The following is a 144,179-nucleotide window of genomic DNA, read 5'->3' as shown; positions in this document are numbered from 1 at the left end:
TCAATATCAAAATTGGCAAGTCGGCATACAGTAAATGTTTTTTCACCGACTAGATAAAAATTAATTTCATTCAATAACGCAGCAGAAACGAAACAGTTTATTTACATATATTTATGGAGTAGGCATACTTATTACAGAAAACATTATGGATAATTGGATTACAAATCAATTTGGCGTAATATTCATCAGTTTCGTGACGTGGTCGAGTGAATGTCCATGCAATGAGTGTGATCAGTCAACATTTTTTAAACATTACCTGTCAGTTTCATCTATTACAACACCATATACACATATTTATGTTAGACTTATCGTTTAATTTAAATACACATACAGTGTAACGCCAAAGTAATGACTTTGAAGACGATTCTTACCTTTTACGTGTCTGTTTATTGTTTTGATCGCTCGCAAGAGGAAGAGGGGAAATACAGTCGTTTATAGGGTGTGTACTGGCGCTTTTCCTGTGTACTTTACTTAAGAGTTTGTTCTTCCTGTGTACAGTAGATTAGATGCCACTCATAACAGCAAGATGACAAAATATATATTGTTTTAGAACATTATTTCCAATTTTACCTATTACATTGTTAGAGAATGAACTGTCTTGTTAATTTTTTTTTTTTTTAAAAATCTGTGTAATATCCACAACCTGTCTTGGACTAGCTGATAAACAAAAATAACTAGGTAACTGGAACTCTCGTTAGATACATTATAAACATATAGTTTTTACAAAATAACCGTCTGTATTGTCCGGATACAATGTGGTACATTGATATTTGGACAATACAGGCGGTTAGTTTATAAAGACCCTCCCTTAATGTTGTCAGTTTTCTTCAGCGAATTTTCTGTGTGCTAATATGCACAGACGGATGTCGTTGGTTAAACTCAGACAAAACATAATCATTTGGAGCTTGTAGCATGCATTCTTCAACGACACTCAGCCGCTTGAAAGTTTTTTTGTTGGATTTAACGTCGCACCGACACATGATAGGTCATATGGCGACTTTCCAGCTTTAATGGTGGAGGAAGACCCCAGGTGCCCCTCCGTGCATTATTTCATCACGAGCGGGCACCTGGGTAGAACCACCGACCTTTCGTAAGCCAGCTGGATGGCTTCCTCACATGAAGAATTCAACGCCCCGAGTAAGGCTCGAACCCACATCGAGGAGGGGCAAGTGATTTGAAGTCAGCGACCTTAACCACTCGGCCACGGAGGCCCCCTCTTGAAAGTTAAAAGTTGGCTTGGGAGTAGCATAACACTAATCATAGTGCCAAATAAACGGTCGTTTCATATGCATAATTATGCACATATGTACATAACAATAGCGGCTTTTGGCTAAACTTTGGGATCATCAATTTTGTCTGCAGTTGACGCCAGGTAAGCCCTAACACATGTTGTTGTATACTTACAGAAGCGGTGAGAAACGGCACCTAGAGAAAAGACATGTTTCTCTAGGAATGTTGGGTGGGGTACTTAATAATAGAGGGTTTGGCCAAATTTAGGGACCCAGATTTTTGCTTGCATTTGATGCTAGAATGGTCCCAGATGACCAAGCACTCACTAACCTTACGATATACATCAAATTTATATATCGAGGACTGGTTGTCACGGCTTTAACTCAGTTTCTATGCATGCTGCTTTGGCTGATAGATAATTGCATTGAAAAAGTATTGTACTGTCTGAACAGATTAAGGTTATTCTGTTGTATTGCAATTTGGCTCATTTTTAAGTCATTCATGTGTGTAGAAAGATAATGAAAACCATAGACTTTGTCTTCAAAACAGAAACAAAATTATGAGTGTCCAAATGTTGTTGTATTCTGGAGTAACAAGATATTATCCTCGTAAGTGTCGTCATACAAATACAATACAAATATACACCACCGACAATAACTTTATGTATCAAAATATCTCCTCGTTCGATGTTATGTTAATAATTTGGACATTGCTGCGCACGTGGTAATTTCAGATGTCAGAAAATTGAATTAAATAAGACATCAAGGGAAACTCGTCAAAAAATGAACGGCACACCGGCATTAACAAATGGACCACTAACATTTGAAAATGTAAGTCCCTGTCTTTCAGACTTCGGGCAAAATGACGTTATGTCATATCGACAAAATAATTTCTGTTCCACAGATCAAAGCTTTCGTAGCCGTAGATCTATTTTGATAATTGTGTACACACTGCCTTAAAAACTGCATTAAATCAAAATATAACACCCTACAGCCAGTCTTTTGAGGAAACATTTTATAGACAGAATTTAACACTGAAACATTTTATGAATCACTTTCTTTAGCTGCACGTTCCCAACGAAAAACTAAACGACGCCAAAGGACAGTTTAAATTTAGCGTTTGTGTCAACAGTCAGAAGATCCAACAATGGGATAGTTCAATAATTCTACATGTACATCTATGTGTATTTATGTCACGTTACTGGAACGTTGTTGTTGAAGAACCTACTCACTGAACAAAATACAATATTGAATGAATGAGATTACTTCCGAAAATAAAATGTCCTGCTGCACTTCTTTTAGTTTAAAAAAAAGTCGTCTGTCAACAGCAAGGGACCCAAATGTTCAAATACAATATTTGAAAATGAAAGGTTTTAGATAATCTTATCAAATTAAATGTTCTCAACTAAACGATTATATGTTGGATGTTTGAAAAGAATTAATTTTAAACAATATTTTAAAATGGCTTCATAGGTTCCACAGAATGGATGCTGTATCCATAAGCAGTGTGAAATAGTTTCTCTTTAACCTCGAAAACACATTAAACTGGTCAGGAAAATTTCATAAACCATTGTTTAATATTTATAGGTTTCTAGATGTGTATAGATAAACATGTAGGAGTTTTGCAGCGGAGGTATTGTGCGACTTCTGGAGCACAAATATTATTCCCCGAACGAACGAGTGCATATTTCTGGATGCACAGCTAACAAACATTTTATTACATCTACACTTTTTACAGGGTGGCCAACCCATGTGATATTTCGATATCGTACACATATGGAAAATCGCTCGATTCATGTAACATTTTGTTTGTAATTTCCTTTTTACTTGACAGATTTTGATCAAATAAAAGCAAACACAGTCACAGCCACACATTGCCATGACTATTTAAATCCTTAGATGAATACAATTTTTGCAAGAATCCGGTCAAACACATTTCTGAAAGGAATACCAGTTGTGCATGATAGACTAGTAATAGGACCTTTAATTTTCAAATTCAAAGAGATCTAGAACTTCATTTTTAAGTCCTTCAAATAACCAAAAATTATTTTACAAACGTGCATTTTATAAACTTTACTTGTATTAATAATGGCGTTTCGAGGACAATTCTTGCCACAGGTAGGTGTATAGCAGGTACTTAATGCATGAGTTTCTATTAGCTTACCTCCCCAGCACTGTCGCAAATGAGCAAGAAATGAAACGACTTTAGACATGAAATAATTTGTACTCACAATAAATGGAGGATATTACATGATTGTCATTTCATATTGAATTTATTAAACGAGTTGAATAAAATAATAAAACGCGAGGCTGTGCCGAGCATTTCATCAATTGTATTCAACGAGTTTAATAAATTAAATGTGGAGAGTCACAAATGTAATATTCTTTTTATCACATGTTAGCCTTTCCAGCCGAAACTTAAAAAAAATCTACTTTCTTTAACTATTATAAACAAGTCAATTTGAGCAACGTGTCCGATACTTTAATTTATATAATGGCTTTATTTCACTCCCGCGACGTCAAACGTGCGATAAAAATAGTACCTAAACGCACGATAAAGGAATTCTAAAATCCGTCTAGCTCCTGGTATATAAAACTGCACATTAAACGGAAATACGACAAACAATATTAACGAACTGCTCTCTGCAAACAGATTTTCTCTCTCTTAACTAACTAAATATAACTTCCGTCAGATTCTTGGTCCTGTAAAAAAACTAGATGACGTGACAGAAGGAATACTTTGTATAATTGTAGATTCTTCAATTTCATGAAAACTGTATACAACTGGCTTAAATATGATATAAGATATTTACTGACTGATTCTTCTGAGTTTAATATGAAAAGAGCAAATTGCAAATTTTTTTTGCGTTAGAAATAATGTGTTTCAGTTATTTACCAAAGAGACTGTAATCTGTTTAGTGCATGATTAGAATTAATTTTAGAAGTTATTTTAAAATGTTTCCTGTGTTCTAAAGTGTCTGGTTTTATTGAAATGATACCATTCTCATTCCATACAGTCAAAGCTGCTTCCATTAGCAAGATAACAAAATCTATATCCCGCTACTGTTTTAGGTTTTATCGCTTCTTTACTAAGGATGGTCTATCTCGTTAACGTTATAATGGAACTTTTATAGAATTTCATGTGGTTTGTGATACATTCCATGTACCTTAGTGTAAGTGGAGAAAAAAAGCAATAAAGGCTTACATTAAAGCCCGGGATTTCTTTGCTGTATCCCCAAAAAGAGAAATTTTCTAAATTTCGTATCCATGGTAGTTCTGCAGTGACATTAAGAACAATCTTTTGCTGGGTTAGGAAACTTTAAGGGCGTTAAAATAGTCTTCAATAAACAGTAACCGTTCAGTCCGGCCTGTTGTTTCCGTAACAAAAAAAACATAGTCATAGAAAAAGACAGTGGATATACTGTTTTCAAAATAGCTCACACAATAGGCATTTCAGAAAGTACCGGTTATCATATTCTGATTGACAATTTAAAATTAAAGGTTTTTGCTAGACGGGTCCCCCATTTGTTGACAACAGACCAAAAGTCCCAGCGTTTATATTGCAAAAAAATAAAAACAACAACAACAAACAAACAAAAAACCTTATAAGCATAAAATTGTTAACCAAAGACAATTTCTGAGTGGCTCGCTGGTGATGAATCTTGGGTTTATTATGTTGATCCCAGCGGCACATAAATAACAGATAGACGGCCGAGTAAAAGTCAGGCAAGGCAGGACAAAAAGTGTAAAGAAAGTTTTACATGCCTGTTTCTCAATAATTCTAGTGGACCCGTCTAACCCTTTCACTACCTCATTCCCATTTTTGCATTTTCTATATAGATTCTAGTTAAAATGTACTTGACATTGGATAAAAAGCAACCCGTATGCTATATCTTTCCATTACAGTTTGTTTGTTGCGGGCCTATCATTGAGATGCATGGCTCTGGCTGTGTTTACTGTGCTCTGTGCTTCCGGGAAATCTGCCCTAACCTTTTAACTCATATGTCTAATTTATCAGGTCTAGACATTTTTCATGTCTCCTTTCAAAGTATTCTCCCAGCACAGAAACACACTTTTGTAGTCTCGATATTCATGACTTACATGCCTTAATTAAAGTAGTCTCCCCTTGTTACACTGTTGAGACACTGAGAAAAAGCGAAACTAAGGGTCTTAATTTCTAGTAGCATAGCGTTTACCTACGAGCATTTTCTTTAGTAAGGTAAATGTCACATGGACTCCGTTCAACATTGACTTGTTCTACGAAATACGTTGACGGACAGACGCAATGTTATGAATAAGATGTATACCTTTTATACCTTTACTTTGGCTTTTATTGTGATATCAGTTTTTGATGGCATCCATTTTGCTTCCGTGACAACGCAAATTTAATTCATTTTAGATGCTTATTTGAAATGAATTTCCATAGTTCAAATAAGTACTTAATTGTTCAAGTTAATACACAACTATCAGGCTGTACATCTTAAACCAAACAAACTGTAGAAATAATCTATTCGAAAGGATATTTCCTTAATAAATAAGACAGCAGGTGCAAATGACATAATAAACACTTAAGTGGCTGTCTCGGTGGTAATCCATTTTTTTTTAAATTCAAACTATCATATCTCCGCCCGCTTAGCTCAGTACGGAGAGCGTAGATCTACGGATCGCGGGATTGTGAGTTCGACCTCTGGGCGAGGCGAGGGCGAGGCGAGGGCGAGGCGTATGTTCTCCGTGACGATAGACATAAAAGGAAGCAAAGCATTAATTTCACCAGGGAGTTCAAAAAATCATTGCATAATAACTGATGCTAATAATATGAACGGTTTGTTCAGGAAACATTTCAAACGCGGCAAATTTAATTGTAAAGTCGATAAGCTTTTACCCAAAATAAATTTCTTGTAAAATAGAAGTTCAGTTAAGTTAATAATATAACCATAAATATGCAGTTTTAACGTTTTGTCTTTGTTTGTCGTGATTCAACTAAAATCCTTTGTTCTAGGTTTGATGCACATTGTATCATAGAACTATAATATCGTGTTGTTTTGTTGTCGTTTTTTTGTGTGTCAAAATTTACTAGCTGAAACCATTTACACATTTAATTCCCGCCGATTACTCTAATTTTTATAGCACAATTTTCTGCATAATTTATGTTAGGATAATTGAATGGCATCTATACTCTTTTGCTTCTACGCGTGCAGTTATGACCAATATCTAATTGCGATTAAAATTGTAATTTCTGAAATATACGTACCAAATTCATGTTATCCAGTTATCGGCAAGACACATTAAAATCTGGAAGCATAAGATACAACCAAAGAGCTATAAAAATAACATAGAAGTATAAAATACATATAGCTCTTTGTTTGATACAACCAAACAAAATAATAGTAGACTCGGTTTAACTGAGTCTCTTCATGAGAAGTATAAAGGAAAGTGCGCTGCTGCAGCATTACATTACATTCTCCATAAACCGACTTTCTAGCTTTGTAAACAATTGTGAAGGTACGTTCCTGCTTTGACTACCTGCTGTAATTGATTTTGCAACTTCCTATCAGATTTATTTTGTGCATTCATTGATTGTTCCTAGTTTATCTGAGAACTTGACTAAAGCAGAACTGCAATATTTACTGTTCTCACGTTATTGCTTCGTTGTTTATGCATCTGACTGTCATACGCGTAGGAAGTATGTGCAAGTAATGCTCTGCCTTAATTACTGCACTGTTTACACATAATTATGGTCATCTAAACAATAACAGCTTGTAACTATAGTAACATAATATAAGAGGTTTTATGATATGATAAGTGCTTAAAGGGACTGTCCTCCAGATCGTTCGACAACAAAGAAAAAAGAAAATTTAAAGATTCAAGATTCTTTATTAAGTAACGTAAACATATAAACGTTTCTTGATACATGATACAATAATTTGCTAAACGTAACATACAAACATGACAAATATGTACAAGGACATGGAAAACTTCATACAACAACATCTATTTTAGTTTACATAAACACATGAGGATGGACTGAGTACATCATATATATTATCATATGAAAAGGAACAACAGTACAATATAATCCTAAGGTTACATGCTATTAGGTCTTTTAATGATAAAGGTAGGGTATGTAAATGATGGTTAGGAAAAATTGGCAGTAAATTTAAAGATATCAGTAAAATTATTGCTATATTTCTTAAGGCTTTGAAACTTAGTTACTGACAAATTGTGTGTTATGGAAACACATGAGAACTAGTTGATTTTACCCTTTTCATTCCAAATTGAAAGGCTCTGTATATACTGAATTCCTCAGTGGTGTATTGATAAAGCTTTTATTGCCGAGGTGACCCGGCCTGGTTTGATTCCCGATTCAGACATTTTTCTTGATTTAACATTTTTAATACTTTAAAAACAAATGTCCACTCCAATTTTAAAGAAAGATAACTTTAAGCCAAAATCTGGAATCCAGTCCCGTTATCAGCAGACGAACGCGCGTAAGTGGCTGGCAATACAGCCTTTCTGCATTTTTGTGTTTATTGCATTGATTATATTTGGTAAAATCTGTGATATAACTTTGACGTAGATACGTTATTTTAATGTTTAACCTTCATCAGTAGTTTTAGTCAGGTTTGAACTGCATTTGCTCGAACTTTTGTTATGCAACAGAAAAAATGGCCAAATGTATAAGTGAAGAAATTGATTGGATATGATTCAAATATAAATGCTTGTCAAAGAAGAACTATTGCTATTCAAATATCAACTGATCTGCCAACGAATATTTGATAAAGCGCAAGGTAATCCTTCAGTAATCCTTCACATTTTCATTCTACATTTACACTTTTTGATGGGATAAAAACATAGATATTTTATGTGGTCGTTTGAAACTAGGAAGTATTAGGCATTACGAAATTATATCACTTCACTGCAAAGCAAAACATGGGCTTCAAATTCAATGTGAGGTGTTATTGGTTTCCTATATTTACTTGCTTTTGCCCTACTGTAAGGACTGGCTCCCTTGATAATCAACCAGTATTTCGTGTGTGCATACCCTGATAAAAGAATACATGTCGTATAATATGGTACAACATTCGGTATGTTTCAGATACCCCTTGTTTAAGACGTCTGGCGTGCTATAAAAAATACATGGTAACTTATACCAAGAACGTAAAGTTTATACTGTATTTTTGAAGATAAAAGCAAACGCCGTTAATTCCGTCATAACATAATCATCATTGACAAAAACCTATAATATTTAGTCGTTTGTATTTATTTTACGTTTGCGTCAGCTTGGATTGCAAGTGTCGACATTCTGCAGTTGTACAGTAACTTGACACAGAAAAACGTGAATTTCCCAATGAAAACTCGCGTGGAACAAGTAATGTTCACATCCTGACTGAAAGTGTTTTGAACAGGCTATATCAAACCGAGTCTGCTATTATTATTCTTGGTTGCATTCTTTGCTTCCAAAGCATCTTTTTGCAGATTTCATTGACATGCGCCGCGCTGTTACGTCATAAAAGTGCACAAGATCATGACCCTCTGTCAGTATTCCGCTCTTCGTGGGTTATTCCCTAATCAGGATTATCAGTACTTCAAACACTGGAAGCGAAAGTAAATATAATTGTTATATTGAAGATGAAAGCAAATATAATTGCTAATGAAACACTTTAAACAAGAGCAGTAATTTTATCGGCTTTGTTTTATCATAAAACATTAAAATCAATTATACCGAGGACAAAACACCTAATGATAATAGACAGAGGGATAATAGACTATCTTTTAATTAAACTATTTACATGTACCGGTGTGTTCCTTGTCTATATCCGACCAAATATAGTTGGAATACTTGTCTGTATTCAAGGTAGACTTTCATGAATTTCAAATTTGTAAGGCCTTGGGCAACCGTGTTAATTTCAATGTCTCAAATAACCATATCATGACACATATTATAAATAATATAAAGACAGAGCATGGTGAGGGTATTATGCCCTGTTATGTAGGCTCTGAAGCCATTTGAATAGGGAAGTCTGTGCACATAGTTGAGATGGTGTTGAAACTCCAGCAATTGATTAGGAAATCAAAGTATATAAGGACTATTGCTTTATTAGTCACGTCCTGTGGGTTTCAAAGCTTTTCCACTGAAACCAGAAGAACTAACAATGTTTCAAACGCTTTTCCACATCTCCTCGTCCCCACAGTCGGCAAAAATATAAATGGGGGAGTCCATGGTTTTAATGATTATTATTGTAACGTCATTGATGAGAATGACAATAATAAAAACAACAACAAGGGCAATAATAATAATTATCGTTAATTTTGATATAGGCAGAGCTTCTAACTTTGCTTATTCTTCTTTAAATAAAATGCGATGGTAAAGGCTCATGCCGAGACAATATATTATATAAATATTGCATTCCTGAGAGGGTGATATGAAAAATGTTCACCGCGAGATATATGAATATCGACCGAGGCGCTAGCCGAGGTCTATATTCATATTTCGAGGGGTGAACATTTTTCATATCGCCCTCTCAGGAATGCAATATTTATTTTATTATACCGAAAGTTTATAAGGGTCAAAACATTTACTGGAAATCAACATAATTTATTTAACATTAAAAAGTAATTACTGACCAAATAATGATTACAGAATTAAAGAGTATTTACTTGTTATGGCGACTTTGCTGTGTAATAAGACTTTTTTGAAAGATTTAGTCGAGACGTTTACATATCGCTGACACCTACAGTGTATTTATTCTAATATTTCAACATTGCGTCAATCAGTAACATTCGAAAACCGTTTCTTTTTTTTAAACGAAACGTGTAAGTGTGAGTACTCATTTTCTAAGTTAGATCATTTCCAATCTCATGGTGGTAGTTTCGATTCAACATTAGATGAAAAGTTGTTTTCGAAATATTTTACACGTAGCATAAAAAAGAAAATTCTGCCGGATTCGCACTTGCAAGGGCACCAGAAAAGGGTAATTTAATCCTGAAGTATAATTATATAAGCGCCTCGTTTGAAAATTTATCGACTCAGTCTTTTAATCAATGCATAAAAGTATCAATCTCTCGACGGGTAATATGAAAAAATAATATCACAAGCGCAGAAAAGCAAAATAACGGTGTTGCGCATGTGATATGAAATCACGGATCATATCACCTGCGCAGAAATTGAAAATAACGGTTTCGCGCATGAGTTATAAACTCATTGGGGAATATGATATAATATTCAAGTTAAACTAATGGGAAATTTGCATTGGGCATTTATGTGAGGTATAATAAAACAAAATATGTTTACGTAATTAAACTATCAAGTCATTTTCATAGCATCTTTGGGATGACTTTTTCCAGGAGGCCCCGATATTACACGATATGTTGAGATAATATATCCCGACACTTGTCATTTTCACGCCAGCTTGGGGCTGAGGGTTGGGGTGGGGATGGGGGCAGCTCAATTAACGCTTCTATTTTTATTATCTATTGTTGCAGGAATCAATGTGACTGTTCAGACTGTATTTTCTGCTGATCTGTTCCGTGAAGGTTGTGCGTATAGTTAAAACACCGACATTATATTGCTTGCTCTTACGTTAGCTACATGTAAGGTTTTTGATGCAAATATCACACGTGGTTTTACCTTTCAATGAGCAGATAACATACTGCCATCTGAGTTTAATGAATCGTGTTACAAAACACAACAAAGCAGACCTTTGTCGTTCTTCATTGTGATGGCCCGCGATGGGCTTCATGTTATTTCAGCTCTTTGGTTGACAAACTGGTTGGGGCACTTATTTCTCCCTTGTGTCAAATAGCATTTTGTTTTTTCTTGAAAACGTTAGTAAATGTGTCATAATAAATAAAAACCTTAAGTCGAGCAACACCAGCACCGGACGTAACGCAACCCATTATAAGGCGTGTTTACCACCTTTGTCACTTTCATAACTCATCCAATGCAGTCTGGTCAGGATCCATGTTGTTCGCATTTATAGCCTACTGCAATTAGACAAAACCTTTAGTGAACAGCATGGATCCTGACCAGACTGCACGGATGCGCAGGCTGGTCTGGATCCATGCTGGTCACAAAGCCACTATGTTGCTTTTCTCATGGCGCGGCTCAAATGTACTTGCTGTATATAGGACCAGACATCATGGTGTTTCCCAAAGTACTGAGAGGCGGGATTATTCAAAGAAGTAGCATTACATCGATTGGAACCGATATAAATACGATTTATATGCAATGATAAATGATCCAGTACAGGATCTAGGAAACATGTAGGACATATAAGGGTGTGAATACATGGCAAACAAAAATTTGAACTAAAGTAAAAATGCGATATATATATATATATACATATATTAAAATATACTTGTTGGATTCAAAGGTGTAGTTGTTTTTCACACCAGGGCACTAATTCTAGCTAATGTAAATTACTTGAAATTTTTGAAGATTTATTTTTCTGATTTTGCCATTTGAGGTTTAAAATTCATGCGCTTCTGGGAAATTTACCCTAACCTTTTATTTTTCAAAGGGAAAGACGTTTAGTGAATGCATTAGTGCTGAGACGAAGAAAACAAATGAGCCGTGCCATGGGAAAACCAACATAGTGGGTATGCGACCAGCATGGATCCAGACCAGCCTGCGCATCCGCGCAGTCTGGTCAGGATCCATGCTGTTCGCTAACAGTTTCTCTAATTCCAGTAGGCTTTGAAAGCGAACAGCATGGATCCAGACCAGACTGCGCGGATGCGCAGGCTGGTCTGGATCCTTGCTGGTCGCATACCCACTATGTTGGTTTTCTCATGGCACGGCTCAAATGCTGGGCGGATCTGCTCTTCATGATATGAATAAGGAATTACAACAGCTACATCAAAACCCACCCATCATCAAAGGCTTCAACGATAGCTGTGGGTTTGTGTTTCGTATCTTTTTCAACATTTCTTCTGTCAAACTGCGGCGTCTTCTTTTAGCAGTGAGCGCAATGCCCAACTTTACAAAGTTGCCGCAGTTAAATATCAGGCTGCAGACACATGACATCACAAGTGGTCACATTATACAGATACCAGGCTGATAGACTTAAACCATCCACTTAATGCTAAGTGCCAAGTGAAGAAGCTATTAGTACTATTTTTCATGTCTTTTGTATCAAACCACCAGGAAGTGGCCATACTGGAAGCCTGCACTCTAACACTAGGCTACCGAGGAGGTACTACTTTTCCTGTTCTAAACAAGGCACAATTCATCAAATATTGGTGTGCAAGTTATGTCTCTTATGTCACATGATGTGGAACAACTGTAAGTTTGTGTAATAACACTTATAAAACGAAGTACAAACTTGAACTAAGCTGTGGACACGCACCAGGACGAGTAAGACAGATCTCCGTATTCTTCATTTAGTCAGGCTAATGAAATATATTTGACCTTTAAGTGCGACCATGACCTTTGAGCTAGGGGTCAAAGTCATCTGAAAGGAGCTTATGTATTTTTCATTTTGAATTTAAACTATCTGCCTGTTGACAGATGTCTATATGCAGCAAGAGTTGTTATTCTTTGTGAAGACTTGTACAAATTATCTCAAAACCAAACATGGATAGAAAAAACTTTCATAATATACATGTTTGTAAAATAATTTTTGGTTATCTGAAATACTTATAAATAAATTTCTAGACTTTACTTAATGTCAATTCTACCTTTGAAAATTTAAGCTGCTATCATACTACCTTCATATTTACTATAGAGTTAACAAGGGAGATAATTATACACACTAATAGTTCTTTTGCCTATGCTTCTGTCAAAATTAAAAGACCCTCTCGAGTACTTTTGGATCTAAGTTCCAGACAAGGATTAATTCCGACAAAGCGGCAACTTAATTACGTGCTCTTCCTTCATAAAGAATAATAAATGCTGGAAGAAAAGAGCAAAATTAATGTGTTTCAATGAATTTGCTTCATAAGCTTTCAAGGTCATTTTGCTCTTTTTCTCAGCATGACATAATAACAATGTTCATGGAAGCGAAATCAGAATTGAGTTTAATAAAGACTAATACTAGAGCTGTTTGTAAAACATATGCCCCATATGATGGCTAGTGAAAGGTAATTGTGTAATTTTAGTCTAATGTTGTGACATTCATATGACCTAGTTACAAACTTACAAAGACAATCATGTTATTAAGCCAAGATCAGACAGAGCTCCAAATTCGGCTACCCCAAATGGACCTCAGTCAAACAGCAGCATGTCAATAAATGCTATCAGCTGTTTAGACCGAAAAGAAGCTATGACTAATTATGGCCCACATCTGCTACAGATGTGAACTAGTGACCTGCGAAGACTGATCACTGTTGATCTAATCGTTCTCAGTAGTAGTAGATTGGAAACCTTTTTCAGTCTCAAGGTCACTTGGACTTTTGGCCTCCAAAACAGTAAGTCTTCTATTGACCAAAGACCATTATCCTATGAATTTTGACCACTCTAGGCAAAATGTTTTCTAGTTACCGATTGGAAATCCGATTGTCTTCCTAGACAGAATGACAGACAGGTGGAAAATACACTATCTAATTCCGTATAACAGCAATTATCACAATCAACTATTTGGCTAGCAGAAGTAAAATATATATTTTCAATCTGAGCTGGTAGATTATATGTACCTTGTGTCAATATATTCAAAGCTGATAGTTCAACACGTAACAATTGAATATCATTCTGTCTATTTATTTTGATAATATAACATAGGTAATTGGTGCACCAATACAAAATTACAGGGGAAAAATCACTACAGCAAAGAAAATCATTACAGCACATCAATGCTCTCACAAAATACACCGATTATACATGATAAGCTCATTATTTCTTTAATCAGAACAAAATCACTAATTAGTAATTAATAATTCAAATATACTTCAGACATAATTCTAAAACAATACAAAAGGAATGCTGCCATGTATATATTGTACTGTTACTTGAAGGAACAGCAAGCCAACTATACTGAAAAATATTTGTCACAAAAAGTACCCGTCATAAGTTTTGTTTGGCATTTCTGTTACGGCCATTGCCACATACAGAAAATATCCATTACTTTTTCAATGCCTGCATCCCTTTAGCATGAAAAGCGTGTAACAAGCCTTGGTAAATTTTCTGCCTATTTCTTCATCATTAAGACTCAATAATAATATGATCTTTTTGTCTTATATATTTATTCATAGTCTGACTGAATAAATACTTATAAAGTGTGCAATCTGACATATGCTGCTATTTAACTATCAAGAAAACATTAGACATAAATTTTCTTTTTCGTAATTCAGCAGTTCCTGTCTAAGCCTAAAATAATTCTTCACTTTTTGAGGACAATAAGAATGCTGTTTAAAGATTTTAACTATGGACGAATCATAAAGCTGTCTGTATACAGTATTTAAGGTCTAAGCATTCTGACTACATTTTTCTATGACAGTTTTGTTAACGATATCATTACTTATTTTACAACTTTTACAACATAAATAAATTGACAATGATGTTACAAAGACAAAACATGAATTCTGATACTTTTACAACTTGTATACTTGTGATAGAATAGTTCGATTTTCTTGGCAGTAAATTCACATGTAACTGTTTTGACAATAAAATTTACAATTATCAATATTTTTTCTTTAGCATATTTATTACTTCTGAGGCTGCCAAATTACTACTGCAAATGCAGAAATAATAAATTTCTTCCACCATCTTTGTGCATTAGCTTGAGAAAAGATAGATCTAGACAAAATCAATGCGTAAGAACAAGTTGTGACAACCATGTATGACAATCATGAACGTCTTTTACAGATGTAAACTGCAATGTTTAAGAACTATAAACATCTGTTGCAAATATCAAATGGGGCTTTCTTATTTGGTAATTCCAATGACACCGCAAGCCAATCGTGCACCAGCATTTCCTGTAGTTTTCGACAGCTCATGACCTCCTTTGCCAAGATCATCAATATCTGCATGTACCTAAAAACACAAAGATAAATTATACTGATCCTTATCTTATTTCACCTATAATTTCACTCAGCAAACAGGCTCTGAATCATTTGTTATATTTCATTTTCTGACATCTTAGTTCATGTCAACTCCTCAGCTTTTTTTTTTTTATAAGCAAGACCCCTGGTACACCTACATTCTTATTTCAGACATGGTAAGGCACTTATTTTTAACAGAACCATCAACCTACTGTAAGCCACAAGATTTCTTTTCTTTAATGAAAAAACTGGTCCTTGGCCAGTCCTCAACCATAAGCGGGGAACAACAAGTGATTCCTAACATGAAGGACACATTTGAATTTTGAGCTCAAGTTGTGACCTTGACCTTTGATCTACCAGCCTGGTTCATGTGCTCTGCACATTATCTCATCACCAGCTACATGTACCTGTATGCCAAGTTAAAAGTCAATATCTTGAATAGTTACTAAGTTATGCTCTGGACACGAAATACGAGGGTGAAACCTGACCTTGCTGTAACCTTGACCTTTGACCTACCACCCTGGTTCATACATTTTGCACATCCTCACATTGCCACCTACCTACACCTCAAGTCTGAAGTCAGTACCTTGAATGGTTCATAAGTTATGTTCCGGACATAAAATATGACGGACAAATTTGACATTTGAGCTCAATTTGTGTCCTTGACCTTTGACTTACAGACCTGTTTCATGTGCTCTGCACATCGTCTCATCGCCACCTACCGACATGCCAAGTTTGAAGCCAATACCGTGAATGGTTATTTAGTTTTCGCCGGACACAAAATAAGATGGACAGTTTTCAATTTGTGACGTTGAACTACAGAGCCGGTTCAAGTGCTCTGCACATCGTCTCATCGCCATCTACCTATAAGCCAAGTTAAAAGTCAATACCTTTAATGGTTATAAAGTTATGCTCCGGACACAAATTATGACAGACAGACAGATACAAGCGCTATCACATAATACATCCGTTTTTTCAAAACAGGCAATAACTAGAGCTATCACTAAAGGTGATGAATGTACCCCCTGCATGCACTGACACAGTACATTGCAATTTGACGCACACAAGATTGCATAATTATGTGGACTGTATGTATATAGACTGTATGTATACAGTATAGTAACAAAAAACAAAGTGCCATAACTATGCAGAATATTTATCTAAAAGAATGTAACATGCACCATGCACAACTAGGGTTGGTACTGATCACTTGTGTGAAGTTTCATTAAATTGTGTGTAAGGGTTTGGTAGATTAGGCACGCACAAGATTGCATATGCAGACTGTATGTACATAGTATGTTAACAAGAAACAAAGTCCCATAACTCTGCAAATTTTTTTTCTGAAAGAACCTAACATGCCCCATGCACAACTACTGTTGTTACTGATCACTTGTGTGAAGTTTCATTAAATTGTGTCAAGGGGATGAGGAGAGATGGTGCGCAAAAGATTGTGTCTATGTATATAGTATAGTAACAAAAAAAGAAAGTCCCATAACTCTGCAAATTTTTTTTTCTAAAAGGACCTAACATGCCCCATGCACAACTACTGTTGGTACTGATCACTTGTGTGAAGTTTCATTAAATTGTGTCAAGGGGATGAGGAGAGATGGTGCGCACAAGATTGTGTCTATGTATATACATGTAGTACAGTAACAAAAAAACAAAGTCCCATAACTCTGCAATTTTTTTTTCTAAAAGAACCTAACATACCCCATGCACAACTACTGTTGGTACTGATCACTTGTGTGAAGTTTCATTAAATTCTGTCAAGGGGATAAGGAGAGACGGTGCGCACAAGATTGCGTCTACGGACAGACGGCCAGACAGACAGACAGACAACCTGAAACCAGTATACCCTCCCTTACAACTTTGTTGTCGGGGGGTACAAAAAACAAATTAAAGAAATACTGACATGTAATAAAGAGTCCTCTACTGAAAGGAGCCTTATTTTCTCAACTGCAGTACAAATGGGCCCAGTTGTTTGAAACTTTAACTGGCTGTTGCACTATAGGCCAATTAAAATTTGATTTAAAATATTAGTCTTGATGGGAAACTCTTTTATGATGTTTTGATTTTACTGTAAAACCTTTTAGTGTTTATAATCCTGAACTCTTAATTTGTTTTTCTAAGTCTTCTAAAATTTCGAAAGTTAATCGACCGTTGGCTTAATCACCTTTTAAAGTTTGAACAACTGGGTCCAGATACCTGTAAATGATGAATATACAATATTATTTTCTACAATAAGTTACAACGCAAAAAGTTTGGACTTAAATTTGCATGTCTGAAAATCTGCAGTTGTAACTGTTTTAACTATTTTAAATAACATTATAATTTTCAAGTAGGAGGGAAAAATAGAAACAATGTAATAAAGCAGTTCCTCATGGTAAAGTGGTCATTCTGAAGAAATTACACCAACAATTTTTTAATTTAGTCCATATAACAGCTGAAACAGTGTTGTCATGTAATATTAAAATCCCATCATTAATGGTTAAGGAGAGGACAAGAAAAAACCTATCAACATCTGACATCCAAGTGTGACCTTGACCTTTCAGCCAGGGGTCTGATTTTGCAAACGACACTTCGTCTCTTTATATGAAGAACATTTGTGTCAAGTAATATGATAAGCCCTTGACGGATGGCAGTTTTGGCCTGGACACAACAAAGATCCTTTGACCTCGGTGTGACCTTGACCTTCAAGCTAGGGGTTTGAAAATTTGACTGTGGCATGGAGAAAATTTGTGCCAAAAAATATCAAAATCCTTTGATAGATTGTTGAGTTATAGACGAAACAAGAAGAAACCTCTGTTGACCCTTGACCTCCAAGTGTGACCTTCATCTTTGAGGTAGGATGAAGGTTTGTGCAAAACGTGCGGTCTCATTTTGAGGAACATCTGTGCCAATCAATATTAAAATCCCTTAATGAAGAGCAGAGTTACAGACCGTACACTAAGGTGTGGATATATGGACAGAAATGCACAACCCTACAGTCCCCAGAAACTGGTTGTCAACCTGTAGGGGACTTAAACATTATTTGACCCAGTATACTGATAGACAATAGTCAGCTGTTAAAGAACATTCACTTACCACAACTGTTCTGCCAATGACAGAATGCTCTCCTGTAAGGTTGATCATCTTGTCTGTGATATCTACTTTGCATTCACCATCCTTAGATGATACATTACCAAGATCGCCAACATGTCTGTTTAAAATATATTTAAGAAAACATTATACACTGTACTGCTAAATGGTCAGTCAATGATTAATATGCAAAGTTATTCTAAATTACAGGGATTGTAGATAATGGCCCTTGATCGCTAATCTGAATTTCACAGCTTGCTTGAACAGTTTTGATAGAGGGTCATGTAAGAAAAGTATCTGTGAAATGATTCTGAAATAGGGCCAGTGTGGATGTGGGACTGGGGTGTGTAGGGAGGATGACAAGATCTTATGTTTCCAGTGGGTAATGTGTGTGCGTAAAAGGATGGGGGAGGGGAGTGTCACCAGTAAATTATGACACAGGGTATCAAACACAGTATCTAGAAATAGCAGAGCATTTTTTGTATGTGTGTGGGGGATGAAGAGGGGATGATGATGAGATACTAAGAGATAATATCAAGAAACATTAAGATTAGAAAACAAGAGGATCATTAACCCTAAAGCGATCACCTGTGTAAAAGACTTCAAGTGTGATTTTATAATGTAATGGTACTAGTACAGACTTAGGTTTATATAAACATCAAGGCCAGGGCTCGACAAATCCATTTGTCCGCTCGTAAATACAAGTAGAAATTGGCATTGGGCAAGTAAAACTTGCTATAGTACTTGCATAATGAGTGCGAATTTTTACCAAAATTATAAAATAAATCCAATTAAAATGGAGCTATGAAGAAGTTGGGTAGCTAAAAGTTCTAAAACGAAAGTTAATTTGTTGATCGCTACTCTAAAATCCGCTGAAACTCCGCTAATGGTACCATAGTATGATTGCATTAACTGGCCGTTCAATAGTTAAGAACAAGATTCCGTGCTGTGCTGTTCTAACAGACTTCAAAATAGACTCTGCTTGTAAAAAAATCGTTTTCTTAGAGAATGGCAGGACGGGTACCAATTATAGCAGGACAAATCTAAGCAGTTCATTCTGCAGGACGAGTTGCTTTCAAGAAATTTGTTCAGCCCTGAAAGCTCCAGCTACTATAAGATATTCATATACATGTCATACACATAGGCATGGCCAGTTTTTGAACGATGCTACAGACCACGTTTGATGAAGATGCATCCAGAAGTTCATGAATAGAACGGTATTTCTAATTTTAATTCTACTGACCCCTAAGGGGCCAAATGCCCCAGTTTAAAAATAAGAAAAGGACCTTATAATGCAGCTACAAACTAAGTTTGATGAAGATCCATCAAGCAGTTTATGGGAAGTTTTTTAAAATGTTTTTCTATCTTAAGCGCTGGCGGACCCTAAAAGGGGCCAAGGTGACAGAGGGCCATGCCAGGATGCTACTGACCAAGTTTGGTTCAATTCTCATCAGTATTTTCAGAGGAGATGATGGAACATCCAATTTACTAATAGCTCACCCTGAACAAAGTTCCGGTGAGTTAAAAATCAGGCCAGCAATTTCTGAGGAGAAGATTTGTAAAGCTTTTCCTTTTGGTTGCCATGGCAACTAGCATTTTTCAGGGGTGTAAAATTCCACTTGCCGGCTCACAGTGGTGAGTTAAAAGTCTGGATAGGACGAGTGGACCTCGCTGTATACTCAACCGATCGGGCGAGTGCTTTTTATGTCGTAACTTTACTAAAATTCAGCAAAAAATGTTTTGAATTGCATAGAATAACAAACTTTGCGTCGGTAGACACTTAATAATTCAATTGCTTATCGATAATGATTAGGCCCTAGGCTGTGATTATTATTATTATCGATGCAGTTATTACAAGAAAACCATGTAGCATAAGCCAGTCAAGATAAACTTATTAATCCCAGTTTATGATATTACTGTCACCGTTTATTTTCCCGTACTTTGCCAAAGCATGGCAAACCAACATCCGTAGAGCAACTTGGCGGTGGAGATGACAAAATACAGTGAAAGAAAAAGAACAAGGACCTGCGTTTAATAAACGCTTCATGCCCCCGGTGGCATCCTTGTCAATACAAAGCAGCCGAAGTCCAAAACGAGGTCAAGGTCAAACTGAGGTCAGGTGATGTTTGAAGATGAGGAATGGTCACAGGTTACATCTGTATTAGTATCAATTCGTTCTTGTAAGCGGTATTGATGCTAGACGAAATGGTCCCATTTAGTCTAGCATGAGATGGCCCATATAAAGCAACCAAAATGAGGTCAAGGTCAAACTGAGGTCAGGGGATGTCTGAAGATGAGGAATGGTCACAGGTTACATCTGCATTAGTATCAAGTCATTCTAGTAAGGGGTATTGATGCTAGACGAAACAGTCCCATTTGGTTAACCTCGTACGGACGGACGAATGAACCAACGGATGGACAGGACAATCACTATATGCCTTCCGCATCAGTAGATGCCGGGGGCATAAAAATGTCTGCTGTGAAAAGAAAATTTCAGCAGAACGTATATGACTACTTAAAAGGAAACGTAGTGTACAAGAGAATATTATTTGTCAATTTGTTTGTTGTACCGAATACTTCTTTCACAAAAGTGACAGTATTAAAAATGTCATTAAGATAGTTGTAATTTTATTAGGGCAAGTGACTGTTCACTAAGGGCGAGTAAATTTTACTGGCTACTAGTCCTGCAGGGCGAGTGGTGTGAAAAAAAAAATTTACAACCCTGGTTTTTGCATTAGATTACCTTTATTAGAAGGAATCTCATAGGGGACCACAGAAGGAACATTCCTGTGAAGTAATACTAAGGCACAAGGAACTGAAAGTGATTTTTTTCCACTGTATCTCGGGGAGGGAAGGTGTGTGTGGGTGCATGTGGGTACAGGGGGTGAGCAATGTGGATGGTTTCACTCCTCAAATCCCTTTATCACAACCCACCTTTATTCCAAAAGTCAATACTTTGTACAGTTTTGAAGCTGTGCTCTGAACATAAAATACAGAAATACAATTTATGACCCTGACCTTTAACCTACCCACCAAGTTCATTTGTTCTGCCCACCATCTCATTGCCAGCAGTTCAATGTCAATACCATGAATGATTATTAAGTTACAATATGTGACAGAAAGATTTGACCTTGCTGTAACTTGACATCTGACCTACCAATCTGATTCATGCACCCAAATACAAACTACAAAAATATAAAAGTGACTTTTTTGTCAGTAATGTGGATTGTTGCACTCCTCATCACCACCCACCTACAGAATATTTTAAGTTTTAAGTCAATACCTTGAATAGTTTTGAAGTTGTGCTCTGGAAACAAAATACAAAGGACAGATCTTAACTCAATCTGCGACCTTGACCTTTGACCTACAGACCAAGTTCAAAAAGCCCTATGCACATTATCCCATGCACCTAACTATATGCAAAGTTTGAAGTCAATACCTTTAACGGTTATCAACTCTGGACATAAAATATGATGAAGAGATCTGACCTTGCTGTGACCTTGACTTTTGACCTACAGGCCTGATATGTGGACTCCGCACAGCATCTCATTGCCACCTACCTATATTATGCCAAGACCGGTCAGTATCTTGAAATATTATCATGATATGCTCCAGACACCAAATATGAAGGTCAAATTTGACATCTGAGCTCCATTTCTGACCTTGACCTTTGGTTGAAGTGCCCTGCACATTGTCTCATCCCCATCTACCTATATGCCTAGTTTAAAGTCAATACCGTGAATGATTATCAAGTTATGCTCCGGACACTAAATATGAGACAGACAGACAGACAGACAGACAGAGACGGACAGACAGACAAACTTTCAAAAACGCAAATAAAAAGACATCTAACCTGCTGTCAATGTTTATGCTTACCTTTCATCATCCACTGGAGCTCCATGTTCTTTTCCCTTAGGGTTAAAATGGCCACCTGCACTTGTGCAACCTGAAAGATTACATAATAACTGAACATGTCGACAATCAAATAAGAATCATGTTAAATGCAATGAATCAATTCTACTGTTGCTCTACATTGAAATTTTGAAAAAATCAGCTGTTTATATACTTTAAATTTATCTTTATTGCGTAACTGTCAGGGAACACAGTGGGTATGAAAAAAAAAACGCCTATCACTAATGGTGATGAATACCCCCAGACAGCAGCTTATTGTCAGAGGAACAGGCAGGGTTCTTCCCAAGATTTTGTTATAGCCAAGCTCTGTGGAATTACAGCCTCGTACAGCCGTGTACACTTTTTAGCTGTTTATCGCGATAGACATATTATTCATTTAACAGTTTAAGTAAATTGAGGTGATGAATTATAAGAATGATATGAAGCAGCTTCTGAAACTAACATATATTAACATATTTATCAAAGGTAGCTTAAGTAAATAAATCAAGAAGGAATCAATGCAAGACTCATTATTTAATATGTTCTACTTGATTTTCTTTGAAGTTAGGATTATAAAATATACATTGTGATTTTTTTCTTGCATTAATTAAGTTTTTACAGAAACATAGAAGTTTTGAGAGGAAATAATGTCAATCTATTTGGTCCTTACAGTGTCAAACACAATCTATCTTTTTTAAACCTACCAATAATTTTGTGTTTCGTGTTTTAGTTGAATCTGCAGCTCATTTCATGAAAGAATATTTAAAGTAAAAGTAATTTAATCAAATTATTGATGTATTCTGCCTACTCTGACACTATGTATTGACTTATCCGAATTTGTGTAGTCCGAAATACCCTGCAGCTGCAATTTTGCAGCCCGATATGGAAACAGAAAGTACAATATTAATGGTTCGGCATGTTCTACCAGCGTCCGTTTTATTTTGTTGCAAACTGAACAGATTCGTCAATTTCTGCCGACCGGTTTAATCTTAAATTATGCCAAAATCGATTACAAGTAACATGCAATATCAAAATTTGTTTGATATATACAAGTATTTCAACCCGATGTATTTCCACTCAAAATAAAATGTGGTTTGCAAAAAACTGTCGTGCACGAAAACGAAAGTACAATTTGACAGTTGGCGGTAAAATAAGCCGATTGTTTGTAACACTGTCCATGACGACATTCCGCGACTATTGCACTATCCATTTTGCCTCCGGGCATGATCAAAACAGGTAATTATCAGCTGGTTATGTTTACAAGACTAGTGATAAAATGTATACATGAAAACTTATATATTGAAATTTTATAGCCAGCGCCCGGCTCAAAGGGCCTTGTGAGAACCCTGACAGGGGTATTGAAAATATGATACATTGCATTTGTATATTGTACAGGGAGAAAATGAACAAAGATGCACAAAAAATGTTGTGCAAAACTGTTTAAGACCTTCTAATTTCATTGCTGTACCTAACAAGGCAGTCTGAAAGACACTACTAGTGAGCTAATTATTCCCTGCCATTGTTATGGATAGTGAAAGGGTTTATGGTATTGGGTGGAACCATTAAACAATCGAGTTGTGACCTTGACCTTAAGCTAGCAGGGGTGAATTTTGAATTCTGCACATTGTCTTGATAAGAGGAATATTACAGTCATATTAAAAATCCTTCAAGGGGTTTAGGAGATAATACAGTAACAGAGCAGACATAAAATGGAAGGCCCATTCAAATCTTTGACCTTGAGTTGTGACCTTGACCTTGAGCAAACATGGCTGATTCATGAGTTCTGCACATCATCTTGATGAGGCAATTAATTGACCAAAGTTTACTGAAATTCCTTCAAGGGGTTTAGGAGATATAGAGCGGATACAAAATGGAAGGCTCAAACATTTGACCCAGAGTTGTGACTTTGACCTTGAGCCGACATGGCTCACTCATGAGTTTTGTTATGTTTTAATTGTTTTTGTATCAAAGTATGGTACCCATTTTACAAAAAGTTCAATTTTTTTTTCCCAAAAATCATTAGTTTGCAATTTTTTCTTACTTTTCAATGCACTTGCCGTTTTGATATATTTAACTAGAACCTTCTTGCTATCTAATTCAATGTATAACTTACTCCTAGCACATGGTTTAAAATTTACCCCTTATTCAAGCTCAGGCTTCATTTTCTTTTATTTCACCCATCTAAAGATCTTGGGTGGAAGAGACCTTGGGTGGATGCTCATCTTAAATTTCTTAATAGAGATTTTTTTTCAGACTGCTGTAAATCTAAATGTCATAATATATTAAACAAGAGCACCGCCTTACGGGTGCTGACGCTCCTCTGTTTTTTTTTTTGTATAATAAAAAAATTGTCCTACCCATGATTTTCTAAGTCCAAATAGGGCCATAATTCTTGCAAAAAAGCAGAATGGAGTTATGTTTCTTGATGTACATAGTCAGCTTATGATGGTGAACAACTGTTAAAAGTTTCAAATCAATAGCTTGAATAGTTTAGAAGAAAAGCTGACCTAAACATAAAACTTAACCAATTAATCTGATATTTTCTAAGTCCAAAAGGGGCCATAAGTCTTGCAAAAAGCAGGACAGAGTAATGTTTCTTGCTGTACATGGTCGGCTTATGATGGTGAACAAGTGTTGCAAGTTTTAAAGCAATAGCTTTGATAGTTTATGAGAAAAACTGACAAACATATTACTCAACCAAAAAAAACTGATTTTCTAAGTCCAAAAGGGGCAATAATTCTTGAAAATAAGCAGGATGGAGTTATGTTTCTTGATGTACAGGGTCAGCTTATGATGGTGAACAAGTGTTGCAAGTTTTAAAGCAATAGCTTTGATAGTTTAGGAGAAAAGCTGACCTAAACATAAAACTTAACCAAGAAAACTGATTTTCTAAGTCCAAAAGGGGCAATGATTCTTGAAAAAAGCAGGATGGAGTTTTGTTTCTTGATGTACAGGGTCAGCTTATAATGGTGAACTAGTGTTGCAAGTTTCAAAGCAATAGCTTTGATAGTTTAGGAGAAAAGCTGACCTAAACATAAAACTTAAGCAAGAAATCTAATATTTTCTAAGTCCAAAAGGGGCCATAAATCTTGCAAAAAGCAGGATGGAGCTATGTTTCTTGCTGTACACGGTCAGCTTATGATGGTGAACAAGTGTTGCAAGTTTTAAAGCAATAGCTTTGATAGTTTATGAGAAAAACTGACAAACATATTACTCAACCAAACAAGAGGACCATGATGGTCCTGAATCGCTCACCTCTTCCACATGACCCAGTTTTGAGTATGACATCGTTTTTTCTATTATTTGACATAGTGACCTAGTTTTTGTGCTCATGTGACCCAGTTTTGAACTTGACCTAAATATTATCAAAATAAAAATTCTGACCAATTTTCATGAAGATCCATTGAAAAATATGGTCTCTAGAGAGGTCACAAGGTTTTTCTATTATTTGACCTATTGACCTAGTTTTCGAAGGTACGTGACCCTGTTTTTAACTTTGCCTAGATATCATCAAGGTGAACATTCTCACTAATTTTCATGAAGATCTCATGAAAAATATGGCCTCTAGAGAGGTCACAAGGTTTTTCTATTTTTATACCTACTGGCCTAGTTTTTGATTGCATGTGACCCAGTTTCGAAAATGAGCTAGATATCATCGAGGTAAACATTCAGATCAATTTTCATGAAGATCCATTGAAAAATATGGCCTCTAGAAAGGTCAAAAGATTTTAATAATTTTAGACCTACTGACCTAGTTTTTGACCGCAGTTGACCCAGTTTCAAACTTGAACTAGATATCATCATGATGAACATCCAGACCAACTTTCATACTGATCCCATGAAAAGTATGGCCTCTAGAGAGGTCACAAGGTATTTTTATTATTTGACCTACTGACCTAGTTTTTTAAGGCACGTGACCCAGTTTCAAACTTGACCTAGATATCATCAAGGTGAACATTCTGACCAATTTTTATGGAGATCCATTCACAAGTATGGCCTCTAGAGAGGTCACAAGGTTTTTCTATTTTTAGACCTACTGACCTAGTTTTTGACCGCACATGACCCTGTTTCAAACTTGACCTAGATATCATCAAGATGAACATTCAGACCAATTTTCATAGAGATCCCATGAAAAATATGGCCTTTAGAGAGGTCACAATGTTTTTCTATTATTTGACCTACTGACCTAGTTTTTGATGGCACATGACCCAGTTTCGAACTTCACCTAGATATCATCAAGATGAACATTCAGACCAACTTTCATACAGATCCCATGAAAAATATGGCCTCTAGAAAGGTCACAAGGTTTTTCTATTATTTGACCTACTGACCTAGTTTTAATGGCACGTGACCCACTTTCGAACTTGACCTAGATATCATCAAGATGAACATTCTGACCAATTTTCATGAAGATCTCATGAAATATATGGCCTCTAGAAAGGTCACAATTTTTTTCTATTTTTAGACCTACTGACCTAGTTTTTGACCGCACGTGACCCAGTTTCGAACCTAACCTAGATATCATCAAGATGAACATTCAGACCAACTTTCATACAGATCCCATGAAAAATATGGCCTTTAGAGAGGTCACAAGGTTTTTCTATTATTTGACCTACTGACCTAGTTTTTGATGGCACGTGACCCAGTTTCGAACTTGACCTAGATATCATCAAGGTGAACGTTCTGACCAATTTTCATGAAGATCTTGTGAAATATATGGCCTCTAGAGAGGTCACAAGGTTTTTCTATTTTTAGACCTACTGACCTAGTTTTTGAAGGCACGTGACCCACTTTCGAACTTGACCTAGATATCATCAAGGTGAACATTCTGATTAATTTCCATGAAGATCTTGTGAAATATATGGCCTCTAGAGAGGTCACAAGGTTTTTCTATTTTTAGACCTACTGACCTAGTTTTTGATGGCACGTGACCCAGTTTCGAACTTGACCTAGATATCATCAAGGTGAACATTCTGACCAATTTTCATGAAGATCTTGTGAAATATATGGCCTCTAGAGAGGTCACAAGGTTTTTCTATTTTTAGACCTACTGACCTAGTTTTTGATGGCACGTGACCCAGTTTCGAACTTGACCTAGATTTCATCAAGATGAACATTCTGACCAACTTTCATAAAGATCCCATGAAAAATGTGACCTCTCGAGTGGTCACAAGCAAAAGTTTACGGACGGACGCATGGACGCACGCACGACGGACGACGGACACCGCACGATCACAAAAGCTCACCTTGTCACTTTGTGACAGGAGAGCTAAAAAACTGATTTTCTAAGTCCAAAAGGGGCAATAATTCTTGAAAAAAAGCAGGATGGAGTTATATTTCTTGATGTACAGGGTCAGCTTATGATGGTGAACAAGTGTTGCAAGTTTTAAAGCAATAGCTTTGATAGTTTAGGAGAAAAGCTGACCTAAACATAAAACTTAACCAAGAAAACTGATTTTCTAAGTCCAAAAGGGGCAATGACTCTTGAAAAAAGCAGGATGGAGTTTTGTTTCTTGATGTACAGGGTCAGCTTATAATGGTGAACAAGTGTTGCAAGTTTTAAAGCAATAGCTTTGATAGTTTAGGAGAAAAGCTGACCTAAACATAAAACTTAACCAAGAAATCTGATATTTTCTAAGTCCAAAAGGGGCCATAAATCTTGCAAAAAGCAGGATGGAGCTATGTTTCTTGCTGTTCACGGTCAGCTCATGATGGTGAACAAGTGTTGCAAGTTTCAAAGCAATAGCTTTGATAGTTTAGGAGAAAAGCTGACCTAAACATAAAACTTAACCAGGCAACGCAGACACCGATCAAGTGACAATAACTCATCATTTTTTTTTTTAAAAATCAGATGAGCTGAAAATGCCCTATCAGAACTTTTTATAGTCTGAAGAAAGTCTCAGTCAAAAAAAAATAACTCAAGCTAGACCAGAAAAAAAACTCTTAATGCCAGCTTCTTTAATTGGTTTTTTCTTATATCTAATATAATGAAGTTACAACAAGAGCTGTCTCCATAGGATGACACATGCCCCCGATGGCACTTTGAATGAATATATAGTTATGGCCGATGTTAGAGTTTAGGACCTTTGACCTACGGAACTGGGTCTTGCGCGCGACACGTCGTCTTACTGAGTCACACATTCATGCGTAGTTATTTTAAAATCCATGCATGAATGACAAAGATATGGACCGGACACGCCCATCAATGCACTATCATGAAAAATGACCTTTAACGTCTAAGTGTGACCTTGACCTTTGAGCTACGGACCTGGGTCTTGCGTGCGACACGTCGTCTTACTGTGGTACACATTCATGCCAAGTTATTTGAAAATCCATCCATGGATGACAAAGATATGGACCGGACACGCCCATCAATGCACTATCCTTTAATGTCTAAGTGTGACCTTGACCTTTGAGCGACGGACCTGGGTCTTTCACGCGACACGTCGTCTTACTGTGGTACACATTCATGCCAAGTTATTTGAAAATCCATCCATCGATGACAAAGATATGGACCGGACACGCCCATCAATGCACTATCCTTTAATGTCTAAGTGTGACCTTGACCTTTGAGCTACGGACCTGGGTCTTGCGCGCGACACGTCGTCTTACTGTGGTACACATTCATGCCAAGTTATTTGAAAATCCATCCATCGATGACAAAGATATGGACCGGACACGCCCATCAATGTACTATCCTTTAATGTCTAAGTGTGACCTTGACCTTTGAGCTACGGACCTGGGTCTTGCGCGCGACACGTCGTCTTACTGTGGTACACATTCATGCCAAGTTATTTGAAAATCCATCCATCGATGACAAAGATATGGACCGGACACAAAAATTGCGGACAGAGACAGACCAACAGACAGACCGACAGACGGTTCAAAAACTATATGCCTCCCTTCGGGGGCATAAAAACGCCTTACTTTTATTTTCACTTTGAATTTCAGTAAATCGTATTTATTGCTCCCAAGAAACAACTAATCAAAAACTCTGCCTTATAAAATTCCATTTATGTAACTGTATTCATGGTAAAAAGATGAAGGAATAACATTTCAAAACAAAGTCTATTTTATTCAAGTGAAAAAAAAAAACACGAGGGTTGTTGACCCTTAAGCGCTCACCTGTGTACTGGGCTTCAAGTGTATTTGTATCACATAATGGTAAAAGTACAGAGTTAGGATTCTTCTATGTTAGCCTATCACACGATATCAAACGCCACAAATCAAGGCTCTAGCTATTACTGATTCAGAAAAGAAGATTTTCAAAGTTTCTTATATAGAAACTTATGAATAGTAAGTATATGTCAGACAAAGGGGCGTGGCCACTTTTTTGACCTTAGGGCAATAATTTGGACTAGTATGGTAGAGAGTTAAGCCCTTATATCACATGCCAAATATCAATGCTCTAGAGAAAAGGATTTTAAAGTCTGATAGCTGAAAACCTATTTTTTACCAAAAAGACCCATATGTTAAATGACCCGGAACCATTTGAACAACTTTGAAAGAGGGCTATCCAGGAATCATTTGTGTAGTTTCATCAAAATTCATTCAGTGGTTTTGGAGGAGATGTTGTTTAAAGAAATTGTTGATGAAAGTGTGGCCATGCCCTCTGGCGGCCATGTTTTTTGATGAAAAACATGATGAATCAGAAAAATTTGAACAATATTTGTAGGTCACACAAAGACAATTTGTGTGAAATTATTTTAAAATCGGGCTAGCAATTTGACACAAGAAGTTTTTTACACACAAGACGTTTTTTTTAAGTTTCCACTATATACATATAGGGAAAAGTGACCACGCCATCTGGCGGCCATTTATTTTGACAAATCAAAATAATCTGAAAAATCTTGGTAGAGGGTACCCCTTACCAAACTGACATACACTGACATATATGTCACTTATATGCAACTTCTTCCTGACTTATAAGTGAAGTATATGCTACATATAAGCCACATATAAATCACATAAAATCTAGTCTAAGTCTGTTATATGTATAAGTCAATTATATGTCATCCCAAATTTTAACATATAAGCCACTTATATGCCACATATATGTTTCCTAGTATGTATCTGTCAGTTATATGGATCTCTTCAGTTTTCTTTCACAACCACATAGAAGTGAGAACTTAGAAAATTTTTGTAGTGGTTTGTTATCTTGTTGGCTGAAAATTTCTAAGTCCAAATTGTGAGAAAAAATTGTCTAAATATGTGTAAATAGTTCTGTTATTATTTGACACCACACAATGGGTATCAAAATATCCAGAATTTAATGATCTATAATACTGGAGCACTTCTTTTTTTTTCAAATATATATTTTGATATTTTTAATTATTATCAAAGAGTGCATCATTATGAAACTGTAACTGCAGAGTAGATAATAAGCTTGAGAGTTTGCATTGAAAAAACCTAAAAAAAACCAAAAAAACAAACTAGTATATGAATGGTTTTCTTAGGGGTGGTCACACTGTATAAGCTAGTCATTTCTTTGTTTCAAATAATAGTACCAAAACAAATGTAGTAATTTATAAGGATTAAGTCATATAATCCAACAAATTATTAATTAAATAATACTATATATGTTACATCATCATAACTGAATTAGTCTATTTCTTGGATAATTGGCAATGATTTATTATCTAGCTTTTACAGTCAGTTAATACACTGCTGTTCAATGTATACTGATGTATAAATAAACACACAGAGATAGCTGATATGACCAAGATAAGAACCAATGAAAATGCAGGCTTCTGAGGCCATTTTACACCTGTAACCAAAGAAATAATCCCAACATTTCTGTTCATTTCTCTGTGATCTTTGCAAATTCTTTGAGCAAATAAATTGACAAATTCTCACTTTAATTATAAATATATATATTAGTAACATTTTAGATATTCCCTTCAGTAGCTACATTGTGCTGAAGAAAATTGCTCATGAATACCAAAAATTTGAATGTAAACAGGAAGTGCTTTGTTCATGTTGTTGGAGGCATTAATGGAGTGGAGATAAATAATAATTGTGAAGCTGGAAATTCTTAAATCCATTCAGAGGGACATCAGGTAAGAACATTAAACTTTCTAATTTTAAATGAAATTTAAACCTATAATATGTCATAGCCATTAGGACTAAAAAAAAAAAGACTGAAGCAGGAACTTTATTCATCTCAATGGCTGGAATTTTCACTGTCTTCAGGTGTTAATGATAGATTATTATGCTTCTGTAGCAACAAGTTATTTAATACTTTGTGGCAATTTTCAATTAATATTTCTTGTAATTAGTACTAAAATCACATTGTACCCCTGACATACAAGAGAGCCTTTATATAACATTTTCAAAGTTTTATGTTATAATTTTACTTTTCAGGTAAAAGAGTGAGTTCCAGCAACATATATCTTCTAAAATATGTGTGATCAGATATAGAATTTTATAGTTATTAATGGTTTTGGAGGAAAATGAACAGAAATTTGGGAAAAAGTAACAGGTATGAAATTTATAAGTGAAGCAAACATTTATTCCTTGCTAAATTTGTTTATACTATATTTTGGGGTTAAGGACTACCAGCTTATCCCCAAACACCAAGATAGGTAAGGCACCAAGGAATAATAATACAGAACATGGTATTTTAAAATGTCATAAAATGTGTTTTCCTTTCATACCACTGTAGCGTTTCTATGTACTGCATTTAAACTTACCAAGAACCTTTTTTTTTGTTTGATTTAACCTCGCACTGTCACATGATAGGTCATATGGCGACTTTCCAGCTTTAATGGTGGAGGAAGACCCCAGGTGCCCCTCCGTGCATTATTTCATCAGGAGCGGGCACCTGGGTAGAACCACTGACCTTCATAAGCCAGCTGGATGGCTTCCTCACATTAAGAATTCAACGCCCCATGTGGTTTCAAGCCTCACTCTGTGCGTTGAATTCTTTGGTATAATATATATAAATTATTAAAAGTTTTTGGTCTTTTCGCAGTTAATAAAACAGTGATTGAGAATTATTTCGAATTCTTTTCCAGATTATGTACGCTGCGGAGAAAGATGCCGTTCAGGCGATCAACCAGAAATGTGCTGATGCCAGGTCAACGTTAGCAGCATCGTGCAAAAAAACAAACTTAACATTTATGACAACGCACTGAAAATTTGCTGTGTATATAGTTTTTACTTATAGCGTTAAATTTTTTAGTGAAATGACATTGTTGATATTTAATTAACTTCATTTTTTTCTTTCTAAAATGCTATTTTATGTGTATAAACTGTTCTACTTTTAGTTAGAAGAAACCTGAACATTGTAAATATTAACTTTGTTCTCTTTTTTGTTATTGGTGATTTTTTTGGACTGAAATACTCAATGTACATAAAGTTTAAACTTAAATTAATTAAGTGATAATAACAATATGTGCTGCTTTTATATCATTATTCTGCTGTGGACACATGGTTAAATATGTACGATTTTTGTTGGCCATACCTGTAACTTAGCTTGATTATAATTGTGCATAATCATCAATTGACAGAAATTTATTGAAAACTGTACTTGCTGACAGTGAATTTTAATATATAACCTTCATATTGTACCTTGTCTTTTTAAGTTTTAGTATTTTTGGCATCCAAAGCAACTTATACCGTAGATACCCATGTATAATGCGCAGTTTTTTGACCCTCGGGACCACCCCCGAATCGTGGGTGCGCATAATACACAGGTATAGACAATTTTCCAACTTCAAAACAAGTTTGTTACCGATGTTCGCCATTTTGGTAAAGGGAAACTACTCCCCGCGCTTACTGTCTCCGCTAAAATCTAAGATTGCCGTTACGTTCCGTAAAAGATCGAATTGTTTATTTTTCTTTCAAACAAAATTAATTTCATATAAATTTAAAAGTATTTTGACGAAAGAAATGTTTACAAATCACAAAAATTATAATACTAATTAAAGATCGAGAATTATCTTTAACCGAGATCAAACTGTGAACAACATAATTGACACGAGGTGACACGTTAATTGCCGGTAAGTACTGGCTTTATGATCGTGACAAAAAGACTATCACACCTTTTGTTATCAGTTTGAATTGAGAAGCTCATGTCATTTTGAAAGATACCATTCCGAAATATTGAATCAGCTGCTATTTATTTATTCAAAATAGTGAATTAAAAAAGGTAAAACAACAAATATAACAATAATTTACTGGTTTTATTTTCGAGAAAACAAAAATCGATAGTACCGTGAGACCGATGCTGCTCTCCGCCGCGGAGATAAAATTTATTACCGGTGTCGATGTAAACCCTACTTTCGTTTTCCATCCACCTCAAAATTGACCAAATTTTTTTTTTTTTTTTTTTTTTTTTTCCAGGATTTTGGACTAAGATCGGGGGTGCGCATTATACACGGGTGCGCATTATACACGGGTATCTACGGTATGTGACTTATAAGGCACTTATATGTGACTTATAAGTCACTTATATTGGACTTATATGTCACTTATAAATGATTATATATGTCATATACAGTGCAACATATAAGTTACATATATGTGACATATTAGTCACATGTATGTGACTTATAAGTCACTTATATACTTTCCATATACCTATATGTTACATATACTTCACATACATCTAATTTGCATGTAAAATAGGAATAAGTCCCATATATGTGACTTATAGGTAGATTGACTATGTGAACTATAAGTCTCATATAAAAATGGCATATAAGTGGCATATATGTTATTTTGGTAATGGGTCACACAAGGACCATTTGTGTAAAATTATTTTAAAATCGGGCCAGCAGTTTCACACGAAGTTTTTGATATTTTTCACTAGATTTCACAACCTCTGCTTTTGTAGTCAGTTATTGACACAATGGATAATTGTGTCCTCTCCCTGAAGGAATCATACAGACACATGTATACTAGTGTTTCATAATCGGACCCAAAGTGCTATCGATTATCAAATCGAATCGGAAGGACATAATCAACTGATTATTAATCGAAACACTCTTATAGATATGATATTCAAGATAATGTTAATCGGTTTCACCACTGTTGACTCTCTTTTATATCACTCCAGAACAATAATGACAATATATTGTTTTTAAATTCATTTCAATTGAAATGTATTTCAACTTGACATGCATAACATTCAAAACAACAAGAATCAATAGTTATCTGTAAAATTATATTGTCACAAGTTTCGAACTAACAATTTTCTTCAAACTTGGTATATTGAGATTATGAACGCATGATAATGAAGTATGAAATAAAATTCATTGGTCACAATGCTTTTTTAGACTAAGAGCTGTTTCCACTTACAAAATATCTCAAAAACATCTTTTAAGAGAAGATATTTCCAAAGAACAGTGATCTGTGAATTTTATTTCAAACGTCTATTTTCTTGATCTATTTTCCCCAAGTGTTGGCACACAAAAAATAATTAATTTTTTGTACTGTCCCAAGACCAAATTCAAAAAAAAAAAAAATTATAGAAAAAATGTCCCAAGTTTTAGAAACATTGGTTTTATCTGGAGTAATCAGAAAGGCAAAAGAAACACACAAAAGCTGTTGGCACATATACATGTATCCCCAGGAATTATATAATACTGCTTGTAAAACTACCAAGTCAACTTTTTTTTAAGCCTAATGTCACACCATCTGCAGAGATATCACACATCAGCAGCCCATTCATGTCAAAGATCAAAGCGGTACATTGTCGGTGTGTTTCCCTTTGAAGTTTAAGAATTTTGATTGACAGGTAGAAATGTTCTCCCTTGATCAAAATGGCGGAACAACTCCCGTTGTTTGAATCGGGCCCTGAAAACTTGTAGCCCTATCCAGGATAAGTAAATTAATACACAGAAAGAATATTATTATCTGACAACCGACTGCCTAACACACAACTGATTGTCACCGACCTGAAAAAATAAACGATGATTTTTCGATTGTCGGTGACAATCGGGAAATCACTAATACATACCATTTGTGTTGTCACCAAATTCATGCACATGGAATCCATGCTCGCCATCTGCTAGGCCTTTTATTTCCCCAGTAACATGCACACAATCACCCTGTAAATAAAGTTTGTCATTGCCTGTTACTGTGATCTGCTTCACTATTATGTTTTAAACATTTGATTTAATCCACGGTTAGACACTAACTTATTTGAACAGGGTGCACAAAGGAATCTCTAGTTTTTAAATCTTTGGGTCCTCCTCAGGTTTTGAGATCCCTCTTAAATATATATGATTTATGAAAAAAAATCGCAATAAATGTCAAAACAAGTTCAGAATTCTTATTTCAAGTTTATATCAAATATACCCTTTACATGCACACAATCTGTAAGCATCTGTTAACATGCATTTCTTCCCCATGTAGAAAATACTAACAACATTAAAAAAACACCAACATTATAAACAAACGATCTGAAAGAAACTTTTCACGACACAAATCTTTATCCTTCTGCTTTCGGTTTCATACCAGAAATTATAATTTATTAGTATGTCAAATCGGTCTGGAAGAAGTGACATGTTGTGTATTGTCAATTCCCCGGCACTTTGGATAATGTTTCCAAGTTTATTCAACATTTTCTCACTTAGCACTGTACATATAAAAAACATAGGAAAAATACGTAATAAATTTTAAAGAAAATATTAGATCTAGTCACGCAAATATGAGCGCAAAACAACAAATACAGACCTAGATTTAATCAAATACCTGATAACGTAACATTATTTTTTTTAACTATTTATAAAAGCTTCAAAAAATGGCCTATTATAATCGTAGCGGCTGTTTCTGTTATCTTTCAGATAATTTTTTTTTAAGTGTCTTGAACCGGATAAAAAAGAGAAAACAAATGATAAATAACAAATAATGAAATTTAAGAAATTTCTTATAATAAGCTGATTTTTTTCAAATGCTCTTTAACTAAAACTGACTTTGTGTAATATCAGACTTCTGGAAAGTCGTCTGTCCGGCGGACATGACCGCAAAATTTTGACGCATTCCGCTGGTTTTTAACGGTATGCGGTCTGACTTTCAAAGATGGGCGTATAAAAAGAAAATATTATTAGGGTTATTAAAGTGACATCCATCCCTTTTTCAACTGACAAGGAAATAACAATAATGTGCATCCAACAGTCACACTTCCAAATATCGTCAGACCCTAAGTTATACATCAAAGGGATAAAACAGGAAACTACCATAAGGCCCTGAAGGCCGCAGATCAAAGGGATAAAACAAGACATTACCTGGTAATCTCTTAATTAATGATGGCCATTACGAACTGGTCAAACCAGATTTATATTAATATAACACATACTAACTGCCTATTTCCATAGTGATTCAAGTGACTTTTAAATGATTTAGGCAACTGGAATGTATGCATTTTGTGGTTCCGTATTTTGGTGCGTATAGGTCGCGGTAATGTATAGTACGCATCTAATTTTTGCCCTGGAAATGGTCGGAAAATTAAAGTTCTAGCGTATTAGTCACAGTTAAATGACCATAGGATGATTGGTCATGAAGAGTAGATGACCCCTATTGATTTTGGGGTCACTCCGTCAAAGGTCAAGGTCAAGGTCACAGGGGCCTGAACATTGAAAACCATTTCCGATCAATATCTAGAGAACCACTTGACCCAGAATGTTGAAACTTCATAGGATGATTGGTCATGAAGAGTAGATGACCCCTATTGATTTTGGTGTCACTCCGTCAAAGGTCAAGGTCACAGGGGCCTGAACATTGAAAACCATTTCCAATCAATAACTAGAGAACCACTTGACCCAGAATGTTGAAACTTGATAGGATGATTGGTCATAAAGAGTAGATGACCCTTAGTGATTATGGGATCACTCCGTCAAAGGTCAAGGTCACAGGGGCCTGAACATTGAAAACCATTTTGGATCAATAACTAGAGAACCACTTGACCCAGAGTGTTGAAACTTCATAGGATGATTGTACATGCAAAGTAGATGACCCCTATCGATTTTGGGGTCACTCCATTAAAGGTCAAGGTCACAGGGGCCTGAACATTGAAAACCATTTCCGGTCAGTAACTTGAGAACCACTTGACCCAGAACGTTAAAACTTAATAGGGTGATTGGTCATAAAGAGTAGATGACCCCTAACGGTTTTGGGGTCACTCTGTGAAGGGTCAAGGTCACAGGGGCCTGAACATTGAAAACTATTTCCGGTCAGTAACTTGAGAACCACTTGACCCAGAATAATGAAACTTCGTAGGATGATTGGTCATGCAGAGTAGATGACCCCTAATGATTTTAGGGTCACTCTGTTAAAAGTCAAGGCAACAGGGGCCTGAACATGGAAAACCATTTCCAATCAATAACTTGAGAACCTCTCGACCCAGAATGTTGAAACTTCATAGGATGATTGTTCATGCAGAGTAAATGACCCTTATTGTTTTTGGGGTCACTCCATTAAAGGTCAAGGTCACAGGGGCCTGAACATTGATAACCAGTTCCGATCAATAACTTGAGAACCACTTGACCCAGAATGATGAAACTTCGTAGGATGATTGGTCATGCAGAGTAGATGAACCCTAACAATTTTAGGGTCACTCTGTTAAAGGTCAAGGCCACAGGGGCCTGAACATGGAAAACAATTTCCAATCAATAACTTGAGAACCTCTCGACCCAGAATGTTGAAACTTCATAGGATGATTGTTCATGCAGAGTAAATGACCCTTATTGTTTTTGGGGTCAGTAACTTGAGAACCACTTGACCCAAAGTGTAGAAATATTGAGAAATATATTTATAATGAAAATGACTTTAATGATTACAGATCAGTAACCTAAACATTGCATGAAAACTAGAAAATGCTTTTGTAAAAAAGCGCATGTCTCCCCCAATGCAAAGTCCTATAGGCAAGAAGTCAATATAGTTGAAGTTTCAACATTCTGGGTCAAGTGGTTCTCTAGATATTGATCGGAAATGGTTTTCAATGTTCAGGCCCCTGTGACCTTGACCTTTGACGGAGTGACCCCAAAATCAATAGGGGTCATCTACTCTTCATGACCAATCATCCTATGAAGTTTCAACATTCTGGGTCAAGTGGTTCTTTAGTTATTGATCGGAAATGGTTTTCAATGTTCAGGCCCCTGTGGCCTTGACCTTTGACGGAGTGACCCCAAAATCAATAGGGGTCATCTACTTTTCATGAACAATCATCCTATGAAGTTTCAACATTCTGGGTCAAGTGGTTCTCTAGTTATTGATCGGAAATGGTTTTCAATGTTCAGGCCCCTGTGACCTTGACCTTTGATGGAGTGACCCCAAAAACAATAGGGGTTGTCTACTCCAGCAGCCCTACAAACCTTAATTAAGTTTGAAGGTTCTAGGTCAAATGGTTCTCCAGTTATTGCTCGAAAAGAAGGTGTGACGTACGGACGGACGGTACGGACGGAAGGAAGGATCGGTGACGGACGGACGGACAGGGCAAAACAATATGTCTCCTGGGGGAGACATAATTATGTTCACTGCTTAAAACAATTGATTAACTAGAAAATGCTTTTGTAAAAAAGCGCATGTCTCCCCCAATGCAAAGTCATATAGGCAAGAGTACAATAGGGGTCAGGAGCGAAGTCAAGAGACACTGATGGTTGGCTGCAATAGGGATCATCTACTTGGCTGTCCAGTCATCCCACTAATTTAACAACTCTTGGCCTAGTGGTTCTCAAGTCACTGTTCAGGCTCCTGTGACCTTGACCTTGAATCAAGTAACCTCAAAATAAATAGGGGTCATCTACTCTGCATGTCCAATCATCCTATTAAGTTTCAACATTGTAGGTCAAGTGGTTCTCAAGTTATTTCCAAAAACTGATTTTACATGAAGATGCTCCTGTGACCTTGACCTTTAACAGACTGACCCCAAAATCAATCGGAACTGGTTATCAATGTTCAGGCCCCTGTGACCTTGACCTTTAACGGAGTGACCCCAAAAACAATAGGGGTCATTTACTCTGCATGAACAATCATCCTATGAAGTTTCAACATTCTGGGTCGAGAGGTTCTCAAGTTATTGATTGGAAATGGTTTTCCATGTTCAGGCCCCTGTGGCCTTGACCTTTAACAGAGTGACCATAAAATCGTTAGGGGTCACCTACTCTGCATGACCAATCATCCTATGAAGTTTCATCATTCTGGGTCAAGTGGTTCTCAAGTTACTGACCGGAAATGGTTTTCAATGTTCAGGCTTCTGTGACCTTGACCTTTCACAGAGTGACCCCAAGATCGTTAGGGGTCATCTACTCTGCATGACAAATCATCCTATTAAGTTTCAACATTCTGGGTCAAGTGGTTCTCTAGTTATTGATCGGAAATGGTTTTCAATGTTCAGTCCCCTGTGACCTTGACCTTTGACGGAGTGACCCCAAAATCAATAGGGGTCATCTACTCTTCATGATCAATCATCCTATGAAGTTTCAACATTCTGGGTCAAGTGGTTCTCTAGTTATTGATCGGAAATGGTTTTCAATGTTCAGGCCCCTGTGACCTTGACCTTTGTCGGAGTGACCCCAAAAACAATAGGGGTCGTCTACTCCAGCAGCCCTACAACCCTATGAAGTTTTAAGGTTCTAGGTCAAATGGTCCTCGAGTTATTGCTCGGAAATGAAGTGTGACGTACGGACGGACGGACGGACGGACGGACAGGGCAAAAACAATATGTCTCCTGGGGGAGACATAATTACAAAACAGCTGTACTTCAGTTAGATATAATAGTTTATTAAAGCCATTATTCTATTAACATGTCTTGATCTGGCCCTTCATGAAATGTGGCTAGCATGCAGTTATGATATACATGGTTCATACAGACCTTCCAAAAAAAAATTCAAGTAGTTTTCAAGGAGTTTTCAAGTAGTTTTCCTCCATTTTCAAGGACTAAAATGGGCGCAATGTCACTGTTGCTGAGACATGAAATAACCAATTAAAATCCAATTTAGGACAAAATTAAACAAAAATGACTTTCAACGCATCACGGATAAATTACAGTGTGAAAATTACTTGAAAGAGCATAAAACCCGTAAAGCTACAGTACCGTACCGTACTATCGCCGACTCCGTGGCAGGCCCTAATGGCAGTAACGGTTGGTTTTTTTTTCGTCGTTTTTTAGTTTATTTTAGTCCGTTTATAATGTTTGTCCGTTTTCACTTCGCACCCGACGAATTTAAGGACTATTTGCCATCTTTTGAACGTTTTTTCCTAAATTCAAGTAGTTTTCAAGTAGTTTCTGACTGTTACAAAATTCAAGTAGTTTTCAAGGAGTAGGCATCAAATTCAAGGACTTTTCATGGCCTGTGCGAACCATGGATATATCTCCATGTGTAACATGGTGGATGTGATATTACTTTTAAACAATTGTTATACAGAAAACAATCACTAGATATTATTGGTACAGTTATACTATTGTGATCTTAGTTCTGATATAACAATTGCCTGATATGCTTCGAGGGAGAAAAAAATCCCTTCTCCAATTTTCACACATGTGTTCTGACTAATTAAGTTTTATGACACTTGTCATTAAATCTTACAAAACTGAAGGTGTTGATTTAATTAAATTTGATGTGACTGAATCAACTTTGACATCACAACATAAACTAACCTGGCATTTAGAACTACTTTTTAATGCCAGGCTACAAAATGTAGAACGAGGACTGTGAATATAACAAGAGCTGTCCGTAAGACAGCCAAGCTCGACTATTCGAAATATTGTCACAGAAGCAGGAAATTATTACCCAAAATGTTAAATATCAAGAGTTTTAAGTTCGAAACGGGACATAATTTGACCAAAATGCATATCAGAGTTATGGGACTTGATGCTATCAACTAGTTTAATAACCCCGAAGAAACATGTTAAGTTTCAATTCCATATCTGCATTAGTTTTGGAGATAGTAACTTGCATGTAAAACTTTAACCAGAATTTTCAAAGTCCAAAAGGGGGCATAATTTGCTCACAATACATGTTAAGAGTTATGGAACTTGACCCAGTGAGGTTGGTAACTGACCTAGAAAAAGAATAAGTAAGTTTCAAAGCTATATGCCTTTTGGTAATAGCTGTATGTACTTGCACTCAAAACTTTAACCAGGATTTTCTAAGTCCAAAAGGGGGCATAATTTGCCCAAAATACATGTCAGAGTTATGGGACTTGATTTTATCAACTAGTTTTATAACCCCGAAGACACATGTGAAGTTTCAATTTAATATCTGCATTAGTTTTGGAGATAGTAACTTGCATGTAAAACTTTAACCAGAATTTTCTAAGTCCAAAAGGGGGCATAATTTGCTCAAAATACATGTTAAGAGTTATGGAACTTGACTCAGTGAGGTTGGTAACTGACCTAGAAAAAGAATAAATAAGTTTCAAAGCTATATGCCTTTTGATAATAGCTGTATGTACTTGCACGCAAAACTTTAACCAGGATTTTCTAAGTCCAAAAGGGGGCATAATTTGCTCACAATACATGTCAGAGTTATGGGACTTGACCCAGTGAGGTAGGTAATTGATCTAGAAAAAGAAAAAATAAGTTTCAAATCAATATGCCTTTTAGTAATAGCTGTATGTACTTGCACGCAAAACTTTAACCAGAATTTTCTAAGTCCAAAAGGGGGCATAATTTGGCCAAAATACATGTCAGAGTTATGGGACTTGACCCAGTGAGGTAGGTAATTGATCCAGAAAAAGAAAAAATAAGTTTCAAATCTATATGCCTTTTAGTAATAGCTGTATGTACTTGCACTCAAAACTTTAACCAAAATTTTCTAAGTACAAAAGGGGGCATAATTTGGCCAAAATGAAGGTCAGAGTTATGGGACTTGGTGCTATCAACTAGTTTTATAACCCCGAAGACACATGTGAAGTTTCAATTCAATATCTGCATTAGTTTTGGAGATAGTAACTTGCATGTAAAACTTTAACCAGAATTTTCTAAGTCCAAAAGGGGGCATAATTTGCTCAAAATACATGTTAGAGTTATGGAACTTGACCCAGTGAGGTTGGTAATTGACCTAGAAAAAGAATAAATAAGTTTCAAAGCTATATGCCTTTAAATGATAGCTGTATGTACTTGCATGCAAAAACTTAACCAAGGTGTGACGCTGACGCCGACGCCAGGGTGAGTAGAATAGCTAGACTATTCTTCGAATAGTCGAGCTAAAAAATTATGTGTAAATGGAGAAACCCAAATATTTTATTCAAATTTAAAGGAGCTCCGATTTATCGAATGATAATTTTCTTCAAGTACGTCACAAATGTGAATATACTTTGCGGTGTCCGTGCCACATACACATGATACACGGATCTATTTATACAGACGGTCATTGTTGAATATATCAGGTCTGGAACCCAAAGAACGAAAGGTTTCTTTCTCGGAAGTGATTACTGGAACATCCATCAACATTACAAATCACTGACATATATATTGCCCAAAATGTTACTTAGGCAAAGAAAAACGACGAACTCTAGTGAAACATACAAAGCGTTCCAATTACAAATTGGCGTTTACTTTCACCTCCGCTTGTTGCCATGCAACACTATGCACTGAAGTGCCTGTATATCCGACCTGATATATCCCTTTCATGTTGTGAATCTATTTATCCAAAGATATTTATAGCCCTTAGGAAAAAAAATAGGACTTAATTTATCATCTTTTGAATTTTTTAAAAAATATATGTAAACAAGAGGGCCATGAAGGCCCTGTATCGCTCACCTGACCTATTGACCTAAAGATCATCAAGATTAACATTCTGACCAAGATTCATTAAGATATGGTCATAAATGTGGCCTCTAGAGGGTTAACTAGCTTTTCCTTTGATTTGACCTGGTGACCTAGTTTTTGATCCCACATGACCCAGATTCGAACTTTACCTAAAGATTATCAAGGTTAACATTCTGACCAAGTTTCATAAAGATACAGTCATAAATGTGGCCTCTAGAGTGTTAACAAGCTTTTCCTTTGATTCGACCTGGTGACCTAATTTTTGACCCCACCTGACCCAGATTTAAACTTGACCTACAGATCATCAATATTAACATTCTGACCTAGTTTCATTAAGATACGGTTATAAATTTGGCTTATACAGTGTTAACTAGCTTTTCCTTTGATTTGACCTGGTGACCTAGTTTTTGGCCCCATCTGACCCAGATTTAAAGCTGACCTAAGAATCATCAAGATTAACATTCTGACCAAGTTTCATTAAGATATGGTCATAAATGTAGCTTCTAAAGTGCTAACTAACTTTTCCTTTGATTTGACCTGGTGACCTAGTTTTTGACCCCACATGACCCAGAATCAAACCTGACCTAAAGATCATCAAGATTAACATTCTGACTAAGTTTCATGAAGATACAGTCATAAATGTGGCCTCTACAGTGTTAACAAGCTTTTCCTTTGGTTTGACCTGGTGACCTAGTTTTCGACCCCAGATGACCCAATATCGAACTCATCCAAGATTTTATTGAGGGTAACCTTCTGATCAAGTTTCATTAAGATTGGGCCAAAACTGTGACCTCTGGAGTGTTAACAACCTTTTCCTTTGGTTTGACCTGGTGACCTAGTTTTTGAACCCAGATCACCCGATATCGAACTCATCCAGAATTTTATACAGGGTAACATTCTGACCAAGTTTCATTAAGATTGGGCCAAAATTGTGACCTCTAGAGCGTTAACAAGCTTTTCCTTTGATTTGACCTTGTGACCTAGTTTTTGTTCCCAGATGACCCAATATCAAATTCGTCTAAGATTTTATTGAGGGTAACATTCTGACCAAGTTTCATTAAGATTGGGCCAAAATTGTGACCTCTAGAGTGTTAACAGTCAAATTGTTGATGACAGACGGACAACGACGGACGACAGACACAGGGCGATCACAAAAGCTCACCATGAGCACTTTGTGCTCAGGTGAGCTAAAAAGGGGGCCGAAAAAGGTGGAAGAAATGACCAATTTGAAATTGCCGAGGGGGACAAAATGACCAATTCGGGGACGAGTTGACTGTATAAGAAATATTTCTTAGCAAATTTCATAACATTTTCATCTCTATTTTCAAGAAAGATGTAACACCAAACATATTACAAAGTTTCATAGTGAAAATTCAAGTTTTTAGAGAAATATAGGCATTTAATTGAAGCCACCCCCTACCCATTTACTGGGCTAAATTTAGGCCATATGGTTGCTTCACTGTAAATTTGGTAAAAGTTTCACTTGTTTGCATTATTCTTTAATTGGATTCTGAAATATCATTTATTCTGTCATGAAAAAGGCCCAGATGGATGCATTTTGTGCATTTTCTGACATTCTGGGGACAAAAAGTTGGCCTTTTTATCCCAAAAATCGCTGCAGAAATAGACGTATCTATGCAAAATATGGTCAAAATTCAAAATTTTTCAAATTTCATGATTATTTTGCACTGGAAACACCATTTTATAACATTTACAACAGATTTATGACTATTAAGACTAATTGTAATGTGTTCCGAGAAAAGTCTAATTTCAGCTCTTATAGGTTGAAGGTCTATCGCCCAATATCTCTTACCTGTATCTTGTGTAAAACCCTGGAACACATTGTATCCTCTAGCATAACAAAACAGTTCACAGAGAACAATATGTTCTATGAATTGCAGCATGGTTTCTGAGAAAAGAGGTCTTGTCAAACTCAGTTACTAATGTTAGTAGAAGACATCCTTCGATTCTTGAACCTGAAAAGTCAAGCTGAGCTCATACTCCTTGACTTTTCAAAGGTGTTCGATATGGTCAACCATGAAAAATTACTCTACAAGCTGCATTTCTATGGTGTAAGGGGTCAAATTCTTAAATGGATTAAAGCTTTCCTTGACAACAGGTCACAGTCAGTGGTAGTTAACAGGTCCACATCAGGCACCATACCAGTCTCATCAGGTGTTCCCCAGGGTTCGGTCATCGGGCCTCTCTTATTTCTTATCTATATCAACGATCTACCTGACTTTGTTAAACACTCTAAAATTTTACTCTTTGCCGATGACATGGCTATCTACCTTTCTTTAACTGTCTCTTCCCATTCAAGCCTACTACAACAAGACTTACAGCAACTGGAACTCTGGGAAACAAAATGGGACATGAAATTCAATCTGTCTAAATGCCAAGTATTACAGATAACTAAGCGTACAACACCTATACCAACACAGTTCCATTTACACAAAACCATCTTACAAACTGTACCATCTGCAAAATACCTTGGCATAACTATATCACACAACCTTACATGGAATGACCACACTGACAACATCACCAAACAAGAGCTATCGGAGGACAGCAACACTCGACTATTTAACAGCCTTGTCGCTTGAATGAATAAGAAAGTCGAAAAAGGGGCATAATTAAGTAAAAAAGTAAAATAGGGTTATGGAACCTGCATAGTGCTTATCAGCTCATGACAGTGGACAAGTGTATGAAGTTTCAATCCATTCCCATTAGTGGGTACTGAGATACCAGCTTACATATAAGAATTTAACCCAAAAACTCCTAAATTCAAAAAGGCATAATTTGTAAAATGCAAAGTTGAGTTATTGACCCTTTGCACTGCATGTCATATCATGACAGTGATACTAGTGTGTGAAGTTTCAATCCTTTCCCATTAGTGGATACTGAGATACCAGCTTACATACAAAACTTAACCAAAAATGTCTTATGCTGAAAAAGGGGCATAATTTTGTAAAAAAGCAAAATAAAGTTATGGGACCTGCTTTGTGCATGTCAGATCATGACAGTGAACAAGTGTGTGAAGTTTCAATCCATTCCAATTAGTGAGTACTGAGATACCAGCTTACATACAAAACCTTAACCAAAAAAATTCTAAGTCGAAAAAGGGGCATAATTTTGTAAAAAAGCAAAATAGAGTTATGGAACCTGTGCAATGTAAGTCAGTTTATCACAGTGAATAAGTGTGTGAAGTTTCAATCCATTCCCACAAGTGGTTGCTGAGATACCAGCTTACATACAAAACATTAACCAAAAATTTCTAAGTCAAAAAAGGGGCATAATTTTGTAAAAAAGCAAAATAGAGTTATGGAACCTGTGCAATGTAAGTCAGTTTATCACAGTGAATAAGTGTGTGAAGTTTCAATCCATTCCCACAAGTGGTTGCTGAGATACCAGCTTACAAACAAAAACTTAACCAAATCGGGACGTGGACGCCGACGCGGACGCCGACGCATGGGCGAGTCCAATAGCTCTACTATTCTATGAATAGTCGAGCTAAAAAGGGGCATAATTTTGTAAACAAGAGGACCATGATGGTCCTGAATCGCTCACCTATCTCCACATGACCCAGTGTTCAACTGAGTATGACATCGTTATTTCTATTATTTGACATAGTGACCTAGTTTTTCAGCACATGTGACCTAGATATCATCAAGATAAAAAATTCTGACCAATTTTCATGAAGATCCATTGAAAAATATGGCCTCTAGAGAGGTCACAAGGTTTTTCTATTATTTGACCTAATGACCTAGTTTTTGAAGGCACGTGACCCACTTTTAAACTTGACCTAGATATCATCAAGATGAACATTCTCACCAATTTTCATGAAGATGCATTGAGAAATATGGCCTCTAGAGAGGTCACAAGGTTTTTCTATTTTTCGACCTACTGACCTAGTTTTTGACCGCACATGAACCAGTTACGAACCTGACCTAGATATCATCAAGCTGAACATTCTCACCAATTTTCATGAAGATCCATTGAGAAATATGGCCTCTAGAGAGGTCACAAGGTTTTTTCTATTTTTAGACCTACTGACCTAGTTTTTGACCCCATGTGACCCAGTTTCGAAACTGACTTAGATATCATCAAGATGAACATTCTGACCAATATTCATGAAGATCTCATGAAAAATATGGCCTCTAGAGAGGTCACAAGGTTTTTCTATTTTTAGATTACTGGGCCTAGTTTTAACCCACGTGACCCAGTTTCGAACTTGACCTAATATCTTCAAGGTAAACATTCTGACCAATTTTCATGAAGATCCATTGAAAAATAACGCCTCTAGAGAGGTCACAAGGTTTCTATTTTTAGACCTACTGACCTAGTTTTGACCGCATATGACCCAGTTTCGAACCTGACCTAGATATCATCAAGGTGAACATTCTGACCAATTTTTATGAAGATCCATTGAGAAATATGGCCACTAGAGAGGTCACAAGGTTTTTCTATTTTTAGATCTACTGACCTAGTTTTTGACCCCACATGACCCAGTTTCAAACTTGACTTAGATATCATCAAGGTCAACATTCTGACCAATATTCATGAAGATCTCATGAAAAATATGGCCTCTAGAGAGGTCACAAGGTTTTTCTATTTTTAGATCTACTGACCTAGTTTTTAACCCCACATGACCCAGTTTCGAACTTGACCTAGATATCATCAAGATGAACATTCTGACCAATTTTCATGAAGATGCATTGAGAAATATGGCCTCTAGAGAGGTCACAAGGTTATCTATTTTTAGACCTAATGACCTAGTTTTTGACCCTACATGACCCAGTTTCGAACTTTATCTAGATGTCATCAAGATAAACATTCTGACCAATATTCATGAAGATCTCATGAAAAATATGGCCTCTAGAGAGGTCACAAGGTTTTTCTATTTTTAGACCTACTGACCTAGTTTTGACCCCAGTGACCCAGTTTCGAACTTGACCTAGATATCATCAAGGTGAACATTCTGACCAATTTCATGAAGATCTTGTGAAATATATGGCCTCTAGAGAGGTCACAAGGTTTTTCTATTTTTAGACCTACTGACCTAGTTTTTGATGGCACGTGACCCAGTTTCAAACTTGACCTAGATATCATCAAGATGAACATTCTGACCAACTTTCATAAAGATCCATGAAAAATGTGACCTTTTAGAGTGGTCACAAGCAAAAGTTTACGGACGCACGGACGCACGACAGACGACGGACACCGCGCGATCACAAAAGCTCACCTTGTCACTTTGTGACAGGTGAGCTAAAAAGCAAAACAGAGTTATGGAACCTGTGCAATGTAAGTCAGTTTATCACAGTGAATAAGTGTGTGAAGTTTCAATCCATTCCCACAAGTGGTTGCTGAGATACCAGCTTACATACAAAAACTTAACCAAATCGGGACGCGAACGCCGATGCATGGGCGAGTCCAATAGCTCTACTATTCTATGAATAGTCAAGCTAAAAAGCAAATCAAACGTTGGGTTTCCTTAGACGTAACATCAAAGTACACTCAGAAGGGTTAAAATCACAAGCATACAAAACACTTGTACGGCCCAAACTGGAGTACAGCTCCACTGTGTAGTCCCCCCACTCTGATACTCTGATTGATCAGCTTGAGTCTGTGCATCGCAGGGCTGCACGCTGGGCCAAGTGTGATTACGGCCGTACATCCAGTGTAGACAACATGCTGACTTCCCTAAATTAGCGACGCCTTGCACTCCGTCGCACTGACCAGCGCCTGGTTATGTTTTATAACATCTTGCATAACCAGGTCACCATCCCATTACCGGACTACCTAACACCCAACACTAGATCTTAATTCCAGAACCAGAACCACTCATTCCCAGGCATTCATTCAAGTATCACCCTCATCCAACTATCATAAATTTTCATTCTTCCCTCGTACAGTATACTGGGCTTTTTCAACCTGTCTCACAGGGCAGCCCCATTCCCAATGCCAAGTATGCTCCATTTTTCCCAATCTGGAGCAAAAAATTCCCAATCCAACATAAAAATTCCCACCTGTAATCAGTTACTTTCTCTTAATCAAAGATAATTCTTGCACAGCAAGTTTTGTTTGCCAAGGAAATCAAACAAAATGTTGGAAAAAACAACTCGTTTCTATTTTTTGTAACATGACCTTCTGCATCCTCGGCAAAAATTAAATACAAGATTTTGCTGAAGAAATGTATGATTTGTATACAAAAACCTCTCAAAATGCATACAAACATCAATATTAATTTAATAAAGTACCCAAAACTATGCTGACAGGTAGTTCTTATACCATTAAAATCAATTGTCACATGATCATGTTTTCGCGTCCAAGTTTTTTCTCTCGAACATTATACCCACTTTGCCACTCTACTATTTGGAAAATTTCAAAATTATAAACAAAACTTTAAACATAACAAGTGAAGAGTTACAGTATTTTTGGCAATTTTGGAAAACAATCCTGAAAAAAATAAATTCTCAGAATTTCACAAGTGGATACTGCGTCTACCCATCAAATCTGAAACTGAAGATTAAAACTAAGATATAATATTAATTAAAAACTCACTTTATTTGTCGATATATTTTCCCAATTTTGACAATTCACCGCGTTAAAAATTCCCAAAATGACCAGAGGCCTTTTTCCCAAAAACCCTAGAAAAAACCCTAGAAAAAGCCCTGGTATATCATATCAACCTAGCCCGCCAACAAAGATTCAAATCCCCTAAGTCTTCTATCCAGAAGCAAATAAGAGCCCAATACTGGTCATATATGGAAAGTATCATATTTGACCATGATTCACAACCTGGTAAGAACAAAAAGTTTTACAGCTTTATCAAGCACAACAAAACAGAAAATGTCGGCATCGCCCCCCTCAAATCAGATGGTCTTACCTACACAGACCCCACCCAAAAGGCTACTATCTTAAACAAACAATGTGAATCTGTCTTTTCCCCTCCCCAGCCCCTTAGTCTGAAGCATATATGTTCCAACGTCCTCTCATCCCCAGTCTCCAAGATGAATAAGATTCAGGTCACCACTGAAGGTGTGGAAAAACTGCTCCATGGCCTATCCCCACATAAAGCCTCAGGACCTGATCAATTATTCCCACGCATCCTAAAAGAACTCCACCATGAAATTGCTCCTGTACTTGCCTATATATACAGGTTATCTCTCGAATCTGGCCTAGTACCCAGTGATTGGAAAAAAGCCACCTTAGCCCCCGTATTTAAAAAAGGTCTCAAGTCTAAACCTAGTAACTATCGTCCAATTTCCCTAACTTGCATTGCTTCTAAACTCCTTGAACACATTGTTGTTTCAAATTTTATGACCTGTTTTGACAAGCATAAGCTACTTAGCCAGTTCCAGCACGGCTTTCGATCAGGTCACAGTTGTGAGACCCAGCTCATTAATTTCACTCAGGAACTTTACAATAACACTGAACAGGGTCAACAAACAGATGTTATTGTCATGGACTTTTCCAAGGCGTTTGACAAGGTCGATCACTGGACTAATTTATAAACTACAAAGCCTTGGTGTCAACCCACAAATAACCAAATGGATCAAATCTTTCCTGTCCAACTGATCCCAGAAAGTCGCTTTTGATGGTCATTTTTCCAGTGAACTTCCTGTACTGTCTGGAGTTCCCCAGGGGTCTGTTCTTGGGCCGTGTCTCTTCCTGGTATATATCAATGACTTACCAGACTCGGTCAAATGTAACGCAAGAATCTTTGCAGATGACACCATAATATACCTTACCATCAACTCCATTTCAGATAGTATATATCTCTGCAACAAGACCTCATTAGCTTAGAAACCTGGGAGAAGACATGGTCCATGGAGTTCAACCCGGACAAGTGTGAAGTCCTTAGAATCTTTAGAAAGAACAAGAGCTGTCTCCATAGGATGACACATGCCCCCGATGGCACTTTAAATGAATAGTTATGGCCGATGTTCGAGTTTAGGACCTTTGACCTACGGAGCTGGGTCTTGCGAGCGACACATCGTCTTACTGTGTCACACATTTATGCGTAGTTATTTTAAAATCCATGCATGAATGACAAAGATATGGACCGGACACGCCCATCAATGCACTATCATGAAAAAAGACCTTTAACATCTAAGTGTGACCTTGACCTTTGAGCTACGGACCTGGGTCTTGCGCATGACACGTCGTCTTACTGTGGTACACATTCATGCCAAGTTATTTGAAAATCCATCCATCGATGACAAAGATATGGACCGGACACGCCCATCAATGCATTATCCCTTAATGTCTAAGTGTGACCTTGACCTTTGAGATACGGACCTGGGTCTTACGCGCGACACGTCGTCTTACTGTGGTACACATTCATGCCAAGTTATTTGAAAATCCATCCATCGATGACAAAGATATGGACCGGACACGCCCATCAATGCACTATCCCTCAATGTCTAAGTGTGACCTTGACCTTTGAGCTATGGACCTGGGTCTTGCGCGCGACACATCGTCTTACTGTGGTACACATTCATGCCAAGTTATTTGAAAATCCATCCATCGATGACAAAGATATGGACCAGACACGCCCATCAATGCAATAACCTTTAATGTCTAAGTGTGACCTTGACCTTTGAGCTACGGACCTGGGTCTTGCGCGCGACACGTCGTCTTACTGTGGTACACATTCATGCCAAGTTATTTGAACATCCATCCATCGATGACAGAGATATGGACCGGACACGAAAAATGCGGACAGACCGACAGACAGACGGTTCAAAAACTATATGCCTCCCTTCGGGGGCATAAAAATCCTGTGGTCTACCCCTACAAACTTCACAGAGTTAAAAACTTGTGAGGCAGCTAAATACCTAGGCATAATCATTTCCAAAGATCTAAACTGGTCCAAACACATTGACAATATCACTTCCAAAGCAACTTCCACTCTACGCTTCATACAAAGAAATGTCAAAACTGACAATAAAAAGATCAAAATTGCTGCCTATAACACCTATGTACGCCCTCAACTTGAGTACTGTTCAAGCGTCTGGCATCCTTGGCAAAAAACCCTCACTAGCAAAGTCGAAAATGTCCAAAGGTCAGCTGCTAGGTACTTCATGTACGACTACAGTTACACCAGTAGTGTTACACAAAAGCTGAAAACTTTAGAATGGAATCTACATCTACAGGGGATACTCCCAACAATCAATTTCTGATCATAACTGGGAGGCTGGGGCAGTTGTTAAAAACATGTTGCTATGTTACATGATACATGATATACATGTGTTAAGGGAGTAAGAGCAGTAGTATGTACAGCTTTGTTAAACAAGAGGACCATGATGGTCCTGAATCGCTCACCTCTTCCCACATGACCCAGTTTTGAGTATGACTCTGTTTTTTCTATTATATGACATAGTGACCTAGTTTTTGAGCTCATGTGACCCAGTTTTGAACTTGACCTAGATAGTATCAAGATAAAAATTCTGACCAATTTTCATGAAGATCCATTGAAAAATATGGTCTCTAGAGAGGTCACAAGGTTTTTCTATTATTTGACCTATTGACCTAGTTTTTTAAGGCACGTGACCCAGTTTCAAACCTGACCTAGATATCATCAAGGTGAACATTCTGACCAATTTTCATGAAGATCCATTCAAGGGTATGGCCTCTAGAGAGGTCACAAGGTTTTTCTATTTCTAGACCTACTGACCTAGTTTTTGATCGCAGTTGACCCAGTTTCAAACTTGACCTAGATATCATCAAGATAAACATTCAGACCAACTTTCATACAGATCCCATGAAAAATATGGCCTCTAGAGAGGTCACAACATTTTTTCATTATTTGACCTACTGACCTACTTTTTGATGGCACGTGACCCACTTTCGAACTTGACCTAAATATCATCAAGATTAACATTCAGACCAATTTTCATACAGATCCCATGAAAAATATGGCCTCTAGAGAGGTCACAAGGTTTTTCTATTATTTGACCTACTGACCTAGTTTTTGATGGCACGTGACCCACTTTCAAACTTGACCTAGATATCATCAAGATGAACATTCTGACCAATTTTCATGAAGGTCTCATGAAATATATGGCCTCTAGAGAGGTCACAAGGTTTTTCTATTTTTAGACCTACTGACCTAGTTTTTGATCGCACGTGACCCAGTTTCGAATCTGACCTAGATATCATCAAGATGAACATTCAGACCAACTTTCATACAGATCCCATGAAAAATACGGCCTTTAGAGAGGTCACAAGGTTTTTCTATTATTTGACCTACTGACCTAGTTTTTGAAGGCACGAGACCCAGTTTCGAACTTGACCTATTCATCAAGGTGAACATTCTGACCAATTTTCATGAAGATCTTGTGAAATATATGGCCTCTAGAGAGGTCACAAGATTTTTCTATTTTTAGACCTACTGACCTAGTTTTTGACCGCACGTGACCCAGTTTCGAATCTGACCTAGATATCATCAAGGTGAACATTCTGACCAACTTTCATGAAGATCTTGTGAAATATATGGCCTCTAGAGAGGTCACAAGGTTTTTCTATTTTTAGACCTACTGACCTAGTTTTTGATGGCTGCAGGCACATGACCCAGTTTCGAACTTGACCTAGATATCATCAAGATGAACATTCTGACCAACTTTCATAAAGATCCCATGAAAAATGTGACCTCTAGAGTGGTCACAAGCAAAAGTTTATGGACAGACGGACGCACGCACGGACGGACGGACGGACGACGGACACCGCACGATCACAAAAGCTCACCTTGTCACTTTGTGACAGGTGAGCTAAAAATAAAAGCAGGATGATGACATTAGTACATATGCCAGTCTAGGTCAGATGTGAAGCACTGATGGTTCACACTGTCCTTGATGTTATAAGGCAAGGCGTTCCAGTATCTGATTGTGCGGGGGAAAAAGGAGTTCATATGATATTGTGTTCTTGAACATGGAATGATAAAGTTTAAATTTCTAGAGGCTGTCAGGTGGAATACACTCCAATATAGAAGGTTACACAATTCATTAGTAATGTTTTATAAAATAAGGACCCAGACAGTTGCAGTCGACCAATCTCATCTTATTCCAACTAGAAACCTAAATTACTTAATCCCCATGTCTCACACTCAGTACTTTTCTAACTCCTACTTCCCAAGGACCATCCGACTCTGGAACTCCCTACCAACTTATGTTATATCTAGCCCCAGCCTCAATATCTTTAGAGAGAGGCTGGCGATGGTCAGTATGCCTCTGTCCCATTTTAACTTTAGCATACTGTCTTTTTTAGCTTTTATTCTTTTAACATTGTAACATATCATTTCTTTAACAACTGTTTCTCTGACAGTGCCGCCCAGTGATAGACGGTTGGGTGAAAGATGTAGATGTAGATGAATGCCTTGCCTTCAGATGTTGTCAACTCATCTGGGCCAGTGTTCAGTCAGACTGTAAGCCAGATTGAGCACATCTCACCTTAAATACACCTGCCCTGTTTTTAACCCTTCTCATTCTTGCTTTCTACCACTACTTTTTACACGTTTAACATTCTTGCTAGTTGACGTGCAAAGTCTAGGTCCCCAGCAGGGGTTTGACTATATGGAAGATAGACAGGTCAGTAATTCAAATCCTTCTTTGTTTCATATAAAAAAATGACAACTTCAGGTCTTCTTTACGTATCTTTATAGAACATCACTTTTTCCTACACCTGTTTTTCATGAAAGTTCTATCATAACTCAATGAAAAAAAGAAAAGAAAATAGGGGGTTGAATAGTTCAATAACATCAAACTTGCACAGGGCGCCTTTTAATATTTGGACGTTCGACATGTCCCTGTGTCAAGTTTAATCGAATGTCAGCCATTTGCATAGCACAGATTACGACTTTATTTTATTGAAGTGTAATGTAGGAAAACTCTCAAACACGTGAAACATTGGTTTACCGTAATTAAAACTGAACCACCAATCACTTCCCCGACGCATTTCACAGAAACTTCTAGCGTAATTTATTGAAATATCACGAACAATACAACACCAAATAAATATATAGAATGAATTACTGGTTTCGAAGCAGTTTCCGTCATAAAATGAAGGTTTTTAAAATATCTTTTTTCTTGAACGTTTCAGTTCCGTAAAATGCTCCCAAAGAGAACACCTTAGCTCTTCTGCTTTACGAAAACATGAATATCAATAGTGTCTAGCGCACGTGATAACACACAGAGGGGCTCCAAAAGGGGTGAATAAATAGAGCTGAATCGGTTGACTACAGAAGCAGTTTCCGTCATCAATTTTTGTTTTAATATTTATGTACAATTTTACAGTGAATACGACTAGAAAAGCACCATCCGTGTTTTTTTTTTTTTTTAACCCTTTCGGGGTTAAATTTTAAAATTAAATTTAACTTTAAAAAATTTTGAAGGTTCATGTTTTTAAATTATGCTTGTTGAAAATAGGGGGTTTAAAAAAAGAAAAACCGAACTCGAACTCGGATTCTGCTTGTGAAGCCGATTTCTACCAAACCCCAAAAAGGGACTCATTTTTTCTTTATTAAGTATTTTTGGTAAATCCCCCCCGGTTTCAAACTCCCAAAAAGGGGAATTTTTCCAATTTAAATTTGGGGGATTACAGGGGTATTCTTCCCCCTGCGCATTCGTTCCCACGTGAAAACCCCCCATGAGCGGAATGAAAAACAAAAAAAATTTTATGGAATGAACAATTCGAGTTTTCTTGGAAATTTTTTTACCCTTTTTTTCTAAAAATTTTCACAGAGGGGGGGATCGGGGGTAGCGTTGTGGAAAAAAATTCTCGATTTCATTGTGAAAAATGTCACGAAACGTAAAATAACGCGTCGAGGATATTTACTACCCGAGGGAAAATTCCTTTTCAAAAACCAGAAATAAAAGCAAACAAAAACAAAAATTTTTTAAGCCACGAAACTTTAAACAAGAGGCCCCTGATGGCCCCTGAATCGCTCACCTTTTCCCCACATCCCCAGTGTTGAACTGAGTATGACTTCGTTATTTCAAATTTTTTGGGCCCCAAAGGGGACCTAGTTTTTCAGCACATGGGGGACATAGATATCACCCAAGTTATAAGTTTCCTTTCACTGGAGTGGGTGCAGATGGGAATATCTTGCCTTTTTCCCGGGGGGGGGGGGTAAACTTTTTTAGGCTAACGGGGCCCTTTTCCCGGGGTTACCACCTAAACTTTCCCGGGGACCCGGGGAAAATTTTCCCACTCCCACCAAATAACCGTGACAGAATTTTTTTTCTTGCATCCCCGTTTTTCAAAAAAATAATAAAAATAAAATAAATGAAGGGCCCCCCTTTTTAAAACCTTTTTCCCAAAATGGCAGTATATTTAAACAAAGCGGGGGAAAAACCAACGTCCGTAAACGGGAAAAAACCCCATAAACTTTTTAAAAATAAAAAACAATTTTATTCCGGTTTTTATCATTTCCAGAAAAAACGTTATAAATTTTTTGAAAAATAACGAAAATTTGAATCGAGAAATTTTACTTCGGAAACCCCCAAATAGGAACTGTAAAGGTTTTGGAATTTTTTTTCCTTTTTTTAAAAATAAAATATATACCCCCCTACATAAATTTCTAATTAGGGAGTTGGGAAATTTTAAAGGGGTTCCATTTAAACCGAGAGTACCCTTACACCCCGGGGTGTAAATGGATTTTTCCCAGCCCCGGTAAAGAAAGGGAAACCCCGTCTGGTATGAAAGAAAAAAAATTTCTGACCAATTTTCTTAAAGGGACCCTTTTGGGAAAAATTGGCCTAAGAGGGTCAAAAGGTTTTTCTATTATTTGCCTTTAATGACCTAGTTTTAAAAGGAAACGTGCCCCACTTTTTAACTTAACCTAGATATCATCAAGGGGGAACATTCCCACTAATTTTCATGAAGATCTCGGAAAAAAATGGCCTCTAGAGGGGGGCCAACAATTTTTTTCAAATTTTTCGACCTACTTGCCTGGGTTTTTTGGAAACGGCCCCTGACCCTTTTTTAAGGGGAACCTGACCAAAAATATTCTAAAAGGGGTTTTGAACGGGCCCTCACCAAATTTTCAAAAAGATCCCTTTGGAAATAGGGCCCTTTGGGGGTGAGGTTCCACAAGGTTTTAAAATTTTAAAATCCACTGACCCATTTTTTGATCCCACATGAAACCCGGGGGTACCCAACTTGAAACCTTAGATACTTCAGGGGAACATTCTTTTTCCCAATATTCAGGGGGGTTCTCAGGGGGAAAATTTTTCCCTTTTAGGGAAGGGGTCACAAATTTTTCTATTTTTAGTTTCTACTGACCTTTTTTTTAACCCCCAGGGACCCAGTTTCGAACTTGACCAGATATCATCAAGCTGAAAAATTCTGCCCAATTTTCATGAAAAACCCATTGAAAAATTTCCCCCTCTAGGAGGTCACAATTTTTTCAAATTTTTAGACCTAATGCCCCTATTTTTGACCCCACGTGCCCATTTTTCAAACCTTGCCCTTTAGAAATCATCAAGGTGTTTTTTTCCCTGCCCAAAAAAATTAAAAAGATCTCATAAAAAAATAGGGCCCTTAGAGAGGTCAAAAGGGTTTTTTTCTATTTTTAAAACCACTGACCTATTTTTTTGACCCCACGTACCCAGTTTGGGAATTGACCAGATATCTTTAAGGTAAAACATTCTGACCAATATTCAGAAGATCTCTAAAAAATTTATGGCTCTAGGGGGTAAAAAAAGGTTTTTTTCTTTTTTAGACCTACTGACTTAGTTTTTGCCCCCCACGGGACCCAGTTTGGGGAACTTGACCTAGTTTCATAAAGGGTTTAAAACATTCTGCCCAAATTTTTCAGAAGTTTCTTGGAAATTTTTGGGCCCCTCTAGGGGAGGCCCAAAAAGGTTTTTCAATTTTTGCCTATTTGACCTAGTTTTGATGGCACGTGCCCCATTTTCGAACTTGACCTAGATATCATCAAGGTGAACATTCTGCCCAATTTTCATAAAGATCCCATAAAAAAATGGCCTTGGGGAGGGGGTCACAAGAAAAAAAGTTTCGGACGCAGGGCACGGACGCACGGAGGGGACGGGGGTCCCCCCCCCCCCCCTTTTTGATAAACAAAAGCCACCCATAAATTTTTAAACATAGGGCATCTACATAGAAAATTTACTTTAGTAAGGGGCCGCTTTTTTTTTTAAAAATCCACCGTGAGAATATTTTTTCGTCAAAAATTTAAATCTTTATAAAAAAGAAGATTTGACAGTTGGAGTTTTGGGGAAAGGGAAGGGATGAAAATTTTTCTTTTTCAAAGTGCGGACTGATTTTTCAATATCTTCATAAGCCCAGAATGTTCAATGGATGTGTAAAATTGGGTTTTTCGCCGTTTTGGGGAATTTTTAGCCATCGTTTTCAAGTCATTCTACCGTAAAACTTGTAAAACCTTCCGCAAGAATTTTTGGGGAAAAGCTTTTCCCGGGGAAAATTAAATTTTTCGTTTTAAAACGTCGGACTATATGAAATGTCAAAAATTTAAAAAATTAAAAGTCCGACTTTTTTATTTATAGAACTGAGGTTGATATTCCCCCTAGTAAAAACCCATCAGTCGTGGTCTGCTATCCAAAAAAATGGTGCAAAAAAATTTTAAAATTTGCTTTTGCCCACACAAAAACCCCCTACTTTCATTTTCCGATCTGCAAAACTTGCCATGGGGGGTGTGAAAACATGAAAAACGCCCTCATACTGCAGAATGTATTTGGTTATTAAAAAAACCCGGGCCCCGGCCCCGGCCCAAACCAGGGAAATTACCGATTCCGATTGTAGGGAAAAAACTCCCAAAAACTTGGGAAAAAAGGGCCCTAATAAAAAAATTCGAATGATACTTTTTCGTACAAATTTGGGGCAAAAAAAAAATTTAGATTTTAGTAAAAAAAAAAAAAAAAAACTAAAATTTTAAAGAAGCCCGCGAGGAACTTCTTTGAAAAAAGGGGTTTTAAAAGCCCTGCGGGGTTCTTCCCAAAAACGCTTAAAAAATTTTGTAACTTTACACGGGAAATGGTTTTTACACAGCGTTGTCTTGACGACCCTTCAAATTGGGTTTCCCAAAAAGTTTGTAACGTTATATACTATTTTATAATCACGTTTTGAAAAAAAAGGGGTGTTATATTTTAAAGAAGGAATTCCTCTCGGGCCTCAAAGAGTTTTTTTTTCCCCCTTGCTTTCCCCAAAAGCCTAAAAATTCTTTGGTCCATTTAAACATCCCAAAAAATTTAGGTAGGAAATAGGCAGGGTTTTTTTTAAAATTTTTTTGTTCAAGGGAGACTTTACAAAAATTTATTTATTTTTTTAATATCACTGACAATTTCTAAAGAAAAAGAATGAGCATTTTTTTTTAAAACTTTTTATTAAAAATTTTTTAAAAAATCTCAAAGACCTTTAAAAAAAAAAAAAAGTTTGGGTTTGTAAAAAATTTAAAAATTAGGTCGGGATCCCGATTACCACGGAGAATGCAGCGTTGAACATTGAAAAGTTTTCACACGGTACCCCATATTTTTAAAAATATTCCTGTAAAAATTATAGAAACAAACACTGAGATAGGTTTTTTTAAAAAAGTATTTTGAGTATCTCTTGAAAATTAGTCAACTGAAATTTACGTTTTGATTGCAGTTTTTTGGCATAGTCCCCCGCCTTCATTCTCATCCATCAAGTTCGTCAAAAAGTTCTCCGGGGAACCACAAATAGAACTCTGGTATGCGAGAATTTTGCACTTTCGAAAATTTCCAAATTTTATATTTGGCAGGTTGCTATGATGTTTTAACATTTTTTTTTATTTTTTTTTTTTCAAATTGCAATAATCTCTGAATTTAAACTTTTAAATTAAGTTATATTTAAATTATTAAAAAATAAAATAGAGTAGAAAGTGTTTCAAAATTTTTCCTTTTTTTTTATTTTTTTTACTGTGTTCCCTTAAACCGGAGGTCCCCGGGTTCGAATCCTGTCAGCGGATTTTGACCCTACTCCAAAAACCCCGTCCCTTCTTTCGGGGGCGAGTTCTGGGTTTGTTTTTTCCCGGAAGCAGTCCCTCGAGGGGTATTTCACATTAGTTGGTGAACCAAAACTCGACCGAAAAGGGAAAACTTTTAAATTTGGGGAAAAAAATTACCATTTTAACGCACTCAATATATAGAAAGATTCACACGTTCCGGTGAAAAAAGCCCAAATAAAAAAATTGTTAAGGTTCGTTTGGATATTTTACCAATGCTGTACACTTTCAGAATTTAAACATTTTGATAATTCAAGATTAAAACCCTTTAAAGGTTAGACATATCTTTTAAAAATTTGCAATTTATTTAGGTTTTTTTTTGAATATTATTGGGATACAGAATTCCTTTAGTCATTTGCTAGTGCTCGGGAATTTTTTTGGGAAAATAACAACAGAAAAATCGTTTTAAACCCCCCTAATCCATAATTTAAAAAATAATTTTGGAAAAAACAAAAAAAAATTTGAATCGATTTTTGTTTTTTCAAAACTCACAAATTTTCCCTTTATTAAGATTTTTTTGTTGTAAATTTATCAATACAAAATGTATTTCAGACGATTTACTCCAAAATTTTCCCTTTCTTTTTTATGGTCACGTGACCCCACCGGAATTTAACTGTACTTGTATCTATATTGGGCAGCTTTTTAAAGCCCGTCGCATTTGGACCCTAGTTTTGTGAGAATTTTTTATTGGTAGAAACCCCAAAACCCTTTTTAATTTTTGCAAATTTTAACTATTTCTTTTTTTATATAAAGGTAAATTTTAAAGATAGTTTGGGAGTTTTTTTTTTGAAGGATCTGAGTGTAAAATTTTCCCCCCAAAATGTTTTTTTAAAATGCCCATTTGTGGGCCCAAAACCATAAAGCAACTCAGAAAAGTTTTAAACCCTTTCATATTTTTTTTTTTCAGATTTACCCGGGTAAAGAAGTTTTTAAACCCCCGGAGCCGGGGTTTTTCCCAAAAACAAAAATTGGGTCCCCCTTTATTAAAAATTTTTTAAATTTAGTAAAAAGTTGATCTTCCCCCCGATATTAAATTGGAATTTAAAAGGTAAAGTTCGTACTTTTTACGCAAACGCGTCGGGGAAATCACATTTTATTTTTAACCCCCAAAAATATACAGGGAGTTTGACCCTTTTGTTTTTACGGGGAAATTTAAATTTTTTTTTTTTTTTTTTTTGGGGGGGGGGGGTTTTTTCCCCTTATATCCAAAAAATAAATTTTGTTTTTTTGGTATAACAGGCCCATTTAAAACCCATATTTTTTCAAAGGAAATGGGCTAAGTAGTGTGTTTTTTTTTTTTTCAACAAAATTTCAATTATGATAAAAAAAAATGAATTGAAAAATGACGAAAACTGAAAAACAGGGTCCCCCCTTTTTCGTTTTTTGCGGGGATTGTCCCTTAAATTTTTTTCCCACCCAATTTTTTACGGCAGCTATTGGGACACAATTTTTACATAAAAATGCTTTTATCTAAGGCAAAAATAAGTTTAAACACCAAAAAAAGTTTACAACAGCCCTAAACTTCCCTTTTTTTTATTTCTTAAATTTTTTAGCCCTTTTCGAAATTCCCTTTTGACCTTTATTGTTAAAGCGTGGATACCTGAATACATGTTTAAAACCAATTGGCGGCGTAATGAAAAAAAATTTAAAAAAGTACCCTTTTTATTTAAAAAAAATTTTCTGATCGTTTGCCCTCAGTATGGGATCTTTTATTTTCTAAAAAAGTTCCTGAAATGTTTTTTAATTTAAATAAAATTATTTAAAAAAAAATACCAGGGTTTATTTTCATGCTGGGGGTGTGGGAAAAAATTTGGGGCTGGCATACAAAAATCCCGACCAATTTAAAAATTCCCGAATTAAAACCCGGGGAAAAATTTTTTTCCTGTTGTGGCCTTTTAGGGTTTTAACCCTTTTTTGTCAACATTTTATTGTCCCTTTACGTTTAAATTTCTAAACCCCTTTCTCTACAGTAAAAATTTGAATTGTCGCATTGAGAAATATTTTGGGGGCCGGATAGAGTTATTTCGGGGGTTTACCCTCTCAGGAATACATTAAAATTATTTTATTATACCAAAAAAATTTAAAGAAAAGATTTATTTAAAAATTTTAAAAAAAGGGTATTACTAAACCCAAAAAAGAAGGGCAGAATTAAGGGGGACTTTATAGAAAACACTTTGAATTTGTCGCGACTTTGTGTAAAAAATACTTTCTGAAAAGGTAAAGTCTTGAGGTTGAAAAAACGCTGTATTTATGGGGCTAATTTTAAAAAAATCAAGTTAAAAAAAAAAAACCTTTTGAAAAAAAAAGGCGATAATATGGAAAAATAAAATGAGACACCATTTTCTTAAATTTTTTGGTAGTTAGTTAATTTTCCCGCTTTATGGTGATAGGGTTTTTGTTTAAAAATTTGAGAAAAAAAAGTTTTCAAAATGTTGCATGAAAAACAAATTTATTCAAAAGCAGAAAAGAAAATAGGCCAGGGTTTACACGTGTATGAACACAAGATAAAAAAATTTAATCCTATATATAAATAAGCGCTCGCTTTTTAAACAGTACGAAAAGTATCCCATTCACAAAGGGACAAGAAAAAATTTTTTTCACAAAGCGCAGAAAAAAAAAAATACGTTGTTGTGCATGTGATTTGGGAAAATTTTTGTTCTTAACATTAAATCTATAACTATTCCCCTTTCCCTTGTTTAGAGTAGTCACATGTTCAACGATTTAAAAAATCGTTTTTTTCCGAAGGCGGAGCCCAAAAACATTTTTGACCTCCGCCCGTGACGGGCCACACTTAACGTTTAAAAAAATGCGGGGGTCGAAAACAAATTTAAATTACAAAGATGACCCCAAGGCTGCAGGGTTTTTAACTTTTTTTATACTTTTAGTAGGCCCGGAAATTTAAAAATAAAATAAATGTCCCCTTTTATGTGTGGTCGTATGGGATTTATCGACCCCTTAAAACGATATCAAGCCCCAAAATTCGCCCGAGGTTTTAATTGCTTTTTTTTTTTTTTTCTTTTCAGGCTGATAAATCCCCCAAATGAGCCACGCCATTTAGGGAAAACCCAAAAATTGGGCTATTGCGATTTGAGGGAAAAAATTTGCAAACACTGGATTTCCGGGCCAACTTTGCGGGTGTTGGGGTTTTTCATGGCGCGGCTCATATCGACCCCACCCAAAAAACCAAATTAAAAATATAAAAACCCTTGGGGAGAAATTGAAAATTAAAGGATTTTGCAAAACGAGATAAAAAAACGCTTTTAAATTTGATTAATTTTTTCAATTTTAAAAAAAAAAGGGAAATTGCATTGGGAAAATTGTGTGGGGTATAATAAAATTTTAAAAACCCGAATTGCACCCCAAAATTTTAATCCATTCTTTAAAAAGTTCATTTTAAAAAAAAAAAAAAAAAAAAGTTAACATTTTTTGGAATGTTGTATAAGCATAGGTTTAAGTAGTTCGTAGTCCCCACCAGACCCTTTTTTTTTAATTTATGGTTAAAAAAAATAGGTAGTAAATTTTTTCAAATATAAAAAAAAAGAGAAATCAAAAAATTAAAAAATCTAAAAACAAAAATAACGGGGTTTTTAGTAAAATTTTTAAAAAAATGAAAAATTCATTGTTCACTACCCTCCCATTTAATTTCCCTATTAGAATTTACCGTTTTTTATGGTTTTTTTTTGTTTTGAAAAAACTGGCGGAAAATGTTTTTGGGTGTGTTTTGGTGTGGGGTGGGGGGGGGGGGGGGGGGGGGGGGGGGCGAAACTTTTTCGACCGATCTTTCAATTTTTTAAAAAACCCCGTTTTTCATTTTTACAAAATTACTGTTAAATTTGGGGTCATTTACCCCCCCCTTCATTTTCACCCGGGTTTTTTTTAAAACCCAAATTTTTTGATTTTTTTATTTTAAAAACATTTTAAATTTTTTTCCAGTTTTCCCTTTTAATTTTTAGGAACAAAAAAACCTATTACATAGATTTATCCCCCTTCTAAAATTTTCTTGATTTCTTTTTTGAAATTTTTTTTAATTGCCTCCCCTTTTAAAAAATGAAAAAAATGTAAAAGTGGGTATTTAAATTTTTTTTCCCCCTTTTATATAAATTTTTTGTTTTATAATTTAGATTTGAATTTCTTCAAAAACCGAAACCCAAAAAGAAAATATAAAAAAAACGCATAGCTTCGAAGTTCATCAAATTTTTGATCTATCTTGGTTTTGGCAAAACCCATATAGGCCCAAAGGGCCAAAAATTTAAAAATTTTTTTAAACTTACATTTTTTAATTAATTTTCGCAAAATGTGTACTTTTTCAATTTCAAACTTTGAAAACCTTTTAATTTTAACATTGTTTATATTATATTTTTCCCTAAGGCAAGATTTTTTAAAATTTAAAACTTAATATTTTTAAAAAAGCTATCTTGGTCGGGCAACCAAATTTTATAAATTTCTCCAGTGGGATGGGGTTTGACCCCTTCGCCGTTCTACACAAACCCAGTGTTTTACAAACGTTAGGTGTTTTAAAAAACGGCACCAAATTAACTAGCCTGTCCAGTTCTGTTGAAAGTATCCTGCAAACTGCTATATCGTGTCTGTCCGGTACACAAGTGACACATCGACTGCCGAACTTTATTTACTTCTTTGATTGTGATTAAATATCTTGTTATTTTAGGTCTTTGCTTATGTCAAGTGCAATACTTCATAAAACATACGTATCATCAATATTAAATACTTTGCTTCTGCTTTTGTAATAATAAAATAAAATATACATGTACACAAATTTGCCTTGATTAAGATGGCGGTATCACCATTCGTAATTATATTAGCCTTCCGTCCGTAAGTTTCCGGTGGTTTCCGTACAATCGGAATCGGCTATTTCCGTAGTTTCGGCCCGGGGCCGGGGCCGGGCCGGGTTTTATTAATAACCATGTATTCTAGCAGTGAAAAAAGTGTTATTGAAGCACCGTTCTACACGAATTTTCGTTAGAAATGGGAAAATTAGGATCAATTTACTAAGGACTTCTTTCGATACACCATGGAAGCACATTTTCGACCGAATTACTGACCTTATTCCTGTAATCCTTGAACATACCCCACCCACCATGACTGATCAAGCTAAACAATTCTGTTGTACCTGTTGGGTTAGCGCAATTGTACCCGTAACACCTTTGTCTCCTGACAAAACACATACAGCTTTGACTGGCATTTTCAGGTTATTGAGAACTGTCAAGCCTTAATTAACAAGTAAGAGCTAATAAGGTGCTTTCCGTTTCGTTTCTGTAGGTAACCCGGTGACTTGTTTTTGCACACGGTTCAGTTTATTTCCAGTGGCTAGGTGTCCGGTAACCGGACCTCTAGACAACACGTACGTGCAGGGCTGTCTAGATCATATACATGGCCCAAAATGTGCACCTCTGAAAAACTGTGTCCATTTGTAACTCACTATATACATTTGCCGTTTCTAGGGTTACTTACTCTACTGGTATACTCAACCAAGTATGAATGTTTCTCATTGCAGGGTTGGTGCAGCCGTTCTGCGCTTGCGCGGAATTATTATCAAATGGAACGCACGGCAAAAATACTCATTTTTTTTGCATGTCCGCACGCATTTAGTGTATAATGTGCATAATATACTGACTAAAGGTTTGGGTTAGAGTCACCATGGTTACAAAATATATACATTTAAGGTATTTTTGTTCAAATTTAGTTAAACCGGTATAAACCGGGGTCTGTAATATATCACGGGCGCACCAACTCTGTATTTAGTCACAGCCTTCAAGGTATGAAGGTATTAAATGCATCCGCTGCTATTTTCTATATAAAATTAACAACTTATAACATATTTTTATCAAGATTTCTAGCCTTTCACTTCCTGCGAGACTACCCTTGTCTTGAAGGTCTGTCTTTAGGCAATCAAAATATACACAAAAAATATGGGGTTGACCATAATGCAGTGAAACCATGGTCACGTGACTGAGACACGTGATGAAAACGTTAATATTGCGTAGGTAGACATCAGGAAATACCTACTTTCACTTTCATTTTACAAGGCAGCTTCCAATCATCTTCTGAAGCATATAACGTAGCTTAAAATCATCTGCGGACATTCCTTTTTACAATCAAGCACAAATAAAGCTTATATCTGGTATGAAAATGGCCTTTACTAGGCGGGAAAATTGCACTATATATTGATATGGACTACATTCGAGTGGACCACGGAGGCATATCCGGCTAATTGCCCCCTTCATGCCTATAAGAAATACCAAAGTTTTCAAAATCGTTCTGTTGCAGTCAATTATTGTACGTAAGTCAATTGTCAACAATTTTGCCAACTTTCAGTTTGAAAGAATGGCTACTGTTGGAATTATGCCCCATTCAGACAGACAGTCCACACCTGCAAAAAAACGTGTCAGGGGCATAGATAATACCAATTTTTCATTAAATATAGTATCATACGGCCTTACTGATCTTATTTCTATTATTTGTTTGCAAGAAACAGCTAGAAGTACACGAAAAATAATCGATTTCTGTCATTCTTACCTAAAATGGTGACGCTGATGCAAAAACTGAGATGTGGGGAATCACCTTAAAAATCAGAATTTTGCCTACTTTCCGAAAAAATCTCAAATTTGCCCAAAATATGCACATAATATGCCATGTTTGTCTTAAAATGGTGCTTATTGCTCAATTCTGATCAGAAAATACACAGTTTTACATCGGTTGAAGCAATTTTCACGAAATGCGAATTTTTCATTTTAGGTATGAAGGTATTAAATGCATCCGCTGCTATTTTCTATATAAAATTTACAAACTTATAACATATTTTTATCAGATTTCTAGCCTTTCACTTCCTGCGAGACTACCCTTGTCTGAAGGTCTGTCTTTAGGCAATCAAAATATACACAAAAAATATGGGGTTGACCATAATGCAGTGAAACCATGGTCACGTGACTGAGACACGTGATGAAAACGTTAATATTGCGTAGGTAGACATCAGGAAATACCTACTTTCACTTTCATTTTACAAGGCAGCTTCCAATCATCTTCTGAAGCATATAACGTAGCTTAAAATCATCTGCGGACATTCCTTTTTACAATCAAGCACAAATAAAGCTTATATCTGGTATGAAAATGGCCTTTACTAGGCGGGAAAATTGCACTATATATTGATTATGGACTACATTCGAGTGGACCACGGAGGCATATCCGGCTAATTGCCCCCTCATGCCTATAAGAAATACCAAAGTTTTCAAAATCGTTCTGTTGCAGTCAATTATTGTACGTAAGTCAATTGTCAACAATTTTGCCAACTTTCAGTTTGAAAGAATGGCTACTGTTGGAATTATGCCCCATTCAGACAGACAGTCCACACCTGCAAAAAACGTGTCAGGGGCATAGATAATACCAATTTTTCATTAAATATAGTATCATACGGCCTTACTGATCTTATTTCTATTATTTGTTTGCAAGAAACAGCTAGAAGTACACGAAAAATAATCGATTTCTGTCATTCTTACCTAAAATGGTGACGCTGATGCAAAACTGAGATGTGGGGAATCACCTTAAAAATCAGAATTTTGCCTACTTTCCGAAAAAAAAATCTCAAATTTGCCCAAAATATGCACATATATGCCATGTTTGTCTTAAAATGGTTGCTTATTGCTCAATTCTGATCAGAAAATACCAGTTTTACATCGGTTTGAAGCAATTTTCACGAAATGCGAATTTTTCATTTTAGGTATGAAGGTATTAAATGCATCCGCTGCTATTTTATATAAAATTAACAACTTATAACATATTTTATCAAGATTTCTAGCCTTTCACTTCCTGCGAGACTACCCTTGTCTTGAAGGTCTGTCTTTAGGCAATCAAAATATACACAAAAAATATGGGGTTGACCATAATGCAGTGAAACCATGGTCACGTGGACTGAGACACTGACGAAACGTTAATATGCGTAGGTAGACATCAGGAAATACCTACTTTCACTTTCATTTTACAAGGCAGCTTCCAATCATCTTCTGAAGCATATAACGTAGCTTAAAATCATCTGCGGACATTCCTTTTTACAATCAAGCACAAATAAAGCTTATATCTGGCATGAAAATGGCCTTTACTAGGCGGGAAAATTGCACTATATATTGATATGGACTACATTCGAGTGGACCACGGAGGCATATCCGGCTAATTGCCCCCTTCATGCCTCAACATCACTAATCTTGCGTCATTACTAATTTCGCGGTATTTGAGTTGCGCCACCTACGTGCTTTCGTGACCTATTTTACTCATGCTGGCGAAAAATGTTCCTACCTGCAGTTACATTGCTAAATATCTGTCAATATTTATTAAAATCGTATTTTTCACACATCTATTGCAAAAATACATGAATTAAGCAAATATTTGCAATGTTTATAAGTTCGTCTACCAGCTGATTGGCATTTGTCCTCATTAATTATGCAAATTAAGTCCCGCCTATAGGTTAGAGGACACAAAATTTTAAGTAACATCCCCCAAAAATGAATGAAATATCGGTATCAGGCGAAACATCAAAACGTCTTAACTCGACGGATTTTAAGGGGGAGGAAGGGATGGGGGCCCCTGACCATCTCCTCACAATACACCCATGATACTGAGCAGTGAATTTTAACATGTTAGATAACTATCAAATAGAAAATATTAAGTAATAGTACGATTCTTAGGCTCCGCTACATTATGACCACGCCCGCGACCTTGAGATTTACTTGCAAAATATCTGGTGTGTCCGCTGCCCAGAGGAGAATATTTTCCATAGTGCCAACAGTGTAAACAGATAATATAAAACGTTTAAATTGGCGTTTAATGACTTTTGAGTGTTCCTGTTAGTTTGACTTAGATAGCTTTTCAATGTTTGAATTATATTTAGTGTTTTTAAACCTATGATAGTTTGATTGACACAATTGTTGACCTATACCGCGACGGTACCGCGACATTAGTGATGTGACGTCACATGATAACAATGGCTGACTATTGTTGTTCGAAGTACACATGGATGTTTCTTGAATGATATCTTATTCATTTTCACACAGTTATTGATGCATATGACATGAAATAGTGTGGTAAAGACAAGAAATACACTGTTGTGTTGTTTCTTGTTTAATGTCGTTACGTCGAATGTCAAGTACCGCGGCATTACAGATGAACGGTATACTGATGATAAACCCGGACAGATGATAAAGTCGACCACCTTGGAAATATTCGATTGCAATCGGTAATTTATAAAATCTACATCTACATCTACATGTTACTTCCAACAATCATTAGCGATTATGACTGGAAGGCGCTTGTCTGGGCAGTGTTAAAAAATGAGAAAACTCATTAGGTGCAAAGAATAAAAATTACTATAGGTGCTAAGTTAAAAACATAGTGACGGAAGTTACTGCAGATGTACAGTAGCCAGCCGCTCAGCAAATATGTTGAGGCTGGGGATGGACTGTACATAGTGAGGAAGGCCATTCCATAATCTGATTGTACGGGGGTAGAAGGAGTTCATGTGGTCTTGAGTACGGGACTGTGGAATTAGGTAGTTAAGGTTTCTGGGCGGAGTTAGATGGTTATGGTCGACGCATACATGATTCGTACGGATTTTGTAAAAGTAGATGAGAGAAGATTGTATGCGCCGTTGTTCTAAAGTTTGCTAGTTTAGGGTGTTAATCATCTGGGTTACACTGCTTGTATAATTATAGTCGTTAAAGATAAACCGTGCAGCTGATCTTTGTACTTTTTCGACTTTGTATGAGAGGGACTTTTGCCAGGGGTGCCAGATGGATGAGCAATACTCGAGTTGTGGACGGACATAGGTGTTATAGGCTTTCTCTTTGACCTTTTTGTTTGTTGTCTGAACATTTCTTTTGATGAATTTAAGAGAGTTGTTTGCTTTAGAGGAAATAGTATTAATATGTTCAGACCAGTTTAAGTCTTTAGTTAGTGTAACACCTAAGTATTTAGCGGTATCGGTAGATTTCAGTTCCTTGAACACACCATCTATAATAGTTTCCACTTACAACACCAAATGGTGTAAACAAAAACAAAATTGGTAAATATCCTGTATAAATAAATGACTTACATTTATTTGTATAAACATTATTTGTCCAAAATTACTGGGGAAGAGGGTGTTTTTTGCCCATGCTCACTGTCGAAACATGAAGGCCTGACATTTGGTAACTTTTCATTACTTGATCAGGAATGACTGTTGCAGCTTTTTGGGGAAAGTTTCAATATAATACTATGAGGAAAATTTTGTAAATGTCAAAGTGTTCGAATTTATCATCAGTCAACATTCATACAGTCCCCATTTTACATACCCCTTTCAGGACCTCACTTTGTATGGGGAGACGGACAAAACCCCACCCAGTAATTTTTACATAGGCGGACAAAAACCCACCGTAAAAATTTTCCAGGCGGACAAAAACCCACTCTATATATTTTGTAGGCGGACAAAAACCCACTCTATATATTTTGTAGGCGGACAAAAACCCAAAAACCCACTCTATATATTTTGTAGGCGGACAAAAACCCACTCTATATATTTTGTAGGCGGACAAAAACCCACCCTATATATTTTGTATATATTATTCCTATATGATTACCAGAAGAGAAGAGTTTATAATTGTTTTCTTGATCATTTTTGTGGACATTTTCCTTTGCTATAGTTAATACTCTCTTACATCTATGAACTGTTTCAAAATTGACTTACATTTTGTTCACATTTGAAACAGTTTTTCAGTACTAGAAATAGATAACATTCATTCTAAATAAAAGCCAATGAGTAAAAACATTTTATTCAACAGTTTTTATTTTTCTAATTGCATAACATGACAAAGAATAAAGGCTGATGATGATAAAATTGGATGAAATTATCCAGTTAAAGATATTTTTTAAATATTTTCAATGGTATGGAATGCAAACTGCTAACAACATTATACTATTAACAAATAATAAATAAATAAATTACAATTACAAGACAAACAGCTAGATATTCACTCAATATCTACTCGAAAAAAAATTATTGAGCAATTAATTTGAGTGATTAACTATTTTGTTGAAATAATTTTATCAATGTTAACTCTTATCAAAATGAAATAGTTGAACATGGTCAGAAATAGATTTAAAATGATATAATAATTAGATTCAAACTAAAATTAAGGAATTAATATTATATCAATGTTAACCCTTACCGAAACGAAATATAAGAGTTGAACCTGATATAAAAGTAAATATAACTGAAGAATGCAGGTATACCAATCACATGGAGAATTAATAATATGTACGAAACACAAGTAGCACATTAATTTTTGAAGTAGCACATTTACAAATTACATAGCAAATTTCCTGGGATGCACCAATTATGGAAGGGTGACACTTCCAATTAACATCAGTTTGAACTTCATAAGATAATATTTCAAATAATAAGAGGAATGAGGAATTTGATAAAATAATTTAACTTTGCTGTGTATTTGATTAATTTATTTAAAAGAAAAAAAATGCGATTAATATCCTAACAAAAATAGTCAATTTATTGTCACAGGTGGGTTTTCGTCTTCCTTGAATATTTTGTCACAGGTGGGTTTTCGTCCACCTACAAATTATATACGGTGGGGTTTTGTCCACCTGGAAAATAATTAGGGCGGGTTTTTGTCCGCATATGTTAAAAACACTGGGTAGGTTTTTGTCCGGGTGGGTTTTTGTCCTACATTCGTTTGTATGAGTTTGCTTACTAAATATAAATTTGAATTATGTAAAGTTTTCGGCAAATGTTAAGCTTTATTTTGATACCGACCATTGATTACAATTGGCAGAAATAAAAAAGTTACAGGTAAAAAACCTCATTTTCTGTTCGGGTTTATCATCAGTACCAGTATGTCTTAATAATTTTAAACACATGTGATAGGTTGTTAGGAACAACCCATGTGATACGTCCGGGATTGTCGAGAAAATGACATGCTCGTCCCGGTGTCCCGGACAGTGTTGAAATGTCCCGGAAAAATAAAAATACAGGAAACAAATAAAAATACACCCCCACCCCCCACAAAAAAAAACAACAAAAAACAGGTCTATAAATTGTTGAATTTTACGTTAATAAAACACAATAATTAAACAGTCCCCGGTGTCACACTGTTAATTCCTAATTATCCAATATCCGTTCCATGCCCTCGGGCGGGACACGTGTTGATTAAGCTATTGATCTCTCTCCCGCTTTGCACAGTTTTGATTATATTATTGTGAACGGTTAATTGATTAATGACTGTTAAAGATACCATCATTAAATATGTGTGAAAGCACATGCTTGGTGACAATCTAATTGATTATCCTGGAAAACAATATCTTGTAACTTCAGCAAATAACTTTATTCTTTCAGAAACGAACATTTCAAATCCAATTTTAATTAAAGCATTTTTTTCTAATCAGTAATAAAGCTTCTTACTTTTGCTTTTTGTATACCCTACTTTTACAGTTATTAAAAAAATACTGTCTTCCTATTAAGGTTACATAACTTGAAGACACATCTGATGAATGGCCTGAAATAAACACAGGCACGTGGCAGCTAAACTTCAAAGGGTAAGTGTCGGCAACTTTTCCCTTATTGATTTTCGGCATTACTCTTTGATGTGAATATTTAATTGATATTGCGAGGTGACTGAAAGTAATCTTTATTCTCATCGTAATACATACAACAAATAAACAGCTATATATATTTACAATTACATATGTACTACGCCGTTCCATGCTGGAACTATAAGAGATTATTGCACAGTCATATCTACAACAATGGTTTTACAAAAACAATATAATCCAACTAGTTTTGCTAATCCATAGGTATCTTATTAAAAACAATTAAATATAAAAAAAGTACATAGCACAATAAAGATATTTGATGTAATTTGACCTAACTCCACTTAAGATATTTCCGAGTGTATAAAAATCTACTTTAAATGAATACTTTTTGTGGATTTTCATTATGTAGCTGAATAACTGTATTCATTTGTTCCTTCTTTTCTTTTTTTATAAAGGGAAATGAAAGACTTATAACAGAGACACCTAGCTAGATTCTAAATCACTATGATCAGGTTAATCTGTTCACCTTGGGAACGCAATCAATTTGCGTGCCGAACTATAGATATGTACAGCAAAGTATGCTTATAATTATAAGCGAGTGAACAATGTTTATTTGAGGAAACTACATGTAATTTTATGATATTTATGCATGAAACAGACGAATACCAATGTCACGGTGTATGTCTCGGACAAAGGGTAAACATCCCGAAAATTTTAACTCAATCTCTGAAATGTCCTGAAAAATTATGGCATGTATGTAGCCGTTACTGAATACTGTACTCTTTTTCAAAATTCTAGTGTCAGTGCATTTACAACCCATTATGTTCCTTTGGTTACCAAGGTTACTTACTTTATGACTTTGGTTAAGTACTGCAGTTTGTATTGCATTGAAGACTGAAATTGCAAGCAGTGTCAAGGTAGATGAATATAACCCATTCACCCCAGCGTCCCGACAGGCCTCGTCCTAAGTCGGAGAAACCAGTAAAAGTCTCTCATATCCCATGTCATAACAGTGCTTGTTCACCACCAGTTCGATACTAGCCTTACTTATTTGGCTTTTCGGGATGACTTATTTTATTATCTGTTATTTTATAGTTGTCATCCCTCTAGGCCTTACCCATATCTGCATTTTACTTTTAGGAAAATGAAGACGTAAAATTATTTTTTTTAAAAGTAATAAAATACTGGTCAAACTTACTTGCTACAATAAATTAAACATTATTATTCAGGTAGAAACTTCAAATGGGTTGAATATAACTCATTTAAAAAAAAGAGACTTAAATCTTCGGAAATATGTGTAAACAGGTGCGAGAAGATATCTACCCTGACACTGGTTTCAATACACCCCAGACTGCCGATGACATTAAATTGCAGAAACAAAACACAAAATATACATTCAAATAATGTCAGCGAGGCAATCTTATGCTTTAATATCAACATAATTTAAATTCATTATCAGAGATGTAATTGTTACAAATACATTGTACATGTACCAGAAAACGTTCCCAACGGATTTCATTGGGGATTTCCGGGTGTCAGACGTTTCACCCCCAAGACTGTTCCTCCCAAGACTTTTCACCCCCAAAAGTCTGTTGTTTTATAACATATGAAGACTTTTCACCCCTATTTGTTTTTATTATTAAATATAATTATAATGTTGTTTTGTTTGTGTGTGTTGGGGGGGGGGGGGTGTATAGTTATGAACATAAGATAAGATAAGATAAGATAAGATAAGATAAGATAAAATTTATTTAAAGTCGGCAAGACATCGAACAAGTACAACATAAGCTCATGTGAGCTTTTGAACCGACTACAGATTAACATTAGGTATATATTAAAACAATTGTATAAAAGCTGCAATGATAATATGGATTTTAGTGTTAAAGAGTTAAATAGCATTTAGCACAATTTACCAATAAAATATCTAAACAATCTAAAACTATGACATATGCCTATCTAGGATGTCACTTAAAAAAGGAAGAAAATAAATCACAGATAGATTTAACTAGAAAATGCTTTTGAAAAAAGCGCATGTCTCCCCCAATGCAAAGTCCTATAGGCAAGAAGTCAATAGAGGTCAGGAGCCAAAGTCAAAGAGACACTGATGGTTGGCTGCAATAGGGATCATCTACTTGGCATGTCCAGTCATCCCGCTAAATTTCAACACTCTTGGCCTAGTGGTTCTCAAGCCACTGTTCAGGCTCCTGTGACCTTGACCTTTGATCAAGTGACCTCAAAATAAATAGGGGTCATGTACTCTGCATGTCCAATCATCCTATTAAGTTTCAACATTGTAGATCAAGTGGTTCTCAAGTTATTTCCAAAAAATGGTTTTAAATGAACAGGCCACTGTGACCTTGACCTTTAATAGACTGACCCCAAAATCAATAGGGGTCATCTACTCTGCATGTTCAATCATCCTATGAAGTTTCAACATTCTGGGTCAAGTGGTTCTCAAGTTATTGATCGGAACTGGTTATCAATGTTCAGGCCCCTGTGACCTTGACCTTTAAAAGAGTGACCCCAAAAACAATAGGGGTCATTTACTCTGCACGAACAATCATCCTATGAAGTTTCAACATTCTGAGTCGAGAGGTTCTTAAGTTATTGATTGGAAATGGTTTTCCATGTTCAGGCCCCTGTGACCTTGACCTTTAACAAAGTGACCCTAAATCCTTAGGGGTCATCTACTCTGCATGATCAATCATCCTATGAAGTTTCATCATTCTGGGTCAAGTGGTTCTCAAGTTACTGACCAGAAATGGTTTTCAATGTTCGGGCCCCTGTGACATTGACCTTTAACAAAGTGACCCCAAAATCGTTAGGGGTCATCTACTCTGCATGACCAATCATCCTATTAAGTTTCAACATTCTGGGTCAAGTGGTTCTCTAGTTATTGATTGGAAATGGTTTTCAAAGTTCAGGCCCCTGTGACCTTGACCTTTGACGGGGTGACCCCAAAATCAATAGGAGTCATCTACTCTTCATGACCAATTATCCTATGAAGTTTCAACATTCTGGGTCAAGTGGTACTCAAGTTATTGATCGGAAATGGTTTTCAATGTTCAGACCCCTGTGACCTAGACCTTTGACGATGTGACCCCAAAATCAATAGGAGTCATCTACTCTTCATGACCAATCATCCTATGAAGTTTCAACATTCTGGGTCAAGTGGTTCACTAGTTATTGATCATAAATGGTTTTCAATGTTCAGGCCCCTGTGACCTTGACCTTTGACGGAGTGACCCCAAAAACAATAGAGGTCATCTACTTTGCATGTACAGTCATCCTATGGAGTTTCAACATTCTGGGTCAAGTGGTTCTCTAGTTATTGATCGGAAATGGTTTTCAATGTTCAGGCCCCTGTCACCTTGACCTTTGACAGAGTGACCCCAAAATCAATAGGGTCATCTACTCTTCATGACCAATCATCCTATGAAGTTTCAACATTCTGGATCAAGTGGTTCTCTAGTTATTGATCGGAAATGGTTTTCAATGTTCAGGCCCCTGTGACCTTGACCTTTGATGGAGTGACCCCAAAATCAATAGGGGTTATCTACTCTTCATGACCAATCATCCTATGAAGTTTCAATATTCTGGGTCAAGTGGTTCTCTAGTTATTGATCGGTAGTTATTGATCGGAAATGGTTTTCAATGTTCAGACCCCTGTGACCATGACCTTTGACGGAGTGACCCCAAAAACAATAGGGGTCGTCTACTCCAGCAGCCCTACAACCCTATGAAGTTTGAAGGTTCTAGGTCAAATGGTTCTCCAGTTATTGCTCGGAAATGAAGTGTGACGTACGGACGGACGGAAGGACGGACGGACAGGGCAAAAACAATATGTCTCCCCCAGAGGGGGGAGAGACATAATAAAAGATTCTTGTATAAAAATATTACAGTAAGTGAAACTGGTTTTGTGTTTAGCATGAAGATCCATGATTAAAGTCAGTAAAAGATTGGCAGATATCATAGACTACAAAATAAAAAGTACAAAGCTTGCAACAAAAAGTACAACAGCAAACAAAATACGTAAGCAAGCGTGATGAAAGCAAAAACACAGATAGAAAGACCATTGACTGCAAGTGAAAAACATCTAAACAAACACAATCACATGTACAACACAATTATAACTAGGAAAACATAATAAAATGAGTAGTTGGCAAAGCAGAATTACAGTACTCTATAGTTAAATTGTAACATACAAAGAAAAGTAAAAAAAAACATAACTGTATGAATATAATTCTGACTCTACTAAGCTTAATAGCAACAGGCTTGGAAACTAACATAAGTGGAGAAAAGCAACATGCAAGACCGCAAAATTAAAGAACAGCAAACAAAAAGCTAAAATACATACACTGCTGAACTCCAAGTAGGCCCCACAAATGCTGTAGGAGCTCACCAACCTGGTTTACAAGCAATACACTTACAGTCCCTGCCACTCCATATGGATATGAGGCTTCTGAATTGATTGAAGCTGGAGCAGGTCCTGAAGTGTTCTGGTAGTGAGTTCCACAGCACCGGCGCAGCATACTTGAAGGAGTTCTTACCATAAGAGGTTGTCCTTACAGCTGGCACCTGTAATAAATTTGAATACCTAAAATTAATACCTGTAGATGTTTTAATAACAAGATCAGACAAGACAGGTGGAGCAATGTTGTTAACAATTTTAAAAGTTTCTAAGGCCATGGTTCTCATTCTGTGTACATGTAATGATGGTAAATTTGCTTTTTCAAGTAATATTTCAGATGAAGAATAATCATTATACACAAATCTAAGAGCGCTCTCTTGAATCTTTTCCATTTTCTTGGTGTTGGTTTCTGAGCAAAAGTGCCAAGCTAGTGAACAGAAATTGAAATCTGACAATACAAACGTATAAAATATAGTAAGTCTATTTAATTTGTTTCGGTTACACCCAATTCTTTTTAGCACATTTACCTGTTGAGCAGCCTTTTTACAAATATTGCTAATATGAGTATCTAATTTCAGCTTGCAGTCAATGTCCACCCCCAAAAGTTTGACAACTTCATCACAAGAAATGTGAATGTTACCTAAATTAAAGACTGGGGATTTGATGGTAGTTTTCTTGCCGACAGCTATGGCCTGAAACTTATCAGGGTTGGCAATAGTATAATTATAATAATAATTTCATATGTATTATAATTAGGTTAATACATTAAAAATATTTTATGATGTTTGTTAGTAGAGATGACCAAACGCTGTCCCAAGACGTCCTATTACCCAGCACGCAAGCCTATATGGGGCCCATGTGGGCTATATCTGGGCAAATGTACCATACGGGTCCCACAGGGACCCTTATTGTAAGTATTGGCCCATATTGGTCCCATATGGGACCCATATATAATGCCCCAGTGATGTGAATTACAAATGTATTCATTTTAAATTTATATGTGGTGTCACCAGTATATAAGTTCATATTTTAAGTTTTCTTCGAAAATTTGTATATTTTTTGAAGTATCAGAAGAAACATGTTTCCAAGAAGGGTCCCATCTGGGTCCCATATTGTAAGTATTTGCCCACATTGGACCCATATATGGGACCCATATACAATAATTCAGCGATGGATATAGCAATGCATTCATTTTAAGTTTAAAAGTGATGTATCTAGCATAGAAAATAGTTTTTTATGGTTTCTCTGAATGTCTCTACGTTTTCTTTTCTCTCAAAAAGAAACATGTTTCCCAGAATGGTCCCATCTGGGACCCATGGCATATTGTAAGTATTTGCACACATCAGAGCCATATGGGATCCATTGAAGTGATACATCAACGTCTTGACTTTAAGATTATAAGTGTTGTCACTAGTATAACAATCCTTTTTTTCTATGTTTTCTTTGAATTCTAATACATGTACATTTCTCTGGTCTCAAAAAATATGTTTCCCAGAAGGGTCCCATATGGGTCCCATCCCAGCAAACAAAAGACGTCTTGAAGACGTCTTTATTTGGTTGTTTTATGGTCATGTCATCTGTGAACAGAAAAAAGACGTTCTTTTTCGTTGTTTTACCTACGAAATAAAAACGACTTTTAAAAGACGTTTTAAAGACGTCTTTGTCTATAAGAAAATGCAAGGTTTCGTTCTTCTTAGCTGCAATAACATTTACAATATAAACTGTTAGAAAAAAAAAACTATGCTATTAGACATACTTGGATCGAAGGTTTGATAATTTTCTTACTTCATAATAGAAAGGGCGGGTGTAGCATTTTTATTGTATTTTCAAAATAAAATTACTAGGGTTACAAAATCATGAAAATGGACTAATACTAGTAAATGATTTTTGCACTTCCAAAATTATTCCTAATTGTTATTAAAATTCGACTGTTGTCTAAGCTATTTCGAAATTGTGTGATTACTTTTTAATAATAACATTCATTCATTTTAAAATATTCAGGAAAGCTGTACTGGACATTGGGAACATTTATAATACATGTTTGTAACCATGGTAACTAAGGGTCTATCTCTCTCTACACATGTTATCTATTAGTCACGCCAATGATTTACACACTATTCAGTTAATTTGATGGAGGTTTAAGCTGCAATACAGAACAAACTTATTCATTATGTACAGAAGGGACCGATGCAGAAAAAGTGAGTACAATACTTGACGTACTTATAAGATATCTATTTTAACATCATTAGCTTTTTTTTAATCTGCATTCTATTTCCTTAAAAATATCTCATACTATAAACTTAGAGAGGACATCTCAGAAAATGTTGATAATAGTTTAAATGCTTCCATTAAATGTTTAATCAGTACCTTATTTACCAAAACTGTTTTTGCATTTCTATTTAATTTACGGGAAAATGATGAATGATAATTATAAAAAAAACTCGAATTTAATGTATTTCAGGTGATATTAAAGCTATAAATTACGACTTACTTTTTTTGCAAATAGTCTTAATTTTCGTGGACAAATGCTCAGACTGACATTATTTTTTCTACTTTACAGAATGCCTTTATAAAGAATCTGATGAAGTGAGTTGGAAATGCAACAGTTCAAGATAAAAAGGTCCACAATGATTCTGAAACAACTACATGGGCAGCTACAATGTTTCGGACAGTTGACAATATCAGTCAATCAATAAGACCCATACAATTCCAGAACGCCCCTAAATGGCCCATACTATATATACGACATGGGACCCGGAAAGGTCCCACATGGGTTATAAGATCTGGGACCCATAAGGGGCCCACATTGGTCCAATATAGTATATCCCATATGGGACCCATGCCAAAATGGTTTGCAAAACCCATCTGGGTCCCATATGGGTAGCCCATATAGGTCCCATATGGGAACCCATATGGGTCCAACATGGGTCCCATGTATGCTTGCTAGCTGGGTATGGACTAATTCGATACATGTTCTTGTTTGATCGAGCTGAAAATAAAGACAAGAGCTAAATATTTTACAAATAAAATATTTACAAAAAAACCATAATAACGGCAACTTTATGGCAACTTCTCAAAATTTTAACCGATAATTGTGCCTTATACACTGCTAATACAGGACATAATACTATGCATGACGAAGCGTACCACTGCATTAGCATACCATTGATTACCGGACCACTAGACTCCGGCTCTAGACGTCCGGTTACCGGACTCCTAGCCACTTCCAGTTTTCATGTAAAATTAAATTTCCGGTCTCACCGTTTAAAAGAACGTAACCCAAAGAATAAAAAAGAAAAAAACGTCGGGAAAATGCCATCGTACGAAGTAGCTTTAATAGTAAGATCGGCCTTAGACAGGGTAAGTTTAGAGACTTATTGCACATCCCGAACACACGGTTATTTGTAAATAACACGGCCAATAACACATCTTCAATATGATAATTTTCGCGATTAACTTTGAAAGTGGCTGTGACTGTTACCGGACAGACCGGTATCAAGTCAACTCGTCCCCTAGTCAACTCGTCCCTCCCCGAATTGGTCATTTCGTCCCCCTCGTGATAAAATTTGGTCAACTGGTCTCCATTTTGGTCAACTCGTCCCCCTTTTGGTCAGTTCGTCCCTGCCCACCCGCTTAGCTCAGTGGGTAGAGCGTTGGTCTACAGATCGCAGGGTCGTGAGTTCGATCCTCGGGCGGGGCGTATGTTCTTCGTGCCTATTTGATAAACAACACTGTATCTGAAATCATTAGTCCTCCACCTCTGATTCCTGTGGGGAAGTTGGCAGTTACTTGCGGAGAACAGGTTTGTACTGGTTTAGAATCCAGGAACACTGGTTAGGTTAACTGCCCACTGCTACATGACTGAAATACTGTCAAAAAATGGCGTTAAACCCAAAAACAAACAGTTCGTCCCCCTTTTAGTAATTTTGTCCCCCTTAATATTTTAGGCATTTTTGCTATTTATGATATTTTTTACTTCGAATACTTGTATTTAAAATCACCAAGAGTTTGAAAATAAGCAGCAATAAATACGGACATTTAAACAGCAATCATGTTGTTCAATATAGTAGACTTGCAAAAACAATGAGAAAAAAACCCAGAAAATCCTCCTTGTTAAATCGATCATTTTTAAAGCAAAAAGTTCTTAAAACAAACTAAAACTTACGTATATTTTTAGCATAAAATATACTTTTTTGAAAGAAAAAAACGACTTATTTTTTCTACTTTGATTTTTTTTTCAAAAATATATTTTAAATATATTTTAAAAATGGGGGACGAAATGACCAATTTGAAATTGCCGGGGGGGGGGGGATGAAATGACCAAATCGGGGACGAGTTGACTGGGGGACGAGTTGACTGTAAATCACCAGACCACAGGCACAAGAATCGTACCTGGGACAAAAAAAATATGAACAAGGGTTTTTATCAGTCTGGTCATATGTTTTTTTGGTCCCAGGTCCGATAATCGTGCCAGTGGCCTAGCCAGCGTTCAAGCCGGCTAGAACCAAAGTACTCAGGCGATTTTCTAGCCGTCTGGTAATAGATTTTCTAATGATTAAGTAATGATTCCTGTTATTTACTAAAGATATCGATACTAAACACACGGTAAACGTTGATCGTGTACAGTACATACAAAGGTTTAAATCACCAGAAAATTCGTAATATGGATATTATTTGATAATTTTAACATAGATTAATGAGGAATTGAATCCCCTTTCGATACTTGTAAGTTATATTTTTATTCATGGCCAATTTGTAGAATAATCAACATTTAAACCTATAGCATGTAAAGCGTCGGCAGCGATGAAAATTTCATCGGAAGTTGCTTCAACTATTTTGGTCATTCGAGTGTTTGACGCGAGTGGGGATATTGCCCATATGAAAAAAATATCTCAATAATGGCGAGAGCCTGTTAGGTGTTTTCTAGGGGTACAGACCTTCTTTTCTGGAGATTTAGGATTATTTACATCTTAAATTTTGTTGAAAACGAAATAACAAATAAGACTTAACCAATGTCCGCCTAAAACTTGGATCTAAATGGTGTACAGATACCAGCCTTCACCTGATTGTTTCTTTCAAAACCTAAATAACCGAGGAACTCTGAATGAATACACTGTTCTGTGCCGATTAGTTTATTGTAAATAATTGTAAACTGTTAATAACAGATTAATGAGTAAATCTAACCTTTGAATGAATTATATTTGAAATTCAGCAGAAAAAAAATTAGGCATAATAATATGCACCTATTTATTTTGTTTACAGTTATTTAACAAGATATAATAATAATTGGCATGGAACTGATTGTTTAATAATCAATTAACCGACATTAAGTATTAAAGAAACTGTTTGTGAAAACATCCCTTGTATCTCGTAACGGCTACCAAATGTGTGGAAAAAATAAATTCCCTAAGGGTTAATTATCATTAGAAATAGTTTTTTTTTCACAACATGATTTAACATTATTTCGTTTAATCTTTATATCTTTTTTTTCTGCCAGTTCGAATGCTAGTGATTTATTTGGTGTTCCTCGGTTATCTACGTTTCAAAAGAAAATGTAACAAATCGGGTGAACGTTGGTATCTGTAAATCATTTAGATCCAAGTTTAAGGTGAATACTGATGAAGTCTGATTTGTCATTTCATTTTCAACAAAATTTTAAATGTAAATGACCCTTAATCGCTAGAAAAACGGAGGTCCGTACCCCTAGAAAACCCCTAACAGGCTTGTCTAGAGGTACGGATCTGTGCCCCTAGACACTTCCTTTCGTGATAGGACAGAATTCCTTTCTTTGGAGGAGAGATATTGACCTGAACAAAAATTATCACAATATTGTGACTCGCATACAATTAGATCTAGTTGGACTAACCTTTAGTCATACAATCTCAAAATAACAACAACTATTGTGGAAAAAAATTTGAGCAAACTGAACATAAATAAAGCAAGTGGTCCTGACAGCATCCCAAACAGAATTTCAATACTATGTCACTGTTCCGAAGAACTGGCTCCAGCAATAACACATATCTTTCAGATAAGTCTATCTACTGGCACTCTACCCCTCAGATTGGAGAAAAGCGAATGTTTCGCCCATCTTAAAAAATGGGAAGTTGCCACGAAGCCAGCAATTACCGGCCAGTGTCACTTACAAGTTACAAGCGTCTGCTGTAAGATATTAGAACATATCATATGCCGTCACATCTTAAAACACAGGTCTGGAACATCATGAAATATTAACTTCTTTACAACATGGTTTCCGAAGTGGAAACTCTTTTGAAAGTCAACTAATCACTAATGAAAAAATATGACAAAAAGAACCAAATAGATATATGGTTATTAGACTTCAGTAAAGCGTTTGATACCGTACCTCATCGAAAATTACTTTACAAACTAGACAATTACGGCATTTGTGGTAACATCCAGAAATGGATTCTATCCTTTCTGATGGAACACGAATAAAGAGTTATCGTTGAAGGGGAAGCATCATCGTCATGTAGAGTTGACACTGGGGTATCCCAAGGAACTGTTCTGGGTCCTCTTCTCTTCATATGTCATCTCAATGATCTTTCCAAAAGTGTGACATCCCTGGTGCGTCTATCTGCGGATGACTGTTTACTTTACCGACAAATCTCGTCCTATCAAGATCACATAACTCTACAGAAAGATTTATTATCACTCCAAGATTGGGCAGACAACTGGGGAATGAGATTCAATGCAACAAAATGTTACCTTATGTCAATTCATTACATAGCAAAGTACCATCAACTTAATACAACTATACATTGAACAATCATTTTCTACAACAAGTGCAAGACAGTCCATACTTGGGAGTTCAAATAAGTGACAATCTGAAATGGTCAACACACATTAACAAACTTTGTAATCGTTCAAGTAGTTTTCTCGGATTTATAAGAAGAAACTTGCGAGATAGTAATAAAGCCTTCAAAGAACAAGCATACATTTCCCTTGTTCGATCTGTGTTAGATTATGCAAGTGTTGTCTGGGAACCCACCTCCAGAAAGACATAGACATAGACAAGCTCAAGGGTGTTGAAAGGCGCGCAGCACATTTCGTTTTTAACGATTATGGGCGCAAAAGTAGTGTTTCTAACATGAAAATTAGTCAGAATGTTCATCTTGATGATATCTCTAGGGGTTAAGTTCGAAACTGGGTCAACTGTGGTCAAAAACTAGGTCAGTAGGTCAAATAATAGAAAAACCTTGTGACCTCTCTAGAGTCCATATTTTTCACAAGATCTTCATGAAAATTGATCAGAATGTTCATCTGGATGATATCTAGGTCAAGTTCGAAACTGGGTCATGTCCAGTCCAAAACTAGGTCAGTAGGTCAAATAATAGAAAAACCTTGTGACCTCTGTAGAGGCCGTATTTTTCATGGGATCTGCATGAAAATTGGTCAGAATGTTCATCTTGATGATATCTAGGTCAAGTTCGAAACTGGGTGAAATGCGATCCAAAACTAGGTCAGTAGGTCTAAAAATAGAAAATCCTTGTGACCTCTCTAGAGGCCATATTTTTCAATGTATCTTCATGAAAACTGGTCAGAATGTTCAACTTGATGATATCTAAGTCAAGTTTGAAACTGGTTCACATGCGGTCTAAAAGTAGTTCATTAGGTCAAATAATACAAAAACCTTGTCACCTCTCTATAGGTCATATTTTTCATGAGATCTGCATGAAAATTGGTCAGAATGTTCATTTTGATGATATCTAGGTCAAGTTCGAAACTGGGTCACATGCGATCAAAAACTAGGTCAGTAGGTCAAATAATAGAAAAACCTTGTGACCACTCTAGAGGCCATACTTTTCATGGGATCTGTATGAAAGTTGGTCTGAATGTTCATCTTGATGATATCTAGGTCAAGCTTGAAACCGGGTCAACTGCAATCAAAAACTAGGTCACTAGGTCTAAACATAGAAAAACCTTTTGACCTCTCTAGAGGCCATATTTTTCAATGGATCTTCATGAAAATTGGTGAGAATGTTCACCTTGCTGATATCTAGGTCAAGTTCGAAACTGGGTCACATGCGATCAAAAAGTAGGTCAGTAGGTCTAAAAATAGAAAAACCTTGTGACGTCCCTGAAGGCCATATTTTTCATGAGATCTTCATGAAAATTGGTGAGAATGTTCACCTTGATGATATCTAGGTCAAGTACAAAACTGGGTCACATGCCTTCAAAAACTATGTCATTATTTGACCTTCTTGTCCTTAAGTGCAATGATAACAGGTGAGCGATATAGGGTAATTTTGGCCCTCTTGTTTGCATATCTAGCACTGTCTTGTAATCAGCATGTATTTTCTGATCTTTATTTCATAGATCTGTGATCGTATTTTATCTAAGTAACATTATACATGGTGGGGAAACCACATGACTAAATCAGATAACGTGCACGCAAAAGTGCTAAAAATAGGCCCGCTTCAGGTATGTTTTTTAGCCCACCATCATCAGATGGTGGGCTATTAAAATCACTCTGCGTCCGTGGTCCGTCCATCCGTCATTCCGTCCGTCCGTCCGTCCGTTAACAATTTCTCGTTATCGCATCTCCTCAGAAACTACCGGGGGGATTTTGACCAAACTTTGTCAGAATGATGTATTGGTACCCTAGTTGTGTCCCCCTGAAAATCAGACTGGTTCAACAATTTATGAGTTAGTTATGGCCCTTTGTTTATTTATATAGATTTATATAGGGAAAAACTTTGAAAACCTTCTTGTCCAAAATCACAGAGCCTAGGGCTTTGATATTTGGTATGAAGCATCATCTAGTGGTCCTCTACCAAGATGATTCAAATTATTTCTCTGGGGTCAAATATGGCCCCGCCCTGGGGGTCACATGGTTTATATAGACTTATATAGGGAAAAACTTTGAATAACCTCTTGTCCAAAACCACAGGGCCTAGGGCTTTGATATTTTGTATGTGACATCATCTAGTGGTCTTCAACTAAGATTGTTCAAATTATACCCCTAGGGTCAAATATGGCCCCGCCCTGGGGGTCATATGGTTTACATAGACTTATATAGGGAAAAACTTTGAAAATCTTCTTGTCCAAACCACAAAGCCTAGGGCTTTGATACTTGTAATGTAGCATCATCTAGTGGTTCTCTACCAAGTTTGTTCAAATTATCCTCCTAGGGTTAAATATGGCCCCGCCCCAGGGGTCACATGGTTCATATAGACTTATATAGGGAAAAGCTTTTAAAATGTTCTTGTCAGTAACTACAACATTCAAACTTGGACCACATGTATATTTTTGAGTGGCAAGATGAACCTTAACATGAGTTGACCTTGATTTTGACCTAGTGACCTACTTTCACATTTTTGAAGGTACAGGCTTCAAATTTGGACCACATGCATAGTTTTGTATTCTGAAATAAAATTTGACCTTGATTTTGACCTAGTGACCTACTTTTACATTTCTCAAGCTACAGCCTTCAAATTTGGACCACTTGCATAGTTTTGTGTACTGAAATGACCTTTGACCTTTACATTGACCTAGTGACCTACTTTCACATTTTTAAGGTACAGGCTTCAAATTTGGACCACATGCATAGTTTTGTATTCCGAAATAAAATTTGACCTTGATTTTGACCTAGTGACCTACTTTTACACTTCTCAAGCTACAGCCTTCAAATTTGGACCACATGCATAGTTTTGTGTACCGAAACAAACTTTGACCTTTACATTGACCTAGTGACCTACTTTCACATTTTTGAAGGTACAGGCTTCAAATTTGGACCACATGCATAGTTTTGTATTCCGAAGTAAAATTTGACCTGGATTTAAACCTAGTGACCTACTTTTACATTTCTCAAGCTACAGCCTTCAAATTTGGACCACTTGCATAGTTTTGTGTACCGAAATTAACTTTGACCTTAAGATAGACCTAGTGACCTACTTTCACATTTCTGTAGCTACAGGCTTCAAATTTAGGACCACATGCATAGTTTTGTGTACCGAAACAAACTTTGACCTTGACATTGACCTAGTGACCTACTTTCACATTTTTGAAGGTACAGGCTTCAAATTTGGACCACATGCATAGATTTGTGTTGTGTACGGAAATGAAATTTGACCTTGAGCTAGTCAATAAGTCTTGAAATTTGGAACACTCAAAAATGGCACATTGGTGGGCGCCAAGATCACTCTGTGATCTCTTGTTCACTATAACTTTTTTGATCCGCAATTGTTTTAAACGAGATAACGTGCAACCCGCAATAAAAAGCTCTTTCAGCGGATATATGTAACTTGATGAAACTCCCTCCTGTTTTTACGTAATCCTTGCCCAACCGATTCGAAATATGCAAAATATTTTGGTAACGAACACGTCTGTTCACAAGTTACGCACCTAGCACAGATTCTGTAGTGAATTTTCGCTGGAATATAGGTTTAGAATAAAGCTTGTCATTGTCCAAAGTTCTGTACCAAATATTTAAAATGACTATTCAGGAATATGGAAGATATCGTAAGACAAAGGTGCGGTAACGTACACGTTGCGGTTTTTCAGGAGGTGATGTACACGTCATTTTTCCCCAGAGGGTAACGTACACGTCAAAGACTATATATCGTGCATGGAGAACATCTTTGTCTTTAAATGACTGAACTGAAAACATTTTGATATTGTTAAAAAAGATGCAGATGCTAGGAATAGGTTGTTTTTCTTTCGATAGGTTAGTATATACAGAAATGCTACAATGAAAATGAGTAGCAGTTGGTATTTTATGGTCTAAACGTGTATGTTATTTAGTCAAGTAGACATTACTAGCAGTTTCCATTTTAAATGTCAACTTTTTTTCTCTCCAAATATCAAAAGTCAATTAGGTTTCTGGGAATAAACCGTTAACCATATAGTTTTGTCTGTCAGCCGGGTTTAATCAAATCCATATGTTCAAATCTTTTTGATGACCCGTTGAACTGTAAACATTTTTTGATATTGTTAAAAAGATGCTGGAATTAGTATAAATCCCGAACGATAACTCGAACGATAGCATGTTTGATAACCATGATTTTTCTTAATTAAAACGTTTCAATACAGAAAATCTTTTTGTATAATATGACAGCATGCACTTTATTTGTATCACTAACAACCTCTTTGAGTTCAATCATGCATGGGAATTATCGTGCGGGAGTAATATGTTATTCTTTCTGTAGGTTAGTGACATTTCAGTTTGTTGGTCAGCTAGTTATTCATTTAGACCTCCTTACTGAAACAACATATCAGTAATGACCTAAATTTTGCATATCTAAAGACTATAGCCATTCCATGATTGATTAAATTATAAATGCTGACATATTCTGATAATATAGATCTATAAATGCGTCAATTACATCCAAAGCTTTAAAATAACAGCCTCCGTTAAGTTAAGGTTGTTCATTCACAAAGTCAAATACCTTATATATTTTGATAATGATTTCATTATTATATAATTTATTGTACATGAATAAACATTAAAGAGATTATAATTAACTATTAAACTAAACTAAGCTATATTGGATTGCGATTTTACATTTGCCATGTTAAAGTTAAAAAATGTTGTGAAAATGTGTTGTTTTTTTTTAAACAAGTACAGATAACTTTAATAGACAGTTTTTGTGTCGCCTGCTACAAAGTAGCTGCGACATATAGGGATCACTTTTCCGTCGTCTGTCCGTCTGGTTACCGACAGGTGTCCATCACGCTTCTTGTCTTGAGTATAACTCAAGAAGTATTAATGGTGCTAATTTGTTACTTCACACAATGATAGAACACAATGAGAGGATGTGCAGTATCAAAGAACCATAACTCTAGGTGGTCCCTTTTTCAATTATAAAAATCCATACAATAATTTAATACAGTTGAGTACTGATTTCATAAATATCAAATGGATAATTTGACCTGTTGAGGAAACACATTTGGTCTGTAAAGTTACCTCCTTCGCAAGGCCACTCATATCAACCACGCATGTGTACAGTATTTTAACATTATAGTACCAGATCATCATTGGCATAAATATTCATATTTCTTTAAGCCTTTGATGATATGTGAGAACTTTTTAAAAGTGTTTAATGTTATGGAATACAGTACATGGGCATACCCTGATATGAGGAGCCTGGCCAAAGTTGTTGTGAAATGTTGACGGACTGGCTCGCCATTGAATAAAGATTCCCTTCAAATTTAGATTTAAAGGAAACCTTTATTTTTTCAAGTTTTATTTTTCTCTTGAACAATGTTACCATATACATTTATGATCCGTCTCCATAGTCAAGTGGTTAAGGTTGCTCATCTCAAGTCACTGTAATGTCTTACTGATAGACAGTCATGAATTCGACCCCCCCCCCCCCCCGCTTACGAGCCGCTTACACATTTTTCCCCAAATAAGTAATTAGATTCGACCTAGTGCATACACCCCTGCAACCATAATTTCAGGGCTCCAACGCTAAGGATAAATCATAACATGACTTTCCATGCAATGTTGCCACGTCAGACATTATGTGGGAAAGTTGACAGTTGCTTATGGAGAATGGGAGTCTAGTACTTACTGTGGCATTCTAGTCGATTCTTGATAGAAAAAAAAAATTTAAAGTGCATAATTTTTTATTATGTTTCTTAAATAATTTATAATTTTATATCGATTGTAGAGTAAAATTCTTACACATTATATCGTCCACTCTCGATGACCATTTCCTGGAGTTCTGCCAGTACTCGCGAGGAACGAATGCATTGTGATGGTAGCAGTCACATTCTGCGGACGTAATTCGAACCCGCGTCCTCCGGGCTACAAGTCCAACGCCTTACCCATACATTATGATCTTAGATTTAGACTGATGTTAAAAACAGATTTTGATGAATTGAATATATCCGAACTTACCGATGTCTAGACAGATGGGCCTTTGAAGAGTAGTTTTTTCCACAACAGTGGTAGGGACACGCTCCACTATGTCTCTTCTCGTGCTTATTTAAATTACTTTTTCTCCGAAAAGACTTTCCGCACTCCTGGCACATTTATTCATTCTCCATGCTATAAATAGATAATATGATAGTTTTAATGTTGTTACTCTCGGTGCCACAATGATACATATGTGTGTATTTAATACTTCTTTTTGTTTGTCTTTGATTCACGTCCACTTTCAAAAGTCAGAATCATATGGTGCCGACAACTAAACTAACCATCGTTACTGGAATGAACAAGTACTAGGCTTCCATCCCCCGTAAGCAACTGTCAACTTTTTCACTCAAATATACATGGTCGGTTTTGCATATGATGGATTTAGAGCAAAATAATGTCAAAATTTTATCATTTTACCTTTTTATGTATAGATATACAAGAAACGTTTAAAGAGCAGTAAATGTGTAATTATTTCTAAGTTAGGGTGAGGATGAACGCTAGTCATTTTCACTGTAGCATTTCTGTATGTACTAACCTATCGAAGAAAAACAGCCTATTCCCAGCATCTGCATCTTTTTAAACAATATCAAAATGTTCAGTTCAGTCATTTAAAGACAAAAATGTTCTACATGCATGATAAATAGTCTTTGACGTGTACGTTACCCTCTGGGGAAAAATGACGTGTACGTCACCTCCTGAAAAACCGCAACGTGTACGTTACCGCACCCTTTGTCTTACGATATCTTCAATATTCCAGAATAGTCATGTTAAATATTTGGTACAGTACATTGGACAATGACAAGCTTTATTCTAAACCTATATTCCAGCAAAAATTCTCTGCAGAATCTGTGCTAGGTGCGTAACTTGTGAACAGACGTGTTCGTTACCAAAATATTTTGCATCTTTCGAATCGGTTGGGCAAGGATTACGTAAAAACGGGAGGGAGTTTCATCAAGTTACATATATCCGCTGAAAGAACTTTTTATTGCAGGGTTTATGCACATTATCTCGTTTAAAACAATTGCGGATCAAAAAAGTTATAGTGAAAAAACATACCTGAAGTGGGCCTATTTTTAGCACTTTTGGGTGCACGTTATCCAATTTAGTCACGTGGTTTCCCCTGGACCGTGTTATAGTAAGTCCAATGAATAGGTATTCCAATAAGTGAGTCACAAAGTTATGTTCTCAAAAAATCCATCACGGCTAAACCACTGGATCGATCTGGTATCACCTGAAATGTATTAAATTCAAGTGTTTTATAATCATCTTTTATCATTTTCCTGTAAATTTAAAAAAAAATGCATATTAAACAGTGATAAATAAAGTGCTGATAAAACAGTTAATGGAAGCATTTAAAATACTATCAACATTTTCTGATTTATAAAATATCCTCTCCGGCTTTGTAAGTGAGATAATTTTAAGAAAAATGCAAATTAAAAAAAAAAATCTAACAATGTTAAAATAGGTATTTGTCTTTTAAATATAATTTTATGATTGACAAATATAATTATTAAGTTATAATAATCAGTTTAAAGTATTATACTCACTTTTTCTGCACAACGGTTTATACATCATGACTCGTGTACAAAAGGTTCAACCTTTTGTACATGAGTCATGATGTATAAACAGCTTAAAACTCATTTGACGCCGCCAGGAGGCGGTGTCGAGTATATGGGATACACTTTTATTTTGGACACTGTAAAAATGGTAATGAATAGTTTCGGAACGATAAACTGAACACAGTGATAGTTTGTAAAAGAACCCACGATATTGCACAATAGATTTTAGTGAATAAACAAAAAGTGGCAAAAAGAAAACCAAAAAAAATGTATGTAATTCAACTTATTTTGAGATATAAAACAATGTTATCTGTTTTTCCTGTCCTTATTTGTAGAGCAGAAAGTATTTGCAATTTCATCAAAATGTTGATCCGATTTATTGATAAGGGAGGTTACTCTGAAAGTCAAGTTTTCTATTTCTGACCTACTTACCTATGGTATAGCGCTCTCTCGTATTCTATAAATAGAACACAACGCAGATATACCATACTGCAATGCGTGAATTGCGAACAAGGGAGCACTTGTGTATTTTACAATAACCTTTTAGTTAACTTCGAAGAGAATATAAAAAAATAAAAATACGGAAAATCACACTGCCTGCATAAAATTCCTTAAAGTATATATATATTGAAATGAACATAGGAAGTGCCACTGTTAACTTTTTTTAACCTTTTGTCTTAATTCTTTGTTCATAGGTACAGTGATGTAATTTCAGAATGCGCACATTTTTGCAGATTTTTAACAGTATTGTATATTTGTATAGTTGTTATGGTTACCTTAACTTTGAAGCACAGAGTTTCCGATTTGTGACCACATGTTCAACAGGTCAGAATATTTCTAAATACTTCATAAAATCATCTTGCTTCTAACCTTCGACTTTCATTTCTATGTTTTTTTTTAGCTTATGTGTCATACACATGTACTCATTGTTTACAGATATTCGCTGTCAACTAAGGGTGCAATAAAGGGCCATCATTTGGCTGAATTTGTCAGTGACGAGTTAATACTTCTAAAAATGTGGTTAGATCGAAAGACTAAAAGCCATGGGACAATAACTTATCAAAGCATCAGTGACTTTCAAATAGATTTCCTTGTTGAATATATATTTTCATTAATTTTATATGACTAGTCAGTGGCTCTGGTTGTATGATATTTTGTTATTCGTTTGTTTGTTTCTTTTTTTATACGCCCGTTTGAAAAACGGGACGTATTATGGGAACGCCCCTGGCGGGCGGGCGGCATCCACAGACTTTGTCCGGAGCATATCTTCTACATGCATGAAGGGATTTTGATGAAACTTGTCACAGTTGTTCACCATCATGAGACGGAGTGTCATGTGCAAAAACCAGGTCTCTAGGTCTAAGGTCAAGGTCACACTTAGAGGTCAAAGGTCAAATTCAAGAATGACTTTGTCCGGAGCATATCTTCTTCATGCATGGAGGGATTTTGATGAACGTTGGCACAATTGTTCATCATCATGAGACGGCGTGTCATGCGCAAGAACCAGGTCCCTAGGTCTAAGGTCAAGGTCACACTTAGAGGTCAAAGGATACAAGAAAGAAAACTTTGTCCGGAGCATATCTTCTTCATGCATGGAGGGATTTTGATATAACTTGGCACAAATGTTCACCACCACGAGGCGGAGTGTCATGCGCAAGAACCAGGTCCCTAGGTCTAAGGTCAAGGTCACACTTAGAGGTCAACGGATACAAGAATGAAAACCTTGTCCGGAGCATTTCTTCTTCATGCATAGAGGCATTTTGATATAACTTTGCACAAATGTTCACCACCATGAGGCGGAGTGTCATGCGCAAGAACCAGGTCCCTAGGTCAAAGGTCAAGGTCACACTTAGAGGCCAAAGGTCAGATACAAGAATGACTTTGTCCGAAGCATTTCTTCTTCATGGATGGAGGGATTTTGATGTAACTTGGCACAATTATACACCATCATGAGACGAAGTGTCATGCGCAGTTCCCTTCTTTAGAATTACTTCCCTTTGTTGTTACTATAAATAGCTTATATTGTAACTTTTTCATTGCTAGTCGTAGGGAAAAATCAAGACCACTTTTCTGTAGTACAACATGCATGTTACATCCAATTATGAGGTGTATTTTGACCAATCTCTACCTGGTAAAGATTTTTGTGTGGACTTAGTTTTTTTTTGGATTTTTTTTTTTTTTTTTAAGATTATCTTCCCTTAGTTGTTACTATAAATAACTTATATTGTAACTTTTTTATAATTGACCGTAGGGAAAAAACAAGACCACTTTTCTGTGGTACAACATAGATGTTACTTTCAAATTTTAGGTGTATTTTAATGTATCTCTACCTGGTAAGGAGCTTTTTTGTGGACTTAGAAAAACAAAAGACTTACAATGATTACTAAACAACCACAAAATTAAAATTCCATTTGCAAATACAGGTGCTAGAGTAAAGAAATTTGCTGTGACGGGCGTATATTGTGACATTCTGGCACTCTTGTTTTCTTTACTTTTATAAATAGTTTGTTTTGTATCTGTCAGTTCCTGCCTACTTTAAAAAAGATTTTCATTAAAACATTTTCTACACTTTGGCAATGGGTTATTATGCTTGCTAAATTTCTTGTAATATTAGATCTGAATCTAGACACTGACATATTCCTAGTAACCTTACGGTTCAACGAGGACTTCAGGTTTACCGTTTGTCCGAAAAAAAAGAGAACTTTATGATATTCCAAAAGTATATAAGAAAGATTCATGACATTTGCTTTGTGAATAGGGGCAATTTAGAGATTATGCATGTTATATCATTCTTTTCTTGGACAAAATTTTTGCAAATGGTTGTTTTGGCAATCGAAATAGTAAAATGCTGTGTATAGGCCCCTAATTAATCTGCATTCTGAAATCTATAATGTAGGTGACTAAATGTCCATGAAACTATGTAGGTGACTAAGGTCCATGAAACTTCATCGGTGAATAGCACTCTCTCGTGTTCTATAAATAGAACATGCAGCAGTTATACCATAATGCAATGCGCGAATTGCGGACAAGAGCGCGTTTTCTGTATATAATGAATCATCAGCTATCTGGGAATTAAAAATGTAACATGCCACCTGTATAAAATTGTCGCACCCGTTAACAGAATAAATAAGAGATGAAAATATAAATAACTAATTAAAGAAATATATTGGAACGAATGCAAGGAATATACAAAATATACAGACATATTATTTTAAGAAAACGATTCAAAACGGGCCTACTAAGCAAATAAAGAGCACTATTTTGAAGATGGCATCCATATTACTCCATATTATACTATTTAAATCTTGCATTAAAAGAACGGTTTACAGCTTAATAACAAGTTACAATATTTTCGGATGCGACACACCAAAGAGCACTTGTAGTTGAAACTTTAATGCTAAATCATTTTGATTCATGACGTCCAAAGAATGTATCAGCAGAATTAAAATCATAACAAATATAACTACATGTTGTTTTTTTTCTAAACAATTGATTCACACAACACAAGACGAAAACTCATTTATGATCACCGATGTCAGTGGTCGGTGTGGATCCATCAAATATTTCGATCTATCCTTTTTAAAAATACATATAAATATATGCATGATTTGGTAGAAAATAATGGTGATGCATTAGATTTAAACATATTTATTATCAGATAACATCTAAATATTACTATCAAAAGTCAAATATCTTTAGTTTATTATGTCACACTAAGGGGTCATCTGTAATAAAACACAACATATGTATATCACAGAGGTGTTAATTGTTTCAACGAATAACTGAATATGTGGCCGAAAATAATAATGTGGATGACAGTTGACATTAAAATATATATGTTGTTTATAACATTTAAAAATTTCAGTGAATTTAAATTATGCGATTTTACATTCACAGATAGATCTATTAAATCAAACAATTAAAACGGAAGATTTTTTACTAAAATATAATGTTAATATATGACAGTAACTAAGAAGAACAATTTGGATCTGTGAATACATTTTTGTTTTAAATAACGTTTTTCCATTTGGTGTTAATACATTTTCCCGAGTTATTCTACTTTTTTAAATATTCTTTTTTTTAAACTGAACGTGTCACAAAAAGAACAGAATTATATAATAACATTATCCATCCATACATATATATTGATGAAAAAGTGTTAATTCTAACATGGATATAAAATAAAGAGTTTCTCGGCTAGTTTAGTGAAATAAAAAGTGAAGAAAAACATTTGTTTGCGATGTGCACGCTAGAAACCTGAACAAAAATAACGAAATAAATGCAAAATTTATGGTTTACTTATACTATTGTACAATGAATGCACTGGTTGTTTGTCCGCAAATTGAGTGCTGTGCTATTTTTAGATAGCAGACCTTATCGGTGACGTCACAGATCCTTAAATAAGAGAGTGTGCTATAGAAAACACTCATTACATTATGATAATAGAAATAATGGTTTCTGTGAACGACAACTTCGAAATAATCATCTTTCAATATTTTCTCATTTCATGTTTTTTTTTTACAGTTGTATTATGTGCTAATGTTGATCATTTGTAACCAGTCAGTCTAATTAAATAATGATTAGGTGATTTCTCATATTGCAATAAATGTACTTCAGACACAACACTTGGGGGCCTCTTTGATGCTTGCATCAATGAATTTCCTTGTTTTATATCTGTAATTCATTAATTCCTGCATCAAGGAAAATCTGGCCTTAGCTTATCAGCACCATTGATGTGATTTATTGCTTTTTATTGACTGCATGTTGGTAAACTGGCCATCACCTCAATTTCCGTGTAATTGGGGCCACCTAGCTTGCGAGTCACATAGTCCATAAACTGTAACTGGACATCTAGACCCGGAGTATAGAGGTCCAGTTACCCTACCTGTAGACAACCCCTACAGGAGTGGATGGAGGTCTGTTAATCAGTATCAATATGAATACTGAGAATGGTATTTACAAAGAGGAGACTACATTTATTCTTTTAAAATGGGAGATGATTTCAAAAGTTTGCTCTTGTACTTTTCTCGTCATTTTCAATACATTGTATGTGATAGGAAACGGAAGTAAATTTATAATTCTATAATCCTGGGAAAATATAATCGGAAATTTGATCAATAATAATTACAAGCAATTTATAGGCTGTTATTGGATGCTCTTATCAAAGTCTTGTTTTTCTCAGCACTGATGAATTAAAATAATAATGTAATGTTTTCTTTAGTATTTAAAACCAAGGACTTTTTTCAGATTTTGGGGATTGTACCAGTTCCGGTAAAATGGGGGAAAATGTGTAGTGAAATAAAGATTTGGGGAAAAAAGAAACTGATGCAGTGTTACTAATAGGAGTAATGGTGGGGCAGAAGGTGTGATACTTGAGGGTATTTGGGATGACATTTTATAGATCTGATACTGATTGTGAAAAATCGGTGTTAGCCTTACTTGTTCGGCTTAATGGGATGGCTTATCATGTCTCCCCATCTGCCCCCCATGTGGGGGAAACATATTGTTTGTCCGTTCGTCCGTCCGTCACACTGCATTTCCAATCAATAACTGGAGAACCATTTGACCTAGAACCTTCAAACTTCATAAGGAGGCAGGGCTTGTGGAGAAGACGACCCCTACTGTTTTTGGGGTCTCTCCATCAAAGGTCAAGGTCACAGGGGCCTAAACATGGAAAACCATTTTTGATTAACTTGAGAACCACTAGGCCCAGAATGTTGAAACTTAGTGGGATGATTGGACATGCCAAGTAGATGATCCCTATTGCAGCCAACCATCAGTGTCTCTTTGACTTTTGCTCCTGTTCCCTATTGACTTCTTGCCTATATGAATGTGCATTGGGGGAGAAATGCGCATTTCTACAAAAGCACCTTCTAGTTAGTTAAGTTTGGCATACCGTTCCTAAACTGTTTAATATAATTATGGCTTTGAAACTTTGAAGACTTGCTTACCATCATGGTCACACATTGCCATATAGCGCAAGACTTATCCAAATCTACAAGTACAGGTACATTTTTTGTCTTATCTATTTTTCTTCTTTTGCCTGAAAATCTTGTAATATTTTGACCCCATACTTCCATCAGTTCTTCGAATAGTCGAGCGCCCTGTCAACAGACAGCTCTTGTTTCATTAGACATATTCTCCTCTGAAACTACTGGTCAGAATTACACCAAACTTTGTCAGTAGCGTCATGGCATGAACCTCTATCAAGTTTGTTCAAATGGTTCACCTTAGCTCCTTTTAGGGGTCGCCATAGCTAAGAATAGAAAAACCTTTAAAAAACTTCTTCTCATGAACCGCTAGATGGAACTTCATCAAATTTGGTCTGTAGCATTATTATAAGGTCCTTTCTTTTACTTGGCTCCTTTTAGTGGCTGCTAGACCTAAAACCAGAAATACCTTTAAACAAATTCTTCTAATGAATTGCTAGATGGATTTTCATCAGACTTGGTATGGTATAGTATCATTATAAGGTTACCCATAGTTTGAATGTATATTAGTATGAAATATAGTAATTACACAGAGAAAAATATCAAATAAGTTTTTAACTACAAAATTAATTCTAGCTTAATTCGAACCCTGCTTCAGAATGTGGAATGAACTATCTCTTTTTTTTTCATTTCAGCCTCAATTGAAAACTGTTGTTAAGGCAGCATGTCAACAGATTATGAATCAGGGAGGTTTAATAAAGCAGCTAGAGAATCTTGGTCACAGAGAGTTGCCACATATTACCCGGGCTCACAAACTGAAACACACACATGGAAAGTAAGTATTGTGTTGGAACTTTGCCAAGTTATAATGATTGAGAGATCTTTGTAATAATTATGTTGATTTAGAATTATTTGATAGATTTTAATCTCCACCGCAAGGGCTGTCAGTATGTAAAATCCGGAATCTCAGTTGTTTCAGGCAAGGTATTAATGTTTTCATAAATGGAAAAGCCCACCGGCTTAGCTCAGTAGGTAAGAGCGTTGGTCTACGGATCGCGGGGTCGCGAGTTCGATCCTCGGGCGGGGCGTATGTTCTCCGTGACTATTTGATAAACGACATTGCGTCTGAAATCATTAGTCCTCCACCTCTGATTCATGTGGGGAAGTTGGCAGTTACTTGTGGAGAACAGGTTTGTACTGGCACAGAATCCAGGAACACTGGTTAGGTTAACTGCCCGCCGTTACATGACTGAAATACTGTTGAAAAACGGCGTTAAACCCAAAACAAACAAACATAAATGGAAAAATTCCTTATGCAGAGAATGATACATTTTTAGCTCAACTGAACCAAAGGTTCAGGTTGAACTATTAGTATAGGTGGACCAGGTCTGGGGTTCATTGCCCATTATCCACTAGTTAATAAACATCTAGACTTCTTCTCTTAAACCACTAGTCAGAATTACACCAAACTTGGTCTGTAGCTTCTCTCAGATTTGTTTAAATAAGGGCACTTTGCTCTTTTAAGGAGCCACTAAAGCTAAGAATAGAAAAACCTTTACACAGCTTCTTCTCATGAACCAATTGATGGATCTTCATTAAACCTGGTCTGTTGTATCATTATAAGGTACTCTCCTAATTTGTCCAAATTGGGATGCTTGGTCCCTTTAAGCATGTTATGGGGCCGCTAGTGCTAAAAATGGAAAAACCTTTAAACTACTCACTGGATGGATCTTCACCAAACTTGGTCTGCCGCATAATTATAAGGTCCTTTCCCAAATTTGGTCAAATGGGGATGGCCCCTAGTTCTAAAAGGAGACAAATCTTTAAACAACTTCTCATGAATCACTAGATGGATTTTCATTAGGCTTTAGGATCATTATAAGGTGCTCTTCCAATATTATGCAAATGTGGGGATTTTGCCTCTTAGGGGCCATTAGTGGTAAAAATAGAACCATTTTAAAGAGACCTTTCAAAAATATCCTCAGCCTACTCTAGTTGTCTGTGTGTTTTTTATGCCCCCGGCAACTACTGATGTGGGAGGCATATAGTGATCGTCCTGTCTGTCCGTTCGTTCGTCCGTCCGTCCGTACGAGGTTAACCAAATGGGACCGTTTCGTCTAGCATCAATACCCCTTGCTAGAATGACTTGATACTAATGCAGATGTAACCTGTGACCATTCCTCATCTTCAGACATCACCTGACCTCAGTTTGACCTTGAACTTGACCTCATTTTGGACTTAGGTTGCTTTATATGGGCCATCTCTTGGTTAACCAAATGGGACCGTTTCGTCTAGCATCAGTACCCCTTACTAGAATGACTTGATACTAATGCAGATGTAACCTGTGACCATTCCTCATCTTCAAACCTGACCTCAGTTTGACCTTGACCTCGTTTTGGACTTAGGTTGCTTTGTATCGACAAGGATGCCACCGGGGGCATCAAGCGTTTATTGAACGCAGCTCCTTGTTTTCCCCAAATTTTAAAGAGTGAAGAACCATATAGTGTTTGAACTGTTTGTCATCTGTCTCACTAATTATGCCCGCCTTCGAAGAAGGTGGGGTATATTGTTTTGCAGATGTCGTCCGTCGACCAATCGGTTTCCGGATGATAACTCAAGAACGCTTTGGCCAAGGATTATGAAAAGTGATAGGTAGGTTGGTCATGACCAGCAGATGGCCCCTATTGATTTTGAGATCAGTAGGGTAAAGGTAAAGGTCACAGTGACCCGGAACAGTAAAACCATTTCCGGACGATAACTTGAGAACACTTGGGCCTAGGATCATGAAAGTTAATAAGGAGGTTGGTCATGAAAAGCAGATGACCCCTATTGATTTTGAGGTCAGTAGGTGAAAGGGCAAGTTCACAGTGAAATGGAACAGTTAAACTATTTCCGCAAGATAATTTGAAAACACTTGGGCCTAGGGTCACGAAACTTTGTAGGGATGTTGATCATGACCAGCAGATGACCCCTATTGATTTTGAGGTCAAAGATCAAGGTCACAGTGAACAAGAACAGTTAAATGATATCCAGATGATAACTTGAGAATGATTGGGCCTAAGATGACGAAACTTAATAAGGAGGTTGATCCTGACTAGGAGATGACCCCTATTGATTTTGAGGTCAGTAGGTCAAATGTCAGGGTGATGTTGACCCAGAACAGTAGGACAGTGCACAGTGACCAAATCATTTCAGTTCCTTGTGCAAGTACTGGATGCATCAAGGGGGGCATTTCGTGTTCTAAGAGCTCTTGTTTATGTATTTAAATTCTACTGCCTCTAGAACTTTTGACATTTGGAGCAAATTATGATCTGGTATAATAATGATATAATATATTTTTAAGCTCTGCTGAGGAGAGCAATCTAGGGCAGTCATGGCCCTCTAGTTAATATGTTGCCCCGCTTACTTTGAAGATGTTTAATGACTGGTAATATGCTTTGTATTCCCAGGCAGGGGATGTTGGTTACTCTGATACGATTTCTTGTTTAAAATTAATTTGGGTTCAAGCCTAGCTTGGAGTGTTGCATTCTGCATGTGAGTAAGCTATCTAGCTTTCTTACTGTAGGTCTGTGGTTCTACACAGGTACCTGCCATTGATAAAATAATGCCCAGAGGAGCACCTGGGGCCTTTGTCCACCATCAAAAGCTGGAAAGTCGTCATATAACCTATAATTGTGTTAGTGTGATGTGAAACCCGACAAAGAAAAAAAAATAAAAGAATGAAATTAAACTGATTTTTAGACATTTTAGAAATAGCTGTCTGAGAAGTGTAAAATTTAATGTCAGTTCCATGGAAAATCCATCTACATGTATAGAGCTTCTATTGATGTCAGTTTTTAACCGTTCATGCCTGCTACTTTTACTTTTAACACAACACCATGTCCTTTGGGAACATTGACCTTGCTATGGTTTTAAGCTCACATCTCTCTGACTGGAATGACAGTAGATATTTTGTTTACATTTTCAGTTATTTCTGTATCCAGTTTGATAGTTCATCAGACGCAATGTGCGGTATTGCCCAAAAATACAAACATACAAAAGAAATAGTTCGATATGGTATTCTTAAGAAGGAAGAGGAGCCGAGGCGACCGTGCCTTGATGGACCTTGTTTATTCGGGGAATTACCAAATCCAGACCATGACAGGGCAGTTTATTCACGGAAAGTGTTAAGGAGATTCAAGAACAACAAAATGTCTAACGTGTAACAATGTAAATTAGTGTAGTTTTTAACATGTCTGTAAATGAGGATGGTTCCTGTTGATATCAGCTGTTTTGATCATGAATTAATGTTTCTTTCTGTCCAGAGTTCTTTTATTATCTGTCTAGTGTTTTTTAGCTCACCTGTCACAGAGTGACAAGGTGAGCTTTTGTGATGGCGCGGTGTCCTCCGTCCGTCAGTCCGTGCGTCCGTGCGTCCGTAAACTTTTGCTTGTGACCACTCTAAAGGTCACATTTTTTGTGGGATCTTTATGAAAGTTGATCAGAATGTTCATCTTGATGATATCTAGGTCAAGTTCAAACTGGGTCACGTGCCATCAAAAACTAGGTCAGTAGGTCTAAAAATAGAAAAACCTTGTGACCTCTCTAGAGGCCATATATTTCACAAGATCTTCATGAAGATTGGTCAGAACGTTCACCTTGATGATATCTAGGTCAAGTTCGAAACTGGGTCACGTTCCGTCAAAAACTAGGTCAGTAGGTCAAATAGTAGAAAAACCTTGTGACCTCTCTAAAGGCCATATTTTTCATGGGATCTGTATGAAATTTGGTCTGAATGTTCATCTTGATGATATCTAGGTCAAGTTCGAAACTGGGTCACGTGCCATCAAAAACTAGGTCAGTAGGTCTAAAAATAGAAAAACCTTGTGACCTCTCTAGAGGCCATATATTTCACAAGATCTTCATGAAAATTGGTCAGAACGTTCACCTTGATGATATCTAGGTCAAGTTTGAAACTGGGTCACATGCCGTCAAAAACTAGGTCAGTAGGTCAAATAATAGAAAAACCTTGTGACCTCTCTAAAGGCCATATATTTCATGAGATCTTCATGAAATTTGGTCAGAATGTTCACCTTGATGATATCTAGGTCAAGTTTGAAAGTGGGTCACGTGCCTTTAAAAACTAGGTCAATAGGTCAAATAATAGAAAAACCTTGTGACCTCCCTAGAGGCCATATTTTTCATGGGATCTGTATGAAAGTTGGTCTGAATGTTCATCTTGATGATATCTAGGTCATTTTCGAAAGTGGGTCACGTGCCACCAAAAACTAGGTCAGTAGGTCAAATAATAGAAAAACCTTATGACCTCTCTAAAGGCCATATTTTTCATGGGATCTGTATGAAAGTTGGTCTGAATGTTCATCTTGATGATATCTAGGTCAAGTTCGAAACAAGGTCATGTGCGTTTAAAAACTAGGTCAGTAGGTCTAAAAATAGAAAAACCTTGTGACCTCTCTAGAGGCCATACTTGTGAATGGATCTCCATAAAAATTGGTCAGAATGTTCACCTTGATGATATCTAGGTCAAGTTCGAAAGTGGGTCACATGCCATCAAAAAGTAGGTCAGTAGGTCAAATAATGAAAAAACGTTGTGACCTCTCTAGAGGCCATGTTTTTCATGGGATCTGTATGAAAATCGGTCTGAATGTTGATCTTGATGATATATAGGTCAGGTTTGAAACTGGGTCAACTGCAATCAAAAACTAGGTCAGTAGGTCTTGAAATAGAAAAACCTTGTGACCTCTCTAGAGGCCATATTTTTCAATGGATCTTCATAAAAATTGATCTGAATGTTCACCTTAATGATATCTAGGTCACTTTAGAAACTGGGTCACGTGCCTTAAAAAACTAGGTCAGTAGGTCAAATAATAAAAAAAACCTTGTGACCTCTCTAGAGGCCATACTTTTCATGGGATCTGTATGAAAGTTGGTCTGAATGTTCATCTTGATGATATCTAGGCCAAGTTTGAAATTGGGTCAACTGCGGTCAAAAACTAGGTCAGTAGGTCTAAAATTAGAAAAATCTTTTGACCTCTCTAGAGGCCATATTTTTCAATGGATCTTCATAAAAATTGATCTGAATGTTCACCTTAATGATATCTAGGTCACTTTAGAAACTGGGTCACGTGCAGTCAAAAACTAGGACAGTAGGTATAAAAATAGAAAAACCTTGTGACCTCTCTAGAGGCCATATTTTTCATGAGATCTTCATGAAAGTTAGTGAGAATGTTTACCTTGATGATATTTAGGTAAAGTTCAAAACAGGGTCACGTACCTTTGAAAACTAGGTCAATAGGTCGAATAATAGAAAAACCTTGTGACCTCTCTAGAGACCATATTTTTCAATCGATCTTCATGAAAATTGGTCAGCATTTTTATCTTGATAATATCTAGGTCAGGTTCAAAAGTGGGTCACATGAGCTCAAAAACTAGGTCACTATGTTAAAATAATAGAAAAAAACGACGTCATACTCAAAACTGGGTCATGTGGGAAGAGGTGAGCGATTCAGGACCATCATGGTCCTCTTGTTTATTCAACAGAACATTTTGAAGCTATTTGCTATAAAGACTAGTACGTACAATATTCTCTTCCGATCAAGGCCAGTATTCTCTTTGAAGGTTTGAAAGAAAACTGTGTCTGAAATAATCCATCGTCAACCTCTCATTTATGTTGGGAAGCTGTTGAGAACATGTAAGCACTGATAGAGGTCAAACGTCAAATTCAAGAATGAAATAAGTACAGATTCCAGGGACTCAATACACCTGAAATGCATCCGAAAAATGGTGCTAAACACAACAAAATAGAATATTCAGCTGTATACGTGACTTGAAAATGTTGCAATTTCTGTAGGCAGGTATTTTAATCTGAATAAGACTTGAGTTTTGCCGAAAGTGTATTTTTGTGAGCATTTAGGGTATACCAGAAAGCTACATTTACATTCACATAACATTTTGTAAGGGAAAACAAAAGTGTTTATTTTTGTATAAACAATATTGGTGTAATAATATCAAGTTTTTCTTGCAAATCATCAAAGACGTGCCGACGCGATTCATGTTTGCAAGAAGTGCCAATGTGGTTTATACCAGTATAAACGCATAAAAAAGCATTTAATTCTTAATTATGTCTGCTTTAACAAAGGTAATCTACATGTTCCTTTAGAGGTAACCAGTCACAGTGGAATAGTTTGCCTTGTGTCAATGCTGAAATTACCTGTAGAATTTATAAGAGACTTAAAAAGTCCCTGTAGAGCAAGATTATGTTGCTGTTATGAAATTAGACCCTACAATATTAAACATTATGATTATATCTGTATGTTGATTCATTTGTAAATTATCATACTTTTTGTGATAACCTGAGAGCGCTTGGGCCTAGGATAATGAAACTTAACAGGGAGGTTGGTCATAATTAGCAGATGACCCCTATTGATGTTGAGGTCAGTAGGTCGGAGGTCAAACTCACAGTGACCCGGAACAGTTGAACGGTTTCTGGATGATAACTCAAGAATGCTTGGGCCTAGGATCATGAAACGTAATAGGGAGTATGATTTGGCTGGGTGTGAGCCATGGAAGACTAGGCAAGTCACATAATGCAAACGAAACTTGCCTAGTCGATACAGTCAAGTCCTCTAAAGAAGTTCACAACTGTTTACTGCTGAACGAAACCGGTCAGGGAAGATGTCTAACCAACAAGAGAGCATGTCTTCCATGACTCACACCCAGCCAAATCATACTACAGTGTAACTTCCGAAAACCAAACAACCTTCGGACCAGCCTAAAAGTTCGGTTTTTGGAAGTTTCCGGAATTCAGAAGTTTGAAAGATTGTAGGCAAAGTGGACTTGGTGCACAAGAGTTGTTTTCTTACACGTAGGATGTAGGAGATTATTATGCTTTTTAATTTTACAATTTTATTAAAAGTAAATAAATAATTAATTAATTAATTAATTAATTAGTTATAAACATTAAGGATAATAAATACATAAATAGCAAATATAAAAAGAAACAACATATCTTAAATAATAGCATTTATGCAAATATTTTCCACTTACATTTTACCATCTTTGGAGTTCGGAGTTCGTCAACATTTCATTAATGTTGACAATGCATAGTTTAATCGATGTAACTAAATAAACTAAAACATCTATCTTACTTTCGTTCAAACATTAAAGAAGTTTAATCGCACTAAGATATTTAATTTATTACGTTTTCATCAATTGATTACAAATGAAAGTTATCGCTAACTGTTTACTTATTTTTGCATCTTATGATCATTGTGATTATCTAGCGTGTCAAAATAAACACGGGCCGCTGATAGATAAACAAAAGAACATGTTGACAGCGTTTTTGGATTAACAGGTGACACTTTTAACCCGGCAAAATTTTTTCTGTTCGGTTGTCGGAAGTCAATTTTAGTGTTGAAATATAAACGGTCCTTCAAAAATCGTCCGGTTTTCAGAATTCGGAAGTTCCGGTTTTCAGAAGTTAAAAATATATAGAAATAAGAACAGAAAAAATCGGGACCTTGAGTTTCGTGCAGTTTTTAAAGATTTCCGGTTTTCAGAAGGTCCGGTTTTCGGAAGTTACACTGTAGTAACAACCCCACCTGGGCCATGGGGACCTGCTCCGCAGCAACTCCAACTACGAATCCCACCTCTGGGAGTAACTCGAGCATCGGCAACAGTTACTGTCTATGCAACCTTATACTTGCCTCTAGCTCCACCAGCACAATAGTTACAGCGGGCACTAACAATATAGCGCCGCAGAACAGAGAGTGAAACTGAAACAACTCTAAAGATGAGGATAACCCTAAACATATCCAATATACGGATGCCTTTTTACAAAGAAGCAATATAGATCCTAAGTAAATATGCAGAATCTCAGGGCACTGAAGACTACACACTAAACGTGCAGCGTATGATATCAAATTAAAAATCATTGAGATCATGCATTGTGACCCAGAGACAGCAAATAACACAAAAAAATATAAGATGTAACAGGAAATACTTTCGGATCCACGAGCTTCGTACTCTCAACCCAGTAGGGATCAATATTTCTGGATAGATTGGGAATACTCAGCCACTTCATTTAAACTTAATAGGGAGGTTAATCATGATCAGCAGATGACCTCTGTTTATTTTAAGAAGAAGAAGAGAAGAATAACAATATACAATCATATATACAAGTATAAATGAAGGTCAGTCAAAGATCAACATCTGGTTATCTGAGATCGATTACCATATTTGGAAACTGTACTACGATAAGGTCAAGGTCACATTTACCCAGAACAGTAGAACTTTTATGTACAGTGATCAAATAATTTCTGCTCCGTGTGCAATTACTGAATGCATCAAGGGGGGCCTTTTTTGTGTTCTACAACCTTGTTATTATTGGCTGTAGGATAAAAAACACTCTGTAACTCTTGAACCCCTTGAAGGATTTCAAAGAAACTTGACACAAATGTTTACCACACAGAGACGACGTGTAGAGCGCTTGTTTCGGATGACTAGCTTCAAGCTCAAGGTCACAGGGGTCAAAGGTCATATGAGTGTGTTTCGTGTCCGCTCTGTTACTCTTGAACTGCTTGAAGGATTTCGAAGAAACTTTGCGCAAATGTTCACCACACTGAGACGACGTGCAGAGCGCTTGTTTCGGATGACTAGCTTCAAGGTAAAGGTCACACTGAGGAGTGAAAGGTCATATATGACTTTGCTGTGCCTGCTCTTTAACTCTTGAACTGCTTGAAGGATTTCAAAGAAACTTGGTACAAATGTTCACCACACTGAGGCGACGTGCAGAGCGCATGTTTTGTAGGACTCGCTTCAAGGTCAAGGTCACACTTGGGGTCAAAGGTCATATATTACTTTCCTTTGTGTAAATTGCTCTGCATTGCAGTGCTCTTGTTTTTATTTGGCAGATCCTTTTTTTTGTTCTCTTACAACAAATTTTTTTTTGTATTACTTCCCTTTTTGTTACTATAAATACAGTCGACATTGTATTAAGAGACCACCCAAGGGACTGCTAAGAAGTGGTCTCTTAATTGAATGGTCTTTTAACGAAGTTCAGTCAGATGAAAAGGAAAATTATTTTTAACTGTTAATGTAACTGTATTTATTATGAACATACATGTATGGTTTCAAAATCTGTTTCAACATCGTAAACACTTTTCCAAGTCCACAAACCGGGAAAATTATGGCTGAATTGTTTGTCAGTTTGACTGATACAAAGGTAAATTGCATTCAGTCACGTGCAAAACGTACTCGCTAATTACACAGATGAAGAAATGCCCGGTAGAATTTTGGTACCCGGTCGCTTAATAGATACTTTTGTCGAATATTTTACCTGTTGGGACTACATTAATGTGGTCGCTAGGCGTTTAATAGAAAAGTCGTTTAATGGAATGAATTTATATACTGAAAACGTTCGGGAGGGATTTTGACTTAATAGAGGTTGTCGCAAGTACGATGTTGACTGTAGCTGATTTTGAAACTTTATTAATATTGGCCGGGAAAAACTGAGACCACTTTTCTGTGGTACAACATGGATGGTACATCCAATTTTTAGATGTATTTTGACATAACTTCACCTGGTAAGAATTTTTTTTGGAATTTCTTCTTTTTGTTGTTCCTGTCCTTTGGGCTTCAACAGTCAAGTTCTTTAAATTTTGCTCCTATCCTCTGATGTAACCCTTCGGGCGTATATTCCCTTACAGAAGAAAAAGGCCTGCTGCGTACTCTTGCTGTGTACATACAGCGTATATGATGCGTACATGATGTGTACTGAAATCAAGGGCTTTAAATAGTACGCAGGATATACACCGCACATACACCGATAGTACGTTTGTAGTACACTTTTGACATGCAAATGAGCTCTGCCGCGTACTACTTGCTGCGTACATGCTGTGGACTACATAGTACACAGGATGTACGCTGGAAGAATTTAGTATGCGGGAAATAGTACGCAGCATGTACCCGGCACATACACTTTTCACATGTAAATGAGCCTGCGGTGTACTACCCCTGCGGCGTACATGCTGTGTACTCCTGCGGCGTACATGCTGTGTACTCCTGCGGCTTACATGCTGTGTACTCCTGGCCCGAGTCCTGCGGCGTACATGCTGTGTACTCCTGCTGCATACATGCTGTGTACTCTTGTGGCGAAACTGCTGTGATAATGTAAATTCCTTACCCCACCAACTTTCGTATGCAAATGCTGATCATTTGGACAGAAAAAAAAAACAGAAAAAAGATAAGTGACATGCATCAATAAGTATTTACCCTTACCAAAATAATGTAGATTGATGTTATCAAATAAATTAGTATGCTTTTCTTCATCCACTTTTCAATGAAATAAATCAATTTTTGTAGCTTGTAATTTGGTAAACATTTGAAGAAAATAGCGTAACTGCATCAAGGGGAAACAACTTTAATGCAACTAAATATGTGTTATGATTTATTATAGACGATGTGTGCGTAGTATGTATTTATTTTGATTAAAATCCATCTGAGAACAATCTAGGACTGGAATTATATAAGCATTTATACACTTTTACGTCAGTAAAAAGTAGCGCACCAAAAAATTTTGGATTGATTTTTTCCAATGGGGTGAGCGCAATTAGCCAAAAACGTTCTGAAAATATACGAGCGGCAAATCCGATGAACAACTTTTTAATTTGGTGAGGCCTTAATGAGTTAACATAATGAGCATTAAAGCCTTTATAAAACATGATAGAATGGTGTTTTGTTTAAGAGTATTCAAATAACAGTGAGAGCTATTAATTCTTCTCATTCGGGCGCTGTTGAGGCATTATCTTGGTAATTATTTCATGTATTACAAAATGTAATGCAACGAAGTTCAAATAAGGCTTTTCAATTATCCAAGTTAGAAAGCTCCAGGATTAATTCCAAATGAAAAAGAATATATTTTTACACTGCATGCAAGGTGCAGCTCAGAAATCACTAAGATGTAAGCTTCACAAATGAACATTGCAAATAGTTTGGCAAATTTTCATTGTTCAGAATACCGGAAATCTGAACTATTCTATGCTATTAAGATAAAAGTTACTCGGAAATCAAGTTCTTGCTTCCAAAAAAACAAAAAAAAAGTACAAATCCTTCCTGCATGAAGTGTACTTCAGACTTTTACCTAAAAAAAATCAAAGTATAAACACCAAAAGAAAATGAACAAGTCCCTCCCGCATATATGAAGTTTACTTCAGACTTTAACTTATAAAAAAAAAAAAACTAAGTATAAATGCCAAAAGAAATTGTACAAGTCTTTCCCGCGTATATGAAGTGTACTGCACAAATTTCAAAGTATCTGCCGTGTACATGCAGTGTACTATTTTCTTGTACAAGTCCCTCCTGCGTACATGCAGTGTACTCCTTAAATTTTCAGAGTCTGTGCTGCGTACTTGAAGTGTACTAGTGACCTCCTGCGTACATGCTGTGTACTCGTCGAAATAGTACGCGGCATGCGGTGTATGTAAAATGTACTCCTCTGGCGTACTACTGTGTTCGCGGCATATACACAGCAAATACGCAGCATGTACGCCACAGAGGCTTGCTTCTGTAAGGGTTGCCCTGCTTGGCGGCGCTCTTGTTTTTATTTAACCCTTTTCCAATCATATCGCCCCAATCCGCCCTTATCGCTTATCCAACGAAACGCCTCAATCCGCCCGTGCTGTCTACAAACGATTCGCCTGAAACCGCCCGGATAATGCACTGTTTAATATTCGTCTTTTTCCGATTGAAAACGACGAAAACTTATTGGTTTAAAAGTTTAAATCGGTTAGGAAAAGTTCATTTTACGATCATGCCCGAGTCTCGCTTTCAAAACGTTACTATTTATACAGCAAATTTTGGAAATCCCAAACTCATTTCAGAAAATAAAATTGTACATGTACCAAAATGGCGGATAGCGATAGAGATTTCGGACAATTTTGTCACGACGATATTTACGAAATTTTACGTCGGGATCCAGATTCAGATGTGAATATTAGTGATATTTGGTCGGAGAAATTATCAAGCGACTCCGATACGTCTGAAATAGTAGAATTATACTCGTGACAAATAGAAAGTAACTCGGAATGTGACACCCCTTTGGAAGACCTACGACCGTTGATGAATTATTGAAATCTGACTCGAATATTTCATCGAGGTATGTTAGGGACTTTATTCGTGATGGCGAACAAAATTTGACTGAAATATCAAATAGATTTTATAATTTTTTTGACACAAAGTTCGATTCATTTTTTTTAATGATTGCTGAAGAAACCAAATTTTTTATGGTACTGTACTGGTACAAGGCAAGAAATTCAACATAAACAACAACAGTTTGACTGAAGGGATGATGATGTTTGGGAGGCTCAGGGAGAAACAACAGCAAATGAAATACGGACTTTCTTCTTTGGTTATGATAATCGTCAGAAAACGTAACATTATGTGAAATATTTCTGGAGCTCCGATGACCGACTTCGAGTAGAGGGTTTTACCAAAACATGCCTATTCAATGTTGATGTAAGTTGAAAAATCATCTCAAATAACCGTGATCAGCCTGATCCGACCGACAATATCACGACAGGTTATTCAAAGTCTGGCCACTTATACACCTTTATAACAGAAATTTCAAGAGTGACATTACCCATCCAAGTTGTAATCTGTCACTTGATGAAGCAGTGATTGGTTTCAAAGGCCGGTTTTTGCTGAAACAGTAAATACCTAACAAGCCGACAAAATGGGGACTCAAATCACGAATGTCAGCAGACTCTATTCATTTATTAAATTTTATTTATCTATTTATTTATCATAGTTTTCGTTCAGGCAATCTCATAGCTTTTCAAAGAAACATTTGGTCAGGTGTCAAATTGAACTACTTGCATATGAATAAAATCTGTATTAATTTTGTTGATTTTTTTTTTTAATTTACTAGAAAGTACAAAAAAATAAAACAGTAAACAAATCAAGGAAGTGTTAAATGTAAATATCAATGGGAGATATTGTTTAGTCATGTATATAGACAAATATTTCAACTATGATATATATAATACAATTTCATTTACAGTATATAGTATATATTTTATGTGTTTATATATAATTATGAATGTATTGCATATTGTACATAATCAGAATTTAATTGTGCATAAATAATGTCAGTGTAAGATGTGATAAAATGGAAAATAAAGCAATAAAAAAGGAATTTATATCAGAGGAAATCAGCAAATATCAACTAAGTGTCAATGACTGGAAATTATTAGTGTTAATTGAGTGGGGATTAAATAGACATACTCCCCACTAAGATCTTAGCAAGTGTCATCTACTGTAAGTTTATTTAATTATCTACCATCCTGTGCATGTGTTGTTATGTTTTTTGCATGGCCTTTGTTACTTTGAATAGTTTAAAGTGAAACACCCCCTCATTTTTATGTGAATAACTGGCAAAATATTATCATAGGCAAATATCTCTGTTCAGACAGGCTTATCAGATCACACAGATCTATGTTCCCAGTAGGTATAGGTTTCCAGTGGAGTACTGATTGGAAAAGGGTTAAACTAGCTTGAAACAGCAACTATTTGCAGAAATATTTTGCACCAGTCTTGTTTTGATTAATGATCTATATTTTGCAACTTTTATGCGTTTTTAATGAAATGGCATAATTTATGGAATGTAAGCATTCGATTGTTTGACAGATTTCACAGGGAAATTGGGTGGGTGCAAGGTTGATTATCACAGCTAGTGTTTTTTTCCTATCTTAGAGGATCATGCACTTAAAATCTGTTTAAATTTTTTACTTTAAGGGACAAACACAGACTGTCATGCACTTCAATTTTACTTGATGGGACAAACACAAAGACAGGAGATTTTAGCAGCAAAAACATTTAATTACACAATGCGTTGTGAAATCTAGTTCAAGAACAAAATTGGATAAGCGGAGGTTAAAAAATATGTCATAAGTCATTGTCAGAATGTGTCTCTGTGATATCAGGGTTAGTTACAAGAATTGTATTACCTGAGGTCTTAGATCCAAAGGGCAAATTGTTGACATTCTCAAGGCCACATTTTCTATTTGCTCATCCCTTTTAAGCGCTGCTAAAGCTAAAAATTAGAAAACTTTAAAGCATGAACAACTTACTGGATCTTCATCAAACTTGGCCTGTAGCATCTTTGCAAGAACCTCCTCCAAATTTGTTGAAATGGGGGTTCTTGGGCCCTTTTTAGGGTCTGCTAGAGTATCTTCTAACAACTTCTAGAACCACTGACTGGATGTTTATCAAACTTGGTCTGTAGCATCGTTACTGTGAAATCATTAATATTCTTGGGGGACTAATTTTTGTGGATTTCGTGGTTTGATACAATCCACGAAATTTCATCCCAACAAACAAGTTAAATTCCCATTTATTTTATGTTCAAAAGTTGAAATCCACGAATTCATATCCCCACGAAATTACCGTTTTGACCAAAACCACAGAATTATATACCCCACAGTATAAGGTCCTCTCCCAAATTTATTCAAACAGCCAAATTTGGATTTTCCTGTAAATGCGGCTAGCGCTGAAAATAGAAATACAATTTAAGGTCTTCTCCAATCTCCTGATCTTCATCAAACTTGGGGGTGATTAGGGCTAAACAAGAGGGCCATAATGGCCCTATATCACTCACCTGTTATCATTGCACTTAAGGCCAAGAAGGTCAAAAAATCATAATCAAGATCAATCAAAAGAATGATGAGAAAATGTAGTTGAAATTTTCTTAAAGGTTATGTATGTCAAAATACACCTAAAAATTGGAGGTACCATCCATGTTGTACCACAATGAGACAAATGGTCTCGGTTTTTCTCTACGGCCAAGAATGAAAAAGTTACTAAATAAGCTATTTATAGTAACATAAAAGGGAAGTAATTAAAAGAAATTATTTAAGTGAACAAAAGAAGGATCTGCCAAATCAAAACAAGAGCACTGCAATGCAACGCAAATGCAGAGCAATATACACACAAAACAAAGTCATATGACCTTTGACCCCTAAGCGTGATCTTGACCTTAAAGTGAGCCATCCGAAATATGCGCTCTGCACATCGTTTCGATAAGGTGAACATTTGTGTCAGGTTTCTTTGAAATCCTTCAAGGGGTTCAAGAATTACAGAGCGGAAGGGAAATTGCTAACCAACAGACAGACAGACAGACGGACACCCAGGCGATAACATAATACGTCCCTTAGGGCATATAAAAAGGAATCGAGATCTTATGGTGATACAAGTTGTGTGCAAGTTTGGTTAATTAAAATCTAATCATAAATGAAGCTGCTATTGTGCAGACAAGGTCAAAATAGCTAATTCTGGCCCTATCAGGAGCCATAACTCTGGAACCTATTATGGGATCTGGCTGATTCAAGAAAGAAACCAAGATCTTGTGGTGACACAAGTTTTTTGCAAGTTTGATTAAATTCAAATCATAAATGAAGCTGCTATTGTGCAGACAAGGTCAAAATAGCTAATTCTGGCCCTATCAGGGGCCATAACTCTGGAACCCATAAAGAAATCTGGCCAATTCAAGAAAGGAACCAAGATCTTATGGTGATACAAGTTGTGTGCCAGTTTGGTAAAAATCAAATCATAAATAAAGCTGCTATTGTGCAGACAAAGTCAAAATAGCTAATTTTGGCCCTTTCAGGGGCCATAACTCTGGAACACATAACTGGATCTGGCCAGTTCAAGAAAGGAACCAAGATCTTATGGTGATACAAGTTGTGTGTAAGTTTGGTAAAAATCAAATGATAAATAAAGCTGCTATTGTGCAGACAAGGTCAAAATAGCTAATTCTGGCCCTATCAGGGACCATAACTCTGGAACCCATAAAGAAATCTGGCCAGTTCAAGAAAGGAACCAAGATCTTATGGTGATACAAGTTGTGTGCAAGTTTGGTAAAAATCAAATGATAAATAAAGCTGCTATTGTGCAGACAAAGTCAAAATAGCTAATTTTGGCCCTTTCAGGGGCCATAACTCTGGAACCCATAAAGAGATCTGGCCAGTTCAAGAAAGGAACCAAGATCATATGGTGATACAAGTTGTGTGCAAGTTTGGTAAAAATCAAATGATAAATAAAGCTGCTATTGTGCAGACAAGGTCAAAATAGCTAATTTTGGCCCTTTCAGGGGCCATAACTCTGGAACCCATAATGGGATCTGGCCAGTTCAAAAAAGGAACCAAGATCTTATGATGATACAAGTTATGTGCAAGTTTGGAAAAAATCAAATCATAAATAAAGCTGCTATTATGCAGACAAGGTCAAAATAGCTAATTTTGGCCCTTTCAGGGGCCATAACTGTGCATACCATAATGGGATCTGGCCAGTTCAAGAAAGGAACCGTGATCTTATGGTGATACAAGTTGTGTGCATGTTTGGTTAAAATCAAATCATAAATGAAATTGCTATTGTGCAGACAAGGTCAAAATAGCTAATTTTGGCCCTTTCAGGGGCCATAACTCTGGAACCCATTAGGGGATCTGGCAGGTTCAACAAAAGAACTGAGATCTTATGGCAATACAAGTTTTGTGCAAGTTTGATTAAATTCAAATCGTAAATGAAGCTGCTATTGTGCAAACAAAGGGCAAAATAGCTAATTCTGGTCCTTTCAGGGGCCATAACTCTGGAACCCATAATGGAATCTGGCCAGTTCAAGAAAGGAACCAAGATCTTATGGTGATACAAGTTGTGTGCCAGTTTGGTAAAAATCAAATAAATAAAGCTGCTATTGTGCAGACAAGGTCAAAATAGCTAATTCTGGCCCTTTCAGGGACCATAACTCTGGAACCCGTAACGGAATCTGACCAGTCCAAGAAAGGAACCAAGATCTTATGGTGATACAAGTTGTGTGCCAGTTTGGTAAAAATCAAATCATAAAGCTGCTATTGTGCAGACAAGGTCAAAATAGCTAATTTTGGCCCTTTCAGGGGCCATAACTCTGGAACCTGTAATGGGATCTGGCCAGTTCTAGAAAGGAACCGAGATCTTATGGTGATACAAGTTGTGTGCAAGTTTGGTTAAAATAAAATCATAAATGAAACCACTATCGTGCAGACAAGAAATTGTTGACGCACGGACGCACGATCACAAAAGCTCACCTTGTCACTATGTGACAGGTGAGCTAAAAATAGAAATGTCTTAAAATTATTTTCCCCCTGAACTGCAAGCTGGATCTTGATTAAACTAGATCTGAAACATCCTTGTATTTTTTATACTCCGTTGTTAACATTCACGACTCATTGTGTCATAGATATATTCAAGATCAAATAGTCAAGATCAGAGGAGTGACTTAGAACCAATATAGCCTTCTTGTTTGATTTTATTTCAATTTTGGACTGCTATTTATTACAATCCCAAGGAGACTGGCTTTGTGCTGCACGGCCAAGGTCATATGGGGTCAAATGTCAAATGAGTTTTTGGGTAATGAACAGTCTTACATATGCCTTATTAAATTTTTTACACAATGTCATCAACTGCAGTAGGCACTTAAAAGACAACACTGTTGATTCTGCAATTTCCCATTAGTGTTCAGCAGCATATTTGTAGAAAGTCTCTCCTAATTATTCTGAAAAGTTATGTATATTTATTGATATTAATGGAGTTGGTCTATCATCCACTCCTTTCTGATTAACAAGTGGAGATTGCCTTTGTATAGACCATTGTACACTTCATGTGATGAGGATATGATCCCTATTTTTGTTGTGGGTCAAGTGTGTCAGAAGCCAAGAGCATTGTAACCTCGAGACTAAAAATTGGTTCCGATCATTGCTTGGAGAAAATTGGTTCCTGCCATCAAACTTCATAGGATTGCATCAAGGCAATAGATTACCCCTATATCGAGTGCCATAACATTTCTAGTCAGTAACAGGAGAGCGATAGACTACAGCCTTTAAATTTCTTAGGAAGGTAGCCTTTGGTCAGTATATAACCCCTATTGTTTAGGAAGTCAGTACTGTACACAATTTCTAGTCAGTAACTGGAGAGCAATAGACTACAGCCTTTAAATTTCTTAGGAAGGTAGCCTTTGGTCAGTATATAACCCCTATTGTTTAGGAAGTCAATACTGTACACACTTTAATATTGAATGACTTGCCATCTAATAGGAAAGACTATTGGCCTGGAAGTTGGGTAGAAGTTTCAACTATTAACTTTAAAGTCATTCATTGTTATATTACAGGAGATCTGTAATAACAAAGGTTTGTAGAGATCTTCAGACTGAAAACATACAAGCTTAAACCCACAAATGTGTGTTTTTAGCTCACCTGTGCCAAAGGCTCAGGGTGAGCTAGTGATTGCTCACCGTCCGGCCGTCACACTTTCCTTTAAACATCTCCTCCTAAACCATCAGGCCAATTTTGATGAAACTTCACAGGGATGTTCCTCTTTAAAAATTGTTCAAAGAATTGAATTCCATGTAGAACTCTGGTTGCCATGGCAACTGAAAGGAAAAACTTTAAAAATCTTGTCCAAAACCACAGGTCATAGGGCTTTTATACTTGGTATGTAGCATCATCTAGTGGTACTCTACCAATGCTGTTCAAATTATTCCCCTAGGGTCAAATATGGCCCCACCCTGGGGGTCATCTGGTTTACATAGACTTATATAGGGAAAACTTTGAAAATCTTGTCCAAAACCACAAGACACAGAGCCTCAATATTTGGCATGTGACATCTAATGGTCCTCTACAAAGATTGTTCAAAATATGCCCCTGGGGTGAAGAGGCCCCGTCCCAAAGTTTTATGTATGTTCTACCTTGTCATATAACTTTATCAGGATGTTTGTCTCTTACTAAATCTACATCAAATTTGCAAAAGGGTTATCCAAGGTTAATTCGTCAGAATGTTTGTCTCAAAGATACGTAGGTAAAGTTCAGAACTGGGTCTTTTATACAAAGTTAAATCAAAGATAACCTTGTCAACACTTTAAGAGGCCACATTTTCTACTCGATTTTCATGCTTGGTTCAGATTTACTGTTTAAAATAGGGATGGGAACGAATACTGAAATCAATATTCGAATATTCGGTTTGCCATATTCGAATATATTCGAATATTCGGTTTGTTTTAATGGAAGCTTTAAATTCTTATTAAGTGATTGGCATATACACAACGTATTCATTTGTTTAAAGCGTGGATCATCGTAAATAAGGCCAAAAAAATGTTTGTTTCGGGTAACCCGATCCTACATAGGGAAACCCGCCGATCCTAGCGTTTTACTTCACGATTCTGTCAGTATAATCATGAACATATTTAACTAATTCAGTGTTTTAGCTTCAAAATGATACAAAAAACCAAAACTATTATAATTCAGACCGTCGCAATTTTATCTAAAAATAGCAGGTCGTCCCATTTAAACATGTGACGCGCTGTTGTATTACCGCCGCCATTTTGAAAAATTTCAATCGGCGTGTAAAAATCGTGTAAAATGCAAGTAAGGCAGACTTAAAAGCTCCTTCAACATGAACTTGTGCATCAGTCATACGTTTTTCTTGATTTTGTTATTAACTAACTTCAAAATTTAATTCGAATACGGCCGATTGCGGATGAAAACCGATTCTGCGGATGGTCTGAAACGTACAAAATATTGTGAAAAGATCGACAATATCTACACGTTTGGCATTGTTTTCGAAAAAAAATTCTACAACTTGTTACATAAAACAGGCGCCAATAAAGATGAACAAAAGATAAAAAGATATCACATTTACGCCTAACACAAACTGTTAATCCGTAGCGATGACCCCAGGTAATTATGCATTGCAATTTTCTTGTTAATTGGACATCTTTTGACATGCATCTGACACATTGACGCCTGTTGCAAACTGTTAATAAGTAACGATGGCCCCTGCCAATTATGCATTGCTATTTTCTTGTTAATTGGACATCTTTTGATACGTGATAAACTAACATGACATGGTTTTATTCTGTAAAATTAGCATGCTCATATTGTCCAAAATCAACGATACTTATTTTGAAAAAAAAAATACAATAATTTACGAATATTCCAATTTGATTTTCATATTCGAATATTCGACTGATTTTCAAATATTCGAACATTCGTTCCCATCCCTAGTTTAAAATGTAGGGATATTTGCATCTTGTGTAAACATGAGCTCGTAGAACACGAAATGTCCCCCTTCATGCATTCAGTAACTGCCCAAGGAACAAATTATTTGGTCACTGTGCACTGGACATTTGATGTATTGGCCTCCAATCAATACTTACGCTCATTTATCAGTCCTAAGTGACCTCTGTATCAAATTAGAACTTAAACCAAAGCATTCTCTAGTTATTTGGCAAAAAAAAGTTCTCATCTACTGGTCATGATCAACCTCCCTATTAAGTTTCATGATCCTAGGCCAAAGCGTTCTAAAGTTATCAGACGGAAACGGTTAAACTGTTCTGGGTTATTGTGACCTTGACCTTTCACCTACTGGTCATGACCAACCTCCTTATCAACTTTCATGATGATCTTAGGCCCCCCACCCCCAAGTTCATCTGGAAACAAATTGGTCTTCATACCGACAGACATCTGCAAAACAATATACCCCTCCTACCACAAAAGGGGGGCATAAAAACTTGGTAGCCATTGAAATTACACAACACGTGATCAGATTGTCTCTATGAAACAAATGTGTAAAGGGGCAAATTAAAAGTGCTGTCCCCATCACTTTCAGTGATTTTATTTTCTGGTCTTTAATCAGAGATGTTGCTCTCATAAAACAGTCTGCTAGTATTCAAAAAGCGAGTTCTTTACCATCATAACACCGACTTCCTTTTGGATCTTGAAGTCTTACTAGAGCTGCTTTCGAGGAAAGTGCATGTCTCCCACAACTGCCTAATCCTCTGAATAGTGTCAGTTTTTATATACTGTTTACTCACTACAAATATACCTTTGAGAAGTAAAAAGGCCGATTTTGGGTAATTCAAGGACCATAATTCCAAAGTGCCTCGGGGGATTTTGCTAGGTAATGAACTTGGACGAAGAGTTATGATCAAAAACATTTGGTTCAAGTTTGGTGAAGATCGGATGAGAACAGTTAGAGCCTAGACAAGAGCAAAAAGGCCGATTTTCGGTAATTTAAGGGCCATAATTCCAAAGTGCCTGGGCCCATTTGGCTAGTATCGAACTTGGCCAACGACTTATGGACAAACATTTTGTTCAAGTTTGGTGAAGATTGGATGAGAAATGTTCCAACTTAAGAGCACGGACAAGAGTAAAAAGGCCGATTTTCGGTAATCAAGTGCCACAATTCCAAAGTGCCCGAGCCGATTTGGTTAGTTATCGAACTTTGCAGAGGACTTACTAGCGAACACACTTTGTTCATGTTTGCATGAGAACTGTTCCAAGAGGGTGGACAAGATTTGTAACAGACAGACAGGAGTAGATCAGTATGTCTTCCACCACAGTGGTGTGGAATCAAAACAGTCGAGATAAGCACAATTTTTTGGTTCAAAACAATCTGCACTCTAAAGGAAATGTGTAACATAACACATCAAGTTGACTGTAAGCTGGCATCCATTTGGTCAACAAACAATCAAAAGCGATATACTTTTGCCAGACTACCATGACGTTGTGTACCAATGTGATCTGCAGTTTGCAAGAAAGCAGCTTAAAGGATTTATAAAGAACAAGCATGCACTTGAAATTTTATTTCTATTTGATCATTTCATACAAATTTCTGTCCTATTAAATGAAACACTAAATATATATTTGTATTTTAAACCAGATTTTTGGTCATGAAAAATTACTTTGTATACATTTTGTGGCTTTTCTTTTCTGTGAAGGTGTTTCAAAGAAATAAAATGTCAGTCTTTCACAGAAAGCAAGTGCAGTTATGATAAATGTCTATAAACACTGGTTGCTCTCCTCTCAAAACACCTCTGCTGAGACTTGAACTAGCCATACCTGAAATAATTTCAATGAAAGATTTAATCAAAATGTACATCAACTAAACTGAAAATCATCTCAGAAATACTATGTTTTATACTTTTATTTTGAAAAATAACAGAAGTAAATGAACTTTTTATATTGATTTACATTACAAATTTATGAAGTAAAACAGTTCACTTAATTATCTTCTCTTGTTTTTTAACAGTGCTGTTCTAAGTTACATGTAGGCAATACCTTACCTTCAAATTTGGAAAAGTTTTTGTTACAGAGAAATTTAAAAAAGATCAAACCTAAACTCCCGTACACATTTCCCCATTTTGTAAAATTCTCTGTAAATAATTCCAAAATATAAATCCACATTTATCTTGGTCTGTGTTAAACTCCAAAATTCCACTGATCCAAATAATTCACTGATGATTTCTTCCAATTTCTTCTGGTAATAATAAACCAGTTCTGTCTAGTTTCTCAGAATAAAAAGCACTTCTTTCTCAATAATTTTACTTCCAAACTTTTTAACTTTTCTTTTTACACCAATTTTTTTGGTTTTCTTCTCCAAAACTATAAAAAGGCACAATTTCTGCTTCGCGCTGCAAATTTCTGCTCCAGTATCTTCAATGCATGGCTGTTACTTTCTAAGCAACTAAAATAACCCAAGCACAGGACTTCAATGAAGCTTTTCAGTTTCAAAATATGCAACTGTTTGAAATTTCAACATCAAAAGTGCAACTTTTTTTGTTACACTGAACTAGTTACTTTTCTACAGACAACAGAAAATTGAAAGTATTTCAATATTTGGAAGGTTAGTTTTATAATCCCTTTGTGACTAACACAAATCCCTCAATCACTTTTCTATTCCAGAACATTTAAAGTGCAAGGCAATTTAATGCACAGCTACATACTTTCAGCAAGGTACTTCAAAGGCACATTCTCACTAAACTCGTACACCCAACAATTTTCCTAATTCCACTGTTTCTTTCAATTGTTACCTCTTGTCAAATTAGAGACAATGTTAAATGAACATTGTAAAACGCAATAACAATTGGACATAAATTCTTTCAACCACAACACAGTAAAACCCAAAATCATATATCACTTGAGCAAATCTATGACAAAATGTTTGTTCACATGACCAATTTTCATAGAAATACGTCAGTACAATAAAACTTTCATTAAGAGACTGTTTAGGCAAAAGGCAGAAAGTTGTCATTCAACACAACCAATCCCTTAGCACAACGTACGTTCTGAAACACAACTGAAAAAGCTGTCTAATGCATGGTCTCTCAAGAAAGTGGGACTGTATTTGACAAGAGATATCCACAAAAACCAAGTGTGGAATTAGAAATGCTGTTAAGTATATATATCCAATAACAGAAGCCAATATTCGGTCCATTTTAAACCTTGACCAGTTAGGCAGGTGAAACAGTAGTTTTATTTTTGAAATTGAAATTTCTTTATATAATGCACTTGCTAAAGTACTTTACTTTTTACTCCATTATTAATGAAACATTTATGGGATGGAAGACCTTGTATGCAATGTACTTGTTCCATCAGCAATCCATTTATGAGTAATTTAAAGATAAATCTTAGAACAGTCCTGCACAGTTCTAATCGAGTTAACTTCCTATTTTGAGATACTTTTATCCTCCTAGTACACCACTAGATCAAATGACTTAATCGTGTGAAAAGCTTCAAACAAGCCCAGTGTAAACATCCATTTATGACCCACTAGTGCAAAGCACCAAGTTTACCTTATAACTGATCAGCGTCTGGTATCCTGCCGATCGTCAGTGCTGGTTACCTCGGTAGTAACCCCTTACCACATGCCACATTACAGTATTATTTTAATGAAGAAATAAGAACACAATGGACATCCATAAAATTGGATGTCCTCTAAAAATAACATGTATCCAAAGTTTAAACATGTTTTGCTCAATTCGAGCAAAGACTCGCAGGATTATAACATACTCGGCTAGAAAAGTATATTCAAAAATACAAGATAACTTTATAAAAAGAAAAACATTTTTTCTCTATTTTGAAGTTTTAGACAACTTTTCGATAACTATTTTCATTTTTTGTTTTCTTAAGTCAAAATTTATTAACTTGTTTTTAAAATAGATTTTAGGAATTTCTCGCATTTTTAGATGGCAAGAGATGGTAGAATGCCTGTGCGATGCAGTATCCTTCCTCAGTTTCTAGTAAGAAAGAGAGAAAGAAAAATGTTACAAAAATGAAGTGATAACTACAATATAAATGAAAAGACAGAACCATATCCTGGACTCTTCTTGGTAGTTTACTCCTCCAATTAAGAGATATTTTTCCTCTTAATATTTTAAAACATAATCTGTGTTTGTTTTCTTTTAATCAATCAACTGCAGTCCATTTCTTGGTTACAAGAGTCCAGAAATGGTGAACAACAAAATGCATTAAGTCATTTCTATCTACCAAGGTGAAAAGCTCTAGTTTTCATTTTTCCCCTGGCATATTCATGAGCTTCTGCAATTCCTAATGTAACTGAAAATTCTTCTGCCGTTTAATATGTGTACCGTGATGCATTTTTTAGTACTTTAGTATTTTTAGTTTTACTAATTTTTTGTGACAGAAGTAAAAAAAAACAACAAATGTCCACCAGGAAAGAATTTAGAACCATGCTTGTATTCCTTTGAATGACTTTATTGTAAAGTTTAATGAACTTTCACACGATTTACATATCAAATAGAAAAAAACAACGATGCCAAATGTAACAACAGTGATGAATACGTACTACATGATCTATGACGAAAAACTACACTAAACAATGCATTTGATATGAAAATCTGAACATGTGACAATATTTTAGCAACAAATGGTCCTTCAGAAGTCAATTATCAAGTGCATTTAACTAAAAAATCAATTTTTAACCAATACAATTTTGGGTTAATTTTTCGATACCTTTCGATAAAATTTCTATTTACAAATCAGCATTCAATGATCAGTTTTTTCTGACCCAAATTAATGCTGCCGCTAAGGACGTGGATCTGCCAAAGTTATTTAAAGAAAAAGTATAAAATTCGAGGGAACAATCACTTATCCAATTTCTAAATGCCAGTAAAATCCATTTCTCACTTATATATAATTGGTAGACTCCAGCAGATGATGCAAGGTTTGTAAGTTAAAAAGACCATATGCAGAAGATGGCCAAAAGTTCCAAATGGATAAAAGTCACAAACTTGGCATTTAAAATGCCAACCCTTTCAGGGGTCTATACATAAACAGGCTCACTGAAGTAAAACCACACTGACTGTTAAAAATTTCCTAAAGGTATGGCTATCTACAAGTGGTGCTCTATCTGTCTCAGCTTTTTACTTTGAAATTTTTGGGTTGCTAAGTTATTAAAAATACTCATTCAACCCCAATTTTGACCATACGAGTCCTGGTACCACTGAGCATCACCCTCACCACTGTAACCTGCACCATACCCACTCTGGCCCAGAGGTTGTTGGGCAATGGGTTGAGCACCCCAGTCAGCGCCGGTGGCTCGTCGTTTTGCCTGTGCTCCAGCTGTTGCCTCGGGAGCCTTTCTCTTGGCCCCTCTAGGAGGAGTCTGCTGGCCTCTACCTGGTCCTCCAGCCCCTCTACCTCGCATCATGGCAACCCGGCCTCTGGCAGCTCCACGCATACCCCGCGCAGCAGCTGGACCCCCTCTAAGTCCACCGCGCGGTGGCACCCCTCCTCGGCCTCGACCGGGCTGCCAAAGACAAAACACAAAATTTTAAATTAAAGCTAAGTTTCAAAGTTAATAAACATAATAAATACATGATGACTAAATCACAAAACAGAAGGTATGAAACACTGAATTAGATGAAGGAATTTCTTTCAAGTTTAAATGATCTGTGGAAAGTAAAAGGAATTTCTTCTTTCTTTAAGTTTAAATCATCTGGGGAAAGAACTAGGATAAGAAAGGAATGACTGTTTAGTGTTAAGAGCTGTTCACTGTTACTTCTTGTATTCCATACACTAGAACTTAACCTGCCTTTCAAATTAGATTCAACAGAATGCTGAATATTCAATGTTGGAGTTGGATACTTACTGGTGGCATAGGTCCACCACGACCGCCACGTCCACGAACTGGTGGTGGAGCATAACCGCCATAGTAATCAAATCCATCATCGTAGTATCCATAGTAGTCATCATAGAAATAATCTAAGAACAAATGTATAACATGTCCGTCAATGAATTACGGAAATATTAAGGAAAAATATTTCCTTTTTATTTCAGCAAAAATTATTCCATTTTTCATTTCAAAGGATGTACAAAATGGATAAAATTTAGTTAAAACATCAAACATCACCAGAACTGGTTTTACGTTCGAGATCAAAATACCTTTTGCTTATTAGCACCATATCAAAGCCACTTATGAAAATATTGCATCCCATATTAAATCCATTAAAAAAATACTTTGTTCATTACACAAATATCCTACATGTTACAAAATGAAATTTATAGTTTGGTTTCCCGGTCAGCAATGTTTTTGTACTTTTAACAATGGAATGATCCTAATTTTTATGTTTTGTGGTCAGTGATTTTTTTTGGAAAAAATAAAGGTGCCTGTGCCCGCTGAATTGGGAAAATAAGCGCTATAATTCCCCAAATTGGGAAAAATATAAATATGTTTAATTTCCATACTAAGTGATATAAATCTGTACATTTCCTTACTGAATTTCATTTAAAGAGTTTATATTTTTTCAAAACCACTTTTGGATTTAAAATCGTGAAATTTTTGGGTGATAAAATTAATTAAGACACCAATTCAACTTGTATTAATTGTATTTATCAATTTTCACTTCATTCCCTTGAAATTTGATAACGTCCGAAATTTTGACTATCCGAAATTCGGTACAATCGCAGCGATTTTGATCTCCAATTTTCAAAGAACTAGGAGAGATATTGTCATTTTTCATTACCATAAATGATTAACTGACATAATGAAACATATTTAAACCGACTGAAGTCCATATTTCTCTTGAAAATCGGCAATGTTTTGTCACGTGTTTTCGCGACTGTAACCTTGATGCGATTTTGATCTTAAAAAAGGACGTTTTTGATGTCATTTCTGCCAATTTCATGTTAGATATCGCGGATCTCACGCCCGAATATATACTGTTACATTTTGGAAATAAAATATTATAATTTGAGGGGGGAAAACATCTCTTTTTTAGGGGAAAAATAGACGATTTTTTGGGAAAAAATGGCCTATTTTGGCGAGGGGAAAGTGCCGATATTCGGCAGTAAAAATACGCAAAAAAAATCACTGGTGGTTAATCACATACACAAGTATTTTTCTATTTACCTGGTGGTGGCATACGACGTCCCATCCCGCGCATCAGTGGTGGAGGTCGTGGCATCATCCCTCCTGGTGGCCCATAGAAATCATCAAATCTATGAAGGAATTCAAGTTGAGATTTAAACGAAAAATTCAGGACAGTTCAGCATTAATTCATATATAAAGGAAAGTGCAGAGAGGTGTACTACACCAGGAATTTCATTAATAATTGTAGGCTTAATTTTCAAAATAACAGTTGTTTGGGGTTCTCACATAGTGTGGTTGTCCCCCATCATCTCCCAAAGAGAAAATCTGACATTTGGCAGTTTGCTTGGGTAAAAATAAGCTCTCATGTGAGCTTTTTTTAAACATACTATTTTACTTTTTTGTCAAGAGTAAATGAAGACTTTCTCAATGCACTTTTCAAGTAGGAAACCTTTTTATACTACCACTTGTTTAAAGTATATAATAACTGTTTTAATTCCTGTGAATTTAGACATTAATTACACTAAAATTTAAACCTGGTATGAAGTATTTTTGTAGCCGAGTCTTCATATCATTATAAAAGCTACAATCCCACCATCCCAAACTCAAACCCCTGTTGAATGATCTTTTTCCAGCAGAACAAAGTTTACAGATAATTTAGTAAAGAGTAACGTGTTAACCCTTACCATGCTGGACACAATTGATTCTGCCTTTGCGACTAGTGTAGATCATGATCAGCTTGCACATCCGTGCAGTCTGATCATGATCTGCACTCAGTATCTTTTTGGTAAGCATTCCCTTCTAACAATTAATGGTACTGTTGAAATTGGAAGATGGACAAATTCATTATAGAAATTTAGCATGGTAACGGTTAATATTTTTTTATTACCCAGGTCCTCTCATTCCTCCCATCATCCTCATCTCACGGCTCGCCTGTCTTTGCTGCTTCTTCTTATTTTCTGCTGCTGGTTTTGCAAGAGAAACTTCAATAGCCAGCTTTCCTAGTGTCTAAAATACAACATAAAAGCTTTAAATGCCTATACAAAATAAACAAGAAACACCAAATTTACAAATTCTAAACTCTTTTATCAATATGCTCAACTGTCAAAAGTCGTTAATCTCTTACTTCCTACTTCATTAAGAATGATACCTGCGATCAGCACTTGCAATATTTTGGACTGCAGCACCACTCCAGCAGGGTTTTAAACTCCTGGTCAGAACGTAACACAAACTATAAAGTTAATGCAACAAAGCTGATGCAAACCGTTCCATTGAGAGCTTCCATAGCTGCTGTTGCACCATCTCGTTCTTCGAAGTGGACAAAGCCATAGTCCTTGATCTTTTTAACCCGTTCAACTGCTCCATGTTTCTCAAATGTCTCTTTCAACGTCTCCTCTGTAACATCAGCTGTGAGGTTTTTCACATAAAGTACTTTAACCTGTCAATGAAACATCAATGTTTTCCAATACTATCACCAAGACAAGCTTTGCAATAAAGATACTCTAGTAACTAAAGTATACCCATGAAAGCATGGAAAAAACAAAACATCTATATAATGTATGATTCAGTAGTATTTCTGCCATCAAGTATTGCTTTCAAAGCACCACCACCAGGCAAGAATCCACATTGCTCTACACAGATAGCAGCCTACATATCTACAAAGTTGTGTAGGACCTGGACTGTGATGCCACCATCAAGGAAATGTAACAAAAATTCAAATAATTTTCAAGCACTTTTTCTCTCTCAAATTTTTCAGACTACAATACTTTTCTCAAAACCATGTCTGAATTTCTACCAATCTTTTTCATTCACTCAATAAAAAGAAGGCAAAATTTCAAAAGATTAAACAAGCCTTTTTTTATCTGTGCAGCTCTTTCATCAGCATTCATGTTTTGTCAAATGAGGAATTCAAGTTACGGACTTCTTTTATATTCTTTTTAAGAAGTATTAACTGATGGCAAAATATTTTCGAGGAGTATGGTACTAAATTCAAGCAGAAGTTATAAAAATTAAAGCATCTTAAAGCCCTGGCTTTTCAGAATTCAAGTCTTTTTAAGGTCCAGCATCAAATTCAAGAACATTTCCAGGTCTGTACAAACCTTATAAAGAAAGAATACTGAACAAGGGCTTACCCTGGACAGTCTCATTTAAGTATCATCTAGATTTTTAAGAATTTCTTTCAACTTATCAAGTAGCTTTCTACAACACTTACCCCACTCCCCACAAGACATTTTTACCTTCAAGCTGGAATTTAGTTTGTCCTCAACAAATTCATACAGAAGCACCTTTAAATGTCCCATATATACATAATGTAAGATTCTATACTTAGTATTTTTGCCATCAAGTAATGCTTTTAAAGCACCACTGCCAGACAAGAATCCACATTGCTCTACACAGATAGCAGCCTACATATCTACAAAGTTATGTAGGACCTGGACTGTGATGCCACCATCAAGAATACTGACACAATGTTTACCTTAGCCATAGTTTCATCATCCGGCTCCTCTACTGGATCTGCCCAGTCTACAATTATATCACAGTTCCATACTTTCACTCTACCAGACATTAACTTCCTTTTGGCTGTTGAAGCGCTCTTGTGTGAATCATAGTCCAAGAAAGCAAAACCTCTGTTTTTCTGGTTATCTTTCTCCACAGATCTATAGATGATCACATCAATTAAACCCTCTGAAATGATAGAACTTTCACTTTCAGTGCGATGCATTTTCTTCAACATTTCAATTTCCTCTCAACAAAGCACTAGCCTTTTTACAACTTCATGCTGCACTGTCATCATACAGAATCAAGTATAAGATACAGGTATTTCAGAAAGTAAGATTTACCAAGGTCAATGCAAGAATGATGCATATATACCAAATTTATACAATATTATCTATCAACTCGCTTGTTAGCGTATGAATTGCGATTACATCAATGCCTTTTCGAGATAAATTTTGACAGACCTGTTCTTTTCGAGAATTCTTCTTTGATTTCTTCCTGTGTCTTGCTCTTTGGAATGTTGCCAACAAATAATCTCTGGTTGGCTATCGAGATATTTGCCTTTAGAGTTTTACCCTTCTTAATTTCGTAACCCTCCAACTGAAACAGAACAAGTCAACTTATTAAAATGTGGGTGAAGGCAGTAATTTAGTAAACTTGCATGTCAAAATACTTGGACACATAAAACCTTGTAAATTAGTTTCAATTACTTTATATTTAGTCAAGTACAGCAGCAGCTGCTGGCATGACTACTTGCAGTTTATTTTTTATTATTTATATTTTTGTCAACTTTAAAACACTGGCTTCAGGTCTGGGTAAATGCTCATCGTGTGTTCTAGGGGTCATGCTGTAACTGAATGTTAGTAGATATATTTTCCTCAAGTGTTCCTTCACTACTGTGTCACATAATTCCTTGCAATCACTTCAACACAAACCTTTTCAACTGCAGCCTTTGCACTTTTTTTATCCACAAATGTACAGAAAGCATAGCCCCTGCTGAAACCAGTCATGGGGTCCATCATGAGCCGAAGGTCCCATACTTTCCCACATTCTTCTACAAGTGGTATAATCTCATCCTCAAACACATCTTTGGGAATTTTGCCAATAAAAACCTGAAAGAAATTTTTTACATATTTTCTTTTATATTTATTTAGAAATAACTAGAATGTGTTGTTTCAAGGTTTTCCCATTTTTAGCTCTGGCGCCTTCTTAAAAAGACACAGCACAACCATTTAAAACAAATTTGAGAGGACCTTAAAAGGGTGCTTCAGACAAAGTCTGTCGAAGAGCCAGGGATCGAATTTAGCGGTTGCCAACTCGCGAAAATAGAGTAAGAATCAAAAATAAATGTAGGAAATACTGGCACTCGGATCTTTTTGCGATCACGTACGAAAATCGACGAATTCGCTCAAACTGTCCTTTGTGCTTTATAATCTCCTTTGTGGTATTTATTTTACCGATAATGACCTGACCACTTGTACATGCTTTTAGCTTTATACAAATGTAATTATCAGATATCTAAGTATTCAAGTTCACAGACTTTCAATCCTGCAAGAACCCTAAATCATTTCAATAAGATTAAAGAATTACCTCATGCCCTGGGCCAGGCTGGTTGCCCTCCCAACCTGGCGGAGGTCCACCATACTTTCTCTGACCTGTAGTTACATCCAGTGTGTAGCCAGATCTGTCAAGGATTTCCTTGGGAAAAAATAAGAGTTTTTCATTTAAAATAGTAAATGTTGATAATCTTGAGTTCCCACTGCTTGTTTTGGCTTGGGAGGGCATTTGCACCCAAGAAACTTGAGGGAACAAAGAGTACATATGGGTAAATACAAAGTACAAATTGTAGCCGTGGGAATTCTTGGATCCCATCAATTTGAAAATGTGTAGGCCTTTACTAGTACCTTTGTCCTCATCCCCTACCCTCACTCCCCCAATTTGGTAGGATGATCACTCTAGTGCTTGTCATGGATTCGTATCGGTTTCCTGGCCATTTCTGGGCCAAAGTCTCCTGATTAACAAAATACACAATGTGCTGGTAATGCAAACAGTCTGACATCAGTACTAACCACATATTCGATACTCAGATGCTCCCTCTGCTTTACAATTTCTTACCTTCCATTTTAATAATTGATGAAAACCCTGTATATTTATTTATTTATTTATTTATTTGGGTTTTACGGCGCACCAACACAGTATAGGTTATATGGCGCCAAACAGGACTGCACATTTTGGTTCCACATCCAAAAACCCTGTATAGGAACTGTATTCATTGCCATAGCAAAAAAAATGTTGCATATTCTCTACATACCTATACAACCAAGAAGCACGTTCCATGAAAAAAAAATCTTTCTGAATTTTTATCAGGGTTCGAATTTAAGCTCGCATACTCGCGAAATGCGAGTGCAAATTTCAAACTGCTAGGTGAGATTTCAGACACCAGCATTTTTTTGCGAGTGAAAATTTTTGGCCAAATAATGTGCATTTCTAACGGTCGTCTCGATCTTACACTGTTCTTTCTTTAACAACTCGCAGTCATTGCAGCGCATTGTCATTTGCAGAACGAATTTCGGAGCACTCTTTCATCTTTCGTCGTAAACGAAAGTTTACACTCGATACATGTCCCGTGCGCATGTCTTTTCAACTGCTGACAAGTACCTGCGCCAATTTTGATGATGTTTACCGCATCCGGTGGGTTTTTTGGTAATCTATAAGTTACTATTTATATAGCGCAAATACGATTGGCTGGCCTCGCCACGTGGATGTTTGTGTTGATGTTCTAATGAAGTGACAAGTCGCGGAAAATGCAAGTTGATTTTTCATTTAGCAAGTTAAAAAAAATACAACTTGCGAAAAAATGCAAGTAGAAAATCTGGCTAAATTCGAACCCTGTTTATTGAAGGATCCTATTATAAATCACACTTTTCTGACCCAATTTTTACTATCTTCTGACAAAGCAACCATATTTTAGCCACAGCAACACAAGGACTAGCATATTCTCCACATTGCTATCTATGTACCAAGTTTTATGAAATTTTTTCTTGTACTTCTAGGTTATTGCAGGATCCCATTTTGTGTGAACAACGACCGACTTATCGTTTACTTCCAATCCGGTGAAACACACAGGAAAAATACATTTTTTGGTACAATACATAACTAAATAGTCAAGAGGATACTAAAAATATTCTAAAGCGAAAATAAGTATATAATTTTTAAACTGTGATTCATACTCAACTATAATGGCAAAATAAACATACTTTAATTTTATCTGGGTCAGGACCTTTAGGAGCTGCATTTGGTCCCCCACCTTTACTCTTTTGTCTGAATGTTTTCATCTGACCACAGAGGAAAGCACTTTTGTTTGTCACATGTTCAAGGCTGCTTTCTGTAAACTGTTGTAATACTTTTACGGCATCGTCTGGATTAAATTCTTTAAGAGCATCCAAGGCTCTTTCATCAAGTTCTGAATGTGAGAGTTTTCCTGAAAGTATAGAAGGAATTATATAACAGCCGTGAGCAGAAATAGCATGCTGAACAATTCCCATGCCTGTGAAACAGTCCATATCTGAAGAAACTAGAGCTATCACTGTAGTGATTAATACCCCTTTAATACGTCACAGGAAACAAAATATTTCACAAGTTTCTGAATTGACAAGATGTATTCTGGTTATTCTTCCCCAAACTTTGGTAGATAATCTTCCCAAAACAGCCTGTTAGTATTACCAAAAACAGATTTTGTTTCATCTGTCATTTTTCCATTGGGAAAAGATGGTCTGGCATTGTTCCTATCATAAAGCTACTAGCAAAGCAACACATTAGTAGCCCAAGTTACTTAGACCTGTCTAACTGGTCAAGTGTTGTGGTCTGCTTACGCCTCGGCCTTCCAGAAATCACTTCAATACTGTTTTTACAAATTTTTTTGTAACACGTTATAAAACATCTGCCTCTTATCTTTAAGAGATTTTTCTGTACATGCATTTGTACGAGTCTAAAAAATAAAGTTTTTTATTTCTTTGTTGAAAATACTCTTCGAACAAGGGCCACAACTTGGCAACATTATGAGGCCAAAATTAAAAACAAGTTCGTTTGTTGTCTCCCTACCTACCCCCTCAATATCCCCCCCCCGCCCTCTGAAAGATTATTTTGGACAATGCTGGTCAAATTTTTGTGTTTTTTTTTGTTGCAATATGACCAGTGCCGCATATATTTCAAGTAAACATAATAATGAGTAAGAGAGTTTAAATTGTATTATTTAATTTCATCCTTTATACATTATATACAGATTTGTCTTATTTTTACAGAAGAAATATTCTGTAAGAAACGATCATGCTCTACTAGTAAAAGTATAAATCCCCCACAAAAAAAGAGAAGAATTTCCTACCTACCTACCCAACTTTAAAAAGTAGGGTCGGGAGACAGCAAACGAGGACTTTTTTAAATGTGGCCTGATATTATTACTGGTATAACAGAGACGACTCTCCACGCTGCATTAACTACCTGTAGTGTAAATTTTTTCAAGTTCAGCAGCCACTTTTTTTGAAATGCCATATTCTACCAAGAATTTGTATTCATCAGAGTGTAACAAGTTGTCCTCTTCTTCCTGGTCCATTTCTGTTTTAACACCATTTTCAGTCATCTGGAAGATAAAATCAACATCTATAGATGCAACACGCTTGTATTTTTGGGAGGTAGATCACCTATCCTTACCCTAATCGTAGCCACTGCCTATTTTTTTTGTCTTTTGAAAGTGTCTACTAAATTTTCTGGTGTTTATTCAGTGAGAAGCTCTCAGACAATAAACAGTAAAATTTTGGGAAATTTAAACCTAAGAATTGGGAAAATAAGCAAATTTTTGCAATTAGGATGGGGCCCATATTCAGCCCCAAAATCAGCCTTAAAAAATCCCTGTAATGGATGACGAAGTCATCTACTTGTTGCCACAATCAGCAAACAATTACCCATTTCATCATTACTGGAGGCTTATGGGAAGGTTGGTTATGTCTTTGGGACAGCAGATATAGATTTCATTAAATAATATGCATCCAAATGGTTGTTGGGGGGGGGGGGGGTGTATTTACTGTAAATAATTTAGCAAAATTTGCCATTTCTGGGACGTTATCACCCTTTCGCCAGGCTGTTAACATTGCCCGATCGGGCTTATGATACAAAAAGTAATATTTCTTATAAATAATGAAGATATTTCTTTCAAACTTGGTCCATTTATTAAGCATAACATATGATGCTTATCAAGATAGAAATAACTTTGTTGCCTTCAGTTTTGTTAGAATTACTTCCCTTTTTCAGTATTTTATGATGCATAATTTTTGAAGTCCAAAACAAAATATGTTTTAATGCAATGTTTAGAACAGAAAAGGTTCAGTGACTTTCTATTGCTTCAAACTTGTGCGCCAATACCTTTATTCTATGTATTTAGGGTAAATACTTTGTTTCTAGTGCAGATGTACGAGCAATGTTTTTAGAACTAACATTTGTCAATAATGTCAGGCCTCGACCTTAACTTTTTTCAGCAGTTGCCAGCAGGTCCACCAACTGCTAAAATCTAGTAGACCTGCTCAGACTTTAGTGGACCTCCAATTCCATCACATAAATTGTGATGTTGTAGACGTCATAACTTCATATGACTCAAAGAAACAGGACTTATTTCTAAAATAATTAAAAATGGAAGACAGTAGCAATCTGTTATCCCGAAAAAAATTTATTTTGAATAGTGTCCCAAAATATGGACACAATAATCATCATCCTCCCGACCGTGTTGAAAGTGAAAAAAAAAACCATCAACAATTATCGGTAATTATTCTGATGATAAACTAAGTAACTGGCCTCGTTTTCATCATCAGTTAACACCCCCTCAAAGAGCTAAAAGAAGTGTGTCGGTTATTGTGGCATCTGCAGTGGAGATCAAAGCGGTATAGTTTCCCCGAGATTGTCATGACATTACGTCATGTTTTCGCGCCATGTGACACATCACTGTCTGATCGTACTTTCTCGATTCCTGTAATTGTTGAGAAGAAATCAGTAAAAAAAGTTTTTTCTTTAATTTTTTAAAAGCGAATGTGCAATATCCCGAATAAACTGACATGTAAATGTGTCAAACCGTGAACGATGATAGTGGATGTCCTACCTTTGTGACCTATTTGCCCTCAAGAAATTAACGTTATTGTTTGAGAAGAATATTTAACAATAACAAAGTGTTGTGTCACAAAATATATGTACAAAGAATCATTTAAAACTTTTTAAAAACCGCAACGACATCATACCGCTTCATTTTAAAACCACATTTCTATTTACGTTCATGAGGTCACGTAACCTATTCTGCCGCGCTAACAGAAATGTTTGCCAAAATCGTTTTACTCCATGTATTTAAATTGCTGCCGCTTTTTCATTATTTAAGATTTTTTAATTGTCTTTTTTGTACTTTCGGGTCAAAAGTCTGAATTTTATTACCATAGTATGTACCGTTTATTTACTTTAAGAAGGATACTCATTATATGAAAATTTGATCGTTTTTAAAGAATTTTGCCTACATTTCTGTCAATATCTTATTAAAATTGTTATAGAATTCAAAATGTACTAGTTCTCAAGCGGTGTTGAAAATTTGAAGCGATTATAGTTAAAAATGAATGCACTACGCGCGTTATTTGTGTCAAAAGTAACCGCGTGTAAATTGGATATTACGATAGGGCGCACGTGCTTGTGGAATGGAAAATTACCAGCATGACGTTTCGATATTTTTACGATTCGCGGGTTAAGTTCCAGTCAATCAAGGTAATTTTGCCGGATGTAATTTCTCAATTTGGTAAAGTTACCACGTAAAAACCACTCGCCCGATCGGTTGAGTAGTCCATTCGTGTTATCCTGACTTTAACTCACCAATGCTTATAACTATAGAATGCCCTACTTAAGGCAAAATCAACTTTCGTTTTGTGAATTCGCCGATATGGGTACGATTTCCCCCACTATTTTTCACTTTTAAGGGTTTTATTTTATTTGCAGACCGTGACTGAAAATTAGTTGACCGTCGGTCTACCGAACTTTTGATAGTTAGTGGACCTGCCGATATTTTGGTTGCGTCGGTCCAACAGTCCACCGCTAAGGTCGAGGCCTGAATGTTGTAAGTGAGAGCAGAGTAAAATGTATACATTCATTTACTAGCGCAATAACTTAGAGCATTAGAAAGCCACTGAACCCTTTTTTGTTTTAAACTTAGCATTAGAACATATTTTGTTTGGACTTTTAGATTATGCATAATAAAAATCTGAAAAGGGGAAATAATTCTACCAAACCTGAAGGCAACCAAGTTATTTTTATTCTAATTTGTATCATTTGTTACGCTTAATAAATGGACCAAGTTTGAAAGAAATATCTTTAGCAACCACAGCTGATAAAGAAATCAATGGCTTATCAGCTGGAATTCTGGTGATTTCTAGGGGTTAGTGTACCTTTTTCCCCATAAAATCTTTTTTTGTCATGCTACAAAAACATAAAAACTACCATTTAAAAGGTGATAAAATTATCTTTCTAACAGTATAAAACATTCATAAATCTGATTTACAGTCATTCCAGATGCCCCAGTAATTAGTTAATCTGGCCACTGTTTATTGACAGTTTGTTGTTAATTGCTTTATTACTCGCCGCGGGCAATATGTACTCCTTTCAAATGCAAACGCGGGTCGCGTAGTGCTCATTAATATTCATATGACTTGTATCAGAAGACAGCCGATTGGACGACCTACACGTAGGTGTGTCTTAAATTTGCATACGACCCCCCAAACCGGAGAAATCGTTCCGTAAAGTTGACGTGAAAAATACGCCCAAATATACCATATTCGCTGAATTAACATTTATTTTTAATAAATACAAACCCTAACAATTAATTTGATACCAAAATTATGTTTCGGAACCTATTACAAGTATGCCGCATTTTCATTTTAAATGCAAACTCCCCGCTTCCATTTTTTTTCACTCGGCGGTCCGCCATGTTGGAAAATTGATCAATTAGGTCAATGCGGTAAATCGATTGATTCGGCTCGAAAATCATGTAAAAAGACCTATTTCCACCGGTTTTTATTTGGAAAATATGTATGTCTGTAAAAAATATTAATATTTGACTGAAACTACGAAGCAGAAGTAATATTTATTGAGAAAATTCAATGTCGGAACAACGCTGACGAACAGCTGACCGGAATTTCACTTTCGTTATGAATTATTTTCTTATTTAAGGAAAAGAGTCACGATTTGCCCCCAGAAATGAATGTTCCAAGAAAGTGTTTTTATTTCCAATTAAAGTTTGTTAATAATTGTTATTACTTACGCAATTTCAATGCATAAAAGGACGATTTTTCATACGCGTTTCGTACTCAACCTGTTCGTACCTAACGGGTACGAAAAAATGAAAATATCAATTCAATAGTATTGTTCATACATAGCACGTGTCTAATGATTATTATGTATTATTTTTGTTTAGGAAATCATTTGAAAAGTATATGTATAATAATTTAAAATGTATAGTCATATACTGATACAGTTTACACTATGTATTTCAGAATTACATCTGGAGTCATGACCGGTCTAAGCCATTTTGCCAGTCCGCTGGAATATCTGATGCATTAAATTTCTTAATTAAAATGATAGATTTAGTTTTTATATGCTTTATTTTAGAATCCTAGTCCTATACATTATGTCTTGTATGTCTTATGAAAAAAACAGTGAGAATATGGTAACATACTTGAACTTGGACAGCGTTGGAGTCGAGATATAACAATTAGAAAAAAAAAAAAATCGTAACCATGTCTCATTGTAAGTGAAATATAAAGGCAACTATACACTTTATGCCAAAACAGACACCAGAAATGTATTCTACAGGAAAAATACCATAAGTATGCCAAATTTCAGCTACTTATCATTTAAAATGAGTGGAAGACCAAACATTAATGTAAACATAGGAGTTTTAACGGTCCGCGACTGCGAATCAGTTCCTTATTATTTATATAGAGGAAAAATTCCAGAAAAAATGACGTTTTAAGAAATTTCAAATCTTCATAACTTTTTTATTTTTTAAGATATTTCAAAAATTTAAAAAGTTCTTTGTTTGATTATTTAAGCAGAATATGAATATGTTATTGAAACACTGGTTAAGCTACTTTGAAAAATCAGCTGTGGTTGCTAATATCTTCATTATTTTTCAAGAAATGCTACTTTTTGTGTCGTAAGCCCGATCGGGCAATGTTACCAGCCTGTTCGTATTACTTTTGAATTTCATCACCTCTTTCAAGTAAACTAACATAATATACACATTATCGCTTTGGTATGAACCAGCTTCGTTTACGAAATTATGTCAATTATAACAAAGAACTGGTCCGCCATTTTTTGTCTCTGCGAAACAAACATTCATTTTTCGCCAAAGACTCGCCATCGGCTAAGAATTGATCCATTAATTTAATACCATTACAAAGGGTAAACTCAACATAACCGAAATAACATATTGCTATACTCACTTTTGAACAAGTTAAAGCGAAATTCGAATAAATTTGGATGGAATCTTTCTCTGTGTAAAATGCAGGCCAAAAAGCGTCGGAAAAGGCACGCTATCGAACGGGGTTTTCAAATTTCAGCGCACGGAAATTTAATTACGAAATAAAAATAAAAATATTTTTTCTCGCAAAATGACCATTTCTTTTTGGATTTTCGATTTATAGATTGTAATGTTAATAAATATCATAAAGATATATCAGTATTAATGAGAAAAAATATTAGTTTATCTTACCTTGAAGTTAGAGATTTATAAATTTGCACCAATTCCTCTGTAATTACCACAATCCATACAATGGGTCCGGGTAAACACCCCGGGATACCTTCATTCTATATAGAAAACTTTGAATTTAATTGTTAAATTGCATTTTCCCATATCTATAGGTGTATCCTAAGTAGCAGACTCATAACACCAACCCCGGTACGCCTGATTCATCGTTGCGGTTACAGTAATTCGAGTGCGGGAGTCGGCCGCGACATACCAAAGACGTGAAAAATATTATGCAGTGACTCCATAGATTGCAGCAATAAAAGGGAAGGGTAAACTCGTAGCGATGGATACCATGGCGTAGTCTATGAAAATGCCATACTCATTATTGTGCGTTAGTATAAAATCAAATAAAGATAAAACTTTATATATAATTCATTGTTTTTTTTATTATTATTATTACACAATAAACACGAATCAAGAACAAATAATGAAAGAAATGCAGAAACACTGTATACACACAATCTAAACAGTTCTAACTGTATGGCCTAAAACACCTCACTACAATGTCAGCTAACAATTTCATTCCAATACCATATCCCGGGTGTACCAAAATAGAGAAAAGTGGAAACTTCACAGGCCGCTCAACACGACAAAAACGAAAATGTTGCAGGCTCGGTTTGATTGAACCTGTTCATGGACGGTAGTGGAAATGCATGCTACCGTCCACGCCCTCTAGCCCCGGGTTGAGCAGAACTCAACCTTTACACATGCTAAAGGTACAAAAAGCAATTTAGAGACATCCGCAGATGTATTCAAACGGCCGTGAACATGGAACCTTCAATGATACACGTGTTGAGGCGTGTAATTCCATGAAGAGCGGCGTTTGGTCCCCAGATAAAATAATGGGTTTGCCCCAAACGAGAAAACAATGGACAGAACGTAACAAACTGGAATTTAGAAAGGGGATCTGAGGTTATGGCGCCTGCGTATCACAGGAACTGTCAAAAGACAAAATTAAAAAGCAGACACCATATTCAAGGGGTGATTATACAATACCCAAGGCTATGAAAGCGGGAGTATTGGAACCACCCAGGCCGAAATGGTCATGTTGAGAAACTAAACAGTACCAATAACACGACATAAAAGTCGTGCTGAACGATCTGAGAAGATCGAAATATAACAGCCCTGATTGAATGTACGGGGAGACATTTTACGGCCGCCAAACGGCACAAACAACGCTGCTGTGATAATAAAATAGAGAAAAGTGGAAACTTCACAGGTCGCTCAACACGACAAAAACCAAAATGTTGCAGGCTCGGTTTGATTGAGCCTGTTCATGGACGGTAGTGGAAATGCATGCTACCGTCCACGCCCCCTAGCCCCGGGTTGAGCAGAACTCAACATTTACACATGCTAAAAGTACAAAAAGCAATTTAGAGACATCCGCAGATGTATTCAAACGGCCGTGAACATGGAACCTTCAATGATACACGTGTTGAGGCGTGTAATTCCATGAAGAGCGGCGTTTGGTCCCCAGATAAAATAATGGGTTTGCCCCAAACGAGAAAACAATGGGCAGAACTTAACAAACTGGAATTTAGGAAGGGGATCTGAGGTTATGGCGCCTGTGTATCACAGGAACTGTCGAAAGACAAAATTAAAAAGCAGACACCATATCCAAGGGGTGATTATACAATACCCAAGGCTATGAAAGCGGGAGTATTGGAACCACCCAGGCCGAAATGGTCATGTTGAGAAACTAAACAGTACCAATAACACGACATAAAAGTCGTGCTGAACGATCTGAGAAGATCGAAATATAACAGCCCTGATTGAATGTACGGGGAGACTTTTTACGGCCGCCACACGGCACAAACAACGCTGCTGTGATAATAAAATAGAGAAAAGTGGAAACTTCACAGGTCGCTCAAGTCATTTTCATAAGGTTTTGGATATTTCACACTTTCGGTTGAATGATGTTCTGGTAAGTCCATTCCAGGATGGAAAATTCCCTTTCTCAACAATGCTTTACGCCCAAATTCCACTGACATCTTCACATTTGTTCAATATCCTGTCGACGCATTGCACAATATCCGTAAAGACACTGTAAATATCGCTGTCCCATCTCAGGTCATTACCACCCACGTTAAGAAGAACGTATCTGAAAATATAAAATAAAGAATATTTAAAATTCATTATGTAATGTATGTTCCTTATTTCTTTGATTTATAAGAAAAGGATAATATATAGTAGAGTAGACCAGTGCCGTAATGAGTTTTTATGAAAAAAAGAAACATGCAAAAAGCATGTGCAGTCATGAGTAGTGCATATTGAAAAAGGCGATGTTTCGTTCAAGATGTATATCATTAACTAATTATTTGAGCATAACAGTTTAGTAATTTTCTCGATATTTAGATCTGAGCACCATGCAATTTAATTTAACCTTAGACCACCGACATTGATTTAAGATTTAATAGTCTGATTTTGGAAATTAGTCGTCTCTAGTTGAGATTTCACTGCATTTTTAGGCAGTATAAAACATGCCTCCTTCATTTTGAAAGCTAATAGTGATACTACTAAAAAGTATAAAAAAAATTAACCTTTACCCTGACAAATTTCTGAAATGAACTTGTCCATCTTTCAATTTGGACAGAACCATTAATTCTTAGAAGGGGTGCACATTAAATAGATACTGACTGAATGGCAAACTGTGCAGATCATGATCAGACTGCACAGATGTGCAGGCTGATCATGATCTACAATGGTCGCAAAGGCAGAATCAATGTGTCCAGCATGATAAAGGTTAACAGCGACAACATGTTTATATTGGAGTTGCTCCTCTATCTGTAGAATGGACGAGATGTTCTTAATTCGGAAAGCGTGAGATTTGACGTACATTTGCAAATTAGGTTAAACTGTACAAACAATGTACATTTCAGGCTTTGCCTTACGGTGAGGAAATTCTCAGGATAGTTGCCAAACGGGAAAATCAGATCTTACCTGAATTTGAACTATACCGCAAACCAGTCATATCATCATAATTTGTTGAGATTGAACTGAATGCAAAAGCAATTATGGAAAAGAGACACGTCTGCCATTGGCGTACCATCTTTGAACACCGGTGACGGAAATTGTCTATTTAATGCCGTTTCTATCGCGCTCTCCGGACACGAAGGCTATTCCACCGAGCTGAGACTAAGAACTGCTGTGGATATGACAATAAATAGTGAAATATATACATGTAAATCGCGTCCGAACTTCAATGAATTGTTTGAACATTCGTCATCATATGAGGACTCTTTAGCATACTGCTGCAAGGACACGGAATGTTCTATAGATACATGATCTCTCATTCAATACTAGCACACCGGTCGGCGGAAAGAAAAGAAAAGCGTACTTTAAACTTTCTGATAATTTTGGGAATCAGTGCAAAATTTACAAGGCCGACATACCGCGTCAACCTAATGAAGCAGATTTAAATATAAGCACTGGTCAAGAAGCAAATACAAATGTAAGCACTAGTCAAGAAGCAGATTCAAATATAAATACTAATGGTAATGCCAAAAAAGGCAAGACATTTGTGCGAACACATCCAGAGACTTTAGTCAAAATCAGAAATAAACCCGATAACATTAAGCCCAGAGAAATCTTTCAGGAAATGCATTTGGATGATTCGATTACTGCGCCGCGCGATTTTCAAGTTATAAAAAAAACGCGAAGAAGAAAGCGAAGAAGGAAGAGGGTCGCACAAGTAAAAATAAAATTGCTGACGAAATACTAGAAGTACTGGATATGATAAACACGCATCCATTTGTGCAGACAGTGATTCATAGCAAGGACAAGGTGCCGTCAGTAATATGCTATACACAAGAGCAAGTGATGGACTTACGTCAGTTTCTAATTCGCGACAAATATGAACCCGTAGGTATCGATAGAACGTTCAATCTTGGGAGCTTCTACGTTACTTCACTGGTGTACAAAAACAAAAGAATATAGAGGAAGGACACAAGCACAAATCCTGTTTTCATCGGGCCTATGCTGTTGCATAAAGATGCAACATATTCAACTTACAAATCATTCCTAGAACATGTGGCAACTGCAGTCGACTGTGACATTGATAATGTTGAAATGCGAATGTCGGATCAAATGGAGTGAGTGAGTTGGGTTTTACGGCGAATCGACACAAAATGGTCATATATCGCCGAGGGGATCAAATGGAATTCGGCAGTGATGATGAAAAAGCTTTGACGAAAGCCATAGGCCACGAGTTTCAAAAAGCAAACGCGTCTTCTTTGTACAAAACATTTAAAGGACAATGTAAACTTTTACGTTCAGAATAAAGTAGGAATGGGCAAGAATGAAAGGGTGGAATTGGTTAATGAAATGTTTGGACCGGGTGGGATTATTGATAGCAATTGTACTGTGGATTTTGAGATGAAAAGTAATGAATTACAGTCCAAATTGAGAGATAAGACAGTCACCTAAATCTGGAGCCATACTTCGCGGATAAATTAAAGCCCAGAATCGAGAAATATGTGTTTGAGCCAACAAGAACAAACCGTTCCAAAAAGAATTGGAAAAACAACAGTGCTGAGTCGATAAACAAGATCATGAAATTGTCCGTCGGTTGGAAGCCTCAAAATACCAAAGATTTAATTCTGAAATTGTACGGAATTGTTGAGTTATATTATATTGACTACAGGGCCGCAATACACGGGCAGGGAAATTATATTCTTGCACCGGACGAAAGACAATATCATATTCATGATTCGGTGTGGCGGTGTAAAGCAAGTGATGAGAAACGTGTTGCCTTTGTAAATTTCTTGAAGGACACAAAAAAGAGACACAGAAATAATTCACATCACGTCAAAAGACAGCAAATTCACAGTGATTAATAAAGCCAAGGACCTCGCAAAAAACCAGGACAGAGAAAACGATTGATGAATGAAAGAACAAAGAAGCGCTAGTTCCGTCGGTATAGGACCCCAAGTCCTGTCCACGTTAGCCGACGTGAAATGCTTCTTTAAGCAAAACCATACTGATATTGCTGCCGGTATAGGACATCTCGTCCTGTCCACGTGGGCCGACATGCTTAGTGTTTTGGAGTGATTGTTTATCTGTACCTTTTTCTACGGCCCGGCTCAGTTTTTCTGTTTATTATGTATATTTTTTGACACCAGTCATTCTGTTTATTATGTATATTTTGATTGGCACCCGTTCATAGTATGGGATGAATTTCTGACAGAAATTTAATTTAATTCACAAACTAGATTTTTTCCATTATTTCTATCTTTTCGTTCATATTTATTTGATACAAACCAAGCGTACAAATCAAGTATGATTTAAACATAAAGTTAACAATCACCGTAATCTACTGTGAACGGATGTCTTTAACTGTGACATTTTTTAACTCTACATATGTAACTCTCGCACGCTATTTTCAAATTTCTATAATCAAAATTTCAATAAAATAAAATTTATATACATTTTAAAATGAACATGATACATTTTTTTATTGTTTACTTTATTGAGTTTAATTCATTTTTTGAGAATTATAAGAACTTTATATTTGTGCTATCTTGAAATTTACAGTGTCGTTTTTATTGCGCAACCAATATTTAAGTTTAACCCACTTTATCATAAATGTCAAAATTGCGATAATGCGAGAAACAGAGAGATAAAAATACAAAAAATATATACATATACAGGGTACAGCTATAACTGAACGCTCTTATCCATGAAGAATAATCGGGCGTCCCGGGGTTCGTGTTATGAGTCTGCTTTTGGTACACCTATATTCATGCTCAATTTATTGTTTAAAAGGATAAAGCTACAATAAAAACAATTAAATTCAAAGTTTTCTATAACAATGAAGGTATTCCGGGGTATCCCGGGGTGTTTACACCGACCGTCCATACAATAGGCTTCTTTTAAAAAAAAAGAAACCCAGGAGAGGTCCAGTGTTGCTCATTTTAAAGTTATATCAAACAATTGTTATCTATGTGTCTTGTTATATGATAGGTTGTGCTATAGACGAAAAACAGTTTCCCTGTTGCAGGTCACTGTGACCTATTAGGGCTCATAGTCACTGTGACCATGACCTTATGACCTCAAAATCAATAAGTCGTCTTCAGGTTATGATCAACCTCCGCCAATCCGAGGACTGTAGGCCCAATAATTTATTAGTTACTGAATTTCATTAGCTACCGCTGCAATAATTGTACACTGAACTTGGCCCTAATTAGCATCTTACCATTTTTGCGAGAACCTCACCTGACAACGTCTGCCGGAAGTGAAACAAGTATATCATTCTTTTTTTAAATGTATTTTTTCAGAGATTTTTATTGTTAATGTGCTATTTAAAAAAGAAATTCTAAACATTTTATTTGTTCTCCGACTATCGGGTGAAAGACAGAGAAGCTCGGAAGAACTCTTCTTATTCCGGCAGATCTTCCGAACGGGGCGAACGAACCC

The 144,179-nt window shown here is 36.2% G+C and overlaps 3 protein-coding genes and 2 long non-coding RNA genes across 8 annotated transcripts; 2 read left to right on the top strand and 3 right to left on the bottom strand.

The window, feature by feature from the left end:
* Positions 1-13,910: 13,910 nt before the first annotated feature.
* LOC123552103 (superoxide dismutase [Cu-Zn]-like) lies at positions 13,911-65,212 on the bottom strand. The gene is made up of 5 exons (XM_045341488.2): positions 65,025-65,212; positions 35,140-35,230; positions 22,161-22,230; positions 18,291-18,405; positions 13,911-15,198 (listed from the first exon to the last, which is right to left on the bottom strand). The coding sequence occupies exons 1-5, from the start codon at positions 65,094-65,096 to the stop codon at positions 15,091-15,093; spliced, it is 456 nt and encodes a 151-aa protein (XP_045197423.1). The 5' UTR covers positions 65,097-65,212; the 3' UTR covers positions 13,911-15,090.
* LOC123548645 (uncharacterized) lies at positions 30,046-32,570 on the top strand. Its single transcript, XR_006685930.2, has 3 exons — positions 30,046-31,234; positions 31,539-31,656; positions 32,192-32,570. It is a non-coding gene; the product is annotated as an uncharacterized LOC123548645 (long non-coding RNA).
* An 11,371-nt stretch (positions 65,213-76,583) lies between the features above and the next one.
* LOC123552102 (uncharacterized) lies at positions 76,584-91,324 on the bottom strand. Its single transcript, XR_008370676.1, has 3 exons — positions 90,829-91,324; positions 89,755-89,904; positions 76,584-77,059 (listed from the first exon to the last, which is right to left on the bottom strand). It is a non-coding gene; the product is annotated as an uncharacterized LOC123552102 (long non-coding RNA).
* On the top strand, positions 80,092-104,567 carry LOC123552101 (probable 28S ribosomal protein S6, mitochondrial). The gene is made up of 3 exons (XM_045341487.2): positions 80,092-80,252; positions 97,957-98,096; positions 101,229-104,567. The coding sequence occupies exons 1-3, from the start codon at positions 80,205-80,207 to the stop codon at positions 101,464-101,466; spliced, it is 426 nt and encodes a 141-aa protein (XP_045197422.2). The 5' UTR covers positions 80,092-80,204; the 3' UTR covers positions 101,467-104,567.
* A 15,342-nt stretch (positions 104,568-119,909) lies between these two features.
* LOC123552100 (heterogeneous nuclear ribonucleoprotein R-like) lies at positions 119,910-137,593 on the bottom strand. Of its 4 annotated transcripts, XR_006686555.2 has the most exons (13): positions 137,461-137,593; positions 132,443-132,581; positions 131,203-131,426; positions 129,536-129,643; positions 128,881-129,057; positions 128,410-128,545; positions 127,926-128,134; positions 126,714-126,887; positions 126,339-126,457; positions 125,492-125,580; positions 124,232-124,344; positions 121,914-122,357; positions 119,910-120,180 (listed from the first exon to the last, which is right to left on the bottom strand). XR_006686555.2 is itself a non-coding variant. In XM_045341485.2 (12 exons), the coding sequence occupies exons 2-12, from the start codon at positions 132,579-132,581 to the stop codon at positions 122,193-122,195; spliced, it is 1,653 nt and encodes a 550-aa protein (XP_045197420.1). In that variant the 5' UTR covers positions 137,461-137,593; the 3' UTR covers positions 119,910-122,192. The 4 variants fall into 4 exon arrangements, 3 of the variants coding, with proteins under 3 accessions (XP_045197420.1, XP_045197419.1, XP_045197421.1); XM_045341485.2 differs by having other exon boundaries at positions 119,910-122,357; XM_045341484.2 differs by lacking the exons at positions 119,910-120,180; positions 121,914-122,357 and adding an exon at positions 122,815-123,889.
* Positions 137,594-144,179: the final 6,586 nt, after the last annotated feature.

The sequence above is a fragment of the Mercenaria mercenaria genome, chromosome 4 (genome assembly GCF_021730395.1).
Source record: "Mercenaria mercenaria strain notata chromosome 4, MADL_Memer_1, whole genome shotgun sequence".
Classification (NCBI taxonomy): domain Eukaryota; kingdom Metazoa; phylum Mollusca; class Bivalvia; order Venerida; family Veneridae; genus Mercenaria; species Mercenaria mercenaria.
This window is presented reverse-complemented; position numbering and strand designations above follow the sequence as displayed.

Coding starts and splice junctions, on each gene's coding strand:
- LOC123552100 (XM_045341484.2), bottom strand. CDS start 132,581: ATGACTGAAAATGGTGTTAAAACAGAAATGGACCAGGAAGAAGAGGAC. Junction 129,644..131,202: donor CTGACCCAGATAAAATTAAA/GTATGTTTATTT, acceptor TTTTTTCCCAAG/GAAATCCTTGACAGATCTGG. Junction 128,546..128,880: donor CAAAGGCTGCAGTTGAAAAG/GTTTGTGTTGAA, acceptor GTTCTGTTTCAG/TTGGAGGGTTACGAAATTAA.
- LOC123552103 (XM_045341488.2), bottom strand. CDS start 65,096: ATGCCAGTCAAAGCTGTATGTGTTTTGTCAGGAGACAAAGGTGTTACG. Junction 35,231..65,024: donor CAATTGCGCTAACCCAACAG/GTACAACAGAAT, acceptor CTTTATTTACAG/GGTGATTGTGTGCATGTTAC. Junction 18,406..22,160: donor GCTCCAGTGGATGATGAAAG/GTAAGCATAAAC, acceptor TATTTTAAACAG/ACATGTTGGCGATCTTGGTA.
- LOC123552101 (XM_045341487.2), top strand. CDS start 80,205: ATGCCATCGTACGAAGTAGCTTTAATAGTAAGATCGGCCTTAGACAGG. Junction 80,253..97,956: donor TAAGATCGGCCTTAGACAGG/GTAAGTTTAGAG, acceptor TTTTCATTTCAG/CCTCAATTGAAAACTGTTGT. Junction 98,097..101,228: donor CTGAAACACACACATGGAAA/GTAAGTATTGTG, acceptor TTACATTTTCAG/TTATTTCTGTATCCAGTTTG.